At 48.7% G+C, this 144179-nt stretch overlaps 1 protein-coding gene across 1 annotated transcript; it reads left to right on the top strand.

Annotated features, from left to right (window-relative positions):
* Positions 1-29784: 29784 nt before the first annotated feature.
* Positions 29785-104770, top strand: PSMD7 (proteasome 26S subunit, non-ATPase 7). The gene is made up of 7 exons (XM_063945466.1): positions 29785-29968; positions 50942-51033; positions 69893-69985; positions 70142-70239; positions 90266-90346; positions 103296-103387; positions 103988-104770. Exons 1-7 carry the CDS (start codon positions 29895-29897, stop codon positions 104418-104420), a joined length of 963 nt encoding a protein of 320 aa, XP_063801536.1. The 5' UTR covers positions 29785-29894; the 3' UTR covers positions 104421-104770.
* The last annotated feature ends 39409 nt before the right edge of the window (positions 104771-144179 follow it).

Genomic DNA, 144179 nt, shown 5'->3' with positions numbered 1-144179 from the left:
TCTTACGTCCTAGGGGATACTGGGAATCCATTTAGTACCATGAGGGTATAGATGGGTCCACTAGGAGCCATGGGCACTATAGAAGTTTGATTAGGTGTGCTGGCTCCTCCCTCCTACAAGACTCAGTTCAGAAAATATGCCCGGAGGAGCCAGTCACATATCTGGAAGCGCCTGAAGAGTTTTCTGCATTTATTTTATAAGTTTGTTATTTTCAGGCAGGACTGGATGGCACCAGCCTGCCTGCTTCATGGGACTTAGGGGGGGAACGGCCCAACCTCTCTCAGGGTTAATGGTCCCGTTCCCCGCTGACAGGACGCTAGCTCCTGAGGGAACTATTCGCAAGCCCCACCACGGCGAGCGTAACATTCCCGCAGCACGCCGCCACCCCTAACAGAGCCAGAAGAATTAAGAGTGGTGAGTAATAAGCCGGCGTCACGGTTAGTGGGTCGCCAGCCATTATGGCGGCATGAGGGTATGGAGACACACGGCTTCTAAACGGGGGCGGACTGCGCCTCCCGACTGTGTACATTAACAACGGACATTGTACCCAGACTTGCAACAAAGCCATAAAAGGAATCTGTCTCCATTTTATGCACATAGACACATCAGCCAGTATAAAGAAGAGTGGGAAGACCGCGCGCCATTGAAAAGGCGGGGCTTCACTATGAGCGGATCCAGCAGCTCACCAGCGCCATTTTCCCTACTGCAGCCTACCCAGACGCTGACTACAGATTACCTCAGCAGTATCAGGGCATCATAGCGGGGGGGAGTAATTATTAGTGTACTGAGTCCCTAATCTATGTATTTAGTTTGCAACCCGGCTAAGCTTGGCATTAGCGAAAAGGGCGCCGTGTGCTAGTTCCATATTCTCTCTGTGTCTCCCAGGAAGGGCTCTTTGTGGGTTAATTGTGCATTTAACGTGTGTGTGTGTGTGTGTGTGTGTGTGTGTGTGTTGTCACTGTTGCAGTATGTCAGGCAAAGAGTGTGTTTCATGTAAGGCTCAGTGGGGTATATGTATTAACCTGGAGAAGGCATAAGGAAGTGATAAAGCAGTGATAAGCACAAGGTGATAAACGCACCAGCCAGTCAGCTCCTATCAATTTGCATATTGTAGCTGATTGGCTGGTGCATTTATCACCTTGCGCTTATCACCGCTTTATCACTTCCTTATGCCTTTGCCAGGTTGATGCATCTGGCCCACTGTTCCTCTTCTCCAGGGGGTTCACTAGTGTGTACTCAGTGTAGTATCCCTTCCCAGGCTAGTGGGGCAGAACCAGCATGGCTGGACTCCATTAGGGGAATTATTTCCGCCATTTCTACGAAATTATCTCAGAATGAGAAAGAGACGCAATACTTAAGACAGTCTATGACTGAGTTTATGTAAAAGGACAACTCAGTACCCAAACCAGCATCTCAGTCCCCTGCCATTTGTCCGCAATACGTACTTTGGCCCATGGAGTAGGGTGAGGTGGACTCAGAGGTGGGGGAGGGTACTCTGTCACATTGAATAGAGGCTCTCATAGAAGCTATCAGAAAAGTCCTGAATATCCTTGATAAGGTGACAGAGGAGAGTGAGGAATCTTATTTTAATGTAAAGAAGAAATCCTCAGCCACTTCTCCTGTGTCAAAGGAACTAAATACCCTGTTTGAAGAACCGTGGGTTAATCCAGATAAGAAATTTCAAATCCTTAAAATGGTTGTTATCATCTTCTCCTTTTCCTCCTGAGGATAGGAAAAAATGGGAGAATCCACCTGTAGTAGACGCATCGGTCTCCAGGCTCTCATGAAAGATTGTATTGCCTGTCCTGGGTGCAGCCTCCTTGAAAGACGCGGCTGATCGCAAAATTGAAACTACACTCAAATCTTTGTATACAGCTGCGGGGTAGGCCCAGAGACCCACTATAGTATGTGGGTGGATTACGCGAGCCATTGCTAAATGGTCGGGTAACCTTATTGAGGGGTTAGATACCTTGCCTCAAAGGGAAATTATTTTGCTCCTGCAACAAATACAGGACTCTGCACACTTTATGGTGGAAGCCAAAAAAGAGATAGGCTTGCTTAATGCACGCACTACAGCTATGGCAGTGTCTGCATGCAGGGGTTTATGGTTATGCCAGCGGACAGCGAATGCAGACTCCAAGAAAGGTGTGGAAGGCCTACCTTTCACAGACGAGGCCTTATTTGGAGATGAATTAGACAAATGGATCTCCAAAGCTACTGCGGGTAAATCCACATACCTACCGTCTTCAGCTCCCCCAGCTAGGAAGGCCTATTCAGGATCCAACTTACAGAACTTTTGGACGGCCAAGTTTAGGGGTAAGGCTAGAGGTTCCTCTGCTACCGCCAGAGGTGCTAGAGGTAAACCACGGGAACCAGCTACTGCTGATTCACAGGAACAGAGTTCAGGCACTGCTTCCTCAAAACCTTCCGCATGACGGTTGACCGCGATGCCTGGAAGACTGTCAAGTGGGAGCTCGGCTAAAATTCTTCAGTCACATCTGGACAAGATCGTACCAGGATCCCTGGGTCATAGACCTTATATCCCATGGCTACAGACTGGAGTTCCACGATCTCCCACCTCACAGATTCTTCAAATCAGGCTTACCAGTTTCACAAGAGGCAAGTATAACCTCACAGGACGCAATTCAAAAACTGTTACAGACCCAGGTCATTGTTCCAGCTCCACCTCATCTACAAAACAAGGGATACTATTCCAGCTTGTTTGTAGTACCGAAGCCGGATGGTTCAGTAAGACCGATTCTGAACCTCAAGTCGTTGAACCCGTACTTACGAGTGTTCAAATTCAAGATGGAGTCTCTGAGGGCGGTGATCTCAGGTCTGGAGGAGGCAGAATTCCTTGTGTCTCTGGATATCAAGGATGTGTACCTTCATATTCCGATCTGGCCACCTCATGAGACGTATCTAAGGTTTGCACTGCAGGACTGTCACTACCAGTTCCAGGCCTGCCATTTGGTTTCTCCACGGCACAGAGGGTGTTCACCAAAGTGATCGCAGAGATGATGTTACTACTCTGCAAACCATAGCCAGATTAAGGAGGGGATGCAGGGCATACTGTACCCCAGGCCCCTCTTTGTCAGGGGGCCCCCGGCCAGAGCACACTGACATCACTAGCTTTCCTTCGTCAGCAGCAGAACCAGCAGCCAGAATGCGAGCAGGACAGTATAGAGTGCAGGCAGAGACACAGAAATATCATTTTTATGAGCTACCAACAGAGCTTTCTGACCAGAGGAGAGATGGGACGGTGGAGAGAGCTGTAAGTGACACAGGGATCCCAGTTTCTCCTCCCCGCCTGGGTGTCTGAGTCCTGTGTAAACTGTTATGCAACTAAACCATTTGGGTGTAGAGATAGAGACACACACAGAGTACTCCAGAGTCCTGTCCTAGTGTGTAAGTAGTACAGAGGCTGTTGTTATTCTTGCATGTGACAAGATAAATTATTTTATTTTTCTATGTGTATTTTAAGGTTGTCTTTGTTCCACTACAAGACAAGTTTATAAAATAGTTGTCTTTCAATTAGGTGGAGCTATAAACAGTACCCAAGCATTATTAAACTATTAGTTAAAACTAATATACACCATTGGTTTAAATTTAATATACACAATCTATACCTCACACCATGACCCATTCCAGGAGGGACAAAATGCTCTGTACCTGGACTTCCTTCTTAATTTATGATTGCAATCACCTGTGTTGAAGTACCTTTCTTATCAATTAAATAGTTCAACACAGGTGACGCCAATTCTATATTACGTGGGAAGTCCAGGTCGCATTTTGTCCCTCCTGGAATGGGACATGTTGGGAGGTATGTACAATTTAAAATACATCCCCCACCTTCCATCCACCCCATGGGCTTAATCCAGCCCTGCCGCAAACAAGGAGTGAATATAATTCCGTACCTGGACGATCGATCTTCTGATTAAAGCACCATTCAGGGAACAGTTGTTGGACAACATTGGTCTCTCAACCAGACTACTCCTGGATCATGGATGGATTCTGAACCTACCAAAATCTCACCTAGAACCAACACAGAGGCTTCCTTTCCTGGGAATGATACTCGACACAGAGTCTCAGGAAGTATTCCTTCTCTTGGAAAAGGCAATGGTAATCCAGTCGATGGTTCGGGCTGTCCTGAAACCAACCCGGATCTCGGTGCACCTCCTGCATACGCCTTCTGGGAAAAATGGTGGCCTCTTATGAGGCGATTCAGTACGGAAGGTTTCATTTGAGGCCCTTCCAGCTGGATCTGTTGGACAAATGTTCCGGATCGCATCTTCACATGCACAAGAGGATTCATCTGTCTCCAAAAGCCAGGATCTCCCTCCTGTGGTGGTTACAAACTTCTCACCTCGTCGACGGTCGGAGGTTCGGGATTCAGAAATGGATTCTGCTAACCACCGATGCAAGCCTCAGAGGTTGGGGCGCAGTTACCAAGGGGGTGCAGTTTCAGGGAAGATGGTCATGTCAGGAAGTCATCCTTCCAATAAACATCGTGGAACTCAGGGCCATATACAACGCCCTTCAGCAGGCCGCATTTCTTCTTCAGATTCAAGCTATTCAGGTCCAGTCGGACAATGTGATGGCAGTGATGTACATAAACCGACAGGGCGTAACGAAAAGCAGAGCAGCAATGTCAGAGGTGTCAAGAATTCTCCTCTGGGCGGAAAAACACGCAGTGGCGTTGTCAGCGGTCTTCATCCCGGGAGTAGACAACTGGGAAGCAGACTTCCTCAGCAGACACGACCTGCACCCGGGGGAGTGGGGCCTCCACCAGGAGGTGTTCCGATGGTTGACACGTCGGTGGGGATATTCACGAATCGACATGATGGCCTCTCGACTCAACAAGAGGTATTGTTCCAGGTCGAGAAACCCACAAGCAGTGGCGGTAGACGCTCTGACAACTCCGTGGGCCTACCAGCTGGTGTACGTGTTTCCTCCACTTCCTCTGATCACAAGAATTCTCAAAAGAATAAAAATGGAAAAGGTTCAAGCAATCCTCATTGCTCCGGACTGGCCACAAAGGGTCTGGTATGCGGATCTTCTCGAGATGCTCCTCGAAGATCCGTGGCCTCTACCTCTTCGCAAGGATCTTCTGCAACAAGGCCCGTTCATCTATCAAGACTTACCGCAGTTATGTTTAACGGCATGGAAGTTGAACAGCTGATTCTAGCCAGGAGAGGGATTCCTGACAAGGTCATCCCGACTATGATCAAGCCAGGAAGGGGGTAACGTCTAAACATTACCACCGTATCTGGAGGAAATATGTCTCTTGGTGTGAGGGCAGACAATATTCTGCGGTGGAATTTCATCTGGGACATTTCCTGCTTTTTCTGCAGTCAGGAGTGGATGTGGGCCTACGTCTAGGCTCCATAAAAGTCCATATTTCGGCCTTGTCTATATTCTTTCAAAAACATTTGGCTTCTCTCCCTGAGGTCCAGACGTTCATGAAAGGTGTTCTGCATATCCAACCTCCCTTTGTGCCTCCCATGGCACCCTGGTATCTCATCTTGGTGTTGCAGTTCCTCCAATCAGACTGGTTTGAACCGTTACAGAAGGTAGACGTAAAGTATCTTACGTCTACCTTCTTGTCTTACAAGAGCCTCTACCTAATTTTCCATGAGGACAGAGCTCAGGACTCGTCAGCAATTTCTTCCTAAGGTGGTGTCCGCGTTTCACATCAATCAACCTATTGTGGGTCCGGTTGTTATGGACACCTCTGCTACTTCAAAGTCTTTGGATGTTGTGAGGGCTTTGAAGGTGTTTGTCAAGAGAACAGTTCGCCATAGAAAATCAGACTCGCTGTTCGTTCTCTATGATCCCAATAAGACTGGGTGTCCTGCTTCAAAGCAGTCAATTGCACGTTGGATCAGACTCACTATCCAGCATGCTTATTCCATGGCAGGCATGCTGGTTCCAAAATCTGTACAGGCCCACGCTACTAGGTCGGTGGGTTCTTCTTGGGCAGATGCCCGGGGTGTCTCGGCTTTACAGCTCTGCCGAGCAGCTACTTGATCAGGTTCGAACACGTTTGCTAAGTTTTACAAGTTCGATACCTTGGCCTCTTCAGTTTGGTCAATCAGTTCTGCAGGAACCTCAGCACTCTCCCACCCGGTTTGGGAGCTTTGGTACTTCCCCATGGTACTAAATGGATTCCCAGTATCCCCTAGGACGTAAGAGAAAATAGGATTTTAATTACCTACCAGTAAATCCTTTTCTCGTAGTCCGTAGGGGATACTGGGCGCCCGCCCAGTGCTTCGTTCTTCCTGCACTGTTACTTGGTTAAGTTATGTTGTTTGGTTCAGCTGTTGCTGTTCCTGTTTACATGTTTGGTTAGCATGGCTTTCCTCTTGTTATGGTTGTGCTGGTTCGAAATCTCACCACTTTCCTTTTTCTATATCCTTCTGACCTCTCAAAGTATGTCCGTCTCCTCGGGCACAGTTTCCTAGACTGAGCCTGGTAGGAGTGGCATAGAGGGTGGAGCCAGCACACCTAATCAAACTTCTATAGTGCCCATGCCTCCTAGTGGACCCGTCTATACCCCCATGGTACTAAATGGATTCCTAGTATCCCCTATGGACTACGAGAAAAGGATTTAGCGGTAGGTAACTAAAATCCTATTTTTTTATGACGCGCCTCTCAGATGTAGCAGTACACGTCCGCGCTGATAAGTGTTACTTTCACAGTCTCCCTGAATTTTTTTTTTCAAAAGTAGGCAAGTATGATGTAGAGTGAGGTGGATTCTCTAGATAAGTCACTATCCAGCGTCTCTCCTATAGTGTGACAGTCGACAAACACAGAGGGAGGCCCCACCACAAGATGGTCACCGCACACCTTCCCGCCAAAACCAGAATGTCTACTCACACGCAAGGTCCGTGGATCTAAACTCACATGAGCTCCTCTTCCTTCATCTGGTGAAAGTTCCTCTGCCCTTACTTTCCAACTCACCCATGGATTAATGTGTAATCATGATCTGCAGTCCAGCAAAATACCCATTGGTTCATCCTTAACAGAACTGTATTCCACACATTATCTTTCTCCCTCCACTTTATCTCTCTCTAAGCTTTGATACATTTCCCCATATCTGGCCAGCATAAGTAACAGCTACATTGCAATTGCATACAGTTGGTCTGAGCTCAGACCACCTCTACTACCAGTGGCAGCTATATCATTACCTGAGAGTTCCCACAGCTTCTGAGCATGCCAGGGGTCTATTTACTAAGCCTTGGACAGAGATAAAGTGGACAGAGATAAAGTACCATCCAATCAGCTCCTAACTGTCATGTCACAGGCTGTATTTGAAAAATGACAGTTAGGAGCTGATTGGCTGGTACTTTATCTCTGTCCACTTTATCTCGATCCAAGCTTAGTAAATATAACCCTTAGCTAATTATTATAGAGACCAGTATAATATAGACTATAGTGTCTGCCTGCTGCTTTATGCCCCAGTCCCACTCCATCATGTTCCTCTCTTCTTCTCTTGCTAGGCTATGGTCTGTCCATTCCCCCCAGCATTGGGAGCCAAAGGGGTGCACAGATATTGGAGACGGGATAGACCTTAGTAAATTACTATATAGATAATTTATTTATTATTACACAGCTATACTGTAATGTAAAATATTTCTGACTCTATGGGATCTTTGAGAATAGGAGAAGGTCTCCATTATATTTAGCATATTGTAAAGGAAAAGAGATTTTTCCTTAAAAAACTTGAATAAGCTTTAAAGAATATTTTAAAAGTATTTATAACACTTGGGATTGGTTTCCAGTGTGTATGAAGATACTACACTACTAGCACCTTCTTGTGTTATTTTGTGATTTGCCTATTTCTAGGTCCATGATGGTTGGGATCAGACAGCATCATTTTTTTCTTTCAAACAAGGGCCCTCATTCCGAGTTGTTCGCTCTGTAAAAATCTTCGCATCGCAGCGATTTTCCGCTTAATGCGCATGCGCAATGTCCGCACTGCGACTGCGCCAAGTAAATTTGCTATGCACTTAGGAATTTTACTCACGGCTTTTTCATCGTTCTGGCGATCGTAATGTGATTGACAGGAAATGGGTGTTACTGGGCGGAAACAGGCCGTTTTATGGGCGTGTGGGAAAAGACGCTACCGTTTCCGGAAAAAACGCAGGAGTGGCCGGAGAAACGGAGGAGTGTCTGGGCGAACGCTGGGTGTGTTTGTGACGTCAAACCAGGAACGACAAGCAGTGAACTGATCGCAGATGCCGAGTAAGTCTGGAGCTACTCCGAAACTGCTACGAGGTGTGTAATCGCAATATTGCGAATACATCGTTCGCAATTTTAAGATGCTAAGATTCACTCCCAGTAGGCGGCGGCTTAGCATGAGCAAATCTGCTAAAATCCGCTTGCGAGCGAACAACTCGGAATGAGGGCCAATGTCAGTAACCAGCGCTCATGAGTAAATGGTAATATACATGGCTCCAGTGCCCTCCCGAGGGGTACTTGCCCCTTTAGATAGAAGTAGTTGAACAGGTGGTACTCAGAGACTTAAGTAACAAGTGAAGTAAGCTCTGCTTTAAAAGCAACACTTGCTTCACTTGTTACTTAAGTCTCTGAAGGGTAGATGTACTATACCCACACATCATGCGGGTATAACGCTTCCTGCTTCACCTCTTTACCTAACCGAAGCAGGAAGCGGTAGCGATGAGATGTATTAACATATCACATGCCGGAGTGGTGGAGAAAACTCCCCCCTCTGGTGATCTCTGCTAGACTTCCCCTCTGGCGAACTCTGCTAGCCTAGTGCTGATGCTCTGTGTCTCTCCCCCAGCCAGCTCACTGGGCATGTGCGAGATCTCCTATGCAGCAGAAAGCCATTAGCCGCCGCACCCAGGGACAGAGATGTGGTGATGGGGCAACGACACCTGCAGCTGTTGAAAGCGATAGCTGTGTTTAAACGGTCAGCGGCGCTGTCAGGGAGAACCAGTGATTACATTAGCAAGAACAGGATTGAACAGGTGGTAGACTATATTCCATCAATTTCCTGTGCATGACTGAGAGAGCTGCAGATCAGATTGACTCTACTGGTCACATGACTGAGAGAGCTGCAGATCAGATTGACTCTACTGGTCACATGACTGAGAGAGCTGCAGATCAGATGGACTACGCTGGTCACATGACTGAGAGAGTTGCAGATCAGATGGACTACATTGGTCACATAACTCCGGGAGAGAGCAGCCAGGTCGGCTCAGCAGGGTAGCGGGGCAGGGTTATGACATGCATAGGGGGCGGGGCGGAGGCAGAACAGGGGCGGTCGGAGGCAGAACAGGGGCGGGGTTATCGTGGCACATAATTTAAGCCACGCCCCCTGCTCTGCAATGCCGCGATTACCGGCATTAAACAGCAGGGGGCGTTGCTCTGATGACGTGATTCAGCAAGAATCGCGTCATCGACTGCTCGGACCGCCCACTTTACTCACTAAGTGGGCGGCGGGGCAGGGGGGCCCCTAAAAAATTGGGAGACTTGCCTGCTCTTCTGGGGGGCCGGGAGGGTCACCCGATTTTCGGGAGCCTCCCACCCATTCCGGGAGAGTAGGCAAGTATGCTGCAGATCAGATGGACTACATTGGTCACATGACTCAGAGAGCTGGAGATCAGATGGACTACACTGGTCACATGACCGAGAGACCTGCAGATCAGATGGACTACGCTGGTCACATGACTAAACGATAATTCCCGAGTTCATCCGATTTCGACCTTCCGGGCCGACAAATCGGATGAAAAATGGCAAATCGGATGTGTAAGCATCGGATCGGAGACCCTAGGTCGTTAAGGGCCCCATACACTACTGCGACATGTCGGACCCTCATGTCGCAGGTGATCAACCCGGCAGCTTCCCAGGGTGCAGGATTGCATAAGATACACTGTATGCTGTCCGTCTGCATACGATGTATCTTGTGCGATCCCAGCCATGCCTGCGGGGTCCGACATATCATGAGTGCAGCACATTCAATCTAGGGGATCCGATCCAATGCTAACGGGAACGCGCATCGGATCGGATGTAAAACACAGCCGAAATGCCCAATTTCATCCGATATATCGGCCCGGATGGCCGAAATCGGATGAATTTGGGCATTATCGTTCTAGTGTATGGGGTCCTTGCACTCGTGATGTCGGATCCTGCAGGCATGGCTGGGATCGCAGACGATTCATCGTATGCAAAAGGACCGCATACAATACATCGTATGCGATCCTGCCGCCCGGGAAGATGCCGGGCAGTTCAAGAGAAATCGCATTTGACTTTAGCCTCCGACATGTCGCTGTAGTGTATGGGGCCCTTTAGAAAGCTGCAGATCAGATGGAGTACACTAGTCACATGACTAAGAGAGCTGCAGATTAGATGGACTATACTGGTCACATGACTGAGAGAGCTGCATAGGGATGGGCATCGGCGCTACTGCCATCGATGGTTACCATCAATGCCGATGGTGAGACAAGCCATCGATGGCAGCTCAGTATTCTTTGCATAACCACTGATGGTTTTTACCTTATGCGCATACACGGCTGGTTGCTCTTCTGATGTGTAAGAGCCGGGGGCGGGGCTGAGCTGTGAGTGACAGCTCAGCCTCTTAAAGAGGAGGGACATCCCATTCCCGGCTCTTACACATAGTGTAAGAGCCGGAGGCTGTGCAGAGCTGCTGGCTGACAGCCTAGCAGCCCTGCGCAGCAACAGGCAGCCCCAAAATTGAAAGGTGGGGGTAAAAACCATTGTGCATACAGCTATCATCGATGGTGTATAACCTGATGGTAAAAGTATTCAACATCGGCTATAGACTATCAATGATTTCGAATAATCGATGGTCGATGGCCATCCCTAGAGCTGCAGATTAGATGGATGTTTTCTACCCAGATCTGTGCTCTGCTGCAAGAACTTAACTCCCTTGATGCCTATTCAAGAAAATAGCTGCATTCGGGCAGATAGTACAATTACACCTGGATATATACGGGCATACTGTATATGAAGCCGTATATATGGGACTTATTTAAATTTATTGAGTGTATTGCTGTTATTTTAGTTACACTAATTACATTTATAGAATTGTTTCTATGAATAAATAAAAATATTCTACTTAAAAGGACATCTTTGCCAAAGTGCCCATGTAATGATCGGGATCCGGATGATAGGTCAACAGTCAATAGGTCGACCCCATATGGTCGGCATGCATCAGGTCGACAGGTTCAAATGGTCGACATGGCAATGGGTGACACCAGGGCTGTTTCTAGCCAATTTGGCTCCCAGTGCGAGATTTAAAAATGCGCCCCCCCATGACATAAAAAATGTGCCCCCCCCCACACACACGCACCTAGATTAAAAAAAAAACTTGCGCGCGCACCCGGCAAGGGGGCGTGGCCTCATCTAAATGAGTGTGGCCTCATCTGAAAAGACTACCTCACAATCCAGTTTTTGACCCTGCTCCAACAGATCACGACCACCACAGGAAAAAAATAATTCTACCATATTAAGCCCCACACAGTAATGCCCCCTGCACCATATTATGCCACACACCGCAATGCCCTTGATACATTAAATCCCCACACTACGGCAGGCAAGAGTCCCCATTTCACACATTACGGCAGGTGTCCCCATTTTACACTTTGAGAGAGAGAGAGAGAATACTACAGAGGCGATTACCGCTCTTCGGCCCGCCTAACCAGTCGCTCCTCGCGCCGGCCTTTCCCTCTTCTAACTTGAATCCCCCTCTGTACTCCGCTCGGGGGGGGGGGGGGAGTTTCGCGGAGTGACGGGGTTGCATCGTGACGCAACCGCGTCATTCCGTGAAACTCCACCCCCCGAGCAGGTTACTAGGGGAGAAATAGGAGGGGGAAGCAGGGAGCCACAGTTAGTGCCGCGGCGGGGGCCCAGTGCGGTTGCACTGCTCGCCTGCCCCAAGAAACGGCCCTGGGTGACACACATATGGTCGACACAATTTTTTTACCAGAATTTACCATCCAAGTGGACTATCATTAGGAATAGCACTTAGGGGGTAATTCCGAGTTGATCGCAGCATCAAATTTTTTAGCAGTTGGGCAAAACCATGTGCACTGCAGGGGAGGCAGATATACCATGTGCAGAGAGAGTTAGATTTGGGTGGGTTATTTTGTTTCTGTGCAGGGTAAATATTGGCTGCTTTATTTTTACACTGCAATTTAGATTGCAGATTGAACTCACCACACCCAAATCTAACTCTCTCTGCACATGTTAAATCTGCCTCCCCTGCAGTGCACATGGTTTTGCCCAACTGCTAACAAATTTGATGCTGCGATCAACTCAGAATTACCCCCTTAGTCCGAAGTGTGGCGAGGGGACGCGGTAAACTAATTTGGGGTCACGTGGCTTAACATCCAAAAACAAAACAATACCTTGTAGTTGACCATTTCCATGTCGACCTTTTGTACCTGTCAACCTTTTTTTACTGTCTACCTTTTACATGTCAACCTAATGACCCTGTCGACCATTGCATGTTGACCACATGGAGTCTACCTATTGACTGTAGACCTAATTCAGGAAGATCCGATGATCCATACTGTAATAATCTGTGTAGACAAAGTATTTGGCTCCCAAGAGCCCTTGCAATCACAGTGTTGCCCTGCAGAGGTGTAAAGCCCATACTTACCTACTCTCGATTTTTCAGGTAGTCCCCTACACCCTGGAAGAGTGGTTGGATCTCCCACATCCCGCCCGCTTCCATAGTGAAGCGGGAAGGATGTGGAGCAGGCATGTGAAGCAGGTGGCACATAAAGGGGCGAGTGAAACAACCAAAGCGAAGGGACGTGGTGCACTAATCGGGGGTCCACATGATGAAAGGAACAAAAAACACCCCAAAAAACATTATAAATTAATGTCGACATTTTCACGTGACGACCATGTCCATGTCGACCTTTTGAACATGTTGACCTTGTGCATGTCAACAATTTGGTGTCAACCTAGACATTGTCGATCTTCTGACTGTCGACCCATTGATCTATAACCATCACATATAAGGTACATAAGTTGGCACATAAAAGGGTGACACATTCAGCGCTCACAGCAGTTACCGCCAGTGGTGGATTTCCCATTAGACTCTGCTGCTGACCACATTTAATTCTTTTACCCTTGGCTGTACTTCTGCTTGGAAATATGTGACACAGAGGGCGAGATTCAATTCTTAAGAAGCCGGCAGCCACTAGATGGCACCCAAACGAAGCTATTCAATTGTAGCTCCATTTGGGTGCGATGGCTGCCGGTGTCTGCATTTAAGTTTGCATCCACCAGGGGTGGCATGCTTATATGTGAGAAAAGTGACCCATTTGGATGCCCAAATGGCACTTTTCGTGATCGCGGTCAGCATTTTGGTCAGGTACAGATGCTTTACACGGCTAAACCTGACCTCCATGTACATGAAATGTGCGGAAAGTAACAACTGAATTGCACCCTGTGATCTCCCGTCACTTTAGATCGGAGATCGGGCTTGCAAAACAATTGAATCTCGCCCAAAGTATGCTGACCACATTTATTACTTTAACCTTTGCCTGGATATATCTGCCACACTGTGTACTGACCTTCCTTCTGACCAAGTTACTTCATTAACCCTTGCCTGTATCTCTGCCTGAATATATCCGACACACCGTATACTTCCCAACTGTCACAGGACAGTCCCATTTTTCTAGGACAGTTTCGCTGTCCCACCCACAGGCCGCAGTGTCCCGTAGTGGGTTTGATCACACCCCTGACCACACCCCCTTACCACTTTCTCTGTCTGGGCACCTGAAAATAAAAAGGTGGTAACCCTAAATGTAATACTGTATCTTCGAGCATACCCGAATAATAATTATTCTGTGGAAAAATGGCCACTCCCTCAATCTGCTCAGCCAATCTGCCCTCCGATATATGCAGCCATGATCCCAACTGGCACTCTAATGCCTTGAGACTGTCTCTCCACAGCTTGGAGTTTTAGACATAAGCTGAGCCATGTTTATAAATAACTGTTTTTCTCTTCTCTCTGTTCCTCATAAAAATTATTTACTGTCCTACTTTTTTCCACTCACATGTGCCGTAACTTCATTATTTTCTCAGGATAAGGGGCCTATTCATTAAGCCTTTAATAACTGTCAGTTATAATGATGAGTTCAAAGATCCCAATTGCCATGTGCCACCCAATAACACCTCAGTTCAACTATTTATAAAGCAGTGGAAGGTTTCCCGGCATTAGCGTGCAAACTGACAATGGTAGCTAACATATGTATACAAATGTCTCTTATCATAGCAATCCGTAAAATTGAAAATAAAAATAAAAATAGATTAATCTCAGATAACTAATTACTTATCCCCATCATTTAATGAAAAAAAAAATATTGTCATGGCAACTGAGTATTGTGCCCCTATAAATAAGAGTTAATTGCTTTGCTGGGCCAGGTTCCAAAGTGTTCATGGGTCAGGCAGGTTTGAGTTTCCTTTTCATATAGCATAAAGGATGATGGGTGGGATGTAAGGAAGTTCGAGTTCGGCGGCCATGTCGGATGCCGGCTGAATGCAGACGTTTTTTTTTAAAGGGGCAATCATGTACTGTACAAGGTATGGTTTAGCTTCGGACATGATTGCCCCTTTAAAAAAATGTCTGAGTTTGGCAGGCATTCCGCACAGCCGTCAAACTTGGACTCCATTGCACCCTGGCCAACATTTGGGATGCAGTCATTAGGTCAACAAGGACAACAATAACAATGTTGACAGTCATAATGTCTACAGTTATGTCGACATTATTAAAATGTCAACAGTTAACATATTGACATTCCCAGGATGTTGACATTAGGGTTAGGTTGGGATGGGAGGGTTGGGGTTAGGCACTAAAGGAAGGGGTATGGATTAGGGATAAGACCAGCGTCCTCATTGGAGCGCTGGTCTGTCAGATTACTCTGCCGGAACTGACACTCACATGACTGCCGAGACCGGAATGACACAACACTGGAGTAGAGACAGTCTCTGGGAACAGGTAAGTCACCACTGGGTAACCAGGGACAATATGTCAACACTATCATATCAACATTTCATGAGTGTCTAAATGCTGACTGTACACAAAATCAATGTTGACATGCTAATAATGTTGAATTTATGGCCATGTCAACAATCTTATATTGACATTATAAAATTGTCAACTTATCATATCACACCAATGAAATATGGGGGGTCATTCCGAGTTGATCGCTCGCTGCCGATTTTCGCAGCAATCAGGTAAAAAAACTGCAAAACTGCGCTTGCGTATGCTCTGCAATGCGCAGGCGCGTCGTACGGGTACAAACAGCATCGTTGCTGTGCAATGCTTCTAGCGACTAATCCATTCGCACATCCGATCGCAAGGAGATTGACAGGAAGAGGGCGTTTATGGGTGTCAACTGACCGTTTTCTGGGAGTGGTAGGAAAAATGCAGGCGTGTCCAGGCGTTTGCAGGGCGGGTGTCTGACGCCATTTCCGGGACCTCCGTCGCTAGGATCATCGCACAGGATAAGTAACTTCAGGGCTGGTCTTGTTTTGCACAAAATGGTTTTGTAACGCTTGTCTGCACATGCGATCGCACACTTGTAAAGCGAAAATACACTCCCCCGTGGGCGGCTGCAAAAAGTAGCTAGCGAGCGATCAACTCGGAATGAGGGCCATAGTTAAAAAAATAACTGCAGTTTATTTATATCAACAAAAGTAATGTTTTTAATTGAGGAGACTGGGGCAGTCTAGTGAACTTCCTGGATATTGACCCACATTTGCTATTATTGTGTGCTGTGTGCTTCTAAAAATAATATTTCTCTTACGTCCTAGAGGATACTGGGGTCCACATTAGTACCATGGGGTATAGACAGGTCCACTAGGAGCCTTAGGCACTTCAAGAAATCAACAATGTGCACTGGCTCCTCCCTCTATGTCCCTCCCACCAAACTCAGCTTAGAAAATGTGCCCGGAGGAGCCGGGCACGCTGAAGGAAGCTCCTGAAGAGTTTTCTGCATTTATTTTTCTGTTTGTTATTTTCAGGCAGGACTGGATGGCACCAGCCTGCCTGCTTCGTGGGACTTAAGGGGGGGGGTGGCCCAACCTCCTATAGGGTTAATGGTCTCGTTCCCCGCTGACAGGACATAGCTCCTGAGGGACCTATTCGCAAGCCCCACCACGGCGAGCGTACAGTCCCGCAGCACGCCGCCACCCCTAACAGAGCCAGAAGTAAGAAGAGTGGTGAGTAGATGGCCGGCGTCCCGGTTAGCGGGTCGCCAGCTGTAATGGTGGCATCAGGGTATGGAGTACAGCACTGACATGCAGGCTGCGCTCCAGGGCTCAGGATGACATGCGGTGAGTGTGTCCCACTGTGAGGGGCGCGCTGAGCCATTAATGAATACCCACACTGGCCAAATAGCTTCACAGGGGTTCTAACCCACTGTTTAGCAAAACACATACCTCAGGCCAGTATAAAAAAAATGGGAAGCCGCGTGCCATTACGGTGGCGGGGCTTCACTATGAGTGGATCCATCAGTTCACCAGCGCCATTTTCCTCTGAAGCTTACACTGACAGGCGTCACCGGGAAGCGCAGCTCCTCCACACGGACTCCACATCTCATCAGCGGTACCAGGGGGTCTTAGAAGGGGGGGGGGGAGCGTTGTAGAATACTAAGCCCTCTTAAGGGACTTAGTTTGAGACCCAGCTGGGTTTACCTAGCTAATAGGGCGCGGTGAGCCTGGCTCCATTTTCTGTGTCTCCCTGCGGGGGTTAAACTGTGTTTTCACCTTCTGTGTGTGGGTGTGTGCATGTTCCTTCACATTACCATGTCACGGGGCTGTGTTTCTTGCACAGCAGAATGTCTGTCCTCCCCGGGAGACTTGATACCGTGTACCCAAGATAGAACACATTCTCAGGCCAGTGGGTCAGAATCCCCATGGTTAAATTCCATTAAGGGGATGATCTCTGTTGTTTCTAATAAATTGTCCCATACTGAGAAAGAGACAAAATACTTACGACAGTCTATGGATGACCTGATGAATAGAGATTCAGTTCCCATACCAGCGTTTCAGACCCCTGCCATTTGTCCACAAAAGCGTACTCTGGCCCGGCTCATGCAGGCTGATACTGATGACGATGCATCAGACACAGAAGAGGGTGAAGTGGAACGTGAGAGGGGGGGGGGGATGCGGTCCTGTCACAAGGAATACAGGCCCTGATAGAAGCTATTAGGGATGTCCTGCACATTCCTGACAAGGTGGCGGAGGTAGATGAAGAATCTTATTTTAATGTAAAAAAGAAATCCTCAGCTACTTTTCCAGCATCAAGGGAATTGAATACCCTGTTTGAGGAAACTTGAGCTAATCCTGACAAGAAGTTTCAGATCCTTAAAAGGTTAATTACATCCTTTCCCTTTCCTCTGGAGGATAGAAAGAAATGGGAAAACCCGCCGATTGTGGACGCATTGGTATCTAGGTTGTCACGTAAGATAGTCTTACCTGTTCCTGGGGCAGCATCCTTAAAGGACACGGCTGACCACTCTCAAATCCCTATACATGGCTGCTGGGGTGGCCCAGAGACCCACTATTGCTTGTGCATGGATCACTAGGGCCATTGCTAAATGGTTAGGTAGCTATAAGGGTTCAACCAAAACATATAATTTCAGAAAGGCTAACTTCAGTATGCTGAGAAGTGCACTGAACGACATTGACTTGGAAGATTTGTTTCATGGCAAGAACACTACGGAAATGTGGGATGCGTTAAAAGGGTTGCTAGATAGCAATATTCACAAATTCATCCCATGGGCAGCAAACACAGGAGTACCAAACTCATACCGATGTGGCTTAATAAGAAGGTCAAGGAAATGGATAATACATAGCGTGCTTTCAAAGAATTTAAATCTAATGGAATGGAGGAGTCATTTCAGTACTACAAGGAATGCAATAAAAGATGCAAAAAAGCAATAAGAGCAGCTAAAATTGAAAATGAAAAGCAGTTCGCTATAGAGAGCAAAACCAATCCTAAGAGGTTTTTTAAATACATAAACAGTAAAAGGTTAAAAAGGAGACCGTAGGTCCAATAAAAGATGAATTTGGAGTATTGATAAATGATGACGAAACAAAAGCGGAAATATTGAACAAATTTTTTTCATCGGTGGTCACCAGAGAAGAACTGACAGTGGAAGTAGTGCATAACGATAGTGACAGCAATGATTCGTGGCTAGATACTTGTTTAAGTGAAGAAATAGTCCGGGAGAGACTAAGCAAAATTAAGATTAATAAATCACCTGGCCCAGATGGACTTCACCCGAGGGTTCTTATGGAGCTTAGGTCACAACTAGCAAGACCCCTATACTTGATTATCAATAGTTCAATTAGATCAGACATGGTACCAATGGACTGGCGTATAGCTGAGTTAGTGCCATTATTTAAAAAGAGATCTAAAAATCATCCGGGTAACTACAGACCAGTTATTTTGACATCTATAGTGGGGAAATTATTGGAGGGAATTTTAAGGGATAGAATACAGGAGTATCTGCATGCCGCTAAGTTTATTAACAAGAACTAGCATGGGTTTGTGAGGGACAGATCATGTCCAACTAACTTAGTTAGCTTCTATGAGGAAGTGAGCGACAATCTTGATCAGGGAAAAGCAGTGGATGTGGTATACTTAGATTTTGCAAAAGCCTTCAATACAGTGCCTCACAGAAGACCGATCATCAAATTAAAGGAACTTGGCCTAGGAAAAACTATTTGTACAAGGATAAGTAATTGGCTGGATAACAGGGTACAGCGAGTAGTGGTCAATGGGATGTCCTCCAGCTGGGCACCAGTAGTCAGCGGAATACCACAAGAGTCCGTACTCAGGCCACTACTGTTCAACATATTTATCAATGACCTGGAAAGCACAGTGTCAATCTTTGCGGATGATACTAAACTGTGTAAGGTAATTAATTCGGAAATAGATGTGGACTCTACAGAATTACTTACCTAAACTTGAAATCTGGGTGTCTAAATGGAAAATGGGAATCAGTATAGAAAAATGTAAAGTTATGCACTTTGGGACTAAAAACAAACTTGCAACCTACATATTAAACGAGGAATATCTAGGGGTAACAGTATTGGAAAAAGATTTTGGGGTACTCATTGATAATAGGCTTAATAACCATATACAATGTCAAAGTGCAGCAAAGAAGGCAAGTAAGATGCTAGCGTGCATAAAACGGGGAATTGAGACAAGGGACAAGAGTGTAATCCTGCCGCTGTACAAATCATTGGTACGTCCGCACCTGGAATATTGTGTTCAATTTTGGGCACCACATTATAAAAAAAGATATCTGTTAACTCAAAAGGGTTCAAAGGCATGCTACGAAATTGATTAAAGGGCTAGAGGGACTGGAGTATGAGGAAAGGCTCACTAGGTTGAATTTGTATACACTAGAAAAGAGGCGTCTAAGAGGAGATATTATTAATATCTTCAAACATATAAAGGGAAATTACAAGGAATTATCAGAGGAATTGTTTATTAAAAGAACTCTGTATAAGACACGAGGTCACTCGCTGAGACTAGAGGAGAGAACATTCCATAAGCAACGTAGGAAAGGGTTCTATACTGTTAGGGCAATAAGGATCTGGAATTCCCTGCCAGAGAAGGTGGTAATGGCGGACTCTATACATGCATTTAAAAACGGATTGGATACATTTCTGACTGAAAAATATATCCAAGGTTATAGCATTTAAAATATTGACATTGTTAATCTGGGAGTAACATGATTTACAGTTGATAACTAAACATAAAAACATTATTTCAATTGGGACATTATAATGAACGCGTCTTAAGACAGATTGCAGTTTGAACCCGATGGACATTTTGCATTTTTTCAACCGCATTAACTATGTTAATCTAATTGACGGGTTAGATTCCTTACCCGGGGGGGAGATCATTTTACTTCTACAGCATATTCAGGACTCTACTAACTTTATGGTGGAGGCCATAAAGGAAATTGGTTTGCTCAACGCACTCACCACTGCCATGGCAGTGTCAGCTCGCAGGGACTTGTGGCTACGCCAGTGGACTGCGGATGCGGATTCCAGAAAGGCGTGGAAAGCCTACCATTCTCAGGTAAGGCTCTTTTTGGAGATGAACTGGATACGTGGATATCCACGGCTACGGCAGGTAAGTCTACGTACCTTCCTTCTGCAGCACCCCCAGTTAGGAAAACATACTCTGCTCCAACTCTGAAGTCATTTCGGACAGCAAATTTAAGGGTAAATCCAAAGGTTCTTCTACAGCAGGGGTGGGCAATTATTTCAGCTGGGGGGCCGCTTAACACTTCCAGTTAATATTCGAGGGCCACACACAAGGGCGGGGACTAATATGAATGACAAATATTTGTAGGAGTAAGTCCTGGGCTGCGCAGAGACTGCACAAAGTAGATTTTTGCAGCTCTGCGTACACATACGATCGTACACTTGCACGGGTGAATTTACACTCCTCCTGGGGGCGGCGACTACCCGAACGCAGGACAGCAAAATTTGCAGCACAGTGATCAGGTCTGAATCAGCCCCTCAGTCAGCAGTTGCTGCAAAATGAGACCCGTTAAAGGGCCCAATTCAGACCCGGTCGCTGCTGTGTATTTTCGCACAGCGGGTCATCGGGTCTGAACTGCGCATGCATTGCAGTGCGCAGGCACATCAGTCCGCCGCGCTGGGGAGCGTCAGGCAGTGATGGGATGGTGCGAACAAAGTGATCGCACAGGTGATCGCAAGGTGATTAACAGGAAGAGGCCGTTTGTGGGTGGCAACTGACCGGTTTAGAGGAGTGCACGGAAAAATGCAGGAGGGACGAGGCGTTTGGAGGGAGGGTTTCTGACGTCAGCTCCGGCCCCGATCATCGCACTGGAAGAGTAAGTCCTGGGCTGAGCAGAGACTGCACAAACTTCTGTTTCTGCAGCTCTCCTGCACATGCGATCGCTCCCCTGCACAGCGATTACCCCCTCCCCCTGTAGGCGGTGACTACCTGATCGTAGCAGTGCAAAAATCACACCCTAGCGATCAGGTCTGAATTAGGCCCATAGTTATATATATATATAAATCCACAAAAGCAGCCGCTTCTCACTTATCATTTAGAAAACGCTGGTGCACGGTTGGTGTAATCATATAGAAAAAATCCAAGAATAACCACACAGGTGATTGTACCCAGAAATACCAGCACACAGCTTAGATGCAAAAGAAGAAGTTTTACTTGTCCAGAAAAATCATTTAAAAAGGCAACAAGCATATAGCACACATGATGGTAGCAGCATGAATAGATCAATGAGTACTTATCATTCCTAGCATAGGAATGATAAGTACTCATTGATCTATTCATGCTGCTACCATCATGTGTGCTATATGCTTGTTGCCTTTTTAAATGATTTTTCTGGACAAGTAAAACTTCTTCTTTTGCATCTAAGCTGTGTGCTGGTATTTCTGGGTACAATCACCTGTGTGGTTATTCTTGGATTTTTTCTATATATATATATATATATATATATATATATATATATACATACACAAAGTGTAGTAATCCCGGCACTCCCTCTCCAAATGGCAATGTGCTGCGGTGCCCTCCTAGAGAAACAATGCTGATCCTCAATATAATGGATGGAGACAGGCGGCACTCAAGCAGACTCAAATAGAGTGAAAAAAGCGGTCCGTTTATTGATCCAATATGGATCAATAAACGGACCGCTTTTTTCACTCTATTTGAGTCTGCTTGAGTGCCGCCTGTCTCCATCCTATATATATATATATATATATATATCTATAAAAACATAGTATTATATACAGGTATATATATATATATATATATATATATATATATCTATAAAAACACACACACCATGTGTGTAGCCCCCTCAGCGATAGCGATGCGCGGCCCCGCACATCGCTATCGCTGCTGCTACACAGGCCAATCTAGCGGGTCGCCCCCCCCCCGTCTCCCCCCGCACGGTCAGCACAGATCGCGCTGTGCTGAGCGGCAGGAGAGATGTGTGCTGAGCGGTTCGCTCAGCACACATCTCTCCCAAATCGCCCCGTGGGTACTGGGCTTAAAAAACACATCCAGTAATAAAGAAATAAAAATAAAAAACTGCTGAAAACAAACAAACAGCATCCTGTGTAATGCTGTTATCAATCGTATTCACAGCTGGTTACTAGCTCCCCCCACCCGCTTCCCTGAACCCACATAGCAGTCTCAAACCTCCCCTCTCCCTTAAACCCATATAGTAGTCTCTACCCCCCTTCCCCCACCCCTGAACCCATATAGCAGTCACTACCCCCCTTCACCCCCTCCCCTGAACCTATACAGCAGTCTCTACCCCCCTCCTCCCCCCCCCCCCCGGACCCATATAGCAGCTTTACCTTAGATGTGTGCTGCCCAGATTATCCACCGATCCGCTGCGCTGCGCAGAGCCGCTGCTGCTACCCGCTGCCCTCTCCTGCCGTGGCTCCGCCCCCTATGCCGCCCAGCGCCTGATGTCACAGAGGAAATCCCGGTCAGCAGACCGGGTATTTCCTCAGCGGCGCCGCATCTCGGAGCTTCGTAGCGCATTGACAAGCGGCTCAGCCGGGCCGCTTGTCATTGCACAGTGGTATGGGACAGCGGGCCAGGCAGAATCGGTTCGCGGGCCGCATCCGGCCCGCGGGCCGCATGTTGCCCACCCCTATTCTACAGCCTTCAAAGGCAATAGAGGTAAACCCAGAAAACCAGCAGCTGCAGGTTCTCAGGAACAGACCTCCGGTTGTGCTTCCTCAAAGCCTTCAGCATGACGGTGGACCACACTGCCTGGAAGACAGGCAGGTGGGAGCCCGGTTACGTTATTTCAGTCACTTTTGGGCAACATCATGCCAGGATCCCTGGGTAAAAGATCTTATCACCCGGGTTACAGACTGGAGTTTCAGGAACTCCCATATCACAGATTCTTCAAATCAGGCTTACCAGCTTCTCCAGAAGCAAGTATGACTTTACAGGCAGCAATTCAGAAACTGGTACAAACTCAGGTCATTGTCCCAGTTCCACTTCAACTACAAAACAAAGGTTATTACTACAACCTGTTTGTGGTACCAAAACCGGACAGTTCGGTAAGGCCCATTTTAAACCTCGAGTCACTGAACTTGTACTTAAGGGTGTTCAAGTTCAAGATGGAGTCTCTGAGAGCGGTGATCTCAGGTCTGGAGGAGGGGGAATTTCTGGTGTCTCTAGATACAAAGGATGCGTACCTTCATATTCCGATTTGGCCACCTCATCAGGCTTATCTACGGTTTGCACTACAGGACTGTCACTACCAGTACCAGGCCCTGCCATTTGGCCTCTCCACGGCACCAAGGGTATTCACCAAAGTAATGGCAGAGATGATGTTTCTACTCCGCAAGCAAGGAGTGAATATAATACTGTACCTGGACGACCTGTTGATAAAAGCACCATCCAGGGAGAGGATGTTGGACAATATTGCCCTCTCAACCCGGCTACTCCAGGATCACTGGTAGATCCAAAATCCCACTTGGAACCAACATGGAGGCTTCCATTCCTGGGGATGATACTGGATACGGAGGAACACAAGGTATTCCTTCCATTGAAAAAGGCATTGGTACTCCAATTAATGCTGCGGGATGTTCTATAACCAACCCGGATATCGGTGCATCTATGCATTCGCCTTCTTGGGTAGATGGTAGCCTCTTACGAGACTCTGCAGTATGGAAGGTTTCATGCACCTTCCAGCTCGATCTGTTGTTCAAATGGTCCAGATTGCATCTTCACATGCACCTGAGGATACATCTGTCACCGAAAGCCAGGATTTCTCTACTGTGGTGGCTTCAGACTTCTCACCTGACCGAAGGTCGAAGGTTCGCGATTCAAAATAATATTCTGCTAACCACAGATGCAAGCCTCAGAGGTTGGCGAGCAGTCAACCGGGGGGAACAGTTCCAAGGAAAATGGTCTCGTCATGAAACAATTCTTCTGATCAACATTCTGGAGCTAAGGGCCATATACAATGTCCTTCAACAGGCATCACATTTTCTTCAAGATCACGCCATTCGATTTCAGTCGGACAATGTGACGGCAGTAATGTACATAAGCCACCAGGGTGGAACGAAGAGCGGAGAAGCAATGTCAGAGGTAACAAAGATTCTCCTCTGGGCAGAAAGGCACACGGTGGCGCTGTCGGCAATCTTCATTCCGGGAGTAGACAACTGGGAAGCAGACTTCCTCAGCAGACACGATCTCCACCCAGGAGAGTGGGGCCTTCACCCGCAGGTGTTCGAGTCCTTGACACGTCAGTGGGGAATTCCACAAATCGACATGATGGCCTCTCGTCTCAACAAAACGCTGATGCGATATTGTTCCAGGTTGAGGGACCCACAAGCAGTGGTGGTGGACGCTCTGGTGACTCCATGGGTCTACCAGATGGTGTACGTGTTTCCACCTCTTCCATTGATCCCAAGAATTCTCAAAAGAATAAAAAGGGAAAAGGTTCACGCAATACTCATTGCTCCGGACTGGCCAAGAAGGGCCTGGTACGTGGATCTTCTGGAGATGCTCCTAGAGGACCCGTGGCCTCTGCCTCTTCGCGAGGATCGTCTACAGCAGGGTCCATTCGTCTTTCAAACCTTACCACGGCTTCGTTTGACGGCATGGCGGTTAAGCGTCAAATTCTAGCCCGGAAAGGGATCCCGGACAGGGTTATTCCAACCTTGATCCAAGCCAGAAAAGGGGCAATGTCTAAACATTACCACCGTATTTGAAAAAAATACATCTTTTGGTGTGAAAACAGGAAATTCCCTGCAGTGGAATTTCAACTGGGACGTTTTCTCCTTTTCCTGCAGTCAGGTGTGGATGTGGGCCTACGTTTGGGCTCCTTAAAAGTTCAGATTTCGGCTTTATCCATTTTCTTCCAGAAACAATTGGCTTCCCTCCCTGAGGTTCAGACATTTTTGAAGGGTATTCTGCACATCCAACCGCCTTTTGTGCCTCCTAAGAGACCTTGGAATCTCAACGTGGTGTTGCAGTTCCTACAGTCGGAATGGTTTGAACCTTTACAGGAGGTGGACGTAAAGTTTCTTAGGTGGAAGACCGCCACACTGTTGGCCTTGGCTTCAGCAAGGCATGTGTCGGAGCTGGGGGCACTGTCTCATGAGAGCCTCTCTTTAATTTTTCATGAAGATAGAGCTGAACTCAGAACTCGTCAGCAATTTCTTCCTAAGGTGAAGTTACTTGGTTAAGTAATGTTGGTTCAGCTGTTGCTGTTCCTGCTTTAATGTTTGGTTAGCTTGGCTTTCCTCTAGTTGTGTGTGCTGGTTCGGAATCTCACCACTATCCTTTTACATCCTTCTCTCAAAGTATGTCCGTCTCCTCTGGCACAGTTTCTTAGACTGAGTGTCCGTCTCCTCGGGCACAGTTTCCTAGACTGAGTCTGATGGGAGGGGCATAGAGGATGGAGCAAGTGCACTCTATTGATTTCTTGAAGCGCCCAAGGCTCCTAGTGGACCCATCTATACCTCATGGTACTAATGTGGACCCCAGTATCCTCTACAGACTATGAGAAAAGGATTTGCCGGTAGATAATTGAAATCCTATTTTCAACCACTTTTTCTGTAGGTGATTTATTTAACCCACAGGAAACAGGAAACCAAGGGTGGATCCACAAACAGTTGGTTGGCAGGACGAAAAAAACTTACCTTTCCACAATTTCCTCACATTTGGCGGCAGTATTGGGATCACCTTATCCTGGAACATACCCAGGTGGCACTTCCAAGTGTTGCAAATAAATTGCATATACTGTAACTCACTGGGTTCACCAAACTGTTCCACCACTGCCAGCAGAGTCACATGATGCTGTAGGAGTGAGTGTATAGTGAAGAGAAGCAACAGACAGGTGGTGGGCTGTATTAACAGGAAAATGCTGTAAAAACCTTGTTTTCTGGGTTTTACTGCATTTACTATATGTACTAAGCCCTGGACACTGGATTTCCTATGCGGAGGGTAATGCCAGCTTATAGAAGCCTATGGGCTTCTTTCCGCATCAGTGCTGTCAGAGGGATCCGATCGGATCCCTCCCTGCAACTCTCGCAGCCGCCGTGTCACTCTGTGTATGTGCAGATAGACTCCCCGGTCTTCCAGGTTTAAAAAAACCCGGAAGACCGGGGACCGGTAACCATCGCAAAGGGCAGGTTTATCAGGAGAGCTGCCCTTTGCGATACTAATCGCATATAGATTGTAAGCTTGCGAGCAGGGCCTTCCTACCTTTATGACTGCTATCACCCAGTTTGTTATTGTTATTTCAAATTGTAAAGCGCCATGGAATTTGCTGCGCTATATAAGAAACTGTTAATAAATAAATAAATAATAATATGTTAGCACATTATTTATTTATTTATTAACAGTCTCTTATATAGCGCAGCAAATACCGTTGCGCTTTAAGCACATATGCAATTAGTATCCACACGGTAAGTGGTGGGATGTACTGAGCAAGTACATCCCGCCCACAGATAGGCCATGAGGAGTCCTGTTGAGGGCTGAACAGGTAAACACGTGACAGCTCAGGGTGTTGTGTACATTTTGCAAGATAAAATACAATTTGCAGATACATAGGGCCTAATTCAGACCTGATCGCATAAGCAAAATCTATCTCTAATGGGCAAAACCATGGGGGTCATTCCGAGTTGTTCGCTCGCAAGCTGCTTTTAGCAGCTTTGCACACGCTAAGCTGCCGTCTACTGGGAGTGAATCTTAGCTTATCAAAATTGCGAACGAAAGATTAGCAGAATTGCGAATAGACACTTCTTAGCAGTTTCTGAGTAGCTCCAGACTTACTCGGCATCTGCGATCAGTTCAGTCAGTTTCGTTCCTGGTTTGACGTCACAAACACACCCAGCGTTCGCCCAGACACTCCTCCGTTTCTCCAGCCACTCCCGCGTTTTTCCCAGAAACGGTAGCGTTTTTTCGCACACACCCATAAAACGCCCAGTTTCCGCCCAGAAACACCCACTTCCTGTCAATCACATTACGATCACCAGAACGAAGAAAAAAACTCGTAATGCCGTGAGTAAAATACCTAACTGCATAGCAAATTTACTTGGCGCAGTCGCACTGCGGACATTGCGCATGCGCATTAGCGACTAATCGCTCCGTTGCGAGAAAAAAATAACGAGCGAACAACTCGGAATGACCCCCCATGTGCACTGCAGGGGGGACAGATATAACATGTGCAGAGAGAGTTAGATCTGGGTGGGTTATATTGTTTCTGTGCAGGGTAAATACTGGTTGTTTTACACGGGTGTAGTATGGCTGACCGGCGGTCTCCTGACCGCCAGTCAGCTTACCGACGCTGGGATCCCGGCAGCATACCGATGCCGGGATCCCGGCGGGGAGGGGCGAGTGCAGCAAGCCCCTTGCGGGCTCGGTGGTGACCTGCGGTCGCCACGGGTTCTATTCCCACTCTATGGGTTTCGTGGACACCCACGAGTGGAAATAGTCCCTGTTGGTCGGCATGCCGACCATCGGGATACTGAGCCGGCGGGATGGTGGAGGAGGTCATGTGACTGTCGGTCAGCAGACCGCCGGTCACATGAATACCACCCGTTTTACACCGCAACGTAGTTTTCAGTTTGAACACACCCCACCCAAATCTAACTCTCTACAGGGTATCCGTTCAGATGGTCGACCATGTTATGGTCGACAGTCATTAGGTCGACCACTATTGGTCGACATTGACACATGGTCAACACATGAAAGGTCGACACATGAAAAGGTTGACATGAGTTTTTTAACTTTTTTTTCTTTTGGGGAACTTTTCCATACTTTACGATCCACGTGGACTACGATTGGAACGGTAATCTGTGCCGAGCGAAGCGGTAGCGGAGCGAAGGCACCATGTCTGAAGCATGGCGAGCGAAGCGAGCCATGCGAGAGGACGCGGTGCACTAATTGGGGTTCCCAGTCACTTTACACAAAAAACGACACCCAAAAAAGTTAAAAAACTCATGTCGACCTTTCATGTGTCGACAATTTTCCTGTGTCGACCATGTGTCAATGTCGACCAATAGTGGTCGACCTAATGACTGTCGACCATAACATGGTCGACCATTCATACCGGAACCCTCTGCACATGTTATATCTGCCCCACATGGTTTTGCCCATTAGAGAAAAAGTTTGCTGTTGCGATCAGGTCTCAATTAGGGGGTCATTCAGATCTGATCGCTAGGTTGCTAATTTTGCTGTCCTGCGTTCAGATAGTCGCTGCCTCCGGGGGGAGTATAAATTTGCTGAGCAAGTGTGCGATGTTATGTGAACGCCGAGCTGCTAAAATCCCCCTTGCGCAGTCTCTGGGCAGCCCAGGACTTACTCCTCCAGTTCGATGAGAATAGGCTGATTGGGGCCGGAGCTGACGTCAGACACCCTCCCTGACACGCTTGGGCACGCCTGCATTTTTCCGAACACTCCCAGTAAACGTCAGTTGCCACCTACAAACGGCTTCCTCCTGTCAATCACCTTGCGAACGCCTGTGCAAATGGAATTTTCTCACCATCTCAAGACCGGCGATGCCCGTTATTGTTGTCTGACGCGCGTGTGCATCGCGGTGCATGCGCAGTTAGTACATGATTGCCTGCTGTGCAAAAATGCACAGCAACGATCAGATCTGAATGAAACCCTTAGGCCCATAGTCTATGCTGCTTGGCCATCCAAGGGAATTGGACCAGGAGCATGGTGATGAAGGGCAGAATGAGACAGCAGATAAACGCAAAGGAGCTGGTGCACCCACCTATTTGATGATGCACCACCGTGCGTCTATTTGCAAGGATCCCAGCAACTCCGCTGTACTGCTAATGAGGTTCATGACGTCTCTGAGGCTGGCCGCGATCAGTAAGAAATTACTTGCATCAGTGTATATAGTGCCCCTCCGTCATCCAACTGCTTTGGCCTTGCTTGGGATACACGGTTGGACTTCGTTTGAGAATTAGATTACATTCTCACCTTTAAAAAGTCTTGAGCTGACTTAAATACGCATGAGAGCAGCCCTATGGTAGCTCAGATTGTCTGTCTGAACATGGCCACCGGTGCCAGTGCAACTGCAAAATAAGACACTGGCTGCGACATACCTACATCTGGGTATCCACCGCCTGTTGCAACCCAAAAAAGCCCAGTGACCTACAAGGTCTTCGCGTCAGGGAAAAAAAAAAACAACAACTGCATGCTCAGTACAAAAAACATCTGACAGCTGCGCAAACAATGTCAGGCCCTTCGTTCTGTAAGTCTCTGAAGTTACTGTACACATGTCAGAGTGCACGACGAGCACCCTCATAAATGCTCCATGCTGTTTGACTTACAGTATGGTATGCCTCTAGCAGGTCCCTAAGGACCTAGGTTTTGGGGTCACTTTGCCTCTTTGGTACCTACACAGCCATCAAGAACCCCTGAAGTATGTGTCTGGCAGACATATTTTGGTATCACCAGAGAGATTTTAAAAAGGTGGCGCTATATAGGACAGCTAAGAAAAAATATGACTATATAAAAAAAGTACCTCACAAATATAAACATTCTCTGTTAGAAAAGCTGTTTCTGTTTAATGCAGAAATACATGAGGAAAAGTCTAATACAGCTGTATGCTACGGGTGAAACAGACAAGCTGGCAGGAGTAACACTGTCACAGTCCGTGTGAGGGGCTGAGGGCCTATTACTTGTATGTTTGGTTTTACTTCTTTCCAGTTAAGTGAGAAGCTGCCTGCACCAACATGGCGCTTACAGTAGTCTACCGAGGCACTTCCGCCCGCGCAGCGCATGCTGGGTAGCGAGTCTCCGGAAGCGTCGGCTGCAGTGTGTCAGGTGCGGTTCCGGCTGGTGTGAGAATCATTGTGGCCGGGGAAAGATGCCGGAGCTGGCGGTAGATAGAGTTGTCGTGCACCCGCTCGTGCTGCTTAGTGTGGTGGATCATTTCAACAGGTGAGTGCGAGGCCGCAGCGTCCCCAGTCTCCTCCCTCCCGTGCTGCTGACTCACCGGCCGATCGGGCCCCCACTGCTGGCACCAGGCTCAGCTAGGCCTCCAGCCCTGGAGTGCACGGTGACTGGGCACCTCTCTCGCCCTGCCCCACAGGGAGCCCAGGCACAATGAGCAGGATGCCAGTGCCAAACAGTATCTTATAATGAGCAATGGGTTGAGCAGCTGCATGGAAGAACATGCTGGGGTCTGTAGTTCCACAGGTGCTGGCGGAGCAGAATATGTTTTTGCAGATGCAGGCGGAGCAGAATATGTCTTATCATTGCTCCCTCGCTGTGTTTTATGGATATTCAGTGTTTAGTACCAAACCCTCCTCCATAATAACTAGCTGGTGGTCAGTATACTGGAATAATATTGTTGGAAAGCCAGGAGTGGCTCTGAGAGTAATACATGGAATAGATATACTGTAAGGCCGGGGTGTCGGAGGTCCAGGACCAGGCCAGTACCCTGTTCATCACCACGTAACTGATCCTAAGGATGGCAGGTTTGCACAACTTACATTATTTAATATTTGTTTCTGAATTTCTCAATAATTTCTTTATAAGAAAGTTTTGGCCTAAGTGAGCTGTGAAAACGATGCTGATACTCTGGGCTGCTGTAATTCAAGAAGGTTTGGGAACCACTTCTGTGAGGAGGTGTTTATCCCTGAGCTGACATTACTCTGTAGAGCAGCGTAAAGCAGAGCAAAGAGAGTGATTATTATCCACAGTACATTTGCAAGAACTAAAGGTCCATACACACTTAACGATAAAATGAGCGACGTCGCTCATTTTCCCCCTCTTTGAGCGACGTCGCTCATTTTATCGTTAAGTGTGTATGCCGCCAGCGACGACCGATGCGCGGCCCTGCGGGTCGGCAACGATCGTCGCTGTCGGTAGGGCATGCATGAAGGATGTGGAGTGTCCCAGGCACCCCTAAGGCTTAATCTGGCTTTGGGAAGGTAAGTATACTTACGTTTTGCCTATGCATCCCTAACCCTCCCTTATCGCATCCTCAAGCTAACCCCATCTCCCTGCAGCCTAACCCTTCCCGGGAGTGCCTAACCCTAACCTCCACTCCCTGCACCTTAAACCTAATTTCTGCACTCCCCGCAGCCTAATCCCCCCCCCCCGTCCCCCACCCACACCCCCACTGCCTAAATCTAACCCCTGTCCCCTGCGGCTTACCTGCCCGGCGGCCATTGTTCAGGATCCTGGCAATCAAGATTCCGGTGCCGGGATTGTGTCCAAATTCGGGATACCAGCACCGGCATTCCGATCTGTGTCAGGGTTCTGGCGACGGTATTTCGACTGCCAGGATCCCAACAAGATCCCTTACATACTGCTATTCCACAGCAAAGTCTAAAACACCTGGTTGGTGGAAAGTGCTGTGTCTGTTATACCCCTTTCACATAGCAAATGCTGGGTCCCACTCTGTCTGACCTTAATTACTGGCTTCTGCCGGGTTGGGTTGCCATAGTGGCAGGGGGCGGAGGCAGCGCTGGTAGATGAGCTCATCTCTGCACCACCTCTCCCTATGTAGTGAAGGGTCCTGGGTCGCATCGACACGGCAACCCGTTCACGCTGCCCCTGACCCGGTATTCAACCCAGGAATAAAACTTACTGTATTCCCGAGTTGAATTACCGGGTCAGGCGTCCCGGGAATTCGCCATGGACCCTTTGACCCCGCACAATGACCTGGCAATGTACCGGGTCGTCACCGGATTATTTGTGCGGTGTGAAAGGGGTATTATTGTTCCACAGTATTCCGTTACTCATCGATCGGTTACTGAGAAGGCCATGAAATATAGGTAATATTAGCGTTCTGCCTATCAGCTTACGACAAGTGCTTTCTATAATGGGGGCCATGGTCATTCTGGAATACACCCTCTTAGCCGACTATAAATGCTGCAACATGGGTAACGAAAATGATCATGTTCAGTACCAGGGAGCAGAGATTTGTATTGGTTTTGCCTTCTAAGGAAATGACTGCATCACTTTGGGAAAATATGCCCCAAAGCAAAGAGGAACTACTAGAACCCTCGCTGTTGGAAATAAATACTCAGGGATGTGGCGGGGTTTTTTTTAAAGCTGGACCCCGTATGCACTTGTCCATTTGCTGACAATATGGTATTCCTTTCCTCCATTATATGTACCACTGCACTTGCAAACCTGTACTGCAAGCAGATTATGATATCATGCGCTTAGATTTCTTGACGGATTATGCAAAACCTTTGGGATGGCTTACATCTGCCTGATCAGTGATGCTGATCAGTCAATATGTCGGCAACATTATATCAACAGGTGATTGCTGATGGTGGTGTAATGTTATTTTCTCTATCGTCCTAGTGGATGCTGGGGTTCCTGAAAGGACCATGGGGGGAATAGCGGCTCCGCAGGAGACAGGGCACAAAAAGTAAAGCTTTCCGATCAGGTGGTGTGCACTGGCTCCTCCCCCTATGACCCTCCTCCAAGCCTCAGTTAGATTTTTGTGCCCGGCCGAGAAGGGTGCAATCTAGGTGGCTCTCCTAAAGAGCTGCTTAGAGAAAGTTTAGCTTAGGTTTTTTATTTTACAGTGAGTCCTGCTGGCAACAGGATCACTGCAACGAGGGACTTAGGGGAGAAGAAGTGAACTCACCTGCGTGCAGGATGGATTGGCTTCTTGGCTACTGGACATCAGCTCCAGAGGGACGATCACAGGTACAGCCTGGATGGTCACCGGAGCCTCGCCGCCGGCCCCCTTGCAGATGCTGAAACATGAAGAGGTCCAGAATCGGCGGCAGAAGACTCCTCAGTCTTCTAAAGGTAGCGCACAGCACTGCAGCTGTGCGCCATTTTCCTCTCAGCACACTTCACACGGCAGTCACTGAGGGTGCAGGGCGCTGGGAGGGGAGCGCCCTGGGAGGCAAATGAAAACCTATTTGGCTAAAAAAATACCTCACATATAGCCTCCGGGGGCTATATGGAGATATTTAACCCCTGCCAGAATACACTAAAGAGCGGGAGACGAGCCCGCCGGAAAAGGGGCGGGGCCTATCTCCTCAGCACACAGCGCCATTTTCCTTACACAGCTCCGCTGGTCAGGACGGCTCCCAGGTCTCTCCCCTGCACTGCACTACAGAAACAGGGTAAAACAAGAGAGGGGGGGGCAAAATAGTGGCAAAAATTATATTATAAAAGCAGCTATACAGGGAGCACTTATTATAAGGCTATCCCTGTCATATATAGCGCTTTTGGTGTGTGCTGGCAAACTCTCCCTCTGTCTCCCCAAAGGGCTAGTGGGGTCCTGTCTTCGTTAAGAGCATTCCCTGTGTGTCTGCTGTGTGTCGGTACGTGTGTGTCGACATGTATGAGGACGATATTGGTGTGGAGGCGGAGCAATTGCCAAATATGGGGATGTCACCTCCTAGGGGGTCGACACCAGAATGGATGCCTTTATTTATGGAATTACGGGATAGTGTCAACACGCTAAAGCAGTCGTTTGACGACATGAGACGGCCGGACAATCAGTTAGTGCCTGTCCAGGCGCCTCAAACACCGTCAGGGGCTGTAAAACGCCCTTTGCCTCAGTCGGTCGACACAGACCCAGACACAGGCACTGATTCCAGTGGCGACGGTGACGAATCAACCGTATTTTCCAGTAGGGCCACACGTTATATGATTTTGGCAATGAAGGAGGCGTTACATTTAGCTGATACTACAGGTACCACTAAACAGGGTATTATGTGGGGTGTGAAAAAACTACCTATAGTTTTTCCTGAATCAGAAGAACTAAATGATGTATGTGATGAAGCGTGGGTTGCCCCCGATAAAAAGATGCTAATTTCAAAGAAGTTATTAGCTTTATACCCTTTCCCGTCAGAGGTTAGGGCGCGCTGGGAAACACCTCCTAGGGTGGACAAGGCGCTCACACGCTTATCTAAACAAGTGGCGTTACCCTCTCCTGAGACGGCCGCACTTAAAGATCCAGCAGATAGGAGGATGGAAAATATCCAAAAAAGTATATACACACATACAGGTGTTATACTACGACCAGCTATAGCGACAGCCTGGATGTGCAGTGCTGGAGTAGCTTGGTCAGAGTCCCTGATTGAAAATATTGATACCCTGGATAGGGACAATGTTTTACTGTCTTTAGAGCAAATAAAGGATGCATTTCTTTATATGCGTGATGCACAGAGGGATATCTGCACACTGGCATCACGGGTAAGTGCTATGTCCATTTCGGCCAGAAGAAGTTTATGGACGCGACAGTGGTCAGGCGATGCGGACTCAAAACGGCATATGGAAGTTTTGCCGTATAAAGGGGAGGAGTTATTTGGAGTCGGTCTATCAGATTTGGTGGCCACGGCTACAGCCGGGAAATCCACCTTTTTACCTCAAGCTACTCCCCAACAGAAAAAGACACCGACTTTTCAACCGCAGCCCTTTCGTTCCTTTAAAAACAAGAGAGCAAAGGGATATTCATATCTGCCACGAGGCAGAGGAAGGGGGAAGAGACACCAACAGGCAGCTCCTTCCCAGGAACAGAAGCCCTCCCCCGCTTCTACAAAAGCCTCAGCATGACGCTGGGGCTTCTCAAGCGGACTCGGGGGCGGTGGGCGGTCGTCTCAAGAATTTCAGCGCGCAGTGGGCTCACTCGCAGGTAGATCCCTGGATCCTGCAGATAATATCTCAGGGGTACAGGTTGGAACTAGAGACAGATCCGCCTCGCCGTTTCCTGAAGTCTGCTTTACCAACGTCCCCCTCAGAAAGGGAGACGGTTTTGGAAGCCATTCACAAGCTGTACTCTCAGCAGGTGATAGTCAAGGTACCTCTTCTACAACAGGGAAAGGGGTATTATTCCACTCTATTTGTGGTACCGAAGCCGGACGGCTCGGTAAGACCTATTCTAAATCTGAAGTCCTTGAACCTGTACATAAAGAAGTTCAAGTTCAAAATGGAGTCACTCAGAGCAGTGATAGCGAACCTGGAAGAAGGGGACTTTATGGTGTCCTTGGACATCAAGGATGCGTACCTCCACGTTCCAATTTACCCCTCACACCAGGGGTACCTCAGGTTCGTTGTACAAAACTGTCACTATCAGTTTCAGACGCTGCCGTTCGGATTGTCCACGGCACCTCGGGTCTTTACAAAGGTAATGGCCGAGATGATGATTCTTCTTCGAAGAAAAGGCGTATTAATTATCCCATACTTGGACGATCTCCTAATAAGGGCAAGGTCCAGAGAACAGCTAGAGAGGGGATTAGCACTGTCTCAAGAAGTGCTAAAACAGCACGGCTGGATTCTGAATATTCCAAAATCCCAGTTAATGCCGACAACTCGTCTGCTGTTCCTAGGGATGATTCTGGACACGGTTCAGAAAAAGGTTTTTCTCCCGGAGGAAAAAGCCAAGGAGTTATCCGAGCTTGTCAGGAACCTCCTAAAACCAGGAAAGGTGTCTGTACATCAATGCACAAGAGTCCTGGGAAAAATGGTGGCTTCTTACGAAGCAATTCCATTCGGCAGATTCCATGCACGAATTTTCCAGAGGGATCTGTTGGACAAATGGTCAGGGTCGCATCTTCAGATGCACCAGCGGATAACCCTGTCTCCAAGGACAAGGGTATCTCTTCTGTGGTGGTTGCAGAGTGCTCATCTATTGGAGGGCCGCAGATTCGGCATACAGGATTGGATCCTGGTGACCACGGACGCCAGCCTGAGAGGCTGGGGAGCAGTCACACAAGGAAGAAACTTCCAGGGAGTGTGGACGAGCCTGGAAACGTCTCTTCACATAAACATTCTGGAACTAAGAGCAATCTACAATGCTCTAAGCCAGGCAGAACCTCTGCTTCAAGGAAAACCGGTGTTGATCCAGTCGGACAACATCACGGCAGTCGCCCATGTAAACAGACAGGGCGGCACAAGAAGCAGGAGTGCAATGGCAGAAGCTGCAAGGATTCTTCGCTGGGCAGAGAATCATGTGATAGCACTGTCAGCAGTGTTCATCCCGGGAGTGGACAACTGGGAAGCAGACTTCCTCAGCAGACACGACCTTCACCCGGGAGAGTGGGGACTTCATCCGGAAGTCTTCCACATGCTGGTAACCCGTTGGGAAAGACCAATGGTAGACATGATGGCGTCTCGCCTCAACAAAAAACTGGACAGGTATTGCGCCAGGTCAAGAGATCCGCAGGCAATAGCTGTGGACGCGCTGGTAACGCCTTGGGTGTACCAGTCGGTGTATGTGTTTCCTCCTCTGCCTCTCATACCAAAAGTATTGAGAATTATACGGCAAAGAGGCGTAAGAACGATACTAGTGGTTCCGGATTGGCCAAGAAGGACTTGGTACCCGGAACTTCAAGAGATGATCACGGAAGATCCGTGGCCTCTACCTCTAAGGAGGGACTTGCTTCAGCAGGGTCCCTGTCTGTTTCAAGACTTACCGCGGCTGCGTTTGACGGCATGGCGGTTGAACGCCGGATCCTAAAGGAAAAAGGCATGCCGGAAGAAGTCATTCCTACTTTGATTAAAGCAAGGAAGGAAGTAACCGTGCAACACTATCACCGCATTTGGCGAAGATATGTTGCGTGGTGCGAGGATCGGAGTGCTCCGACGGAGGAATTTCAACTGGGTCGATTCCTACATTTCCTGCAATCAGGATTGTCTATGGGTCTCAAATTGGGATCTATTAAGGTTCAAATTTCGGCCCTGTCGATTTTCTTTCAAAAAGAATTGGCTTCAGTTCCTGAAGTCCAGACTTTTGTTAAGGGAGTGCTGCATATACAGCCTCCTGTGGTGCCTCCAGTGGCACCGTGGGATCTCAATGTGGTTTTGGAATTTCTAAAATCTCATTGGTTTGAACCACTAAAAAAGGTGGATTTAAAATATCTCACATGGAAAGTGACCATGTTACTAGCCCTGGCTTCGGCCAGGAGAGTGTCAGAACTGGCAGCTTTATCTTACAAAAGCCCATATCTGATTTTCCATTCGGACAGGGCAGAACTGCGGACTCGTCCGCATTTTCTCCCTAAGGTGGTGTCAGCATTTCATCTGAACCAGCCTATTGTAGTGCCTGCGGCTACAAGTGACTTGGAGGACTCCAAGTTACTGGACGTTGTCAGAGCATTAAAAATATATATTGCAAGGACAGCTGGAGTCAGAAAATCTGACTCGTTGTTTATATTGTATGCACCCAACAAGATGGGTGCTCCTGCGTCTAAGCAGACGATTGCTCGTTGGATCTGTAGCACAATCCAACTTGCACATTCTGTGGCAGGCCTGCCACAGCCTAAATCTGTAAAGGCCCACTCCACAAGGAAGGTGGGCTCATCTTGGGCGGCTGCCCGAGGGGTCTCGGCATTACAACTTTGCCGAGCAGCTACGTGGTCAGGGGAGAACACGTTTGTAAAATTTTACAAATTTGATACTCTGGCTAAGGAGGACCTGGAGTTCTCTCATTCGGTGCTACAGAGTCATCCGCACTCTCCCGCCCGTTTGGGAGCTTTGGTATAATCCCCATGGTCCTTTCAGGAACCCCAGCATCCACTAGGACGATAGAGAAAATAAGAATTTACTTACCGATAATTCTGCCCTGGGCAGCATTAGGACCTCTTTTGGCAAAAGTACACATATATACAGTTGGGCACTGTATATATGTATGAGCCCCCGCCAAGAAAATGTATATTTAAGCGGGACAGAAGCCCGCCGTCGAGGGGGCGGGGCTTCTTCCTCAGCACTCACCTGCGCCATTTTTTCTCCACAGCTCCGCTGAGAGGAAGCTCCCCAGGCTCTCCCCTGCAGATACACGGTAGAAGAGGGTAAAAAGAGAGGGGGGGCACATAATTAGGCGCAAAAATCAATATAAACAGCAGCTACTGGGTTAACATTAAGTTACTGTGTTATTCCTGGGTTTATAGCGCTGGGGTGTGTGCTGGCATACTCTCTCTCTGTCTCTCCAAAGGGCATTGTGGGGGAATTGTCTTCAGATGAGCATTCCCTGAGTGTGTGGTGTGTCGGTACGTGTGTGTCGACATGTCTGAGGTAAAAGGCTCCCCTAAGGAGGAGATGGAGCAAATGTGTGTGTGTGAGTGGTGTCTCCGTCGACAACGCCGACACCTGTTTGGATATGTGAAATTAAGTGCTAAGGGAAATTTATTGCACACAAGATTAGAGAACGGACAGGGAATTTACCCATGTCTGTCCCTATGTCGCAGAGACCTTCAGAGTCTCTCAATGCTCACTATCCAAAATAATAGACACTGATATCGACACAGAGTTTGACTCCAGTGTCGACTACGATAATGCAAAGTTACAGCCAAAATGGCAGGAAAGTATTCAATATATGATTATTGTAATAAAAAATGTTTTGCATATCACTGATGACTTATCTGTCCCTGACACAAAGGTACACATGTTTAAGGGGAAGAAAGCTGAGGTAAATTTCCCTCCTCTCATGAAGAAAAAGAGCCGGAATCTCCAGACAAGAGACTGCAGTTTCCCACAAAGAATTCTCGGGGATTATCCTTTCCCTACTAGGGCCAGGATACGATGGGAATCTTCCCCTAGGGTGCCACGTTTGCCAAAAAGGTAGCGCTGACTTAACAGCTATCGTCAGGGATCCTGCAGATAGCGTGCACATTCTGGTACACTACTCAGACCGGCGATTGTGTCGGCATGGGTTTATAGCGCTGTAGCAGCGTGGACAGATACCTTATCAGCAGAGATTGAGACCCTAGTATGTGTGTGTGTGTGTGTGTGTGTGTGTGTGTATATATATATATATATATATATATAGATATATATATAGATATAGATATATAGATATATAGATATATATATATAGATATATATATATAGTCTTTTGGAAGGATACGGCACTCCAGGACTTAATGAAACATACCTCCAGCAACCTCAAAGAAAGCTATCCAAGCAGCTTAATGCAGTCAACGTTTCATTTAATTTGATTAAATTTCGTCAGGACAATATTGTCAGACCCATATTGAATTTAAAATCCCTGAACATATACCTGAAAAGGTTCAAGATGGAATCGCTGAGAGCGGTCGTCGCAAGCCTGGAAGGGGTGGATTTTATGGTGTCTCTGGACATAAAGGAGGCATACCTTCATGTCCCCATTTATCCACCTCATCAGGCGTACCTCAGATTTGTGGTACAGGATTGTCATTACCAATTTCAGACGTTGCCGTTTGGTCTCTCCACGGCACGAGAATATTTACTAAGGTAATGGCGGAAATGATGGTACTCCTGCGGAAGCAAGGGGTCGCAATTATCCCATACTTGGACGATCTCCTCATAAAAGCGGGATCAAGAGAGCAGTTGCTGATCAGCGTAGCACTTTCTCTGGAAGTGTAACGGCAACACGGCTGGATTCTAAATATTCCAAAGTCGCAGTTGGTTCCTACGGCTCGTCTGCCTTTCCTAGGCATGATTCTAGACACAGACCAGAAAAGGGTTTATCTCCCGATAGAGAGAGCTCAGGAGCTCATGACACTGGTCAGGAACCTATTAAAACCAAAACAGGTGTCAGTGCATCACTGCACTCGAGTCCTGGGATGGATGGTGGCATCATACGAGGCCATTCCCTTCGGCAGGTTCCATGCGAGGACCTTTCAATGGGACTTACAGGACAAGTGGTCCGGATCACATCTTCAGATGCATCGGTTAATCACCCTATCCCCCAGGGCCAGGGTGTCTCTCCTGTGGTGGCTGCAGAGTGCTCACCTTCTCGAGGGCCGCAGATTCGGCATTCAGGACTGGGTCCTGGTGACCACGGATGCAAGCCTCAGATGGTGGGGAGCAGTCACACAGGGAAGAAATTTCCAAGGTCTGTGGTCAAGTCAGGAGACTTGCCTTCACATCAACATCCTGGAGCTAAGGGCCGTATACAACGCCCTACGTCAAGCGGAGACCCTGCTTCGTGACCAACCGGTTCTGATTCAGTCAGACACCATCACCGCAGTGGCTCATGTAAACCGACAAGGCGGCACAAGGAGCAGGGTAGTGATGGCGGAAGCCACCAGAATTCTTCGCTGGGCGGAAAATCACGTAAGCGCACTGTCAGCAGTGTTCATCCCGGGAGTGGACAACTGGGAAGCAGACTTCCTCAGCAGACACGACCTCCACCCGGGAGAGTGGGGACTTCATCAAGAAGTCTTCACGCAGATTGCAAGTCGGTGGGAACTGCCACAGGTGGACATGATGGCATCCCGCCTCAACAAAAAGCTACAGAGATATTGCGCCAGGTCAAGAGACCCTCAGGCGATAGCTGTGGACGCACTGGTGACACCGTGGGTGTTCCAGTCGGTCTATGTATTTCCTCCTCTTCCTCTCATACCCAAGGTGCTGAGAATAATAAGAAAAAGAGGAGTGAGAACGATACTCATTGTTCCAGATTGGCCACGAAGGACTTGGTATCCAGATCTGCAAGAAATGCTCACAGAGGACCCGTGGCCACTTCCTGTAAGACAGGACTTGTTGCAACAGGGGCCCTGTCTGTTTCAAGACTTACCGCGGCTGCGTTTGACGGCATGGCGGTTGAACGCCGGATCCTAACGGAGAAAGGCATTCCGGAGGAGGTCATTCCTACGCTGATAAAGGCTAGGAAGGACGTGACAGCTCAACATTATCACCGTATATGGCGAAAATATGTTGCTTGGTGTGAGGCCAGGAATGCCCCTACGGAGGAATTCCAGCTGGGCCGTTTCCTTCACTTTCTACAGTCAGGAGTGAATTTGGGCCTAAAATTGGGGTCCATTAAGGTCCAGATTTCGGCCCTATCCATTTTCTTTCAAAAGGAGTTGACTTCTCTACCTGAAGTTCAGTTGTTTGTAAAGGGAGTGCTGCATATTCAGCCCCCTTTTGTGCCTCCAGTGGCACCTTGGGATCTTAACGTGGTGTTGAGTTTCCTGAAATCCCACTGGTTTGAACCACTCAAAACAGTGGAGTTGAAATATCTCTTGTGGAAGGTGGTCATGCTATTAGCCTTGGCTTCGGCTAGGCGTGTGTCAGAGTTGGCGGCTTTGTCACATAAAAGCCCCTATCTGGTTTTCAATGCGGATAGAGCAGAATTGCGGACCCGTCCACAATTTCTGCCAAAAGTGGTTTCATCCTTTCATATAAACCAACCTATTGTGGTGCCTGTGGCTACTACGGACTTGGAGGATTCCGAGTTGCTTGATGTAGTCAGGGCTTTGAAGGTTTATGTAGCCAGAACGGCTAGGGTCAGGAAAACAGAGTCTTTGTTTATCCTGTATGCTTCCAACAAGCTTGGTGCTCCTGCTTCAAAGCAGACTATTGCTCGCTGGCTCTGTAACACGATTCAGCAGGCTCATTTACGGAGTCCCCAGCATCCACTAGGACGTTAGAGAAAATAAGATTTTACTTACCGGTAAATCTATTTCTCGTAGTCCGTAGTGGATGCTGGGCACCCGTCCCAAGTGCGGACTTCTTCTGCAATGCTTGTATATAGTTATTGCTTAAATAAGGGTTATGTTATGGTTGCATCAGGGTTGACCTGTTGCTCTGTTGTTGTTCATACTGTTGACTGGGTATGTTTATCTCAAGTTATACGGTGTGATTGGTATGAATCTTGCCCTGGATTACCAAAATCCTTTCCTTGTACTGTCAGCTCTTCCGGGCACAGTTTCTCTAACTGAGGTCTGGAGGAGGGACATAGAGGGAGGAGCCAGAGCACACCAGAATCTAAATTCTTTCTTAAAGTGCTCATGTCTCTATTCCCCATGGTCCTTACGGAGTCCCCAGCATGCACTACGGACTACGAGAAATAGATTTACCGGTAAGTAAAATCTTATTTAAAGCATTCTAACAGTGACTGCCATCTCCTTTCAACATATTAACAGTTGACAGCATCAACTCCGATAATATAACTACTTTCCCCTCATGGATCTATTGAATGATATTGTACAGTTTATAACATGGGGGCAGATGTATTAACCTGGAGAAGGAATAAGGAAGTGATAAACCTGTGATATGTGCACGGTGATAAAGGCACCAGCCAATCAGCTCCAATATGTAAATTAACAGTTAGGATCTGATTGGCTGGTGCCTTTATCACCTTGCACATATCACTGGTTTATCACTTCCTTATGCCTTCTCCAGGTTAATACATCTGCCCCTTTATTCCTTGACCCTGATTCAGCGTAATAATATGAAATATCTGTGGATGTCTTGAATATAATGAAGGATAGAGCCTCTATTTACATAGCGCAAAGTCTCTAACTATTATCCACTTATTACATACTATTGGCACCAATGGGATCGGAATAATATGGCCTAATGTAATAAGAGGAGTATATAAGGTCAACTAATCTCGTTGCTAATTCCAAGAAGGACAATTAGTTTTACAAGACTACAATATATAGCAATACAGTGACATATTAATTAATATACTGTTGTACTTATAAGGAATATTTAGCATAGGTGTGACAATCCTATTTTCTGCAGCAGGGGTACACTGGGATTCCACAGGGCATACATCGGGGTGTAGATCTGGATCTTGATCCGAGGCACCAACAGGCTAAAGCTTTGACTGTTCCCAGGATGCACTGCACCGCCTCCAGGCACTGAAGCTCAGTTTGTAAGTTGGTGCCTGCAGTGCAGGTCACTTAACAGGTGGGGCTGCGCTAGACAGCCCTGAAAAGAGCTTTTTAGAAGACTTCAAGGACCGCAGCACTTTCTATGTCTTTATGACATGCTGTGATGCGGCTCCATCACCTCCCTCAGCAGCCCTGCATACTCCCGCGGCCGGGTTCCCAGGTACTTGCAGCAGAGACGCACCGGTTTTCAGGCACACCACCGCTGTCACTCTCCAGGATCGCGTAGCTGCACTAAAGGGAGGAGGTAAGAGGGTCCCCCAGGTGGGATCCGCTGGTAAATTGTGATCCGGTCCCAGGAGAAGGACCGCGCCGCTGGCGTGGACACTGTGTCACACAGGGACCCCACTATAGCCATCAGTGCAAGGAGCACAGGTCGGATTTACTAAAATTCATTTATAAAAGGCTCCACAGTACCCGGTGGTGAAGTCCAGCAGAGGGAATAAGGCGCTGACCCGTAGCCCCTCCCCCAGCTCCGGGCGCCATCTACTGCTGGTGTTCCTGCCCTGGAGCTGCACTTCACTCTCCCTCACTCCCTGACTGAGATTTTGTCGCCATTTCATAGCTGGGCTGATCTCCAAGACTGCTGGGAACTGTCTCCTCTGTAAATGTGCCTGTATCATCAGCGCTGTGAATTTACAGACACTTAAGACATGTCATTTTAGACAGTGTTGGTTAAGAACAAGTGTACTGTGATATGCATCCAGTGTTTACTGTGCATTGTTATATCTGTATACATACATACATACATACATACATACATACATACATACATACCTACCTATAAGTAATTTACTAGTCCAGTGCAGTTTTATTGTTTATATGTAATAATTCCTGCATTGTACCTGTGACACTGTGTGCCTGTAGCTGTTGTGTGGATTCCATTCTGTGTATCGCACGTTTTGCTGTCACTATATTCTGTACCCTGGGGGCTAGGTGCATCAGAGTCTCATATAATATATAGTGCTACACAGAGTAACTGTTTTGTATTTCTCACTGTGTCTTTCAGTCACCCCACACCTCTTAAATCCTAGGTTTGTGATCTGTGTTTACTGTCGCAAAACACAGGGTTATTTACTGGTTTTTGTATTTGACTATATGTCTGCTACACATGGCGGGACATCCGCGGACACTCCTGCATCATGCAGTGCTGTCGCCACGGATTCTCCAGTGGGGGAAGTGTTAGCTGCTGGTTCAGGCGCTTGGTGTCATACATCTCCCAGTCCGCCTGCGGCACTTGTGGCCAATCAGGACTCACCTTGGGCTGCTTTTTCAAATATGCTGACTACGCTTGTAACGCGTCTTACGCCCCCTGTGGGACCTCCCGTGCCATTACAGCCACATATTGTCCCTGTAGTTAATCCGCCATGCGTGGTTACTCTGTCTACCCAGTTACAGCAGTTAAATCAGGCTTTGATTAGACAAAAGTCCACCCCACGCCCCTTCCACACAATCCACTAATATTTCGGATATTTCTTCCGATGAGGATGGGGAATATACTGATCCGTCAGACACTGATACGGTTGCTTCAGATGAGGAATCTACAACCCATGTAGATGTTCCTGACCTTGTGGAGGCTATCAAGCTGATTCTCCAAATTGATGATGACATTGAGCCCCCTACTTCCTCTAAGAAACCTGATAAGTTTAAACGTCAGAAGATTGCTAAAGTAGTTTTACCACATTCTGACCTTTTAATTGACATATGTCAGGAATCCTGGTCATCTCCAGGAAAGAAGTTTTCCCTGTCTAAAAAGTTGTTAGCTCGTTATCCTATCCCTGCAGAGTTGAGTAACAAGTTGGAAACCACCACCACCGGTGGACTCTCATGTCGCCCGTCTTGTGGTGTCATCTACTCTGCCTGTCGCTTCACTGAAGGAACCGACAGATAAACGTGTGTAGGGATGCCTGAAGTCTATTTACACTCTTACCGGTGCTATACATAGACCAACTATGGCTGCTTCTTGGGTGGCAAAAGGAATTGAAGCATGGGTTCAGGCAATTGAGGATGAGCTACCTCAGGATTTTTCTCACACTGCCAGCAATATCTGTTGTATATTTCCACAGCAGCTCACTATATTCAGGAGGCGGCCTCTGATGCAGGAGTCATGGCGGCCAAGGCATCTACTTCGTCTATCCTGGCTCGCCAGATTCTGTGGTTGAGGTCCTGGAAAGTGGACCTGGACTCTAAAAAGACTTTGGAGGTGCTTCCTTTTAAGGGAGACATACTATTTGGGGAGGATCTGAACAAGATTGTGACTGACTTGGCGAAGGCCAAGACTGCGTTTTTCTCAAGTACTAATCCTTCTGCTCCGAAGGCTGAGTTCCTTTCGACCTCCATGTAATGCAAAAGGTCAGGCGTACCCGAGACAGGCTTGTACTTCCAAAACCACTAAGCCCAAATCTAAACAATCCTGGGCCGCGCGTCAGCCTGCTTCCAAACAAGACAAGCCTGCTGCATGACGGGTTGGGCCTCCCCCTGGGGAACCCCAGGGTGGGAGGCCGACTTCTGCAGTTCTCCCAGGCCTGGTTTAAGACCACTTCGGATGCCTGGGTGCGGGAAGTTGTCTCTCACGGGTACGCAATCTCTTTCAAGATACATCCCCTCGCCAGTTCTGTTCAACGGTTATCCCCTCGGATGTGTTGAAAGCGCAAGCTATACACCTGGTTGTACAATACATCCTGGAAACAGGAGTGGTAGTGCCGGTACCTCTGTCCCAGAGAGGCAGGGGATACTATTCGACCCTGTTTCTAAACCAAATGGGTCTTTCCGGCCTATCCTCAACCTCAAATCATTGAACAAGTTTGTGAGAGTGTCCAAATTCCGTATGGAATCCCTGTGCTCTATTATGCTGGCCGTGGAACCTGAGGACTATATGGTATCCCTGGACATACAGGATGCTTGCCTGCATATACGTATTGCCATTTTGCATCAGCAATATCTGCAGTTTACTATTGGCAACCTTCATTTTCAATTCCAGGCTCTGCCATTTGGACTGGCCACGACACCTTGGATTTTCACCAAGGTCATCAGGATCCTGCCGTATCTGGACGACTTGCTAATTCTGCCGAACTCCCAAGATGTCCTCCTCAGTCAGCTGGAGATTTCGGTCCAATTCCTCCAAGCCCACGGGTGGCTCATTAATTGGAAGAAGTCCTCACTGGTCCCTGCTCGGAGCATGGTACACCTGGGGGCGCTGCTGGTCACCCACAGCCAAAGACTGTTTCTGTCTCCAGAGAATGTCCTGAAACTTCAGGACAAGATCGGATACTTCCTCTCTCGCCTGAGAGTGTCGATTCACTCGGCGATGCAAGTACTAGGCCTCTTTGTGTCTGCTTTCGACACGGTAGAGTACGCTCAATTTCATTCCCACCCTCTGCAGAGGTTAATCCTTGCCAGGTGGGACGGATTGCCCCATCAGATCAGGTCTCAAATGATCTCCTTGACTCCGGAAGTACGTCGGTCACTGAGCTGGTGGCTACAGGACTGGCAGTTAAGCAGGGGCTGTCCTTTCTGGGTCCTACTGATAACTGACGCCAGTCTGCGGGGTTGGGGTGCCGTGTTGGAGCAACACTCACTCCAGGGTCGATTGGACCAAGGAGGAATCTCTCCTGATAAACATTCTGGAATTGCGGGCAGTGTTCAATGCGTTGACACTTGCCCTGCCTCTGGTACAGAACAGGCCTGTTCAAGTACAATCAGACAAAGCCACCACGGTGGTGTACATAAATCATCAAGGCGGCACTCGAAGCCGCATGGCAATGATGGAAGTGTCAAAAATCCTCCAATGGGCGGAATGCCATCTTCCAGCAATATAGTCAGTGTTCATTCCGGGAGTCCTCAACTGGGAAGCGGACTTCCTCGGTTGTCAGGACGTGCACGCTGGAGAGTGGAGTCTTCATCCCGAAGTCTTTCAACTCATAGTGGACAATTGGGGCCTACCAGATGTACACCTGATGGCGTCTCGACACAATCACAAGGTTACGGACTTCGGAGCAAGGACAAGGGATCCTCAAGCAGCGTTCATGGACGCACTGGCAATTCCATGGGACTTTCGGCTGCTATACGTGTTCCCTTCAGTGTTACTCCTGCCCAGGGTAATACGGAAGTTCAAGCAAGAAGGAGGAATACTACTTCTAGTCGCTCCAGCGTGGCCCAGACAGCATTTGTTCTCAGACCTGCAGGGTCTCTCGATAGAGCACCCTCTTCTATTTCCTCAACGTCCAGACCACCTCGTTCAGGGCCCTTGTGTCTACCCAGACCTGGCCAGACTGGCTTTGACGGTGTGGCTCTTGAAGCATCACTCCTGAAAGCGAAAAGATTCTCTGAGGCAGTCATTCAAACTATGTTGAAAGCCCGTAAACCGGCTTCGGCTCGGATTTATTAAATGGTCTGGAATTCTTACTTCACCTGGTGTGCTGGTAAGGATTATGATGCATAAACTTTCAGAACTTCCAGGCTTTTGGCTTTTCTACACCAAGGCCTAGACTTGGACCTTCATCTGGCCTCCCTCAAGGTCCATATATCTGCCTTGTCGGTGTGGTTTCGGAGAAAAATTGCGTCTCTTCCTGACGTTCACACTTTCACTCAGTGTTTTACGGATTCAGCCTCTATATGTCCCTCCTGTGGCTCCATGGGATCTGTCTGTCGTTCTGAATGCCCTACAAGAGTCTCCATTTGAACCTCTTGAGTCTGTGGACCTTAAATGCCTTACGCTTAAATTCGTGTTTCTGTTGGCTATTGCCTCTGCTAGGAGGGTGTCTGACTTAGGCGCTCTGTCCTGTCGTCCATCCTTTCTGATTTTTCACCGTGACTGGGCAGTTCTTCGAACTCGCACAGGTTATTTACCTAAGGTGGTATCCTCTTTTCACCTTAACCAGGAGATTGTGGTTCCGGCCTTCATCTCTTCTGGTTTGTCCTCCAAAGAATGGTCTTTGGATGTAGTACAGGCTCTCCGTATTTACGTGGAAAGGACTGCCTCTATCAGGAGGTCAGATTCTCTTTGTACTTTTTGGTTTTCACAAACGTGGCTGGCCTGCGAATAAGCAAACCTTGGCCAGATGGATTAGAATGGTGATTGCACAAGCTTATGCACGGACTGGACTCCCAGCTCCTGCTGCTATTAAGGCCCATTCTCCTCGGTCTGTTGGACCTTCTTGGGTGTCCCCGGAACAATTGTGCAAGGCGGCTACGTGGTTCTCAGTGAACACTTTCATCAGGTTTTATGCCTTTGATACTTCCGCCTCCCATGATGCTTCCTTTGGACGCCGGGTTCTTGTGCCCGCTACAGTGCGTCCCCTCCCATGAGGAACTGCTTTAGGACATCCCGATGTATTCCCTGTGGAATCCCAGTGTACCCCGCTGCAGAAAAGGAGCTTTATGGTAGACTTACCATTGTTAAATCTTTCTGCGAGGTACACTGGATTCCACAGGGCGCCCACCGTGACGCACTTAGCTTCTTTGGGTTTGTATGGCATTAGCCGCTAGTCCCTTCTCCTGTCGTGAGAATGTGGTTCTATGTGACTAACATCTACCGTCTCTCTTACCTGCTACTGCATTGGACTGGTAAACAGAACTGAGCTCCAGTGCCTGGAGGTGGGGCTATAGAGGAGGTGGTGCAGTGCATCCTGGGACCAGTCAAAGCTTTAGCCTGTTGGTGCCTCGGATCAAGATCCAACTCTACACCCCAATGTATTCCCTGTGGAATGCAGTGTACCTCGCAGAAAGAGATTTTAAAATGGTAAGTCTACCATAAATCTCCTTTTCCTTCCATTGAAATTGTAAAATACCTACAATATACAGTACCTAAGTATTTTTGGCTATTTTAATATGCACTTGTCTATTTCTTTTGTTTTACGTATTTATATAGTTAATATATTGCTATACCTTACAAGTTACAAAGAGAAGAGAGAACACGTTAAATAAAGAGACTACAGTTGTTTTTTCTTAATGTTAGTAAATCTATGACAGCCATCTCCTATATATTAGCCCAAGTCTGTGACTCTGTGCCTGCCCGTAACGCTGGGCGGAGTCAGATGTGGGCTAAGCTACTGACGTCACACACCCTTCTCCCCCCGGACCCGCGCCGAAGATGTGAGGGCGGGAGGCGACGCTCTGTCTGAAGCCGAGCGCCTGTCACTCCCGCTCCCCGCCTGAGCCCCAGCGCCTCTCTCCTGCCGTCTGCCCAGTGAGGAGAGAGGCAACTCTCCGTCCGGACCTCCAGGTACAGCGGGTCTCCGGCTGCCTGGGGGAAGGGGGGGGGGGGGGGGAGGAAAGATGTGCCTGGCGCCCTGGGGGGGAGATGTGCCTGCCGAGGGGGAAGGTCTGCCTGGCGTGGGGGACACACATGTGCCTGGCGTGGGGGACACACATGTGCCTGGCGTGGGGGACACACATGTGCCTGGCGTGGGGGGGGGGGCGGGAGATGTGCCTGGAGGGGGGGGGATATACTGTACATGTGCCTGGCTGGGGGGGAACTTGTGCCTGGCTGGGGGGGCGGGGGAAATGTGAGGCAGAGCGCCTCACGCTGGAGCAGGGACACCCCACAGTTACCCTGACACTGCGCCTGGGTGGCCTGCGGACCTGCTGCTGCTAATGGACAACCACCCCCAGCGCCTCCTTACCCCCTACCCCACCTGTGGCACCCCCACACTCGCCCATCCACCACCTTCCACCATCCGCTGCACCACCACCCCACCCCCACATTCCGCGCCTCCAGACCCCCCAGCCTCTACAGACACCCTCCCCCATCCACCGTCAACCCCCGCAGCCGCACATCCCCCACACGCAACGCCTCCTCACCCCATACCGCACCTGCAGCACACCCGCAGCCACCCATCCACCACCCGCACTGCCCTCGTACCCTTCCACCATCCGCTGCACCTGCCACTCCCCCACACGCAGTGCCTCCAGACCCTCTACACCACCCACGCACCCCACTCCGCTGCCCCTCCCTCATCCACAGAACATCCCATCCGCACACCCCCATCCGCAGGAGACCCACAACATCTACAGACATCCTCCCCCATCCGCAGTCATTCCCTGCAACCTGCACCACCTCCTGACCTCCTACCCCACTGCACCCACCCCTCAACCACCCGCAGCGCCTCCAGACCCCCTCCCCCATCTGCCACACTCCCGCACCTGCTCCTCCCCCACATGCATCGCTTCTGGACCCCCTACCCCACCCTCAGCGCACTCACCCCTTCCCCACCCGCACCACCTTCTGACAGCCTGCCCCACTGCACCCGCCCCTCCACCACCCGCAGCACCTCCCAACCCCCTCCCCCATGTGCTGCACCTGCCCCTCCCCCACACACGGCGCACTCGCCCCTTCCCCACCTGCAGCGCCTCCGGAACCCCCTCCCCCATCCGCCAGATCCCCGTACCTGCCCCTCTCCTACCCGCCGCACCTGCCCATTCACCACCTGTAGCGCCTTTGGACTCTTCCACCATCCGCCGCACCACCACCCCTCCCTCACATGCGGACCCTCCAGACCCCCTACACCAGCCACGGCCCCCACTGCCCTGCCCCTCCCTCAACCACAGACCCTCCCAACCACAGCCCCCCCATCCACCCCCCCTCCACAGCCTCTACAGACACCCTCCCCCATCCACCGTCAACCCCCGCAACCGCCCCTCCCTCACCCGCAGCACATCCTGACCCCCTATCCCACCCGCACCTGCCCCTCCCCAACGCACATCTCTTCCGGACCCCCTACCCCACCAGCAGCGCACTCACCCCTTCCCCACCTGCAGCCCCTCCGGAACCCCCTCACCCAGCCCCCAGAACCCCGTACCTGCCCCTCCCCTACCCGCGGCACCCCCCCCACCCTCCCCCACCCATACCGCCTCTGGATCCCACTCCCCCGCACATCCCCACCCACAGCGCCTAACGACCCCATCCGCTTTCCCCCCCACACCCGCTGCATTCTGTACAGTGTGCCCTGCAGGCGCTGTTCACACCGTCGCAAGGGCCTACGCCCCTTCACCATCCAACGCCCTTTAATTGTGCAATATTGAACCGCTCACAAAACTAGGAATGCAGGTAATACTTTATATAATACATATATTGAACGGCGTACAGGGGTTAAGGGGGCGTAGCCCCTTACGACGGTGTGAAGAGCGCCCGTAGGGCGCGATGAAGCACCTAGTTTGAGAATATAATGTATGCTTTATAACACAATGCTCATCCTCAGATATAATTAGGGCTAAACTTTTACGTGTCATCGGATCCTTACCTACAAAAAATAACAATGAATCTTTTCATTATCCTGAAATTAGCTGTATTCTATTGAAGGAAGATTCATCAGATATTTCTCCCCCACAGAATCGGTAAGATTGGGAACCAGAAGCGGGTGGTCGGTGTGCTGCTAGGATCTTGGCATAAGAAAATCTTAGATGTATCTAATAGTTTTGCAGGTAAGAAACTACCTCTTGTTTGTTAGAAGTTAATGTGTTCATATAAACTTTTAAAACAATTCTTACATTTCTAAAATGATAGAGAGTCAGTATAGATCTCATCATTAAGTGACTGGTTAGACCAGTGGTTTTTCCTCAGGACCCCAAACAGTTCATATTTTCCATGTGACCTGTGGATCTGTAAATGTGACACTTGGTAATACACCTGCTAGGTGGCATGGAAAACGTGGACTGTTTGGGGTCCTCTTAGGACTGACTAATGAGAACCACTGTTTTAGACTATGGGGTAAATTTACCAAAGTGGGAGTTTTATAGAACTGGTGATGTTGCTCATAGCAACCAATGCTCGGTGGCACATCTCTTATGAGTTGAGTATGGGTTTACGCTTAAAAGTAAATGCCTCGAAGTGGTTTTATTGTCCTGTACAGGTATAGAATACGGACTTCATCACTCCATGCTCCTGCATGTGGCTTGAGGGAAGAAAGTCCATCTGGACAAATCCTAAACTTTTTTTGTTTTTATTTTCTCTAATATATAATTATTTTTTATATATATATATATATATATATATATATATATATATATATATATATATATATATATATATATATATATATATACATATATACATATATATATATATATAAAATCTATCACAAGGTAAGCATGTGGAAATAAACATTGCTGTACATATGTGAGTTATTACGTAAAATTAACAGGAGTGTACTGTAATTGCAGGGAGGTTCTGTCACAAAGCGCCTACATACCCATTTCCTGCCACGTAGCTAGTTCTGTTAAAGAAAAAAAAATATATAGGATTTTGGTACTTACCAGATAAATCCTTTTCTTTGAATCCACAGGGGGCACTGGAGTAGTCTTGGGATATGGACGGGACGTTAGCAGAAATAGGCACATTTAAATTACTAACCCTCCACCCGCTCCATACTCCCAAAAGTACCTCAGTGTTTCTCTTTCATCCACTAGGGGACACTGGAGCATCCTTAGACATTAGGGGTGTGAAGCTTGCAACCGGAGGTGTGGCACAATCTAAAATTAGCATTGTCTGCACAGCTGGTTCCTCCCCCTTCACATCCCTCCTCCCTCAGTTTGGAAAATTGTGCCGAGGAGGTACAAGCAACAAAAGGAGCTCCTGCTCCATGCAGATTAAATGATTTATTTTTATTTTATCTCTCATCACTATACTGGCCCAATCCCTCCTAACTAAAGGGAGGGTGCAGGTTTTTAAAAAGAAAAGATGGTAAATGCCCGATCCCATCTAAATGAAAGGGGGTACAGGCTTTACCAGACAAAAAGGCTGCGTCCCCCTAATAAAAGGGGGACAAAGTTCAGGATCGGAGACAATGATTCCGGCTAAAGGGGGTCTGCATCTCTATTAAGGCGCCAACTGTGAGTACAAATTGTTTTGAACTGGTAACTTAGCTCCCCACAGCGGCACGCCGCAGCGGTCACCGTGTTAGCCGGGATCCCTTCAGGCAAGGCAGATCAGGAGAGGCGCTGTAACGGGACTGAGTGAGAGCGGCCCCGTAGCGTGCATCACCAGGGGAGACAGAAGCGCCGCTACGGGACTCAGTGAAAGCGGTCCCGTAGCGTGCGTCACCAAGGAGACAGAAGCGCCGCTACGGGACTTGGTGCGAGGGGTCCCGTAGCGTGCAACGCCCGAGGAGAGAGCCGCGTTGTGGAGACACTGAGTAGCGCCGCTATGGGACTTGGTGAGAAGCGGTCCCGTAGCGCGCGTGCGCCGTAGACGCTGTTTTCCGCGCGGCTGAGGAGATCCTTCAGCCGCGTGAGGGGTAATGGGACTGTGTGGCTCAGCACACTAATCCCGTAAAGGCCCGGGTTCAAGTACACTACAGTAAGGAGGCCGCTCAGCACACATCAGCGCGCCTCCCCATATTGTTTAAATTATAGCCTTTGAACAGAAGAGCGCTGGCCAGTACAGATAGCCTTAAGAAAATATGAAGTGACATTTCTCTGACGTCCTAGTGGATGCTGGGAACTCCGTAAGGACCATGGGGATATCGGCTCCGCAGGAGACTGGGCACAAAAAGAAAGCTTTAGGACTACCTGGTGTGCACTGGCTCCTCCCCCCATGACCCTCCTCCAAGCCCCAGTTAGATTTTTGTGCCCGACCGAGCAGGGTGCAATCTAGGGGGCTCTCCTGAGCTTCTTAGATAAAAGTTAGTTTTAGGTTTTTTATTTTCAGTGAGACCTGCTTGCAACAGGCTCACTGCATCGAGGGACTAAGGGGAGAAGAAGCGAACCTGCCTGCTTGCAGCCAGCTTGGGCTTCTTAGGCTACTGGACACCATTAGCTGCAGAGGGATCGAACACAGGCCCAGCCTCGGGGTCCGGTCCCAGAGCCGCGCCGCCGGCCCCCTTACAGAGCCAGAAGCAAGAAGAGGCCCGGAAAATCGGCGGCAGAAGACATCAGTCTTCATCAAGGTAGCGCACAGCACTGCAGCTGTGCGCCATTGCTCCTCATGCACACCTCACACTGCGGTCACTGATGGGTGCAGGGCGCTGGGGGGGGCGCCCTGAGCAGCAATATTAACACCTTGGCTGGCAAAAATACATCACATATAACCCCCGGGGCTATATGGATGTACATTAACCCCTGCCAGAATCCATAAAAATGCGGGAGAAAAGTCAGCGAAAAAGGGGCGGAGCTATCTCCTCAGCACACTGGCGCCATTTTTCCCTCACAGCTCCGTTGGAGGGAAGCTCCCTGGCTCTCCCCTGCAGTTAATACACTACAGAAAGGGTTAAAAAGAGAGGGGGGGCACAATTTAGGCGCAGTATACATATATATATATATATATATATATATATATATATATATATATATATATATATATATGCATATGCAGCTATAAGGGAAAACACTTTTTATAGGTGCTATCCCTGTGATATATAGCGCCCTGGTGTGTGCTGGCATACTCTACCTCTGTCTCCCCAAAGGGCTTTGTGGGGTCCTGTCCTCTATCAGAGCATTCCCTGTGTGTGTGCTGTGTGTCGGTACGGCTGTGTCGACAGGTATGTGGAGGATAATGAGGTGGAGGCGGAGCGAATGCCTGTAAATATGTTGTCACCCCCTGCGGGGTCGACACCGGTGTGGTTGAACTTATGGAAAGATTACGTGAAAGTGTCAACTCCTTACATAAAAGGTCGACGACACAGAACAGCCGGCTATTCAGCTTGTGCCTGTTCCAGCGTCTCAAATGTCATGGGGGGCTCTAAAATCGCCCGCTACCTCAGATAACAGACACAGATGTCGACACGGATACTGACTCCAGTGTCGACGTCGATGAGACTGGTGTACCCTCCAAATAGGTCCACCCGTTACAGGATTGAGGCAATGAAAAATGTATTACACATTTATGATTATACCCCAGGTACCACATAAAAGGGTATTGTGTTTGGTGAGAGAAAACTATTAGTAGTTTTTCCTGCATCTGAGAAATTAAATGAGGTGTGTGAGGAAGAGTGGTCTTCCCCTGGTAAGAAATTGATAATTTCTAAAACGGTTATTGGCAGCGTACCCTTTCCCGCCAGAGGATAGGTCACGCGGGGAAACACCCCATAGGGTAGATACAGCGCTTACACGCTTATCAGAAAAGGTGGCACTACCGTCTCCGGATACGGCCACCCTGAAGGGACCTGCTGATAGAAAGCAGGAGGTTACCCTATAAGATATAGTCACACACTGGGGCATTATATTGCAACCAGCCGTTGCTTCGGCATGGATGTGCAGTGCTCCCGCTGCGTGGTCAGATTCCCTGTCGGAAAATAACTATGGATAGGGACAATATTTTGCTGAAAATAGAGCATATAAAAGACGTGGTCTTATACATACGTGATGCACAGAGGGATATTTGCCGGCTGGCATCAAAAATAAGCGCTAGGTCCATTGCCGCCAGACGGGGGTTATGGACTTGGCAATGGTCAGGCGATGCCGACTCGAATCGGCATATGGACGTTGCCCTATAAGGGGGTAAAACTGTTTGGGGATGGTTTTTCATACCTCGTTTCCACAGCTACTGTTGGGAAATCGATTTTTTTGCCACAGGCTACCCCACAACAAAAGAAAGCACCGTATCATCAAGTACAGTCCTTTCGGCCCCAGAAAAGCAAGAGGGCTAGAGGCTCATCCTTTCTGCCGAGAGGCAAAGGTAGAGGAAAAAGCTGCAACACACAGCTAGTTCCCAAGAGCAGAAATCCTCCCTGCGTCCGGTAGGTCCACAGCATGGTGCGGAGGCTGCTCAGACGGACCCGGGTACGGTGGTGGCCCGTCTCAGAAATTTCAGCGGACAGTGGGCTCTCTCACATGGATCCCTGGGTCCTTCAAGTAGTATCTCAGGGGTACAGGCTGGAGTTCGAGACGTTCTTCCCCCAGCCGTTTCCTAAAATCTGCCTTACCGGCACCTCCCTCTGTCAGGGAGACGGTGCTGGTGGATATTCAACACTATAATCACAACAAGTGATTGTCAAGGTGCCCCTCCTTCAGCAAGGAAGGGGGTACTATTCCACAGTGGTTGTGGTACCGAAACGTTTCGGTGAGACCCATCTTGAAATTAAAATACTTGAACTTTTATATCAGAAGATTCAAGTTAAAGATGGAATCGCTCAGGGCGGATATTACGAGCCTGGACGAGGGGGATTACAGGGTCTCCCTGGACATCAAGGATGCGTACCTGCATGTCCCCATTTACCCTCCTCACCAGGAGTACCTCAGATATGTGGTACAGGACTGTCACTATCAGTTCCAGACGCGGCCGGTGGAGTTGTCCACGGCACCGAAGGTCTTTACCTAGGTAATGGCAGAAGTGATTATACTCCTTCGCAAGAAGGAAGTTTTTATTATCCCGTACTTGGACGATCTCCTGATAAAGGCGAGGTCCAAAGAACAGTTGGTAGTGGGGGTAGCACTCTCTCGGGAAGTGCTACAACAGCACGACTGGATTCTCAATATTCCAAAGTCACAGCTGGTCCCGACGACACGTCTTCTGTTCCTGGAAATGTTTCTGAACGCAGACCAGAAAAGAGTGTTTCTTCCAGTGGAAAAAGCCGAGGAGTTGTCATCTCTAGTCAGAGACATCCTATAACCAGGACAGGTGTCGGTACATCAATGCACACGAGTCCTGGGAAAAATGGTAGCTTCGTACGAAGCATAATTCCATTCTGAAGACTCCACGCAAGGACGTTCCAGTGGGACCTGTGGGACTAATGGTCCGGGTCCCATCTACAGATACAACAGCGGATAACCCTGTCAGCAAGAAACAGGGTGTCGCTGCTGTGGTGGCTGCAGAGGGCTCATCTACTAGAGGGCCGCAGATTCGGAATACAGGACTGGGTCCTGGTGACCACGGATGCCAGCCTTCGGGGCTGGGGTGCAGTCACACAGGGAAGAAATTTCCAAGGAGATTTCGCTTCACATAAATATTCTGCAGCGAAGGGCCATTTACAATGCCCTAAGCCAAGCAAGGCCCCTGCTTCAGAACCAGCCGGTACTGATCCAATCAGACGACATCACGGCGGTCGCCCATGTAAACAGACAGGGCGGCACAAGAAGCAGGATGGCGATGGCAGAAGCCACAAGGATTCTCCGATGGGCGACCTACACCCAGGAGAATGGGGACTTCATTCAGAAGTGTTCCAAATGCGGGTAAACCGTTGGGAATGACCACGGGTGGACATGATGGCGTCCCGCCTCAACAAGAAGTTGAAAAGATATTGTGCCAGGTCAAGGGACCCTCAGGCGATCGCTGGGGACGCTCTAGTGACACCGTGGGTGTACCAGTCGGTTTATGTGTCTCCTCCTCTACCTCTCATACCCAAGGTACTGAGAATAATAAGAAGGCGAGGAGTGAAAACCATACTCGGGGTTCCGGATTGGCCATGAAGAGCTTGGTACCCGGAACTTCAAGAGATGCTGGCAGAGGACCCTTGGCCTCTGCCGCTTAGACAAGACCTGCTGCAGCAGGGACCCTGTCTGTTCCAAGACTTACTGCGGCTGCGTTTGACGGCATGGCGGTAGAACACTGGATCCTAAAGGAAAAGGGTATTCCGAAGGAAGTCATCCCTACCCTGATCATAGCCAGGAAGGATGTCACCGCAAGACATTATCGCCGCGTTTGGCGAAAATTTATTGCTTGGTGGGAGGCCATGAAGGCCCCGACGGAGGAATTTCAACTATGTCGATTCCTGCACTTCCTACAAGCAGGGGTGACGTTTGGGCCTCAAATTGGGGTCCATCAAGGTCCAGATTTCGGCTCTGTCGATTTTCTTCCAGAAAGAACTGGCTTCACTGCCTGAAGTTCAGACTTTGGTTAAAGGAGTACTACATATTCAGCCTCCTTTTGTGCCTCCTGTGGCACTTTTTGGATCTCAACGTGGTGTTGGATTTCCTAAAGTCGCATTGGTTGAGCCACTTAAAACCATGGAGCTAAAGTATCTCGCGTGGAAAGTGGTCATGCTGTTGGCCTTGGCCAGGCGTGTGTCAGAATTGGCGGCTTTGTCATGTAAAAGCCTTATCTGATTTTCTTTATGGATAGGGCAGAGTTGAGGACTCGTCCTCAGTTTCTCCCAAAGGTGGTCTCAGGTTTTCACTTGAACCAACCTATTGTGGTGCCTGCGGCTACTAGGGACTTGGAGGATTCCAAGTTGCTGGACGTAGTCAGGGCCCTGAAAATTTTATTTTTCCAGGACGGCTGGAGTCAGGAAAACTGACTCGCTGTTTATCCTGATGGTACCCAACAAGCTGGGTGCTCCTGCTTCTAAGCAGTCTATTGCGCGCTGGATTTGTAGCACTATTCAGCTGGCGCATTCTGCGGTAGGATGACCGCAGCCTAAATCAATAAAAGCCCATTCCACAAGGAAGGTGGGCTCATCTTGGGCGGCTGCCCGAGGGGGTCTCGGCTTTACAACTTTGCCGAGTAGCTACTTGGTCAGGGGCAAACACGTTTGCAAAATTCTATGAATTTGATACCCTGGCTGAGGAGGACCTGGAGTTCTCTCATTCGGTGCTGCAGAGTCATCCGCACTCTCCCGCCCGTTTGGGAGCTTTGGTATAATCCCCATGGTCCTTACGGAGTTCCCAGCATCCACTAGGACGTCAGAGAAAATAAGAATTTACTTACCGATAATTCTATTTCTCGTAGTCCGTAGTGGATGCTGGGCGCCCACCCCAAGTGCGGATTGTCTGCAATACTTGTACATAGTTATTGTTAACTAATCGGGTTCTTGTTGTGAGCCATCTATTCAGAGGCTCCTCTGTTATCATGCTGTTAACTGGGTTTCATATCACAAGTTGTACGGTGTGATTGGTGTGGCTGGTATGAGTCTTACCCGGGATTCAAAATTCTTCCTTATTGTGTACGCTCGTCCGGGCACAGTATCCTAACTGAGGCTTGGAGGAGGGTCATGGGGGGAGGAGCCAGTGCACACCAGGTAGTCCTAAAGCTTTCTTTTTGTGCCCAGTCTCCTGCGGAGCCGCTATCCCCATGGTCCTTACGGAGTTCCCAGCATCCACTACGGACTACGAGAAATAGAATTATCGGTAAGTAAATTCTTATTTTTTCAGTGTCGGCCATTTTAATTATCCCTACCTGGCGCCATCTACGGGGAAGGGTTAACCCTCCACCTCGTATAAATATCAAGAGGACGTTTCATGTGTAGCACTAGCTCCCTCTACTGGTGACAGCATATATTCAGAAATGTGGATGGTGTAATGGTTAGCATTACTACCTCACAACACTGACCTAACTGTGTGGAGTTTGTATATTCTCCCCGTATTTGTGTGGGTTTCCTCTGGGTACTCCGGTGTCCTCCCACAATCCAAAAATATAAAAGATCCTGAACAAAATAATTCTACCATACTATTCATATTTTCAAAGGACTTCTATTATAAAGATCCTGAAGAAAATACAAGGAAGCAGCGGATACCAACTCTACCATCGTAGCTGAGTTACAGTTGAGGTGTGGGGGTTGCACGTCGGCTGGTGTTTTAATTTATTGATTTATTTTTAATTTATTGATTTTTGTCCTGTTCTGGTTTCTATATAAAGGAGGGAACAGTAATTCCAGCCAGATACGATAACTTTGCTTCCGTCATCTATCACAGCCTTTCTCTTCCTAATTTAAAGTGTGAAAGCGCTGTGAAATACCCTAGTAGGGGGTTTAAATGACAGGTATAAAGCAAAGACCTGTTATGTTTGTACGTAATGTACCAAGAAGAGCACGCGGATGACTGCTCCGGGGAGCAGTGCTATGTCTAGGTCAAGGATAACCTTGTAGATAGAATCTCCAATGAGATGGCGGAATCCCACATGCATCAATCAGTGCTGCAGGATTCTCAGAGACGATGGAAGAATTGCTCATCAGGTTAACGCCTCCCGCACAAGCAGCAACAATGTGCAGGGTGGTTAAAAGGCCTCTTCCTCTTGTACCGGAAGCAGAAGAGGAAGAAGGTCTTATCATTGATACGAAAGGTGAGGTAATTGAATCTAACCTAGTCGCCGATCTTCCAGAAGACGATACGGCTATCTCGGGTCTTGTTTCTTTAATCAAAACAAACTGAGATCCTAAACTTTAAGGTAGAATAAGTAATGGAGCCAGTAGATTCGAATTGTTCGAACCCCAAAGGCCGCGTTCAGCAGCGTTTCCTATTCCTAAATCCCTCCAGTCTCAAATGGAGGAGGTTTGGAAACAACCTGCCAAATGCTTTCAATTTCCAAATGGGGTTTCCAGTAACTTATCCCCTACCTAAGGGTGTAATGGAGAAGTGGGAGATTCCGCCGGTTGTGGATGTTTTCCTAGGAAGGTTGTCGAAGAAGACAATCTTACCGTTACCCACTGTAACGACTTTAAGAGGTTGACACAGCTTTAAAGTCATTTTTTTTTATTTTTTTAGCAGGTCCAACACAGAGACCTACAGTCATCTGCGCTTGGGTTAACAAGGCCATGGGAGCATGGTCTGGACGCATAGTACAGGCTATTTAGGGGGAAAATGGCTTGGAAGAAATTACCCAACTGGCGGAGCACATTCGAGAATCAGCTTCATACTTGTGTCAAGCCCCTAGGGATATAGCATCGTGCAGCTCTGCATCAGCCATATCGGCTAGACGGACAAAGAACGGCGTTGAGACTCTGGCACCAAGGGGCGGTAGAATCCATCCCCTTTGAGGGTGATATGCTTTTCGGTCCAGTATTGAACACGTGGATTTCACAAGCTACAGCAAGGACGTCCACTTTTCTGCCTACTCCTTATACAAGAGCCACTCCACAGGTTAGGAGAGCTTATTCGGGACTAGCGTGTAACTCCTTTAGATCTCCGTCTTTGCGAGCCCGATGAAGAGGTTTCGGTACACAAGTACGTGGGGGCAGAGGTAGAGGCCGCTCACATGCAGCAGCCAGAAAGCGGGATAAACCTGCTGACAAGACCGTGGCAGGACGGTCTCCCGGCTCACCTGGGATCCCCCTTGGTGGGCGAAAGGCTGGAGATTGCCTCGGTGCCCTCAGACAGCATAAGCGCTACTGCCAGCAATTGAAAAATTGCTACGGTCAGAGGTCATTATTTTGGTGGACGCCTCTTAGAGAGGAACGGCTCTCTATTCCAATCTTTTTGTCGTGGCCAAGTCAGACGGGACGGTCAGGCCGATACTCAATTTAAAAGTTTTAAACCGGTCTCGAAGTGTCTACTAATTCAAGCTGGAATCAATCCAGTTGGTCATTGCAGGCTTAGAACATGCATATCCCAATCTGGGCCCCTCACCAGGTTTACTTAAGGTTCGTACTGCTGATGGATTGCTAACAATTCAGGCCCTTGCCGTTCAGTCTATCATCGACCCAAGAATCTTTACCGAAGTTCATGGCATTCATGGTTGCAGAATCAGGACTGTTGAGAATCACGATTAGTCCTTATCTAGACGACATGCTAATCAAGGCATCCTCTCCAGAACAGTTGATCAGCGATGTTCAGACATCTCATCCATTTCTCATTCAACATGGGGGGATTATGAATTTCCAGAGATCCATCCTCATGCCAACTGAACGGATTCAGTTCCTCGGTCTCATCTTGGACACGGTACCATTGAGGGTATTCCTACCAAAGCACAAGGTCCAGCACCTACAGGGATTAGTGACTCGGGTACTGAGGTCACAAATGGTCTCTCTACACCTCTGTGTGGAAATTCTCGGGAAGATGGTGGCGTCTTTCGAAGCTTTCCAGTACGGCAGACTTCATTCCCGACCATTACAGATGAACCTTATTGCTCAGGGAGCAAGGTCACAGGAATCTTGCAGCAAGCAAGATATTCGGCATTTGGGATTGGAGGATCCTGACAACAGACGCCAGTCTCAGAGGTTGGGGTGCCGTCTTGGAGGAACATTTAGTTTCAGAGCAGACGGACGCTACTAATGAGCAACCTACCCATACACATTCTCGAACTGAGAGCAGTTTTACAATGCGCTTTTCTTGGCCAAAGGACAAGTCATGGGTCAACACGTAAGGTTGCAGTCTGACAATGTCACGACGACGGCATACGTAAACCGTCAAGGAGGAACAAGGCGCGGGATGGCGTTAAAGGAAGCCACAAAGATCTTGTTTGGGGCAGAAAGGCGAGACATTGTCCTCTCAGCAGGTTCATTCCAGGTGTGGAGAACTGGGAAGCGGATTAATTCAGTCACATACATCCGGGAGAGTGGTGCCTCCATCCACTGATTTTCGACAGGGTGGTAAGGAGATGGGGGCTACCTCAAGTCGACCTAATAGCGTCTCGGCAATACCATCAGCTGCCCAGATATGTGTCCAGAACAAGATCCAGCAGCAGAAGGAGTGGACACATTAACACTTCCTTGGTGTTACAGGAAGGTTTACATTGTTCCTCCTTTCCAACTCATACCATGGGTTCTGAAAAGGGTTGAAACGAGAACGAGTGTCCGCGATTCTAATTGCACCTGATTGGCCCCGCAGGAGTTGGTACTCAGACCGGCGTGGGTTACTAACGGAAGATCCTTGAAGGTCACCTCAGAGAGAGGACCTGCTATCTCACGGACCGTTCCAACACAGACCTGAACAGGCTGCGTTTAACGATGTGGCTATTGAAACCTGGATCTTACGAAACAGAAAGGCCATTCTTACGATGATTGCCGCTAGGAAGCCGGTCACAGACATACACTACTACAGGAGTTGGAAGAGGTACTTGGACTGGTGTCAAGGGCGGGGGTGGAATTCAACGAACTTCCACTTATCCAGACTTCTATTTTTTCTTTAGCCAGGTTCTGGGGGTAGGACTGAGACTGGGCTCTCTGAGGGGTCAAGTTTCGGTTCTCCCCATCCTATATCAACAGCGGTTAGATTCCTTACCAGAGGTTCAAACTCTTTTACAAGGGGTTCTGGGGATCCAACCCTTTTTCGTCCTCTTACTGCGCCTTGGAGCTTAAATTTGGTGTTGGAATTTTTGTGATCCAACTTTTGAGCCGTTAGCAAGAACAGACCTGAAATATCTCTCTTGGACGGTCACATTAATGCTTGCCTTGGCTCCGGCCAGGCGGGTTTCTAGGTTGGGAGCCTTATCGGGTAAGAGTCCTTTTTTAAGTTTTCATGAGGATAGGGCAGAACTCCGTACATGAGCAGCTTCCTAAGATTGTTTTGTGGTTTTGCGTAACCCAGCCAATTGTGGTACCGTAATTCCAGGGTCTCGCAGATGGAGTCGTGTCCTTGGATGTGGTCCGAGCATTATGCATATGCGTACAGGTTACATTGTCCTTCAGAGAGTCGGACCTTTTGTTTGTCTTTATGATGGGCCGAAGAAGGGTGGGTTGGCCAGCATCTAAGCAATTTTTGTCTATCTGTATTAGACTTACCATTCGGCAGGCCTATCGTTCCTGTGGTGAACAGTTTCCGGTTCAGAGTGGGTGCCTCATGGGCGCCGGCCAGTGGTGTTTCCACTAATCAACTTTGCAGAGCGGCAACGTGGTCCTCAGCCCACATGTTCGCTGAATTTTTACAGGTTGGATACCTTTGCGTCCGGGGACTCTAAGTTCGGACGTTTCATTTTGCAGGCCACCGACAGCACTCCCTCCCTGGGGGATAACTTTGGGACGTCCCCTAATGTCTAAGGATGCTCCAGTGTCCCCTAGTGGATGAAAGAGAAAAGAGGATTTTGGTACTTACCGATAAATCCATTTCTCTGAATCCTCTAGGGGACACTGGACGCCCGCCTCGGTGCTGTCAACCTGCTGCGTTCAAATTTCCTGTTCACAAAGTTTGTACAAACAGCGTTAGCTTTTCAGTTAAGAGTTTCTTGGGGGTTGTTTGATAGGTTGTACGGTTCGGTTCCTCGCCAGGTGCTATAGTGTCATGTCCTATTCTCTCAGTCAAATTTTCCAAACTGAGGGAGGAGGGATGTGAAGGGGGAGGAACCGGCTGTGCAGACAATGCTAATTTCTCTATCGTCCTAGTGGATGCTGGGGTTCCTGAAAGGACCATGGGGAATAGCGGCTCCGCAGGAGACAGGGCACAAAAAGTAAAGCTTTAGGATCAGGTGGTGTGCACTGGCTCCTCCCCCTATGACCCTCCTCCAAGCCTCAGTTAGATTTTTGTGCCCGGCCGAGAAGGGTGCAATCTAGGTGGCTCTCCTAAAGAGCTGCTTAGAAAAGTTTAGCTTAGGTTTTTTATTTTACAGTGAGTCCTGCTGGCAACAGGATCACTGCAACGAGGGACTTAGGGGAGAAGAAGTGAACTCACCTGCGTGCAGGATGGATTGGCTTCTTGGCTACTGGACATTCGCTCCAGAGGGACGATCACAGGTACAGCCTGGATGGTCACCGGAGCCTCGCCGGCCCCCTTGCAGATGCTGAAACGAGAAGAGGTCCAGAATCGGCGGCAGAAGACTCCTCAGTCTTCTTAAGGTAGCGCACAGCACTGCAGCTGTGCGCCATTTTCCTCTCAGCACACTTCACACGGCAGTCACTGAGGGTGCAGGGCGCTGGGAGGGGGGCGCCCTGGGAGGCAAATGAAAACCTTTTTTGGCTAAAAATACCTCACATATAGCCTCCGGGGGCTATATGGAGATATTTAACCCCTGCCAGAATCCGTTAAGAGCGGGAGACGAGGCCGCCGAAAAAGGGGCGGGGCCTATCTCCTCAGCACACAGCGCCATTTTCCCTCACAGAAAGGCTGGAGGGAAGGCTCCCAGGCTCTCCCCTGCACTGCACTACAGAAACAGGGTTAAAACAGAGAGGGGGGGCACTAATTTGGCGTCAGAAATATATAAAAAAGATGCTATAAGGGAAAACACTTATATAAGGTTGTCCCTATATAATTATAGCGTTTTTGGTGTGTGCTGGCAAACTCTCCCTCTGTCTCTCCAAAGGGCTAGTGGGTCCTGTCCTCTATCAGAGCATTCCCTGTGTGTGTGCTGTGTGTCGGTACGTGTGTGTCGACATGTATGAGGACGATGTTGGTGAGGAGGCGGAGCAATTGCCTGTAATGGTGATGTCACTCTCTAGGGAGTCGACACCGGAATGGATGGCTTATTTAGGGAATTACGTGATAATGTCAACACGCGCCAAGGTCGGTTGACGACATGAGACGGCCGACAAACAATTAGTACCGGTCCAGACGTCTCAAAAACACCGTCAGGGGTTTTAAAACGCCCGTTTACTTTAGTCGGTCGACACAGACACAGACAGGGACACTGAATCCAGTGTCGACGGTGAATAAACAAACGTATTCCTTATTAGGGCCACACGTTAAGGGCAATGAAGGAGGTGTTACATATTTCTGATACTACAAGTACCACAAAAGAGGGTATTATGTGGGATGTGAAAAAACTACCGTAGTTTTTCCTGAATCAGATAAATTAAATGAAGTGTGTGATGATGCGTGGGTTCCCCCCGATAGAAAATATGGGCGGTATACCCTTTCCCGCCAGAAGTTAGGGCGCGTTGGGAAACACCCCTTAGGGTGGATAAGGCGCTCACACGCTTATCAGAACAAGTGGCAGTACCGTCTATAGATAGGGCCGTCCTCAAGGAGCCAGCTGACAGGAGGCTGGAAAAATATCATAAAAAGTATATACACACATACTGGTGTTATACTGCGACCAGCGATCGCCTCAGCCTGGATGTGCAGAGCTGGGGTGGCTTGGTCGGATTCCCTGACTAAAAATATTGATACCCTTGACAGGGACAGTATTTTATTGACTATAGAGCATTTAAAGGATGTATTTCTATATATGCGAGATGCACAGAGGGATATTTGCACTCTGGCATCAAGAGTAAGTGCGATGTCCATATCTGCCAGAAGATGTTTATGGACACGACAGTGGTCAGGTGATGCAGATTCCAAACGGCACAAAGGTGTATTGCCGTATAAAGGAAGAGGAGTTATTTGGGGTCGGTCCATCGGACCTGGTGGCCACGGCAACTGCTGGAAAATCCACCGTTTTTACCCTAAGTCACATCTCTGCAGAAAAAGACACCGTCTTTTCAGCTTCAGTCCTTTCGTCCCTATAAGAGTCATATCTACCCAGGGATAGAGGAAAGGGAAGAAGACTGCAGCAGGCAGCCCATTCCCAGGAACAGAAGCGTTCCAACCCTTCTGACAAGCTCTCAGCATGACGCTGAGACCGTACAGGACCCCTGGATCCTACAAGTAGTATCCCAGGGGTACAGTTTGGAATGTCGAGACGTTTCCCCTGCGCAGGCTCCTGAAGGCTGCTTTACCAAGGTCTCCCTCCGACAAGGAGGCAGTATGGGAAAAAATTCACGAGCTGTATTCCCAGCAGGTGATAATTAAATTACCCCTCCTACAACAAGAAAAGGGGTATTATTCCACACTATATTGTGGTACTGAAGCCAGAAGGCTAGGTGAGACCTATTCTAAATCTAAAAAAATTTGAACACTTACAAAGGTTCAAATCAAGATGGAGTCACTCAGAGCAGTGATAACGAACCGGGAAGAAGGGGACTATCTGGTGTCCCGAGACATCAGGGATGCTTACCTCCATGTCCCAAATTTGCCCTTATCACTAAGGGTACCTCAGGTTCGTGGTACAGAACTGTCACTATCCGTTTCAGACGCTGCCGTTTGGATTGTCTACGGCACCCCGGGTCTTTACCAAGGTAATGGCCGAAATGATGGTGGTTCTTCGAAGAAAAGGCGTCTTAATTATCCCTTACTTGGACGATCTCCTGATAAGGGCAAAGTCCAGGGAACAGTTGGAGGTCGGAGTAGCACTATCTCGGATACTGTTACAACAGCAGGGGTGGATTCTAAAGATTCCAAAATCGCAGCTGATCCCGACAACAAGTCTCCTGTGCTTAGGGATGATTCTGGACACAGTCCAGAAAAAGGTGTTTCTCCCGGAAGAGAAAGCCAGGGAGTTATCCGAGCTAGTCAGGAACCTCCTAAAATCAGTGCATCATTGCACAAGGGCCATGATAAAAAAAATGGTGACTTCCTTCGAAGCAATTCCAGTCGGCAGATTTCATGCAAGAACTTTTCAGTGGGATCTGCTGGACAAATGGTCCGGATCGCATCTTCAGATGCATCAGCGGATAACCCTATATCCAAGGACAAGGGTGTCTCTCCTGTGGTGGTTACAGAGTGCTCATCTTCTAGAGGGCCGCAGATTCGGCATTCAGTTTTGGATGTTGGTGACCACGGAGGCCAGCCCGAGAGGCTGGGGAGCAGTCACACAAGGAAAAAATTTCCAGGGAGTGTGATCAAGTCTGGAGACTTTTCTCCACATAAATATAGCTAAGGGTAAATTTATAATGCTCTAAGCTTAGCAAGACCTCTGCTTCAAGGTCAGCCGGTATTGATCCAGTGGGATAAAACATCACGGCAGTCGCCCACGTAAATAGACAGGGCGGCACAAGAAGCAGGAGGGCAGTGGCAAAAACTGCAAGGACTTTTCGCTGGGCGGAAAATCATGTGATAGCACTGTCAGCAGTGTTTCATTCCGGGAATGGAAACTGGGAAGCAGACTTCCTCAGTAGGCACGACCTCCACCCGGCAGAGTGGGAACTTCATGGGGAAGTTTTCCACATAATTGTAAACCGTTGGGAATTACCAAAGGTGGACATGATGGCGTCCCGTCTGAACAAAAAACGGGACAGGTATTGCGCCAGGTTAAGAGACCCTCAGGCAATAGCTGTGGACGTTCTGGTAACACCGTGGGTGTACCAGTCGGTGTATGTGTTCCATCCTCTGCTTTTCATACCTAAGGTACTGAGAATTATAAGACGTAGAGGAGTAAGAACTATACTCATGGCTCCGGATTGGCCAAGAAGGACTTGGTACCCGGAACTTCAAGAGATGCTCACAGAGGACTTATGGCCTCTGCCGCTAAGAAGGGACTTGTTTCAGCAAGTACCATGTCTGTTCCAAGACTTACCGCAGCTGCATTTGACGGCATGGCGGTGGAACGCCGGATCCTAAGGGAAAAGGCATTCAGGAAGAGGTCATTCCTACCCTGGTCAAAGCCAGAAAGGAAGTGACCGCACAACATTATCACCACATGTGGCGAAAATATGTTGCGTGGTGTGAGGCCAGGAAGGCCCCACGAAGAAATTTCAACTCGGTCGATTCCTGCATTTCTTGCAAACAGGAGTGTCTATGGGCCTCAAATTGGGGTCCATTAAGGTTCAAATTTCGGCCCTGTCGATTTTTCTTCCAGAAAGAAGTGGCTTCAGTTCCTGAAGTCCAGAAGTTTGTCAAGGGAGTATTGCATATACAACCCCCTTTTGTGCCTCCAGTGGCACTGTGGGATCTCAACGTAGTTCTGGGATTCCTCAAAACACATTGGTTTAAAACCAGTCAAATCTGTGGATTTGAAGCATCTCACATGAAAAGTGAACATGCTCTTGGACCTGGCCTGGACCAGGCGAGTGTCAAATTGGTGGGTTTTTTTTTCTCAAAAAAGCCCATATCTGTTTGTCCATTCGGACAGGGCAGAGCTGCGGACTCGTCCCCAGTTCTCTCCCTAAGGTGGTGTCAGTGTTTCACCTGAACCAGCTTATTGTGGTGTCTTGCGCCTACTAGGGACTTGGAGGACTCCAAGTTGCTAGATGTGGTCAGGGCCCTGAAAATATAGGTTCCAGGACGGCTGGAGTCAGGAAAACTGACTTGCTGTTATCCTGTATGCACCCAACAAACTGGGTGCTCTTGCTTTTAAGCAGACTTTTGCTAGTTGGATGTGTAATACAATTCAGCTTGCACATTCTGTGGCAGGCCTGCCACAGCCAAAATATGTAAATGCCCATTCCACAAAGAAGGTGGGCTCATCTTGGGCGGCTGCCCGAGGGGTCTCGGCTTTACAACTTTGCCGAGCGGCTATTTAGTCAGGGGCAAACACGTTTGTAAAATCCTACAAATTTGATACCCTGGCTAAGGAGGACCTGGAGTTCTCTCATTCGGTGCTGCAGAGTCATCCGCACTCTCCCGCCCGTTTGGGAGCTTTGGTATAATCCCCATGGTCCTTTCAGGAACCCCAGCATCCACTAGGACGATAGAGAAAATAAGAATTTACTTACCGATAATTCTATTTCTCGGAGTCCGTAGTGGATGCTGGGCGCCCATCCCAAGTGCGGATTATCTTCATTACTTGTACATAGTTACAAAAATCGGGTTATTATTGTTGTGAGCCATCTTTTCAGAGGCTCCGCTGTTATCATACTGTTAACTGGGTTCAGATCACAGGTTGTACAGTGTGATTGGTGTGGCTGGTATGAGTCTTACCCGGGATTCATAAAACCTTCCTTATTGTGTACGCTCGTCCGGGCACAGTACCTAACTGAGGCTTGGAGGAGGGTCATAGGGGGAGGAGCCAGTGCACACCACCTGATCCTAAAGCTTTACTTTTTGTGCCCTGTCTCCTGCGGAGCCGCTATTCCCCATGGTCCTTTCAGGAACCCCAGCATCCACTACGGACTCCGAGAAATAGAATTATCGGTAAGTAAATTCTTATTTTTAGATTGTGCCACACCTCCGGTTGCAAGCTTCACACCCCTAATGTCTAAGGATGCTCCAGTGTCCCCTAGAGGATTCAGAGAAATAGATTTATCGGTAAGTACCAAAATCCTCTTTTTTTTTTTTTCTGAGCCGAACAGGAGCGATAGGATGAACAATGGAGAATTACATATAACATTAGAACATAACGGACAACTAGAAAGTTGACACAACAAAACTCCTTGCAAATGGCAAGTTGTATGCAGGCCATGTGAGAGCCTGAGGTGGCAGCTCCTAGCATATAAAAGTTGAGACTGTACAACTGATTTAGCGCAATGCAGAAGATGTGTATTTATCCCCTTCACGTGTCTCTTACAGTACATTGAGTTTTACCATAAGTGTTTTTGGAATGAAGAGGTTGATGTATCAAGCAGTGAAAACAGTGGAGAAGTTGCCTATTGCAACTTATCAGCTTTGACATAGGATCAATTAAGTACATTCTATAAAACGATAGGTGGAAGCTTATTGGTTGCTATGAGCAACTTCTGCACAATATTTTTTCTGCATTATACATCAACCCTTAACACAGATCTTTTGCTTCTGTTTTCTTCTAGAATAGAGATAAGCAACTTGTGGCATGCCATCTGCTGTGGAATTACAAATTCCAGCATTTCCTGCAGCAAATTTGGCATGCCCTAACAACCAAACGGTTTCAAGCAATGCAGATATGTGTAGTTCCTCAGCTGCCGTAGAGCAAGACGTTGACTGCCCCTGTCCTGAAATCCAGCTCTCCTGAGGCCCTTACATAGTTTCATGCCGAGTTTTGATATTGCGATAGTTGTTGCTTGCTCTACGATCTGATATTACAGCTCTCTTCTTGCAGTTCCATTTGATGAAGATGATAAGGATGATTCTGTCTGGTTTCTGGACCACGACTACCTGGAGAACATGTATGGCATGTTCAAGAAAGTAAATGGTGAGTTCTGCTTTGTACATGTCTTGCTGTAAATAAAATGCCTTCTTTTTATAGAAAACTTTCTCTATAAGAATACAGATTAGTTTCCGACCTAAGACTAGTAGACTTGATTCATAATATACATTTGAATTCTTTTTTTTTCTTCCTCCATTCCAGCTCGGGAACGTATAGTTGGCTGGTACCACACAGGACCCAAACTGCATAAAAATGACATTGCAATCAACGAGCTGATGAAAAGATATTGTCCAAATTCTGTAAGTTTCCACGTGTTATTGAATTTATTTCTGAACCCTAGCGGGCAGCGTGAGTGTCTGCTGGCTTCATGTGGTTTAACTAATAGCATCTAACCAAAGATGCAAGATAGAGACTAGGGGGTATATGCAATTGCCGGCGAATCGTGGCAATTTTTCGCCCGTTTTTTAATTCAACACAATTCGACCGTCGAATTCCGGCAAGTGGGTGCCGGAATTCAACATATTCAATAAAAAACGGATTCGACAGTCCCGCTGTCGAAAAACGGCCGATTTGACGGATTTTGATTAGACTTGTGAAAATGTAAAAAAAAACGTGAAAAACCCCGAAAAAAAATTGCGTGGGGTCCCCCCTCCTAAGCATAACCAGCCTCGGGCTCTTCGAGCCGGTCCTGGTTCTAAAAATCCGGGGGGAAAACTGACAGGGGATCCCCTGTATTTTTAAAACCAGCACCGGGAGACAAAGCGTAGGGAGACAAAGCGTAGGGGTCCCCCGTATATTTTACACCAGCATCGGGCTCCACTAGCTGGACAGATAATGCCACAGCCGGGGGTCACTTTTATACAGCGCCCTGCGGCCGTGGCATTAAATATCCAACTAGTCACCCCTGGCCGGGGTACCCTGGGGGAGTGGGGACCTCTTCAATCAAGGGGTCCCCCCCCAGCCACCCAAGGGCCAGGGGTGAAGCCCGAGGCTGTCCCCCCCCCCCCCCCCCCCCCCCAATCCAAGGGCTGCGGATGGGGGGCTGATAGCCTTGAGTAAAATGATAGAATATTGTTTTTTCCAGAATAACTACAAGTCCCAGCAAGCCTCCCCTGCAAGCTGGTACTTGGAGAGCCACAAGTACCAGCATGCGGGTGGAAAAACGGGCCCGCTGGTACCTGTAGTTCTACTGGGAAAAAATACCCAAATAAAAACAGGAGACACACGTGAAAGTAAAAGTTTATTTCATACATGTCGACACACACATACTTACCTATGTTGACCCGCCGACTGCCACGCCCCCCTCGTCACTGAAGAATCCGGGGTACCTGTGAATAAAATTATACTCACCTGATCCAGTGTCCGGATCTTTTTAAATAATCCTCGTACTTGGCAAAACAACAAAATGGCAACCCGGACCAAACGGACTGAAAGGGGTCCCATGTTTACACCTGGGACCCCTTTCCACGAATGCCGGGACCCCACGTGACTCCTGTCACAGAGGGTCCCTTCAGCCAATCAGCGAGCGCAACGTTGTGGCACTCTGCTGATTGGCTATGCGCGTCTGAGCTGTCAGACAGCGCATCGCAAAGCCTTAACATTATATTCAATGGTGGGAACTTTGCGGTCAGCGGTGAGGTCACCCCCGGTCAGCGGCTGAAACTAATGGAGGGAGCTGTGCGATGCGCTGTCTGCCAGCTCAGACGCGCATACAGCCAATCAGGAGAGTGCCACGAAGTGGCGCTTCCTGATTGGCTGAAGAGACCTTTCTGTGACAGCAGTCACGGGTGGGTCTCTGCATTCGGGGAAAGGGGTCCCATGTGTAAACATGGGACCCCTTTCAGTCCGCCTGGTCCGGGTGTTCGTTTTTTTTTTTTTTGGCAAGTACGTGGATTATAATAAAAGACCACAGGATACTGGATCAGGTGAGTATAATTTTATTTTCAGGTACACCTTGGATTCTACTTGGACAAGTGGACAGAGGTCGGCGTGTGAGCATAGGTAAGTATGTGTGTGTCGACATGTGTGAAATAAAGTTTTACTCTCACGGTGTGCGTGTCCTGTTTTTATTTGGGTATTTCTCTGACGTCCTAGTGGATGCTGGGACTACGTCAGGACCATGGGGAATAGCGGCTCCGCAGGAGACAGGGCACAAAAGTAAAAGCTTTAGGATCAGGTGGTGTGCACTGGCTCCTCCCCCTATGACCCTCCTCCAAGCCTCAGTTAGGTTTTTGTGCCCGGCCGAGAAGGGTGCAATCTAGGTGGCTCTCATAAAGAGCTGCTTAGAGTAAAAGTTTTGATAGTTTTCTTATTTTCAGTGAGTCCTGCTGGCAACAGGCTCACTGCAACGAGGGACTTAGGGGAGAAGTGAACTCACCTGCGTGCAGGATGGATTTGCTTCTTAGGCTACTGGACACTAGCTCCAAAGGGACGATCACAGGTACAGCCTGGATGGGTCACCGGAGCCGCGCCGCCGACCCCCTTGCAGATGCCGAAGTAAGAAGAGGTCCAGAAACCGGCGGCTGAAGGCTTTTCAGTCTTCATGAGGTAGCGCACAGCACTGCAGCTGTGCGCCATTGCTCTCAGCACACTTCACACCAACGGTCACTGAGGGTGCAGGGCGCTGGGGGGGGCGCCCTGGGCAGCAATGTTAATACCTTTTCTGGCTAAAAAGAATACATCACATATAGTCCCTGAGGCTATATGGATGTATTTCACCCCTGCCAGGTCTCAGAAAAACCGGGAGAAGAGCCCGCCGGAATAGAGGGCGGGGCCTATCTCCTCAGCACACAGCGCCATTTTCCCTCACAGAACTGCTGGTGGGAAGGCTCCCAGGCTCTCCCCTGCACTGCACTACAGAAACAGGGTTAAAACAGAGAGGGGGGGCACTTATTTGGCGATATGATTATATATTAAGATGCTATAAGGGAAAACACTTATATAAAGGTTGTCCCGGTATAATTATAGCGTTTTGGTGTGTGCTGGCAAACTCTCCCTCTGTCTCCCCAAAGGGCTAGTGGGGTCCTGTCCTCTATCAGAGCATTCCCTGTGTGTGTGCTGTGTGTCGGTACGTGTGTCTCGACATGTATGAGGACGATGTTGGTGAGGAGGCGGAGCAATTGCCTGTAATGGTGATGTCACTCTCTAGGGAGTCGACACCGGAATGGATGGCTTATTTAAGGAATTACGTGATAATGTCAACACGCTTCAAGGTCGGTTGACGACATGAGACGGCAGGCAAACAAATTAGTACCTGTCCAGGCGTCTCAAACACCGTCAGGGGCTTTAAAACGCCCATTTACCTCAGTCGGTCGACATAGACACGGACACTGACTCCAGTGTCGACGGTGAAGAAACAAACGTATTTTCCTTTAGGGCCACACGTTACATGTTAAGGGCAATGAAGGAGGTGTTACATATTTCTGATACTACAAGTACCACAAAAAAGGGTATTATGTGGGTGTGAAAAAACTACATGTAGTTTTTCCTGAATCAGATAAATTAAATGAAGTGTGTGATGATGCGTGGGTTTCCCCCGATAGAAAATTATTGGCGGTATACCCTTTCCCGCCAGAAGTTAGGGCGCGTTGGGAAACACCCCTTAGGGTGGATAAGGCGCTCACACGCTTATCAAAACAAGTGGCGTTACCGTCTCCAGATACGGCCGCCCTCAAGGAGCCAGCTGATAGGAGGCTGGAAAATATCCTAAAAAGTATATACACACATACTGGTGTTATACTGCGACCAGCTATCGCCTCAGCCTGGATGTGCAGCGCTGGGGTGGCTTGGTCGGATTCCCTGACTGAAAATATTGATACCCTTGACAGGGACAGTATTTTATTGACTATAGAGCACAGAGAGATATTTGCACTCTGGCATCAAGAGTAAGTGCGATGTCCATATCTGCCAGAAGATGTTTATGGACACGACAGTGGTCAGGTGATGCAGATTCCAAACGGCACATGGAAGTATTGCCGTATAAAGGGGAGGAGTTATTTGGGGTCGGTCCATCGGACCTGGTGGCCACGGCAACAGCTGGAAAATCCACCTTTTTTACCCTAAGTCACATCTAAGCAGAAAAAGACACCGTCTTTTCAGCCTCAGTCCTTTCGTCCCCATAAGGGCAAGCGGGCAAAAGGCCAGTCATATCTGCCCAGGGATAGAGGAAAGGGAAGAAGACTGCAGCAGGCAGCCCATTCCCAAGAACAGAAGCCCTCCACCGCTTCTGCCAAGTCCTCAGCATGACGCTGGGGCCGTACAGGACCCCTGGATCCTACAAGTAGTATCCCAGGGGGTACAGATTGGAAATTCGAGACGTCTCCCCCTCGCAGGTTCCTGAAGTCTGCTTTACCAACGTCTCCCTCCGACAGGGAGGCAGTATTGGAAACAATTCACAAGCTGTATTCCCAGCAGGTGATAATTAAAGTACTCCTCCTACAACAAGGAAAGGGGTATTATTCCACACTATATTGTGGTACTGAAGCCAGACGGCTCGGTGAGACCTATTCTAAATCTGAAATATTTGAACATTTACATACAAAGGTTCAAATCAAGATGGAGTCACTCAGAGCAGTGATAGCGAACCAGGAAGAAGGGGACTATATGGTGTCCCGGGACATCAGGGATGCTTCCTCCATGTCCCAATTTGCCCTTCTCACCAAGGGTACCTCAGGTTCGTGGTACAGAACTGTCACTATCAGTTCAGACGATGCCGGTTGGATTGTCCACGGCACCCCGGGTCTTTACCAAGGTAATGGCCGAAATGATGATTCTTCTTCAAAGAAAATGGACGATATCCTGATAAGGGCAAGGTCCAGAGAACAGTTGGAGGTCGGAGTAGCACTATCTCAAGTAGTTCTACGACAGCATGGGTGGATTCTAAATATTCCAAAACCGCAGCTGTTTCCGACGACAATTTGCTGTTCCTAGGGATGATTCTGGACACAGTTCAGAAAAGGGTGTTTCTCCCGGAGAAGAAAGCAAGGGAGTTATCCGAGCTAGTCAGGAACCTCCTAAAACCAGGAAAAGTGTCAGTGCATCATTGCACAAGGGTCCTGGGAAAAATGGTGGCTTCTTACGAAGCGATTCCATTCGGCAGATTTCACGCAAGAACTTTTCAGTGGGATCTGCTGGAAAAATGGTCCGGATCGCATCTTCAGATGCATCAGCGGATAACCCTGTCTCCAAGGACAAGGGTGTTTCTTCTGCGGTGGCTGCAGAGTGCTCATCTACTAAAGGGCCGCAGATTCGGCATTCAGGACTGGGTCCTGGTGACCACGGATGCCAGCCGGAGAGGCTGGGGAGCAGTCACACAGGGAAAAAATTTCCAGGGAGTGTGATCAAGTCTGGAGACTTCTCTCCACATAAAACAATGCTCTAAGCTTAGCAAGACCTCTGCTTCAAGGTCAGCCGGTATTGATCCAGTGGGACAACATCACGGCAGTCGCCCACGTAAACAGACAGGGCGGCACAAGAAGCAGGAGGGAAATGGCAGAAACTGCAAAGATTCTTCGCTGGGCGGAAAATCATGGGATAGCACTGTCAGCAGTGTTCATTCCGGGAGTGGACAACTGGGAAGCAGACTTCCTCAGCAGGCACGACCTCCACCCGGGAGAGTGGGGACTTCATCGGGAAGTCTTCCACATGATTGTGAACCGTTGGGAAAGACCAAAGGTGGACATGATGGCGTCCCGCCTGAACAAAAAACTGGACAGGTATTGCGCCAGGTCAAGAGACCCTCAGGCAATAGCTGTGGACGTTCTGGTAACACAGTGGGTGTAACAGTCGGTGTATGTGTTCCCTCCTCTGCTTCTCATACCCAAGGTACTGAGAATTATAAGACGTAGAGGAGTAAGAACTATACTCGTGGCTCCGGATTGCCCAAGAAGGACTTGGTACCCGGAACTTCAAGAAATGCTCACAGAGGACTCATGGCCTCTGCCGCTAAGAAGGGACTTGCTTCAGCAAGTACCATGTCTGTTCCAAGACTTACCGCGGCTGCGTTTGACGGCATGGCGGTGGAACGCCGGATCCTAAGGGAAAAAGGCATTCCGGAAGAGGTCATTCCTACCCTGGTCAAAGCCAGGAAGGAGGTGACCGCACAACATTATCACCACATGTGGCGAAAATATGTTGCGTGGTGTGAGGCCAGGAAGGCCCCACGAAGAAATTTCAACTCGGTCGATTCCTGCATTTCCTGCAAACAGGAGTGTCTATGGGCCTCAAATTGGGGTCCATTAAGGTTCAAATTTCGGCCCTGTCAATTTTCTTCCAGAAAGAATTGGCTTCACTTCCTGAAGTCCAGAAGTTTGTCAAGGGAGTACTGCATATACAACCCCCTTTTGTGCCTCCAGTGGCACTGTGGGATCTCAACGTAGTTCTGGGATTCCTCAAATCACATTTTAAACCGCTCAAATCTGTGGATTTGAAATATCTCACATGAAAAGTGACCATGCGGTTGGCCCTGGCCTCGGCCAGGCGAGTGTCAGAATTGGTGGCTTTATCTCACAAAAGCCCATATCTGATTGTCCATTCGGACAGGGCAGAGCTGCGGACTCGTCCCCAGTTTCTCCCTAAGGTGGTGTCAGCGTTTCACCTGAACCAGTTTATTGTGGTACCTGCGGCTATTAGGGACTTGGAGGACTCCAAGTTGCTAGATGTTGTCAGGGCCCTGAAAATATAGGTTTCCAGGACGGCTGGAGTCAGGAAAACTGACTTGCTGTTATCCTGTATGCACCCAACAAACTGGGTGCTCTTGCTTCTAAGCAGACGATTGCTAGTTGGATGTGTAGTACAATTCAGCTTGCACATTCTGTGGCAGGCCTGCCACAGCCAAAATATGTAAATGCCCATTTCACAAGGAAGGTGGGCTCATCTTGGGCGGCTGCCCGAGGGGTCTCGGCTTTACAACTTTGCCGAGCTGCTACTTGGTCAGGAGCAAACACGTTTGCAAAATTCTACAAATTTGATACCCTGGCTGAGGAGGACCTGGAGTTCTCTCATTCGGTGCTGCAGAGTCATCCGCACTCTCCCGCCCGTTTGGGAGCTTTGGTATAATCCCCATGGTCCTGACGGAGTCCCAGCATCCACTAGGACGTCAGAGAAAATAAGAATTTACTTACCGATAATTCTATTTCTCGTAGTCCGTAGTGGATGCTGGGCGCCCATCCCAAGTGCGGATTGTCTGCAATACTTGTACATAGTTATTGTTACAAAAATCGGGTTATTATTGTTGTGAGCCATCTTTTCAGAGGCTCCGCTGTTATCATGCTGTTAACTGGGTTCAGATCACAGGTTGTACAGTGTGATTGGTGTGGCTGGTATGAGTCTTACCCGGGATTCAAAATCCTTCCTAATTGTACGCTCGTCCGGGCACAGTATCCTAACTGAGGCTTGGAGGAGGGTCATAGGGGGAGGAGCCAGTGCACACCACCTGATCCTAAAGCTTTTACTTTTGTGCCCTGTCTCCTGCGGAGCCGCTATTCCCCATGGTCCTGACGGAGTCCCAGCATCCACTACGGACTACGAGAAATAGAATTATCGGTAAGTAAATTCTTATTTTTTTTCCCAGTAGAACTACAGGTACCAGCGGGCCCGTTTTTCTCCCGCATGCTGGTACTTGTGGTTCTCCAAGTACCAGCTTGCGGGGGAGGCTTGCTGGGACTTGTAGTACTACTGGAAAAACCAATTTCTCTATCGTCCTAAGTGGATGCTGGGGTTCCTGAAAGGACCATGGGGGATAGCGGCTCCGCAGGAGACAGGGCACAAAAAGTAAAGCTTTTACAGGTCAGGTGGTGTGCACTGGCTCCTCCCCCTATGACCCTCCTCCAGACTCCAGTTAGATTTTTGTGCCCGGCCGAGAAGGGTGCAATTCTAGGTGGCTCTCATAAAGAGCTGCTTAGAGAAGTTTAGCTTAGGTTTTTTATTTTACAGTGATTCCTGCTGGCAACAGGATCACTGCAACGAGGGACAGAGGGGAGAAGAAGTGAACTCACCTGCGTGCAGGATGGATTGGCTTCTTGGCTACTGGACATGAAGCTCCAGAGGGACGATCACAGGTACAGCCTGGATGGTCACCGGAGCCTCGCCGCCGGCCCCCTCGCAGATGCTGAAGCAAGAAGAGGTCCAGAATCGGCGGCTGAAGACTCCTGCAGTCTTCTAAAGGTAGCGCACAGCACTGCAGCTGTGCGCCATTTTCCTCTCAGCACACTTCACACGGCAGTCACTGAGGGTGCAGGGCGCTGGGGGGGGGCGCCCTGGGAGGCAAATGTAAACCTATATAAGGCTAAAAATACCTCACATATAGCCCCCAGAGGCTATATGGAGATATTTAACCCCTGCCTAAATACAATAAATAGCGGGAGACGAGCCCGCCGAAAAAGGGGCGGGGCCTATCTCCTCAGCACACAGCGCCATTTTCTCTCACAGAAAGGCTGGAGAGAAGGCTCCCAGGCTCTCCCCTGCACTGCACTACAGAAACAGGGTTTAAACAGAGAGGGGGGGCACTAAATTGGCGATATAAATATATTAAAGATGCTATAAGGGAGAAACACTTATATAAGGTTGTCCCTATGTAATTATAGCGTTTTTTTGGTGTGTGCTGGCAAACTCTCCCTCTGTCTCTCCAAAGGGCTAGTGGGGTCCTGTCCTCTGTCAGAGCATTCCCGGTGTGTGTGCTGTGTGTCGGTACGTGTGTGTCGACATGTATGAGGACGATGTTGGAGGAGGCGGAGCAATTGCCTATGATGGTGATGTCACTCTCTAGGGAGTCGACACCGGTATGGATGGCTTATTTAGGGAATTACGTGAGAATGTCAACACGCTGCAAGGTCGGTTGACGACATGAGACGGCCGACAAACAATTAGTACCGGTCCAGGCGTCTCAGAAACACCGTCAGGGGTTTTTAATAACGCCCATTTACCTCAGTCGGTCGACACAGACACAGACACCGACACTGAATCCAGTGTCGACGGTGAATAAACAAACGTATTCCTTATTAGGGCCACACGTTAAGGGCAATGAAGGAGGTGTTACATATTTCTGATACTACAAGTACCACAAAAAAGGGTATTATGTGGGAGTGAAAAAACTACCTGTAGTTTTTCCTGAATCAGATAAAATAAAATAAAGTGTGTGATGATGCGTGGGTTTACCCCGATAGCAAATATTGGCGTTATACCCTTTCCCGCCAGAAGTTAGGGCGCGTTGGGAATGAATAAGGCGCTCACACGCTTATCAAGTGGCGTTACCGTCTCCAGATACGGCCGCCCTCAAGGAGCCAGCTGATAGGCAGCTGGAAAAATATCCTAAAAAGTATATACACACATAAGGTGGTTATACTGCGACCAGCGATCGCCATCAGCCTGGAGATGCAGTGCTGGGTTGGCTTGGTCGGTTTCCCTGACTGAAAATATTGATTGATATAGAGCATTTAATAGGATGCATTATATATTTATGTATGCGAGATGCACAGAGGGATATGTGCACTCTGGCATCAAAATAAGTGCGTGATCCATATCTCCCAGAAGATGTCATGGACACGACAGTGGTCAGGTGATACATATCCCATACGACACATGGAAGTATGGCCGTATAAAGGGAAAGAGTTATTTGGGGTCGGTCCAACGGACCTGGGGGTCTCGGCAACAGCTGGAAATCCAACCTTTTTACCCCAAGTTACATCTCAGCAGAAACAGACACCGTCTTTTCAGCCTCAATCCTTCCGTTCCCATGAGGGCAAGCGGGCAAAAGGCCAGTCATATCTGCCCAGACATAGAGGAAAGGGAAGTAGACTGCAGCAGACAGCTCCTTCCCAGGAAAGGAAGCCTTCCACCGCGTCTGCCAAGTCCCCAGCATGACGCTGGGGCCGTGTAAGCGGACTCAGGTTAGGTGGGGGTGTAGTCTCAAGAGTCTCAACGCGCAGTGGGATCACTCGCAAGTTGACCCCTGGATCGTACTAGTATTATCCCAGGGGTACAGATTGGAGAGTCGAGACATCTTTTCCTCGCAGGTTCCTGAAGTCTGCGTTACCAACGGCTCCCTCCAACAGGGAGGCAGTATTGGGAAAAATTCACAAGCTGTAATTCCAGCAGGTGATAATCAAAGTACCCCTCCTACAACAAGGAAAAGGGTATTAGTCTTCCACACTATATGGTGGTACTGAAGCCAGACGGCTTGGTGAGACATAGTCTAAATCTGAAATCTTTGAACACTTACATAAAGGTTCAAATCAAGATGGAGTCACTCAGAGCAGTGATAGCGAACCGGAAAGAAGGGGACTATATGGTGTCCCTGGACATCAAGGATTACCTCCATGTCCAAATTTGCCCTTCTCAACAAGGGTACATCGGGTTCGTGATACAGAACTGTCAATATCAGTTTCAAAAGTTGCCGTTGAATTATCCACGGCACCCCGGGCCTTTACCAAGGTAATGGCCGAAAAGATGACTCTCTTCAAAGAAAAGGGCATCTTAATTATCCCTTACTTGGACGATATCCTGAAAGGGGCAAGTTCCAGAGAACAGTTGGAGGTCGGAAAAGAACTATCTAAAGTAGTTCTACGATAGCACGGGTGGATTCTAAATATTCCAAAAATCGCAGCTGTTTTTTCCGATGATACGTCTGCTGTTCCCAGGAATGATTCTGGGCATAGTCCAGAAAAAGGTATTTCTCCTGGAGGGGAAAGCCAGGGAGTTATCCGACCTAGTCAGAAACCTCCTAAAACCAGGCCAAGTATCAGTGCATTAATGCACAGGAGGCCTGGGAAAAATGGTGGCTTCTTACGAAGCGATTCCATTCGGCAGATCTCACGCAAAACATTTTCAGGGAGATTTGCTGGACGAATGGTCCGGATCGCATCTTCAGATGCATCAGCGGATAACCCTGTCTCCAAGGACAAGGGTATCTCTTCTGTGGTGGTTGCAGGAGGCTCATCTACTGGAGGGCCGCAGATTCGGCATACAGGATTGGATCCTGGTGACCACGGACGCCAGCCTGAGAGGCTGGGGAGCAGTCACACAGGGAAGAAACTTCCAGGGAGTGTGGACGAGCCTGGAAAAGTCTCTTCACATAAACATTCTGGAACTAAGAGCAATCTACAATGCTCTAAACCAGGCGGAACCTCTGCTTCAAGGAAGACCGGTGTTGATCCAGTCGGACAACATCACGGCAGTCGCCCATGTAAACAGACAGGGCGGCACAAGAAGCAGGAGTGCAATGGCAGAAGCTGCCAGGATCCTTCGCTGGGCGGAGAATCACGTGATAGCAGTATTCATCCCGGGCGTGGACAACTGGGAAGCAGACTTCCTCAGCAGACACGATCTTCACCCGGGAGAGTGGGGACTTCATTCAGAAGTTTTCCTCATGATAATAAACCGTTGGGAAAAACCAATGGTGGACATGATGGCGTCTCGCCTCAACAAAAAACTGGACAGGTATTGCGCCAGGTCAAGAGATCCGCAGGCAATAGCTGTGGATGCGCTGGTAACACCTTGGGTGTACCAGTCGGTATATGTGTTTCCTCCTCTGCCTCTCATACCAAAGGTATTGAGGATTATACGGCAAAGAGGAGTAAGAACGATACTAGTGGCTCCGGATTGGCCAAGAAGGACTTGGTACCCGGAACTTCAAGAGATGGTCACGGACGATCCGTGGCCTCTACCTCTGAGAAGGGACCTGCCTCAGCAGGGTCCTTGTCTTTTTCAAGACTTACCGCGGCTGCGTTTGACGGCATGGCGGTTGAACGCCAGATTCTAAAAGAAAAAGGCATTCCTGAAGAAGTCATTCCTACCTTGATTAAGGCAAGGAAAGAAGTCACCGCAAAGCATTATCACCGCATTTGGCGGAAATATGTGGCATGGTGCGAGGGTCGGAATGCTCCGACGGAGGAATTTCAACTGGGTCGTTTCCTACATTTCCTGCAATCAGGATTGTCTATGGGTCTCAAATTGGGATCTATTAAGGTTCAAATTTCGGCCCTGTCTATATTCTTCCAAAAAGAATTGGCCTCAGTTCCTGAGGTCCAGACTTTTGTCAAAGGAGTACTGCATATACAGCCTCCTGTGGTGCCTCCGGTGGCACCGTGGGATCTAAATGTAGTTTTAGATTTCCTCAAATCCCATTGGTTTGAACCACTTAAGAAGGTGGATTTGAAATATCTCACATGGAAAGTGACTATGTTACTGGCCCTGGCTTCGGCCAGGAGAGTATCAGAACTGGCGGCTTTATCTTATAAAAGTCCTTATTTAATTTTCCATTCAGATAGGGCAGAGCTGCGGACGCGTCCGCATTTTCTCCCGAAGGTGGTGTCAGCGTTTCACCTGAACCAGCCTATTGTAGTGCCTGCGGCTACAAACGACTTGGAAGACTCCAAGTTGTTGGACGTTGTCAGAGCTTTAAAGATATACATTTCAAGGACGGCTGGAGTCAGAAAATCTGACTCGCTGTTTATACTGTATGCACCCAACAAGTTGGGTGCACCTGCTTCTAAGCAGTCGATTGCTCGTTGGATTTGTAACACGATTCAACTTGCACATTCTGTGGCAGGCCTACCACAGCCTAATTCTGTTAAGGCCCATTCCACAAGGAAGGTGGGCTCATCCTGGGCGGCTGCCCGAGGGGTCTCGGCATTACAACTCTGCCGAGCAGCTACGTGGTCAGGGGAGAACACGTTTGTAAAATTTTACAAATTTGATACCCTGGCAAAAGAGGACCTGGAGTTCTCTCATTCGGTGCTGCAGAGTCATCCGCACTCTCCCGCCCGTTTGGGAGCTTTGGTATAATCCCCATGGTCCTTTCAGGAACCCCAGCATCCACTTAGGACGATAGAGAAAATAAGAATTTACTTACCGATAATTCTATTTCTCGGAGTCCGTAGTGGATGCTGGGCGCCCATCCCAAGTGCGGATTATCTGCAAGACTTGTACATAGTTATTGTTAACTATTTCGGGTTATTTTGTTTAGGGAGCCATCTTCAGAGGCTCCTCTGTTATCATACTGTTAACTGGGTTTAGATCACAAGTTGTACGGTGTGATTGGTGTGGCTGGTATGAGTCTTACCCGGGATTCAAAATCCTCCCTTATTGTGTACGCTCGTCCGGGCACAGTACCTAACTGGAGTCTGGAGGAGGGTCATAGGGGGAGGAGCCAGTGCACACCACCTGACCTGTAAAAGCTTTACTTTTTGTGCCCTGTCTCCTGCGGAGCCGCTATCCCCCATGGTCCTTTCAGGAACCCCAGCATCCACTACGGACTCCGAGAAATAGAATTATCGGTAAGTAAATTCTTATTATTCTTTCAATTTTGAAAAGGCCATCAGCCCCCCATCCGCAGCCCTTGGATGGGGGGGACAGCCTCGGGCTTCACCCCTGGCCCTTGGGTGGCTGGAGGGGGGGGACCCCTTGATTGAAGGGGTCCCCACTCTTCCAGGGTACCCCGGCCAGGGGTGACTAGTTGCGTATTTAATGCCACGGCCGCAGGGCGCTGTCTAAAAGTGACCCCCGGCTGTGGCATTATCTACCCAGCTAGTGGAGCCCGATGCTGGTGTAAAAAAATACGGGGGACCACTACGCTTTTTGTCCCCCGTATTTTTTGCACCAGCACCAGGCGCAGAGCCCAGTGCTGGTTTTAAAAATACGGGGGATCCCATGTCCGTTTTTCCCCCGGATTTTTAGAACCAGGACCGGCTCGAAGAGCCCGAGGCTGGTTATGCTTAGGAGGGGGGACCCCACGCATTTTTTTTTTTTCTTATTTTTACCATTCCATTTAAAAAAATAATATTTTCTCTGACGTCCTAGTGGATGCTGGGAACTCCGTAAGGACCATGGGGAATAGCGGCTCCGCAGGAGACTGGGCACAAAAGTAAAAGCTTTAGGACTACCCGGTGTGCACTGGCTCCTCCCCCTATGACCCTCCTCCAAGCCTCAGTTAGATTTTTGTGCCCGGCCGAGAAGGGTGCTTTCTAGGAGGCTCTCCTGAGTTTCTTAGAAAAAGTTTAGTTTTAGGTTTTTTATTTTCAGTGAGACCTGCTGGCAACAGGCTCACTGCATCGAGGGACTAAGGGGAGAAGAAGCGAACCTGCCTGCTTGCAGCCAGCTTGGGCTTCTTAGGCTACTGGACACCATTAGCTCCAGAGGGACCGAACACAGGCCCAGCCTCGGAGTCCGGTCCCAGAGCCGCGCCGCCGGCCCCCTTACAGAGCCAGAAGCAAGAAGAGGTCCGGAAAAATCGGCGGCAGAAGACATCAGTCTTCAACAAGGTAGCGCACAGCACTGCAGCTGTGCGCCATTGCTCCTCAGGCACACTTCACACTCCGGTCACTGAGGGTGCAGGGCGCTAGGGGGGGGCGCCCTGAGCAGCAATGTAAACACCTTGGCTGGCGAAAATACACCACATATAACCCCCGGGGCTATATGGATGTATTTTAACCCCTGCCAGAATACAGCAAAAAGCGGGAGAAAAGGCCGCCGAGAAGGGGGCGGAGCCTATCTCCTCAGCACACGGGCGCCATTTTCCATCACAGCTCCGCTGGAAGGACGTCTCCCTGACTCTCCCCTGCAGTCCTGCACTACAGAAAAGGGTAAAAAAGAGAGGGGGGGCACTAATTTGGCGCAGTTTTGATAATAACAGCAGCTATAAAGGGAAAAGCACGTTATATAGTGGTATTCCTGTCTATATATAGCGCTCTGGTGTGTGCTGGCATACTCTCCCTCTGTCTCCCTAAAGGGCTAGTGGGGTCCTGTCCTCTATTAGAGCATTCCCTGTGTGTGTACTGTGTGTCGGTACGTTTGTGTCGACATGTATGAGGAGGAAACTGATGTGAAGGCGGAGCAATTGCCTGTAATGGTGATGTCACCCCCTAGGGGGTCGACACCTGAGTGGATGGGCTTATGGAAGGACTTACGTGACAGTGTCAGCTCTTTACAAAAGACAGTTGATGACATGAGACAGCCGGCTACTCAGCTTGGGCCTGTCGGGGCGTCTCAAAGGCCATCAGGGGCTCTAAAGCGCCCGTTACCTCAGATGGCAGATACAGATGCCGACACGGATACTGACTCCAGTGTCGACGGTGAAGAGACGTATGTGACTTCCAGTAGGGCCACACGTTACATGATTGAAGCAATGAAAGATGTTTTACACATTTCTGAGATTACAAGTACCACTAAAAAGGGTATTATGTTTGGTGAGAAAAAACTACCCGTAGTTTTTCCTGATTCTGATGAATTAAATGAAGTGTGTGATGAAGCGTGGGTTTCCCCCGATAAAAAACTGATAATTCCTAAAAAGTTATTGGCATCATACCCTTTCCCGCCAGAGGATAGGGCACGTTGGGAAACACCCCCTAGGGTGGATAAAGCGCTCACACGCTTGTCAAAACAGGTGGCACTACCGTCTCCTGATACGGCCGCCCTTAAGGAACCTGCTGACAGAAAGCAGGAGAATATCCTAAAATGTATATACACACATACTGGTGTTATACTGCGACCAGCAATCGCCTCAGCCTGGATGTGCAGTGCTGGGGTGGCTTGGTCGGATTCCCTGACTGAAAATATTGATACCTTGGATAGGGACAGTATATTACTGACTATATTGCATTTAAAAGATGCATTTCTATATATGCGTGATGCACAGAGGGATATTTGCCGACTGGCATCAAGAGTAAGTGCGCTGTCCATTTCTGCCAGAAGAGGGTTATGGACGAGGCAGTGGTCAGGTGATGCGGATTCCAAAAGGCATATGGAAGTATTGCCTTATATAGGGGAGGAGTTATTTGGGGTAGGTCTATCAGACCTGGTGGCCACGGCAACGGCTGGGAAATCCACATTTTTACCCCAGGTAGCCTCTCAACATAAGAAGACGCCGTATTATCAGGCGCAGTCCTTTCGGCCCCATAAGGGCAAGCGGGCAAAAGGCTCCTCTTTTCTGCCCCGTGGCAGAGGAAGAGGAAAAAGGCTGCAGCAGACAGCCAGTTCCCAGGAACAGAAGCCCTCTCCCGCTTCTGCCAAGTCCTCAGCATGACGCTGGGGCTTTACAAGCGGACTCCGGCACAGTGGGGGCCCGTCTCAAGAATTTCAGAGCGCAGTGGGCTCACTCACAAGTGGACCCCTGGATCCTTCAGGTGGTATCTCAGGGGTACAAATTGGAATTCGAGACGTCTCCCCCTCGCCGTTTCCTAAAGTCTGCTTTACCGACGTCTCCCTCCGACAGGGAGGCGGTATTGGAAGCCATTCACAAGCTGTATTCTCAGCAGGTGATAATCAAGGTACCCCTCCTGCAACAGGGAAAGGGGTATTATTCCACGCTGTTGGTATACCGAAGCCGGACGGCTCGGTGAGACCTATTTTAAATCTAAATCTTTGAACACTTACATACAGAGGTTCAAATTCAAGATGGAGTCACTCAGAGCAGTGATCGCAAACCTGGAAGAAGGGGATTATATGGTGTATCTGGTCATGTCCCAATTTACCCTTCTCAAGGGTACCTCAGGTTTGTGGTACAGAACTGCCACTATCAGTTTCAGACGCTGCCGTTTGGATTGTCCACGGCACCCCGGGTCTTTACCAAAGTAATGGCCAAAATGATGATACTCCTCCGAAGGAAAGGAGTTTTAAATTATCCCTTACTTGGACGATCTCCTGATAAGGGCGAGATCCAGGGAACAGTTGGTAGTCGGGTTAGCACTATCGCAAGTAGTGCTGCGGCAGCACGGTTGGATTCTCAATATCCCAAAATCGCAGCTGATCCCGACGACTCGTCTTCTATTCCTAGAGATGATCCTGGACACAGTCCAGAAAAAGGTGTTTCTCCCGGAGGAGAAAGCCGGGGAGTTATCCGAGCTAGTCAGAAACCTCCTAAAACCAGGCCAAGTCTCAGTGCATCAATGCACAAGGGTCCTGGGAAAAATGGTGGCTTCCTACGAAGCAATCCCATTTGGCAGATTCGACGCAAGAACATTCCAGTGGGACCTGCGGGATAAATGGTCCGGATCGCATCTTCAGATGCATCAGCGGATAACCCTGTCCCCAAGGACAAGGGTGTCTCTCCTGTGGTGGTTGCAGAGTGCTCATCTTCTAGAGGGCCGCAGATTCGGCATTCAGGACTGGGTCCTGGTGACCACGGATGCCAGCCTGCGAGGCTGGGGAGCAGTCACACAGGGAAGAAATTTCCAGGGCTTGGGGTCAAGCCTGGAGACATCACTTCACAGAAATTTTCTGGAGTTAAGGGCCATTTACAATGCTCTAAGCCAAATAAGACCTCTGCTTCAGGGTCAGCCGGTGCTGATCCACTCGGACAACATCACGGCAGTCGCCCACGTAAACAGACAGGGCGGCACAAGAAGCAGGAGGGCAATGGCAGAAGCTGCAAGGATTCTTCGCTGGGCGGAAAATCATGTAATAGCACTGTCAGCAGTGTTCATTCCGGGAGTGGACACGACCTCCACCCGGGAGAGTGGGGACTTCATCCAGAAGTCTTCCACATGATTGGGAACCGTTGGGAAAAACCAAGGGTGGACATGATGGCGTCCCGCCTCAACAAAAAACTGGACAGGTATTACGCCAGGTCAAGGGACCCTCAGGCAATAGCTGTGGACGCTCTGGTAACACCGTGGGTGTACCAGTCGGTGTATGTGTTCCCTCCTCTGCCTCTCATACCCAAGGTACTGAGAATTATAAGACGGAGAGGAGTAAGAACTATACTCGTGGCTCCGGATTGGCCAAGAAGGACTTGGTACCCGGAACTTCAAGAGATGCTCACAGAGGACCCGTGGCCTCTGCCTCTAAGAAGGGACCTGCTCCAGCAAGGACCCTGTCTGTTTCAAGACTTACCGCGGCTGCGTTTGACGGCATTGCGGTTGAACGCCGGATCCTAAAGGAAAAAGGCATTCCTGAGGAAGTCATCCCTACCCTGATCAAGCCAGGAAGGATGTGACCGCAAAACATTATCACCGCATTTGGCGAAAATATGTTGCGTGGTGTGAGGCCAGGAAGGCCCCAACGGAGTAATTTCAACTGGGTCGATTCCTGCATTTCCTGCAAACAGGAGTGTCTATGGGCCTCAAATTGGGGTCCATTAAGGTTCAAATTTCGGCCCTGGAGATTTTCTTCCAGAAAGAACTGGCTTCAGTTCCTGAAGTCCAGACGTTGTCAAGGGAGTGCTGCATATACAGCCTCCTTTTGTGCCTCCAGTGGCACCTTGGGATCTCAATGTAGTTTTGGGGTTCCTCAAATCACATTGGTTTGAACCACTTAAATCTGTGGATTTAAAATATCTCACATGGTAAGTGGCCATGCTGTTGGCCCTGGCTTCGGCCAGGCGCGTGTCAGAATTGGCGGCTTTATCTTGCAAAAGTCCCTATCTGATTTTCCATTCGGACAGGGCGGAATTGAGGACTCGTCCTCAGTTTCTCACTAAGGTGGTGTCAGCGTTTCACCTGAACCAACCTATTGTGGTGCCTGCGGCTACTAGGGACTTGGAGGACTCCAAGTTGCTAGATCAGGCATTCCCAACCGCGGTCCTCAAGGCACACAAACAGTGCAGGTTTTAGTGATATCCAGGCTTCAGCACAGATGGTTAAATCAAAATAACTGATTTACTAATTAAGTCACCTGTGTTCAAGCCTGGATATCACTAAAACCAGAACTGTTAGTGTGCCTTGAGGACCGAGGTTGGGAAACACTGTGCTAGATGTTGTCAGGGCCCTGAAAATATCCTGTATGCACCCAACAAGCTGGGTACTCCTGCTTCTAAGCAGACTATTGCTCGTTGAATTTGTAGTACAATTCAGCTTGCACATACTGTGGCAGGCCTGCCACAGCCAAAATCAGTAAATGCCCATTCCACAAGGAAGGTGGGCTCATCTTGGGCGGCTGCCCGAGGGGTCTCGGCTTTAAAACTTTGCCGAGCAGCTACTTGGTCAGGGGCAAACACGTTTGCAAAATTCTACAAATTTGATACCCTGGCTGAGGAGGACCTGGAGTTCTCTCATTCGGTGCTGCAGAGTCATCCGCACTCCCCCGCCCGTTTGGGAGCTTTGGTATAATCCCCATGGTCCTTACGGAGTTCCCGGCATCCACTAGGACGTCAGAGAAAATAAGAATTTACTTACCGATAATTCTATTTCTCGTAGTCCGTAGTGGATGCTGGGCGCCCATCCCAAGTGCGGATTGTCTGCAATACTTGTACATAGTTATTGTTAACTAAATCGGGTTATTGTTGTAGTGAGCCATCTTCCTAGAGGCTCCTCTGTTATCATGCTGTTAACTGGGTTCAGATCACAAGTTGTACGGTGTGATTGGTGTGGCTGGTATGAGTCTTACCCGGGATTCAAAAATCCTTCCTTATGGTGTACGCTCGTCCGGGCACAGTATCCTAACTGAGGCTTGGAGGAGGGTCATAGGGGGAGGAGCCAGTGCACACCGGGTAGTCCTAAAGCTTTTACTTTTGTGCCCAGTCTCCTGCGGAGCCGCTATTCCCCATGGTCCTTACGGAGTTCCCAGCATCCACTACGGACTACGAGAAATAGAATTATCGGTAAGTAAATTCTTATTTTTAAAAATATATAAATAATACTTGTGCCTCCAAAATAGACAAACCAAGTACCTAATCCCTTCTAATATAAATAGATATGCTATTACCAATAAAAAAAAACACAAAAAAAAAAAACATGTTTTTAAAAAATTTTTTAGATTCCGCCAGCAAAGTGTGGCGGATTGAAAATGACGAATTTACTGTCTAAAAGCACTGTTGTCGAATTTACAATCTTCAATTGAATATACTTTTGTCGAATTGCCGCATTTGTACCATTGCAGAAATGTCGAATTTGACAAATGTCGAATTTCCAAAAGTCGAATTTGGAAAGTCCGTTTTTTTGACGAAAAGTACTGAATTGCATTGTCGAAAAAAAATTTTGGGCGAAAATGTCCCGTTTTTCGACATTTTCGGGTATTCGACCGCAATTGCATATACCCCTAGGGGGTTAGTTTACAAAGTGTGGGGGTTGTAAATCACGGGCGATTTTGATAGCGTTTACTCCTGATATTTAAAAGGGCAATGCTTTTACTAGCAAGACACAGCTCGTAAAAGCATTGCCCTTTTAAATAACGAGCATAAACTCATTCAGAAGTGCTGGGTTTTGCAATCAGATGCTTCGTAAATAAACACCTATAACTGGTAGAACTGACACTTTAGGTATTTCGGTGTTAATGCAAAAGAAAAGATTGAAAAGTAGACTTGTCTTCCCACCCCAATTACAAGACATCTGTTTGCCAGCGCTTCATCCATTTTTAAACATGATCTCTTCTCCTAAAATGTTCTGTTTATTTTTCCAGGTTCTTGTGATCATTGATGTGAAGCCGAAGGATCTTGGTCTTCCCACCGAAGCATATATCTCCGTGGAGGAGGTTCATGATGTAAGTTCTACTTGTGATTGTAGTCTGAAATTTGCCATCATTGTTTTATCTTTCTAGCTTCTGTCAGAGCTTTTTATCCATTTATTTATGTCATTAGATAATGTTGTTTATTCCCTCTGGCCTGCTATTCTATCTGCATTAGGGTTTAGTACAGGCATTCCCAACCTCAGTCCTCAAGGTGCACTAACAGTCCAATTTTTAGTGATATCTATTCTTGAGCACAGGTAATTAGTACCTCCGTTATTAGATTTGACCATCTGTGCTGAAATCTGGATATCCCTAAAACCTGCACTGTTAGTGTGCCTTGAGGACCGAACTTGGGAATGCCTTGTTTAGTAGTATCCAGACAGAGGCCTGTGTCCCATATCAGGATGCAAGAGGTAAAGGGATCGTATGACCTAAACATTGGCTATGTAGATTAACCTTGGTAAGGGTGTACCAGACAGTCATTTAAACTTTTACACTAAATAATACTTCCTTATCTTTGCACAGAACAGAGGAATTTATTTTTTAATTTCTCTAACGTCCTAGTGGATGCTGGGGACTCCGTAAGGACCATGGGGATAGACGGGCTCCGCAGGAGACATGGGCACTTTAAGAAAGAATTTATGTTCTGGTGTGCACTGGCTCCTCCGTCTATGCCCCTCCTCCAGACCTCAGTTTGATACTGTGCCCAGACGAGCTGGGTGCTTTTCAGTGAGCTCTCCTGAGTTTGCTGAGAGAAAGTATTTTGTTAGGTTTTTTTATTTTCAGGGAGCTCTGCTGGCAACAGACTCCCTGCATCGTGGGACGGAGGGGAGAGAAGCAGCCCTACTCTCTGAAGCTAGGTTCTGCTTCTTAGGCTACTGGACACCATTAGCTCCAGAGGGATCGTACGCAGGATCTCACCCTCGCCGTCCGATCCCAGAGCCGCGCCGCCGTCCCCCTCGCAGAGCCGGAAGACAGAAGCCGGGTGAGTATGAGAAGCAAGAAGACTTCACAGGCGGCAGAAGACTCCGTTCTTCACTGAGGGAAACGCACAGCACTGCAGCTGTGCGCCATTGCTCCCACACACCTCACATACTCCGGACACTGTAAGGGTGCAGGGGGGGGGGGGCACCCTGGGCAGCATTTGGGACCTCTTTTGGCAAAAGTTAAACATATATACAGCTGGGCACTGTATATATGTATGAGCCCCCGCCAAAAATTGCATATTTAAGCGGGACAGAAGCCCGCCGCCGAGGGGGCGGAGCTTCTTCCTCAGCACTCACCAGAGCCATTTTTTCTCCACAGCTCCGCTGAGAGGAAGCTCCCCAGGCTCTCTCCTGCAGATACACGGTAGAAGAGGGTAAAAAGAGAGGGGGGGCACATAATTAGGCGCAAAAAACAATATATAAACAGCAGCTACTGGTTTAACATTAAGTTACTGTGTTATTCCTGGGTTTATAGCGCTGGGGTGTGTGCTGGCATACTCTCTCTCTGTCTCTCCTAAGGGCCTTGTGGGGGAACTGTCTTCAAAAAGGGCATTCCCTGTGTGTGTGGTGTGTCGGTACGCTTGTGTCAACATGTCTGATGAGGAAGGCTATGTGGAAGCAGAGCGGGAGCAAATGAATGTGGTGTTTCCGCCGACGGCGCCGACACCTGATTGGATGGATATGTGGAAGGTTTTAAATGATAATGTTAATTCCTTGCATAAAAGGTTAGAAAAAGCTGAAGCCTCAGGACAGTCAGGGTCCCAACCCGTGCCTGATCCTATGTCGCAGAGGCCGTCAGGGTCTCAGAAGCGCCCACTATCCCAAATTGTTGACACAGATACCGACATGGATTCTGACTCCAGTGTCCATTACGATGATGCAAAGTTACAGCCAAAATTGGCTAAATCCATCCGTTATATGATTATAGCAATTAAGGATGTGTTGCACATCACAGAGGAAATCCCAGTCCCTGACAAGAGGGTACATATGTATGGGGAAAAGAAGCTGGAGGTAACCTATCCCCCCTCACACGAGCTAAATGAGTTATGTGAAAAGGCTTGGGAATCTCCAGATAAAAAACTGCAGATTTCCAAAAGGATTCTTATGGCGTATCCTTCCCGCCAACGGACAGGTTACGCTGGGAATCCTCCTCTAAGGTGGACAAAGCTTTAACACGCTTATCCAAGAAGGTAGCCCTGCCGTCACAGGATACGGCTACCCTCAAAGATGCTGCGGATCGCAAACAGGAGGTTACCCTGAAGTCCATTTATACACATTCAGGTACCTTACTGAGGCCGGCGATCGCGTCTGCCTGGATGTGTAGTGCTGTAGCAGCATGGACGGATACCGTGTCCGAGGAAATTGATACCTTAGACAAGGATACTATATTGTTGACCTTGGGGCATATTAAAGACTCTGTCCTATATATGAGAGATGCTCAAAGAGACATTAGTCTACTGGGTTCTAGAATAAATGCTGTGTCAATTTCTGCCAGAAGGGTCCTGTGGACTCGGCAATGGACAGGTGATGCCGACTCAAAAAGGCATATGGAGGTTTTACCTTACACGGGTGAGGAATTGTTTGGGGAAGGTCTCTCGGACCTGGTCTCCACAGCTACTGCTGGAAAGTCAAATTTTTTGCCATGTTTCCTCACAGCCTAAGAGAGCACCGTATTATCAAATGCAGTCCTTTCGATCACAGAAAAACAAGAAAGTCCGAGGTGCGTCCTTTCTTGCCAGAGGCAGGGGCAGAGGAAAGAAGCTGCACAACACAGCTAGTTCCCAGGAACAGAAGTCCTCCCCGGCCTCTACAAAATCCACCGCATGACGCTGGGGCTCCACAGGCAGAGCTAGGCCCGGTGGGGGCACGTCTTCGAAATTTCAGCTACAAGTGGGTTCACTCCCAGTTGGATCCCTGGGCAATAGATATTGTGTCTCAGGGATACAAGCTGGAATTCGAGGAGATGCCCCCTCACCGATACCTCAAATCGGCCCTGCCAGCTTCCCCCCACGAGAGGGAAATAGTGTTAACTGCAATTCACAAATTGTATCTTCAACAGGTGGTGGTCAAGGTTCCCCTCCTTCAACAAGGAAGGGGTTATTATTTGACTATGTTTGTAGTACCGAAACCGGACGGTTCGGTCGGACCCATATTGAATTTAAAATCCCTGAACATGTACCTGAAAAGGTTCCGGTTCAAGATAGAATCGCTGAGAGCGGTCATCGCAAGCCTGGAAGGGGGGGATTTTATGGTGTCTCTGGACATAAAGGATGCATACCTTCATGTCCCCATTTATCCACCTCATCAGGCGTACCTTAGATATGTGGTACAGGATTGTCATTACCAATTTCAGACGTTGCCGTTTGGTCTCTCCACGGCACCGAGAATATTTACCAAGGTAATGGCGGAAATGATGGTACTCCTGCGGAAGCAAGGAGTCACAATTATCCCATACTTGGACGATCTCCTCGTAAAAGTGAGATCAAGAGAGCAGTTGCTGATCAGCGTAGCACTTTCTCTGGAAGTGTTACGGCAACACGGCTGGATTCTAAATATTCCAAAGTCGCAGTTGGTTCCTACGACTCGTCTGCCTTTCCTGGGCATGATTCTAGACACAGACCAGAAAAGGGTTTATCTCCCGATGGAGAAAGCTCAGGAACTCATGACACTGGTCAGGAACCTATTAAAACCAAAACAGGTGTCAGTGCATCACTGCACTCGTGTCCTGGGAAAGATGGTGGCATCATACGAGGCCATTCCCTTCGGCAGGTTCCATGCGAGGACTTTTCAATGGGACTTACTGGACAAGTGGTCCGGATCACATCTTCAGATGCATCGGTTAATCACCCTATCCCCCAGGGCCAGGGTGTCACTCCTGTGGTGGTTGCAGAGCGCTCACCTTCTCGAGGGCCGCAGATTCGGCATTCAGGACTGGGACCTGGTGACCACGGACGCAAGCCTCCGAGGTTGGGGTGCAGTCACACAGGGAAGAAATTTCCAAGGTCTGTGGTCAAGTCAAGATACTTGCCTTCACATCAACATCCTGGAACTAAGGGCCATATACAACGCCCTACGTCAAGCGGAGACCCTGCTTCGCGACCAACCGGTTCTGATTCAGTCAGACAACATCACCGCAGTGGCTCATGTAAGCCGCCAAGGCGGCACAAGGAGCAGAGTGGCGATGGCGGAAGCCACCAGAATTCTTCGCTGGGCGGAGAATCACGTAAGCGCACTGTCAGCAGTGTTTATCCCGGGAGTGGACAACTGGGAAGCAGACTTCCTCAGCAGACACGACCTCCACCCGGGAGAGTGGGGACTTCATCAGGAAGTCTTCGCACAGATTACAAGTCGGTGGGAACTGCCACAGGTGGACATGATGGCATCCCGCCTCAACAAAAAGCTACAGAGGTATTGCGCCAGGTCAAGAGACCCTCAGGCGATAGCTGTAGACGCCCTGGTGACACCGTGGGTGTTCCAGTCGGTCTATGTATTTCCTCCTCTTCCTCTCATTCCCAAGGTGCTGAGGATAATAAGAAAAAGAGGAGTGAGAACAATACTCATTGTTCCAGATTGGCCACGAAGGACTTGGTATCCAGATCTGCAAGAAATGCTCACAGAGGACCCGTGGCCACTTCCTGTAAGACAGGACTTGTTGCAACAGGGGCCCTGTCTGTTCCAAGACTTACCGCGGCTGCGTTTGACGGCATGGCGGTTGAACGCCGGATCCTAGCAGAGAAAGGCATTCCGGATGAGGTCATTCCTACGCTGATAAAGGCTAGGAAGGACGTGACAGCTCAACATTATCACCGTATATGGCGAAAATATGTTGCTTGGTGTGAGGCCAGGAATGCTCCTACGGAGGAATTCCAGCTGGGCCGTTTCCTTCACTCCCTACAGTCCGGAGTGAATTTGGGCCTAAAATTGGGTTCCATTAAGGTCCAGATTTCGGCCCTATCCATTTACTTTCAAAAGGAGTTGGCTTCTCTACCTGAAGTTCAGACGTTTGTAAAGGGAGTGCTGCATATTTAGCCCCCTTTTGTGCCTCCAGTGGCACCTTGGGATCTTAACGTGGTGTTGAGTTTCCTGAAATCCCACTGGTTTGAACCACTCAAAACGGTGGAGTTGAAATATCTCACGTGGAAGGTGGTCATGCTATTAGCCTTGGCTTCGGCTAGGCGTGTGTCAGAGTTGGCGGCTTTGTCACATAAAAGCCCCTATCTGGTTTTCCATGCGGATAGAGCAGAATTGCGGACCCGTCCACAATTTCTGCCGAAAGTGGTTTCATTCTTTCATATAAACCAACCTATTGTGGTGCCTGTGGCTACTTCTGACTTGGAGGATTCCGAGTCACTGGATGTGGTCAGGGCTTTGAAGGTTTATGTAGCCAGAACGGCTTGGGTCAGGAAAACAGAGTCTTTGTTTATCCTGTATGCTTCCAACAAGCTTGGTGCTCCTGCTTCAAAGCAAACTATTGCTCGCTGGATCTGTAACACGATTCAGCAGGCTCATTCTGCGGCTGGATTGCCGCTGCCAAAATCAGTTAAGGACCATTCCACTAGGAAGGTGGGCTCTTCTTGGGCGGGAGGGGTCTCTGCATTACAGCTTTGCCGAGCGGATACTTGGTCAGGTTCAAACACTTTTGCAAAGTTCTACAAGTTTGATACCCTGGCTGAGGAGGACCTTGTTTTTGCTCAATCGGTGCTGCAGAGTCATCCGCACTCTCCCGCCCGTTTGGGAGCTTTGGTATAATCCCCATGGTCCTTACGGAGTCCCCAGCATCCACTAGGACGTTAGAGAAAATAAGATTTTACTTACCGGTAAATGCTGGATGCTGGGCGCCCGTCCCAAGTGCGGACTTCTTCTGCAATACTTGTATATAGTTATTGCTTAAATAAGGGTTAAGTTATGGTTGCATCAGGGTTTGACCTGATGCTCTGTTATTTGTCATACTGTTAACTGGTTGTTATCACATGTTATACGGTGTGATTGGTGTGGCTGGTATGAATCTTGCCCTGGATTACCAAAATCCTTTCCTTGTACTGTCAGCTCTTCTGGGCACAGTTTCTCTAACTGAGGTCTGGAGGAGAGGCATAGAGGGAGGAGCCAGTGCACACCAGAACCTAAATTCTTTCTTAAAGTGCCCATGTCTCCTGCGGAGCCCGTCTATCCCCATGGTCCTTACGGAGTCCCCAGCATCCACTACGGACTATGAGAAATAGATTTACCGGTAAGTAAAATCTTATTTTTTTATACCGATGTTTGCCTTCTTATGAAGTTTTTCTAGAATCATAATCTTTATAAAGGATGAAAATTCTGGGTACTCACTACAAAATGTACATCAACTCCAGGTGCCAGAATAAAAGGGTAATATAATCCAAGGATTAGACAGCACTCCAGGAGATTGCAATAAACATATTATCTTCTGCAACTAAATAAACTAGTATGTTTTTGCAATCTCCTGGAGTTCTATCTGTTCCTTGAAATGTAAATATAGCCGATGCTTACATTGAACTAAAATACTCCCAAAGTTTCTGCCCTGTCATCCGGGAATATATAAGAGTAAAAACGCAGTACCCTAAAATCCTCCATTTAAAGCTTGAAGACTTGCTAAATCTGGAGTAGCTTGGCCAGCAGTTACGGGGCATGAAGTGATTACCATTGCGCTGTCCCTCCTGTCGTTGCCATAGCAACCAAAGATGTCTCACCCTGCTCTAACATCCTGAAAGGAATCGAAAGAAATAAGGCACAGATACATCATATAGAATAGTGACAAACTGAAGCATTCTAAATAATAAAAGGCTGACGCTGCTCCTCTCCTCTATGGGGGGGAATTCAAGTGTTTTGCATGCCAGCGGGCACGAGATGGCATCCGACGCACAGCAGCTGGCGCTGATATTACTGTTAAGGTTGTTCCCTCATTTTGACGGGCTGTTAACTACTCTGGATATAAACAGAGGATTGCTATCTGGCAGCTACTGCTACTAGAACTGGCATAACGCTAGAAATACCAGGAATACTGTAAAACATATTAAGGACAAAAAAGATATCCAACATACATCACTGTCTAGAGAGATATATAAACTAATTTCTCTATCGTCCTAGTGGATGCTGGGGTTCCTGAAAGGACCATGGGGAATAGCGGCTCCGCAGGAGACAGGGCTCAAAAGTAAAGCTTTCCGATCAGGTGGTGTGCACTGGCTCCTCCCCCTATGACCCTCCTCCAAGCCAGTTAGATTTTTGTGCCCGGCCGAGAAGGGTGCAATCTAGGTGGCTCTCCTAAAGAGCTGCTTAGAAAAGTTTAGCTTAGGTTTTTTATTTTACAGTGAGTCCTGCTGGCAACAGGATCACTGCAACGAGGGACTTAGGGGAGAAGAAGTGAACTCACCTGCGTGCAGGATGGATTGGCTTCTTGGCTACTGGACATCAGCTCCAGAGGGACGATCACAGGTACAGCCTGGATGGTCACCGGAGCCTTGCCGCCGGCCCCCTTGCAGATGCTGAAGTAAGAAGAGGTCCAGAATCGGCGGCAGAAGACTCCTCAGTCTTCTAAAGGTAGCGCACAGCACTGCAGCTGTGCGCCATTTTCCTCTCAGCACACTTCACACGGCAGTCACTGAGGGTGCAGGGCGCTGGGAGGGGGGCGCCCTGGGAGGCAAATGAATACCTATTTTGGCTAAAAATACCTCACATATAGCCTCCGGAGGCTATATGGAGATATTTAACCCCTGCCAGAATCCGTTAAGAGCGGGAGACGAGGCTGCCGAAAAAGGGGCGGGGCCTATCTCCTCAGCACACAGCGCCATTTTCCCTCACAGAAAGGCTGGAGGGAAGGCTCCCAGGCTCTCCCCTGCACTGCACTACAGAAACAGGGTTAAAACAGAGAGGGGGGGCACTAATTTGGCGTTAGAAATATATAAAAAAGATGCTATAAGGGAAAACACTTATATAAGGTTGTCCCTATATAATTATAGCGTTTTTGGTGTGTGCTGGTAAACTCTCCCTCTGTCTCTCCAAAGGGCTAGTGGGTCCTGTCCTCTATCAGAGCATTCCCTGTGTGTGTGCTGTGTGTCAGTACGTGTGTGTCGACATGTATGAGGACGATGTTGGTGAGGAGGCGGAGCAATTGCCTGTAATGGTGATGTCACTCTCTAGGGAGTCGACACCGGAATGGATGGCTTATTTAGGGAATTACGTGATAATGTCAACACGCTGCAAGGTCGGTTGACGACATGAGACGGCCGACAAACAGTTAGTACCGGTCCAGACGTCTCAAAAACACCGTCAGGGGTTTTAAAACGCCCGTTTACTTTAGTCGGTCGACACAGACACAGACAGGGACACTGAATCCAGTGTCGACGGTGAATAAACAAACGTATTCCTTATTAGGGCCACACGTTAAAGGCAATGAAGGAGGTGTTACATATTTCTGATACTACAAGTACCACAAAAGAGGGTATTATGTGGGATGTGAAAAAACTACCGTAGTTTTTCCTGAATCAGATAAATTAAATAAAGTGTGTGATGATGCGTGGGTTCCCCCCGATAGAAAATTATGGGCGGTATACCCTTTCCCGCCAGAAGTTAGGGCGCGTTGGGAAACACCCCTTAGGGTGGATAAGGCGCTCACACGCTTATCAAAACAAGTGGCGGTACCGTCTATAGATAGGGCCGTTCTCAAGGACCAGCTGACAGGAGGCTGGAAAATATCATAAAAAGTATATACACACATACTGGTGTTATACTGCGACCAGCGATCGCCTCAGCCTGGATGTGCAGAGCTGGGGTGGCTTGGTCGGATTCCCTGACTAAAAATATTGATACCCTTGACAGGGACAGTATTTTATTGACTATAGAGCATTTAAAGGATGCATTTCTATATATGCGAGATGCACAGAGGGATATTTGCACTCTGGCATCAAGAGTAAATGCGATGTCCATATCTGCCAGAAGATGTTATGGACACGACAGTGGTCAGGTGATGCAGATTCCAAACGGCACAAAGGTGTATTGCCGTATAAAGGAAGAGGAGTTATTTGGGGTCGGTCCATCGGACCTGGTGGCCACGGCAACTGCTGGAAAATCCGCCGTTTTTACCCTAAGTCACATCTCTGCAGAAAAAGACACCGTCTTTTCAGCCTCAGTCCTTTCGTCCCTATAAGATCATATCTGCCCAGGGATAGAGGAAAGGGAAGAAGACTGCAGCAGGCAGCCCATTCCCAGGAACAGAAGCGTTCCACCGCTTCTGACAAGTTCTCAGCATGGCGCTGAGACCGTACAGGACCCCTGGATCCTACAAGTAGTATCCCAGGGGTACAGATTGGAATGTCGAGACGTTTCCCCTTCGCAGGCTCCTGAAGTCTGTTTTACCAAGGTCTCCCTCCGACAAGGAGGCAGTATGGGAAAAAATTCACAAGCTGTATTCCCAGCAGGTGATAATTAAATTACCCCTCCTACTACAAGAAAAGGGGTATTATTCCACACTATATTGTGGTACTGAAGCCAGAAGGCTAGGTGAGACTTATTCTAAAAAAAATTTTTGAACACTTACAAAGGTTCAAATCAAGATGGAGTCACTCAGAGCAGTGATAACGAACCAGGAAGAAGGGGACTATATAGTGTCCCGGGACATCAGGGATGCTTACCTCTATGTCCCAAATTTGCCCTTCTCACTAAGGGTACCTCAGGTTCGTGGTGCAGAACTGTCACTATCAGTTTCAGACGCTGCCGTTTGGATTGTCCACGGCACCCCGGGTCTTTACCAAGGTAATGGCCGAAATGATGATTCTTCTTCGAAGAAAAGGCGTCTTAATTATCCCTTACTTGGACGATCTCCTGATAAGGGCATAGTCCAGGGAACAGTTGGAGGTCGGAGTAGCACTATCTCGGATACTGCTACAACAGCACGGGTGGATTCTAAATATTCCAAAATCGCAGCTGATCCCGACGACACGTCGGCTGTGCCTAGGGATGATTCTGGACACAGTCCAGAAAAAGGTGTTTCTCCCGGAAGAGAAAGCCAGGGAGTTATCCGAGCTAGTCAGGAACCTCCTAAAAACAGTGCATCATTGCACAAGGGTCCTGGTAAAAATGGTGGCTTCCTACGAAGCAATTCCATTCGGCAGTTTTCACGCAAGAACTTTTCAGTGGGATCTGCTGGACAAATGGTCCGGATCGCATCTTCAGATGCATCAGCGGATAACCCTATATCCAAGGACAAGGGTGTCTCTCCTGTGGTGGTTATAGAGTGCTCATCTTCTAGAGGGCCGCAGATTCGGCATTCAGGATTGGATGCTGGTGACCACGGAGCCCAGCCCGAGAGGCTGGGGAGCAGTCACACAAGGAAAAAATTTCCAGGGAGTGTGATCAAGTCTGGAGACTTTTCTCCACATAAATATACTGGAGCTAAGGGTAAATTTATAATGCTCTAAGCTTAGCAAGACCTCTGCTTCAAGGTCAGCCGGTATTGATCCAGTGGGAAAAACATCACGGCAGTCGCCCACGTAAACAGACAGGGCGACACAAGAAGCAGGGGGGCAATGGAAAAAACTGCAAGGACTTTTCGCTGGGCGGAAAATCATGTGATAGCACTGTCAGCAGTGTTTCATCCCGGGAATGGAAACTGGGAAGCAGATTTCCTCAGCAGGCACGACCTCCACCCGGGAGAGTGGAAACTTCATCGGGAAGTTTTTTCCACATGATTGTAAACCGTTGGGAAATACCAAAGGTGGACATGATGGCGTCCCGTCTGAACAAAAAACGGGACAGGTATTGCGCCAGGTCAAGAGACCCTCAGGCAATAGCTGTGGACGTTCTGGTAACACCGTGGGTGTACCAGTCGGTGTATGTGTTCCCTCCTCTGCTTCTCATACCTAAGGTGCTGAGAATTATAAGACGTAGAGGAGTAAGAACTATACTCATGGCTCCGGATTGGCCAAGAAGGACTTGGTACCCGGAACTTCAAGAGATGCTTACAGAGGTCTTATGGCCTCTGCCGCTAAGAAGGGACTTGCTTCAGCAAGTACCATGTCTGTTCCAAGACTTACCGCAGCTGCGTTTGTCGGCATGGCGGTGGAAAGCCGGATCCTAAGGGAAAAAGGCATTCCGGAAGAGGTCATTCCTACCCTGGTCAAAGCCAGAAAGGAGGTGACCGCACAACATTATCACCACATGTGGCGAAAATATGTTGCGTGGTGTGAGGCCAGGAAGGCCCCACAAAGAAATTTCAACTCGGTCGTTTCCTGCATTTCCTGCAAACAGGAGTGTCTATGGGCCTCAAATTGGGGTCCATTAAGGTTCAAATTTCGGCCCTGTCGATTTTCTTCCAGAAAGAATTGGCTTCAGTTCCTGAAGTCCAGAAGTTTGTCAAGGGAGTATTGCATATACAACCCCCTTTTGTGCCTCCAGTGGCACTGTGGGATCTCAACGTAGTTCTGGGATTCCTCAAATCACATTGGTTTAAAACCAGTCAAATCTGTGGATTTGAAGCATCTCACATGAAAAGTGACCATGCTCTTGGCCCTGGCCTGGACCAGGCGAGTGTCAAATTGGTGGTTTTTTCTCAAAAAAGCCCATATCTGTTTGTCCATTCGGACAGGGCAGAGCTGCGGACTCGTCCCCAGTTCTCTCCCTAAGGTGGTGTCAGTGTTTCACCTGAACCAGCTTATTGTGGTGCCTTGCACCTACTAGGGACTTGGAGGACTCCAAGTTGCTAGATGTTGTCAGGGCCCTGAAAATATGTTCCAGGACGGCTGGAGTCAGGAAAACTGACTTGCTGTTATCCTGTATGCACCCAACAAACTGGGTGCTCTTGCTTCTAAGCAGACTATTGCTAGTTGGATGTGTAATACAATTCAGCTTGCACATTCTGTGGCAGGCCTGCCACAGCCAAAATATGTAAATGCCCATTCCACAAGAAAGGTGGGCTCATCTTGGGCGGCTGCCCGAGGGGTCTCGGCTTTACAACCTTGCCGAGCAGCTACTTGGTCAGGGGCAAACACGTTTGCTAAATTCTACAAATTTGATACCCTGGCTAAGGAGGACCTGGAGTTCTCTCATTCGGTGCTGCAGAGTCATCCGCACTCTCCCGCCCGTTTGGGAGCTTTGGTATAATCCCCATGGTCCTTTCAGGAACCCCAGCATCCACTAGGACGATAGAGAAAATAAGAATTTACTTACCGATAATTCTATTTCTCGGAGTCCGTAGTGGATGCTGGGCGCCCATCCCAAGTGCGGATTATCTGCAATACTTGTACATAGTTACAAAAATCGGGTTATTATTGTTGTGAGCCATCTTTTCAGAGGCTCCGCTGTTATCATACTGTTAACTGGGTTTAGATCACAAGTTGTACGGTGTGATTGGTGTGGCTGGTATGAGTCTTACCCGGGATTCAAAATTCCTCCCTTATTGTGTACGCTCGTCCGGGCACAGTACCTAACTGGCTTGGAGGAGGGTCATAGGGGGAGGAGCCAGTGCACACCACCTGATCGGAAAGCTTTACTTTTGTGCCCTGTCTCCTGCGGAGCCGCTATTCCCCATGGTCCTTTCAGGAACCCCAGCATCCACTACGGACTCCGAGAAATAGAATTATCGGTAAGTAAATTCTTATTATATATTTCTATTTCTCTCTATATACCTATATAGCTCTTTTTTAAGCAGTTTTATTTTCCATGAAAACAATTTTTTTGAGGCAACACTATTCTCTGCGAGTTTAACGTCCTTTTTAACTGCAGTTTGTTCTTTTTATAACAAATGCATAAATTCAGTGCAAGATGTTTATTAAATGCCATGTTGTCTGGTGTTACCCACTTTCTAGTCCTGTATGAAATCCTAGCTCTGAAGGAATTGCACTAGTCTGTATCCGAGTCCAGACTACAAAAGAAATAATAGTATAGTTTGTCTGCTCTCCCTGTTAGTAGAGTTATGTGATAGTTTATGGCTTCAGCATCATGGAGGAACAAGCGGGTTATCAATTTAACATCCTCTTATATTCCATCAGGACGGCACTCCAACCTCAAAGACCTTTGAACACGTCACCAGTGAGATTGGGGCTGAGGAGGCAGAAGAAGTTGGTGTGGAGCACTTGTTACGGTATGTACGTTAAGGTTTTCAAACTGACTTTCAGTATATTCAGCTCCAAGAAGCACAAAGTCCAAATCAAGCCTGATGTTATAATAATGTGTATACAGAGAGTAATGTCCTAGACCTAGAACAACCAGTCAGATAGCGGCATGTATTAATCCTGACTACAGTAGACTGCTAATTCCTATTATATGATTGGCTGATCGGCGTTCTACCACATCATGGCACTTTGCACCTTATTCTTAACTGAATACCACTGTGAGCAGTAAGATGTCTGCAAACATCTGTATTAGGCTTCTCCTTTGCAATCCGTATGTTTATATGCATGCAAACGCCATGGAAACATCAGATTTTTTTTGTGTACATTACTTGTTTGATAGAATAGAAAAATTAACCTAAATATAAAAAATGCAGCAATATACACACTTTTTATTGTAATTCTATCCTATGAAACAATGGTTAAGTGGATTTTAGTAACCCAAAATCTACTTTGGTAGATTACACTCATGTAACTTAGGCATGCCTGAAGTGCTGAACATGGTTTGGTTATAAAGGTGGTTATGAAGCTGTTAAACCAATACTGTGAGCATTATTTTTATATTTCTGCAGAGACATCAAGGACACTACAGTGGGGACCCTGTCACAGCGCATCACGAATCAGGTACATGGCCTGAAGGGACTGAATTCCAAACTGCTGGATATCAGGAGTTACCTAGAGAAAGTATCCTCCGGCAAACTGCCCATCAACCACCAAATCATTTACCAGCTTCAGGACGTCTTCAACCTGTTGCCAGATGTCAACCTGCAGGAGTTTGTCAAGGCCTTCTATCTAAAGACTAATGACCAGATGGTGGTGGTGTATCTGGCCTCTCTCATCCGCTCGGTGGTCGCCCTTCACAATCTCATCAATAACAAGATCGCCAACAGAGACGCCGAGAAGAAGGAGGGGCAGGAAAAAGAGGAGAGCAAGAAGGAACGGAAGGACGAGAAGGAGAAAGAAAAGACCGACGCAAAGAAAGAGGAGAAGAAGGAGAAGAAATGATAGTGTCTCACCATTAGTAGTTTTTATTTGTATGTATGCCGAATAGATCTTGCTGGCCCGGCTTTCCTATTTATACTAAGGAATGGTCTGCCACGGAATCCACTTGTCAGTGCAATGGTTGTGTCCAGCCATGTAATGCCTTTTGGGGGGCGTTTTGTTTGATGTGCAGGTGTCTATATGGTATATCACTCTGCCATTGAGCTATTTTGTAGCTTTGTTGTTTTTCTTTCCCCCTCTTGCCTGGGAGTGTTCTTCCTTTTTAAGGTGTGATCAAGGTTCTTAGTGGAGGGTTCAATCTGGCCATAATGTCATCTTCCTGCAAAGTAATAATAAAACGTCTGGTTTATAAATGTGTATTTGTACTGCGTCCTACAAAACATCTGGCCATAGGTGGTGAAAAATGTCCTCTTCGGTCTACACATTCCGTCTGATAGAGGACGAGTGCTTGCGTAGCTCAGGTGACCCTCTGTAGCTGCGGTCGTGATGCAACTCCCAAAATGCTTACAAGAGACTAGCATAGTCAAATCCAATATTTTGGAGGTCAGTTTTGCTTTAGGCAGGCGCAAATAATATTTGGGTGCAGTTAATTTCTGTACAAAGGCCGCAAAGTGCAGTTGTATCTGTTTAGAAAGCCTAATTGGTTGCTGCTTGTTACGGTATGTGCATATACTTGTGTGCATAATTTAACTGTGTCCTTTATGTCCCCTATCCAGGCTCAGATCATGACTTGCAACTTAATGAAAATAACTGCATGCAATACACTGAATGTGTAATTAAGAAAAATTCTGGGGTCCAATTACATAATGATTTTGCTTTCCACATGTACATGTGTCATTTAGTCGATGATTGTGCTAACTTTGGAAATTGGATGGAATGGGGCTGCCTCTGCTTCGATGTGCTGCTATACATTATGTGACCACTGGGTGTCAGACTAGAGGAAGCCAGACACAGCTCTGCTTTTAATAATCTTCAATATCTTTATTGTATCCATTTCATAACTCTGCACAGTATTTGCAGCAGTGATGAGAAACAGATGTGTACTCCATAGCGAATCACCATGCCCTGCCTGGACTTGTTAACACAGTAGTATTTTCTAGAGGGCAAGGTTTGTCGTTTTTCCTTTTAATATAGATGTGAGAGACTTGAGGGGGCGTGTAGTAGGTAATGCTAGTATTCTGTTGAGGATAAGGATGTGATGTAGTTTGATACAGTTCCAGGTACCAGACTGAAAAATGAGGGGTGTTCAGTGGAAAGGAGGCACATGTCACAAAATTACATGGGCCCCTTTTCAGCTGGATATGTCTTGAAATACAATACCAGGGATTTGTATTTTGCTGCTGGTGAGAGATAGGCACAGGCCACTAGAAGTTAGTGGTGTAGACCCCAGATGGCAGAAGCTACTTAGTGGCAGCAAAAATGTAAAATCCATGTAGATGAGACATGTGCCTCTAATCCACTCAGCTCCTCAGTTATAACCAGGTTATATATAAATAACGCTCCCTGCAGTCACACATATTCTGGTTTAATTCAATGCCCTAATGTGTAGCTACAGTTAGACTCCGGTCGGCCCCATATCTGCTTAATGTGTCTTCATTGGATTGTAATTACATAAAAGCGGTGATATTCAAAAGAAAACCTAAGCAACAAAGCGCATTGATGCTCTATGTAATTTAGTGTTGGGGCAGTATGCGCACATGAAAAGGGGGCTCTGTCCTGATGGCATCACTATTGGGGGCAGTCAGGCCTTCTCAACGTCAAAATCGGGCCGTATGCGGTGGCCTGCTAAAACAGCCTAGCGTGAACACTATAATTAGTGACCAGCAGGAAACTGTATTTCTCTGACGTCCTAGTGGATGCTGGGAACTCCGTAAGGACCATGGGGAATAGCGGGCTCCGAAGGAGGTTGGGCACTCTAGAAAGATTTATGACTACCTGGTGTGCACTGGCTCCTCCCACTATGACCCTCCTCCAAGCCTCAGTTAGATCTTGTGCTCGGCCGAGGTTGGATGCACACTAGGGGCTCTCCTGAGCCCTTAGAAAGAAAGTATAGATTTAGGTTTTTTATTTTCAGTGAGACCTGCTGGCAACAGGCTCACTGCAGCGAGGGACTAAGGGGAGAAGAAGCGAACTCGCCTGCTTGCAGCCGGATTGGGCTTCTTAGGCTACTGGACACCATTAGCTCCAGAGGGATCGACCGCAGGCCCAGTCCTTGGTGTTCGGTCCCGGAGCCGCGCCGCCGTCCCCCTTACAGAGCCAGAAGCAAGAAGAGGTCTGGAAAATCGGCGGCAGAAGACATCCGTCTTCACCAAGGTAGCGCACAGCACTGCAGCTGTGCGCCATTGCTCCTCATACACACTTCACACTCCGGTCACTGAGGGTGCAGGGCGCTGGGGGGGGGGGCGCCCTGAGAAGCAATAATAACACCTTGGCTGGCAAAAATACCACAATATATAGCCCCAGAGGCTATATATGTGGAAAATACCCCTGCCAGAATCCAGAAAAAAGCGGGAGAATAGTCCGCGGAAAAGGGGCGGAGCTATCTCCCACAGCACACTGGCGCCATTTCTCCTTCACAGATCCGCTGGAAGGAAGCTCCCTGGCTCTCCCCTGCAGTCTACACTACAGAACAGGGTAAAAACAGAGAGGGGGGGCACTAAATTTAGGCGCAGTATAAATTATATAAAAGCAGCTATAGGGGACATAACTCAGTTAGTCCCTGCATTATATAGCGCTCTGGTGTGTGCTGGCATACTCTCACTCTGTCCCCCCAAAGGGCTTTTGTGGGTCCTGTCCTCATTGGAGCATTCCTTGTGTGTGTGCGGTGTGTCGGTACGGCTGTGTCGACATGTTTGATGAGGAGACTTATGTGGAGGCGGAGCAGATGCCGATAAATGAGATGTCGCCCCTGTGGGCCGACACCAGAGTGGATGGATAGGGGGAAGGTATTAACCGACAGTGTCAACTCCTTACATAAAAGGCTGGATGACGTAACAGCTATGGGACAGCCGGCTTCTCAGCCCGCGCCTGCCCAGACGTCTCAAAGGCCATCAACGCTCCCTCAGATGGCAGACACAGATGTCGACACGGAGTCTGACTCCAGTGTCGACGAGGTTGAGACATATACACAATCCACTAGGAACATCCGTTACATGATCCCGGCAATATAAAGTGTTACACATTTCTGACATTAACCCAAGTACCACTAAAAACAAAGGGTTTTATGTGTGGGGAGAAAAAGCAGGCAGTGTTTTGTTCCCCCATCAAATGAGTGAATGAAGTGTGAAAAAGCGTGGGTTTCCCCGATAAGAAACTGGTAATTTCGAACAAGTTACTGATGGCGTACCCTTTCCCGCCAGAGGATAAGTTACGCTGGGAGATATCCCCTAGGGTGGATAAGGCGCTCACACGTTTGTCAAGGTGGCACTGCCGTCTTAGGATACGGCCACTTTGAAGGTACCTGCTGATAAATAGCAGGAGGCTATCCTGAAGTCTGTATTTACACACTCAGGTACTAGACTGAGACCTGCAGACTGCTGCAGCGTGGTCTGTACCCCTTTCAAACAGGGATACTATTTTGCGAACATAAGACGTCGTCTTATATATGAGGGATGCACAGAGGAATATTTTGCCGGCTGGCATCCTGAATTATTGCAATGTCCATTCTGTCAGGAGGGTATTGGAGACCCGACACTGGACAGGTGATGCTGACTTTAAAAGGCACATAGAGCCTTATAAGGGTGAGGAATTGGTTGGGGATGGTCTCTGGGACCTCGTATCCACAGCAACAGCTGGGATGAAAATATTTTACCTCAGGTTTCCTCACAGCCTAAGAAAAGCACTGTATTATCAGGTACAGTCCTTTCGGCTTCAAAAAAGCAGGCGGGTCAGAGGGAAGAGGGAAAAAGCTGCACCAGCAGCCAGTTCCCAGAATCAAAATTCTTCCCCTGCTTCCTCTGAGTCCACCGCATGACGCGGGGGCTCCACAGGCGTAGCCAGGTACGGTGGGGGGCCGCCTCAAAACTTTCAGCGATCAGTGGGCTCGCTCACAGGTGGATCCCTGGATCCTTCAAGTAGTATCTCAGGGGTACAAGCTGGAAGTCGAGGCGTCTCCCCCCCGCCGTTTACTCAAATCTGCCTTGCCGACAACTCCCTCAGGCAGGGAGGCTGTGCTAGAGGCAATTCACAAGCTGTATTCCCAGCAGGTGATAGTCAAGGTGCCCCTACTTCAACAAGGACGGGGTTACTATTCCACACTGTTTGTGGTACCGAAACCAGCCAGTTCGGTGAGACCCATTTTAAAATGGAAATCCTTGAACACTTACATAACAAAGTTCAAGATGGAATCGCTCAGGGCGGTTATTGCAAGCCTGGACGAGGGGGATTACATGGTATCCCTGGACATCAAGGATGCTTACCTGCATGTCCCTATTTACCTTCCTCACCAGGAGTACCTCAGATTGTGGTACAGGATTGCCATTACCAATTCCAGACACTACCGTTTGGACTGTCCACGGCACCGAGGGTGTTTACCAAGGTAATGGCAGAAATGATGATACTCCTTCAAATAAAGGGAGTTTTTATTTATCCCATACTTGGACGATCTCCTTATAAAGGCAAGGTCCAGGGAGCAGTTACTGGTCGGAGTAGCACTATCTCAGGAGGTGCTACAACAGCATGGCTGGATTCTGAACATTCCAAAGTCACAGCTGGTTCCTTCCACTCGCTTACTGTTCCTGGGGATGATTTTGGACACAGAACAGAAAAAAGTGTTTCTCCCGCAGGAGAAAGCCAAGGAGCTGTCATCTCTAGTCAGAGACCTCCTAAAACCAAAAAGGGTATCGGTGCATCGTTGCACACGAGTCCTGGGAAAAATGGTGGCTTCATACGAAGCAATTCCATTCGGCAGGTTCCATGCGAGGACCTTCCAGTGGGACCTCTTAGATAAGTGGTCGGGATCGCATCTTCAAATGCATCAAATGATAACCCTGTCTCCAAGGACCAGGGTGTCTCTACTGTGGTGGCTGCAGGGTGCTCATCTTCTAGAGGGCCGCAGTTTCGGCATACAGGACTGGGTCCTGGTGACCACGGATGCCAGCCTTCGAGGCTGGGGAGCAGTCACACAGGGAAGAAACTTCCAGGGCCTATGGTCAAGTCAGGAGACTTCCCTACATATAAATTCTGGAACTGAGGGCCATTTACAATGCCCTAAGTCAGGCAAGACCCCTGCTTCAAAACCAGCCGGTACTGATACAGTCAGACAACATCACGGCAGTCGCCCATGTGACCCGACAGGGCGGCACAAGAAGCAGGATGGCAATGGCAGAAGCCACAAGGATTCTCCGATGGGCGGAAAATCACGTACTAGCACTGTCAGCAGTGTTCATTCCGGGAGTGGACAACTGGGAAGCAGACTTCCTCAGCAGACACGACCTACACCCGGGAGAGTGGGGACTTTATCCAGAAGTCTTCCTGCTGTTGGTAAACCGTTGGGAAAGGCCACAGGTGGACATGATGGCGTCCTGCCTCAACAAAAAGCTAAAGAGATATTGCGCCAGGTCAAGGGACCCTCAGGCGATAGCTGTGGACGCTCTAGTGACACCGTGGGTGTACCAGTCGGTTTATGTGTTCCCTCCTCTGCCTCTCATACCAAAGATACTGAGAATAATAAGATGGCGAGGAGTAAGAACGATACTCGTGGTTCCGGATTGGCCAAGAAGGGCTTGGTACCTGGAACTTCAGGAAATGATATCAGAGGACCCATGGCCTCTGCCGCTCAGACAGGACCTGCTTCAGCAGGGGCCCTGTCTGTTCCAAGACTTACCGCGGCTGCGTTTGTTGGCATGGCGATTGAACGCCGGATCCTGAAGGAAAAGGGTATTCCGGAAGAAGTCATTCCTACGCTTATTAAAGCCAGGAAAGATGTTACGGCAAAGCATTATCACCGCATATGGTGGAAATATGTTGCATGGTGCGAGGCCAAAAAGGCCCCAACAGAGGAATTTCCACTAGGTCGATTTCTACATTTCCTGCAAGCAGGAGTGAATATGGGCCTAAATCTAGGCTCCATTAAAGTACAGATCTCGGCTCTGTCGATTTTCTTTCAAAAAGAACTAGCTTCAGTACCTGAAGTTCAGACATTGTGAAAGGAGTGCTGCATATTCAGCCCCCGTTTGTGCCCCCTGTGGCACATTGGGATCTCAACGTGGTGTTGAGTTTTCTTAAAATCACATTGGTTTGAGCCACTAAAAACCGTGGATCTAAAATATCACACGTGGAAAGTGGTCATGTTATTGGCCTTGGCTTCAGCCAGGCGAGTGTCAGAATTGGCGGCTTTATCATGTAAAAGCCCTTATCTGATTTTCCATATGGATAGGGCAGAATTGAGGACTCGTCCCCAATTTCTCCCTAAGGTGGTGTCAGCGTTTCACCTGAACCAGCCTATTGTGGTGCCGGCGGCTACTAGTGAATTGGAGGACTCCAAGTTGCTAGACGTTGTCAGGGCCCTGAAAATATATGTTTCCAGGACGGCTGGAGTCAGAAACTCTGACTCGCTGTTTATCCTGTATGCACCCAACAAGCTGGGTGCTTCTGCTTCTAAGCAGTCTATTGCTCGCTGGATTTGTAGTACAATTCAGCTTGCACATTCTGTGGCAGGCATACCACAGCCAAAATCTGTAAATGCCCATTCCACAAGGAAGGTGGGCTCATCTTGGGCGGCTGCCCGAGGGGTCTCGGCTTTACAACTTTGCCGAGCAGCTACTTGGTCAGGGGCAAACACGTTTGCAAAATTCTACAAATTTGATACCCTGGCTGAGGAGGACCTGGAGTTCTCTCATTCGGTGCTACAGAGTCATCCGCACTCTCCCGCCCGTTTGGGAGCTTTGGTATAATCCCCATGGTCCTTACGGAGTTCCCAGCATCCACTAGGACGTCAGAGAAAATAAGAATTTACTCACTGGTAATTCTATTTCTCGTAGTCCGTAGTGGATGCTGGGCGCCCATCCCAAGTGCGGATTGTCTGCAATACTTGTAAATAGTTATTGTTAACTAAAGGGTTATTGTTGAGCCATCTGTTGAGAGGCTCAGTTGTTTTCATACTGTCAAACTGGATATAGTATCACGAGTTGTACGGTGTGATTGGTGTGGCTGGTAAGAGTCTTACCCGGGATTCTAAATCCTTCCTTATTATGTCAGCTCGTTCGGGCACAGTATCCTAACTGAGGCTTGGAGGAGGGTCATAGTGGGAGGAGCCAGTGCACACCAGGTAGTCATAAATCTTTCTAGAGTGCCCAGCCTCCTTCGGAGCCCGCTATTCCCCATGGTCCTTACGGAGTTCCCAGCATCCACTACGGACTACGAGAAATAGAATTACCGGTGAGTAAATTCTTATTATCATGATTTCCCAAACTGTCTTCAAAGCACCCCAGCAGTCCAGGATTTAAGGATGTCCATGCTTAATCGCAGATGTTTAAATCAAACTGATATACTAATTAAATCCGCTTTGCTTATGCATGGTTAGCCTTAAAACCTGGACTGTAAGGGTGCTTTGAGGATCATCTTCTGCCTTACATCCTTCCACGTTTGTATTTTAGGGTCCAGGTGAATGCTTTCATAATCTTTTACATGTGACACAAGAAAAGCCCTGGTTCATTGTCCTGGAGGACACAGACCCTGGACACCAGAGAAGCACGGATCTTCTATCTGCTGGTGCTGCATTATTTGTGCAGCGCTTCTCCTCTGTAACCTTGGAGTTGTGTGAGACAGTTCTGTGAAAGCACTAGTCTGAGCAAGAGAGGGCTGGGTCGGATAAAACACAATGGCGGCGTGCCTGTCCGCACCACCCCATCTGGAATGCCTACCTTCTGCATCTCTAGGGAAACATTAGAGCTGCTGTGTCTACTACAGAGTGTTGTGCCGTTACAGTCCCTGGTGATGTCACGGCTGGGGTTTCACTACTGGAGAGTGTGGCTCTGACCACTAATAGTGGCAGAAGCATTGCTGAGGCTTGGTGCAGCCAGGGAGACGAGCAGAGGGCTAATTGAGCAGAATAACTGATATATACTTCTATGTTCCTTGGCTGCTCCGCTTTTGGATACATGTCTTTATGGTTGCTTTTAACCCACATGGCTAATGCATTCGGCACACTGTTAGGCATCTGAGTCCAGTAATGGGCTAGCTTATGTTTATTCTAAATAGTTGTGACAATGGAAAACAGGGCAGCTGTAGTCATAGGGGCTCACCTTACCCATCCGTATGCATGTGAGGATATTAGATTGCTGCACAGCAGCTAGATCATCTTGTGCAAATCCATTTAATCCCCTGTGTTCCAGGCCTGAGGTCTTCTTAGGTTGTCGGAAACTCTCACCTCATTATCTTGGTCCCTATAACAGAAGAAAGGACTCGCCAGCGTTTCAGTACAGTATGTGACTTGCATCTTGGTGGGTGCCAAGGTGCGGGCATGGATGTTCTCACTCTGCCAACAGGAGACTAAAATAAACTTTTCCTTTTCCTCTTGTTTTTGTGGTTAGGTGTTTTCTTGCAGTTACTATATTTAGAGGTCACCGTATTTGTTTAATTTCATTGTGTCATATGTTCTGCGTTTTGTCTTTTCTATTAATGTTCCATAGACGGTCGGCCCAGCCCACACATCCTTGCCTCAGGACAGCGAGCCCTATGTGCAGTGCAGGTTGTAATCTTTTTACACACACACACACACAAAAGATTTTATTGCGTGTGTGTATTAAAGAGATTCTCCACTAGCCCGTTACCATAGTTGGTGGAGGGGTTCTGCTTGTGAGTGTTAATTAGGGTTACATTGAACAGAATTTTGTTTGTATAATAACAATAATAAATAACAGACGATTATGCAGTGGTTTGACCTTGGTTCTCAAGAGAAACTTATCTATATCCATGCTCTTCCAAGCGTTAGCGATGTGTCAGAAATAGATACTGTACCACACTGGCTCTCCTCCTCTCTATGATCAGTTTTGCATAAATGTGCAGTAACGCCTAAAGTTTAATGGTGTTTTACACGGGTTAGTTTTGTAAGTGTGCCAGTCTTTGGGCATGATAACATTGGGGTGTAGCTAAGTAAACAAGCTATATTGGATCTCTCTGTGTTACAAATTCATCTATGCTAATTAATAAAGGAGTCTGTTAATCCAACATAGAATTCTCTGGAAGCTATATTGTCCACAGCAATCGCTTGGGAGAAATGCATATATCCTGCAGGCACCAAAGAGCCTGCCAGTTTTTAAAGTGGCAATCATGTCAGTTTTGCCTTTTAAATGATTGCCATCCGGTAGACTCGGTGCCTGTTACATTTCCCCCTTGGTGTAAAAAGTGATGGGTACAGCCCTAGTTCTGCTGCGGGGTACACTGGGCTCCACAAGTAATAGACATAGGGGTGTAGAGTAGGATCTTGAGCCGAAGCACCAACAGGCTCAAAAGCTTTGCCCTTCCCAAGATGCATAGCGCCGCCTCCTATATCACCCCGCCTCCGTGCACAGGAGCTCAGTTTGAAGTTGGTGCTTGCAGTGCAAGCATGTAACAGGAAGAGCTGCTCACAGCAGCTCTAGAAAAGCTTTTTCGAGGTAAAAAGAAGACTACAAGGGCTGCAGCAGAGGCACAGATTGTGCTGGATGTCAGTAGACATTGCCTGCTGCAGCTCCATCTCTCCCCCAGCGGCGCTGTACACTCCCGTGCGCTGGTTGCCGGGTACCTACAGCAGCTCCGGTTTTCTTCCAAGTTAGTCACACACGGATGGGGCTCTCCGGGATCGCGTGGCCGCGCTTTGGGAGGTGGTAAGTGGATCCCGCTTGCGGGACCCGGTCTTTACCGCGATCCGGCGCGGTCAGTGGGAGGCGGGCCGCGAGCGCTGGCGGTGGACACTGTGGCAGTACAGGCGATCCCACTAGATCACCAGGGCATGGGACAGGTCAGGTTTTCTCTATAAACCGTTTTATTAGAGCCCGCAGTACCCGGTGGTTTTGCCAGCAGGGGGATAGAGCTTGTACCTGAAGCCCCTCCCACAGCCCCAGGGCTCCATTTTCTGCAAATGTTCCCGCCCTGGAGCTGCATACCTGTCTCTCCCTCACCCCCTGGCAGTGTCTGCGGCGCCATTATCCCTCAGCTCACTGTTCCTGGGAATGCTTGGGCAAATCCTCCTATGTAAAGCCGCCTGGTTGTCAGTGCTGTGACTTTACATGATGACACTTAAGTATTCTACCTGCCTTTTTTAGTCAGTGTTAGTTAAGAAAGAGTGCACTTAGGGTTTCCTAGTACAATTACCCTGTGATATACATCCAGTTCTTACTGTGTACTGTTATATCTATTGTTATATAGTTGTGTAAGCTAGTCCAGTGCAGTATTATTGTTAGTAATAACCTCTGCATTGTACAGACTGTGACTATTTGTGTGTGCATTTGATAGCTGAGTGGTGTCCATTTCGTGTCTTTCACTCAACCTGCTATCCCTATATTCTATAACCTGAGGGGGCTTGGTGCATCAGGTTTTATCTAATATAGGATTTTCACAAAGATATACCGTATTACGTATTTCTCTCCGTGATTTAGTCACCATATCTCTCCTTTATCTCTGCTGGTGCTGACTACACTGCGCAGGGGTTTGGGCTAGAGGTATTGTGCTGCTGACAAATTGTACTGTTACCTGATACTGCAAGTTATATCATGTCTGCTTCTGAGGGTAACGGTTCTGGGGCTGAACACACTGCCGGTGTTGCTGAAGCCGCAGATACCTATGAGGAGAATATAGCAGCTTTGGCCTCTGATTCTGGGGGCTCCTTGCTCCCCAGTGGGACGGTGGCAAATAATGACCCGCCGTGGGCCGCTTTTTCCACGCTTCTGCATACGCTAGTTCATAAACTAACACTCCCTATGGGACCCCCAATGCAGGTACAACCGTTTGTGGTCCCTGCAGCTAACCCGCCGTGGGCGGACGATTTATCTGCTCAAATAAAGAGGTTGAACCAGTCCCTGACTACTAAAAATTCTGACCGTCGCTCGCCTAAGTCCAAGGGGTCCTCTAAGCGAGCGCTTGTCTCCTCACAATCCACTGCTGTCACTGACACCTCGTCGGATGAAGACTGCACTTACACTGACCCCACAGGTTCTGACTCGGATACGGCTGATGGGGAGGGTGGTTCACATGTGGATGTTCCTGATCTTTTGGAGGCTATTAAGTTAATTTCTCTATCGTCCTAAGTGGATGCTGGGGTTCCTGAAAGGACCACGGGGGGAATAGCGGCTCCGCAGGAGACAGGGCACAAAAGTAAAGCTTTTACAGGTCAGGTGGTGTGTACTGGCTCCTCCCCCTATGACCCTCCTCCAGACTCCAGTTAGATTTTTGTGCCCGGCCGAGAAGGGTGCAATTCTAGGTGGCTCTCATAAAGAGCTGCTTAGAGAGTTTAGCTTAGGTTTTTTTATTTTACAGTGATTCCTGCTGGCAACAGGATCACTGCAACGAGGGACAGAGGGGAGAAGAAGTGAACTCACCTGCGTGCAGGATGGATTGGCTTCTTGGCTACTGGACATGAAGCTCCAGAGGGACGATCACAGGTACAGCCTGGATGGTCACCGGAGCCACGCCGCCGGCCCCCTCACAGATGCTGAAGCAAGAAGAAGTCCAGAATCGGCGGCTGAAGACTCCTGCAGTCTTCTTAAGGTAGCGCACAGCACTGCAGCTGTGCGCCATTTTCCTCTCAGCACACTTCACACGGCAGTCACTGAGGGTGCAGGGCGCTGGGGGGGGGCGCCCTGGGAGGCAAATGAAAACCTTTAAAAAGGCTAAAAATACCTCACATATAGCCCCAGAGGCTATATGGAGATATTTACCCCTGCCTAAATGTACTAAATAGCGGGAGACGAGCCCGCCGAAAAAGGGGCGGGGCCTATCTCCTCAGCACACGGCGCCATTTTCTGTCACAGCTCCGCTGGTCAGGAAGGCTCCCAGGTCTCTCCCCTGCACTGCACTACAGAAACAGGGTATAACAGAGAGGGGGGGCAGAATAAATGGCAATATATTAATATAAAAGCAGCTATAAGGGAGCACTTAATCATAAGGCTATCCCTGTCATATATAGCGCTTTTTGGTGTGTGCTGGCAGACTCTCCCTCTGTCTCCCCAAAGGGCTAGTGGGTCCTGTCTTCGTATAGAGCATTCCCTGTGTGTCTGCTGTGTGTCGGTACGTGTGTGTCGACATGTATGAGGACGTTATTGGTGTGGAGGCGGAGCAATTGCCAAATATGAGGATGTCACCTCCTAGGGGGTCGACACCAGAATGGATGCCTTTATTTGTGGAATTACGGGATAGCGTCAACTCGCTTAAGCAGTCGTTTGCCGACATGAGGCGGCCGGACACTCAATTAGTGTCTGTCCAGGCGCCTCAAACACCGTCAGGGGCTGTAAAACGTCCCTTGCCTCAGTCGGTCGACACAGACCCAGACACAGGCACTGATTCCGGTGGTGAAGGTGACGAATCAACCGTATTTTCCAGTAGGGCCACACGTTATATGATTTTGGCAATAAAGGAGATGTTACATTTAGCTGATACTACAGGTACCACTAAACAGGGTATTATGTGGGGTGTGAAAAAACTACCAGTAGTTTTTACCGAATCAGAAGAATTAAATGACGTGTGTGATGAAGCGTGAGGTGCCCAGATAAAAAACTGCTAATTTCAAAGAAGTTATTGGCTTTATACCCTTTCCCGCCAGAGGTTAGGGAGCGCTGGGAAACACCTCCTAGGGTGGACAAAGCGCTAACACGCTTATCAAAACAAGTGGCGTTACCCTCTCCTGAGACGGACGCACTTAAAGATCCATCAGATAGGAGGATGGAAAATATCCAAAAAGGTATATACACACATGCAGGTGTTATACTACGACCAGCTATTGCGACTGCCTGGATGTGCAGTGCTGGGGTAGTTTGGTCAGAGTCCCTGATCAAAAATATTGATACCCTGGACAGGGACAATATTTTACTGTCGTTAGAACAAATAAAGGATGCATTTCTTTATATGCGTGATGCACAGAGAGATATCTGCACACTGGCATCACGGGTAAGTGCTATGTCCATTTCGGCCAGAAGAGCTTTATGGACACGACAGTGGACAGGCGATGCGTAGAGGAGTTATTTGAGGTCGGTCTATCGGATTTGGTGGCCACGGCTACGGCCGGGAAATCCACCTTTCTACCTCAAGTCACTCCCCAACAGAAAAAGGCACCGACCTTTCAACCGCAGCCCTTTCGTTCCTTTAAAAATAAGAGAGCAAAGGGCTATTCATATCTGCCACGAGGCAGAGGACGAGGGAAGAGACAGCAACAGGCAGCTCCTTCCCAGGAACAGAAGCCCTCCCCGGCTTCTACAAAAGCCTCAGCATGACGCTGGGGCTTCGCAAGCGGACTCGGGGGCGGTAGGCGGTCGTCTCAAAAATTACAGCGCGCAGTGGGCTCACTCGCAGGTAAATCCCTGGATCCTGCAGATAATATCTCAGGGGTACAGGTTGAAATTAGAGACAGAGCCACCTCGCCGTTTCCTGAAGTCTGCTTTACCAACGTCCCCCTCAGAAAGGGAGACGGTTTTGGAAGCCATTCACAAGCTGTATTCTCAGCAGGTGATAGTCAAGGTACCTCTTCTACAACAAGGGAAGGGGTATTATTCCACTCTATTTGTGGTACCGAAGCCGGATGGCTCGGTAAGGCCTATTCTAAATCTGAAGTCCTTGAACCTATACATAAAGAAGTTCAAGTTCAAGATGGAGTCACTCAGAGCAGTGATAGCGAACCTGGAAGAAGGGGACTTTATGGTATCCTTGGACATCAAGGATGCGTATCTCCACGTTCCAATTACCCCTCACACCAGGGGTACCTCAGGTTCGTTGTACAAAACTGTCACTATCAGTTTCAGACGCTGCCGTTTGGTTTGTCCACGGCACCTCGGGTCTTTACAAAGGTAATGGCCGAGATAATATTTCTTCTTCGAAGAAAAGGCGTATTAATTATCCCATACTTGGACGATCTCCTAATAAGGGCAAGGTCCAGAGAACAGCTAGAGATGGGTTTAGCACTATCTCAAGAGGTGCTAAAGCAGCACGGATGGATTCTGAATATTCCAAAATCCCAATTAATGCCGACAACTCGTCTGCTGTTCCTGGGGATGATTCTGGACACAGTTCAGAAAAAGGTTTTTCTTCCCGAAGAAAAAGCCAAGGAGTTATCTGACCTGGTCAGGAACCTCCTAAAACCAGGAAAGGTGTCTGTACATCAATGCACAAGAGTCCTGGGAAAAAATGGTAGCTTCTTACGAAGCAATCCCTTTCGGCAGATTCCATGCAAAGGGATCTGTTGGACAAATGGTCAGGGTCGCATCTTCAGATGCACCTGCGGATAACCCTGTCGCCGAGGACAAGGGTATCCCTTCTGTGGTGGTTGCAGGAGGCTCATCTATTGGAGGGCCGCAGATTCGGCATACAGGATTGGATCCTGGTGACCACGGATGCCAGCCTGAGAGGCTGGGGAGCAGTCACACAGGGAAGAAATTTCCAGGGAGTGTGGTCGAGCCTGAAAAAGTCTCTTCACATAAGCATTCTGGAACTAAGAGCAATCTACAATGCTCTAAGCCAGGCGGAACCTCTGCTTCAAGGAAGACCGGTGTTGATCCAGTCGGACAACATCACGGCAGTCGCCCATGTAAACAGACAGGGCGGCACAAGAAGCAGGAGGGCAATGGCAGAAGCTGCCAGGATCCTTCGCTGGGCGGAGAATCACGTGATAGCACTGTCAGCAGTATTCATCCCGGGCGTGGACAACTGGGAAGCAGACTTCCTCAGCAGACACGACCTTCACCCGGGAGAGTGGGGACTTCATCCAGAAGTTTTCCACATGCTATTAAACCGTTGGGTAAAACCAATGGTGGACATGATGGCGTCTCGCCTCAACAAAACACTGGACAGGTATTGCGCCAGGTCAAGAGATCCGCAGGCAATAGCTGTGGACGCGCTGGTAACACCTTGGGTGTACCAGTCGGTATATGTGTTTCCTCCTCTGCCTCTCATACCAAAGGTATTGAGGATTATACGGCAAAGAGGAGTAAGACTAGTGGCTCCGGATTGGCCAAGAAGGACTTGGTACCCGGAACTTCAAGAGATGGTCACGGACGATCCGTGGCCTCTACTTCTGAGAAGGGACCTGCTTCAGCAGGGTCCTTGTCTTTTTCAAGACTTACCGCGGCTGCGTTTGACGGCATGGCGTTGAATGCCAGATCCTAAAAGGAAAAGGCATTCCAGAAGAAGTCATTCCTACCTTGATAAAGGCAAGGAAGGAAGTCACCGCGAAGCATTATCGCCGTATTTGGCGAAAATATGTTGCGTGGTGCGAGCAGCGGAGTGCTCCGATGGAGGAATTTCAACTGGGTCGTTTTCCTACTTTTCCTGCAATCAGGATTGTCTATGGGTCTCAAATTGGGATCTATTAAGGTTCAAATTTCGGCCCTATCAATATTCTTCCACAAAGAATTGGCCTCAGTCCCTGAGGTCCAGATTTTTATCAAAGGAGTACTGCATATACAGCCTCCTGTGGTGCCTAAGGTGGCACCGTGGGATCTAAATGTAGTTTTAGATTTCCTCAAATCCAATTGGTTTGAACCACTAAAGAATGTGGATTTGAAATATCTCACATGGAAAGTGACTATGTTACTGGCCCTGGCTTCGGCCGGGAGAGTATCTGAACTGGCGGCTTTGTCTTATAAAAGCCCTTATTTAATTTTCCATTCGACATAGGGCAGAGCTGCGGACGCGTCCGCATTTTCTCCCTAAGGTGGTATCAGCGTTTCACCTGAACCAGCCTATTGTAGTGCCTGCGGCTACAGACGACTTGAAGGACTCCAAGTTGTTGGACGTTGTCAGAGCCTTAAAAATATACATTTAAAGGACGGCTGGAGTCAGAAAATCTGACTCGCTGTTTATACTGTATGCACCCAACAAGTTGGGTGCACCTGCTTCTAAGCAGTCGATTGCTCGTTGGTTTTGTAACAAAATTCAACTTGTACATTCTGTGGCAGGCCTGCCACAGCCTAAATCTGTTAAGGCCCATTCCGCAAGGAAGGTGGGCTCATCTTGGGCGGCTGCCCGAGGGGTCTCGGCATTACAACTCTGCCGAGCAGCTACGTGGTCAGGGGAGAACACGTTTGTAAATTTTTACAAATTTGATACCCTGGCAAAGGAGGACCTGGAGTTCTCTCATTCGGTGCTGCAGAGTCATCCGCACTCTCCCGCCCGTTTGGGAGCTTTGGTATAATCCCCATGGTCCTTTCAGGAACCCCAGCATCCACTTAGGACGATAGAGAAAATAAGAATTTACTTACCGATAATTCTATTTCTCGGAGTCCGTAGTGGATGCTGGGCGCCCATCCCAAGTGCGGATTATCTGCAATACTTGTACATAGTTATTGTTAACTAATTCGGGTTATTGTTTAGGAAGCCATCTTTCAGAGGCTCCTCTGTTATCATACTGTTAACTGGGTTTAGATCACAAGTTGTACGGTGTGATTGGTGTGGCTGGTATGAGTCTTACCCGGGATTCAAAATCCTCCCTTATTGTGTACGCTCGTCCGGGCACAGTACCTAACTGGAGTCTGGAGGAGGGTCATAGGGGGAGGAGCCAGTACACACCACCTGACCTGTAAAAGCTTTACTTTTGTGCCCTGTCTCCTGCGGAGCCGCTATTCCCCCCGTGGTCCTTTCAGGAACCCCAGCATCCACTACGGACTCCGAGAAATAGAATTATCGGTAAGTAAATTCTTATTTTTACAGATTACAGATGATCCCAAGCCATCCGTTCCTCCTAAGAAACCAGATAGGTTCAAGCGTCAGAAGGTGATTAAACAAGTTTTACCTCACTCTGACCACCTAATTGATATACGTCAGGAACCCTGGGAAAACCCGGGTACGAAGTTTGTGCCTCAAAAGAAGATGCTGGCTCACTATCCCCTCGCGCCGGAGCTGTCTAAGAATTGGGAAACGCCTCCTCCAGTGGACTCACATGTGGCTAGGATGGTGGTTTCCTCAGCTCTACCGGTCACCACCGTCACGTCTCTAAAAGAGGATAAATGTGTGGAGGGTTGTCTGAAAGCGATTTACACCCTCACGGGTGCTGCACAAAGGCCCACTATTGCAGCTACTTGGGCTGCAGAGGCCATTGAAGCATGGGCCTTGGAGTTAGAAGCTGAAATCTCCTCTGACCATGCTAGACCATGCTTGTCTTATATTGTCACAGCTTCTCGTTATATTAAAGAGGCGGCTTCTGATGCCGGTATCCTGGCAGCCAAGGCCTCTACTACGTCAGTCCTGGCTCGCCGGATATTGTGGCTGAGATCCTGGTCTGTGGATCTGGACTCTAGAAAAACCCTGGAGGTACTCCATTTTCTCTGACGTCCTTGTGGATGCTGGGACTCCGTCAGGACCATGGGGAATAGCGGCTCCGCAGGAGACTGGGCACAAAAGTAAAAGCTTTAGGACTACCTGGTGTGCACTGGCTCCTCCCCCTATGACCCTCCTCCAAGCCTCAGTTAGATTTTTGTGCCCGAACGAGAAGGGTGCACACTAGGTGGCTCTCCTGAGCTGCTTAGTGAAAAAGTTTAAGTATAGGTTTTTTATTTTCAGTGAGTCCTGCTGGCAACAGGCTCACTGCATCGAGGGACTAAGGGGAGAAGAAGCGAACTCACCTGCGTGCAGAGTGGATTGGGCTTCTTAGGCTACTGGACATTAGCTCCAGAGGGACCGATCACAGGCCCAGCCATGGATGGGTCCCAGAGCCGCGCCGCCGGCCCCCTTACAGAGCCAGAAGACAGAAGAGGTCCGGGAAATCGGCGGCAGAAGACGTCCTGTCTTCAATAAGGTAGCGCACAGCACCGCAGCTGTGCGCCATTGCTCTCAGCACACTTCACACTCCGGTCACTGAGGGTGCAGGGCGCTGGGGGGGGGCGCCCTGAGACGCAATAAAAACACCTTAGATGGCAAAAAATACATCACATATAGCTCCTGGGCTATATGGATGCATTTAACCCCTGCCAGTTTTCCTCAAAAAAGCGGGAGAAAGGCTGCCGAGAAGGGGGCGGAGCCTATCTCCTCAGCACACAAGCGCCATTTTCCCTCACAGCTCCGCTGGAAGGACGTCTCCCTGACTCTCCCCTGCAGTCCTGCGCTACAGAAACAGGGTAAAACAAGAGAGGGGGGGCACTAAATTGGCAGATTAATCTATACAGCAGCTATATAGGGAAAAACACTTATATAAGGTTATCCCTGTATATATATAGCGCTCTGGTGTGTGCTGGCAAACTCTCCCTCTGTCTCCCCAAAGGGCTAGTGGGGTCCTGTCCTCTATCAGAGCATTCCCTGTGTGTGTGCTGTGTGTCGGTACGTTTGTGTCGACATGTATGAGGAGGAAAATGGTATGGAGGCGGAGCAATTGCCTGTAATAGTGATGTCACCCCCTAGGGAGTCGACACCTGACTGGATGGTCTTATGGAAGGAATTACGTGATAGCGTCAGCACTTTACAAAAGACTGTTGACGACATGAGACAGCCGGCAAGTCAGTTAGTGCCTGTCCAGGCATCTCAAACACCGTCAGGGGCTCTAAAGCGCCCGTTACCTCAGATGGTCGACACAGACACGGACACTGACTCCAGTGTCGACGGTGAGGAAACAAACGTGATTTCCAGTAGGGCCACACGTTACATGATCACGGCAATGAAGGAGGTTTTGAACATTTCTGATACTACAAGTACCACAAAAAAGGGTATTATGTGGGGTGTGAAAAAACTACCCGTAGTTTTTCCTGAATCAGATTAATTAGGGCCCTCATTCCGAGTTGTTCGCTCGGTATTTTTCATCGCATCGCAGTGAAAATCCGCTTAGTACGCATGCGCAATGTTCGCACTGCGACTGCGCCAAGTAACTTTACTATGAAGAAAGTATTTTTACTCACGGCTTTTTCTTCGCTCCGGCGATCGTAATGTGATTGACAGGAAATGGGTGTTACTGGGCGGATACACGGCGTTTCAGGGGCGTGTGGCTGAAAACGCTACCGTTTCCGGAAAAAACGCAGGAGTGGCCGGGGAAACGGTGGGAGTGCCTGGGCGAACGCTGGGTGTGTTTGTGACGTCAACCAGGAACGACAAGCACTGAAATGATCGCACAGGCAGAGTAAGTCTGGAGCTACTCTGAAACTGCTAACTCGTTTGTAATCGCAATATTGCGCGTACGTCGGTCGCAATTTTAAGAAGCTAAGATTCACTCCCAGTAGGCGGCGGCTTAGCGTGTGTAACTCTGCTACATTCGCCTTGCGAGCGAACAACTCGGAATGAGGGCCTAAATGAGGTGTGTGATGAAGCGTGGGTTTCCCCCGATAAAAAACTGCTAATTTCTAAAAAATTATTGGCATTATACCCTTTCCCGCCAGAGGTTAGGGCGCGTTGGGAAACGCCCCCTAGGGTAGATAATGCGCTCACACGCTTATCAAAACAAGTGGCGTTACCGTCTCCTGATACGGCCGCCCTCAAGGATCCAGCTGATAGGAAGCTGGAAAATATCCTAAAAAGTATATACACACATACTGGTGTTATACTGCGACCAGCAATCGCCTCAGCCTGGATGTGCAGTGCTGGGGTGGCTTGGTCGGATTCCCTGACTGAAAATATTGATACCCTGGACAGGGACAGTATATTATTGACTATAGGGCATTTAAATGATGCATTTCTATATATGCTAGATGCACAGAGGGATATTTGCACTCTGGCATCAAGAGTAAGTGCGCTGTCCATTTCTGCCAGAAGAGGGTTATGGACGCGACAGTGGTCAGGTGATGCGGATTCCAAACGGCATATGGAAGTATTGCCGTATAAAGGGGAGGAGTTATTTGGGGTCGGTCTATCGGACCTGGTGGCCACGGCAATGGCTGGGAAATCCACCTTTTTACCCCAGGTCACCTCTCAGCAGAAAAAGACACCGTCTTTTCAGGCTCAGTCCTTTCGTCCCTATAAGGGCAAGCGGGCAAAAGGCCACTCATTTCTGCCCCGGGGCAGAGGAAGGGGAAAAAGACTGCAGCAGGCAGCCTCTTCCCAGGAACAGAAGCCCTCCCCCGCTTCTGCCAAGTCCTCAGCATGACGCTGGGGCTTTACAAGCGGACTCAGGTACGGTGGGGGGCCGTCTCAAGAATTTCAGCGCGCAGTGGGCTCACTCGCAAGTGGACCCCTGGATCCTGCAGGTAGTATCTCAGGGGTACAAATTGGAATTCGAGACGTCTCCCCCTCGCCGGTTCCTGAAGTCTGCTTTACCAACGTCTCCCTCCGACAGGGAGGCGGTATTGAAAGCCATTCACAAGCTGTATTCCCAGCAGGTGATAATCAAGGTACCCCTCCTACAACAGGGAAAGGGGTATTATTCCACGCTGTTTGTGGTACCGAAGCCGGACGGCTCGGTGAGACCTATTTTAAATCTGAAATCCTTGAACACTTACATACAAAGGTTCAAATTCAAGATGGAGTCACTCAGAGCAGTGATAGCGAACCTGGAAGAAGGGGACTATATGGTGTCTCTGGACATCAAGGATGCTTACCTCCATGTCCCAATTTACCCTTCTCACCAAGGGTACCTCAGGTTTGTGGTACAGGACTGTCATTATCAATTTCAGACGCTGCCGTTTGGATTGTCCACGGCACCCCGGGTCTTTACCAAGGTAATGGCCGAAATGATGATTCTTCTTCGAAGAAAAGGCGTCTTAATTATCCCTTACTTGGACGATCTCCTGATAAGGGCAAGGTCCAGGGAACAGTTAGAGGTCGGAGTAGCACTATCTCAAGTAGTGCTACGACAGCACGGGTGGATTCTAAATATTCCAAAATCGCAGCTGATTCCAACGACACGTCTGCTGTTCCTAGGGATGATTCTGGACACAGTCCAGAAAAAGGTGTTTCTCCCGGAGGAGAAAGCCAGGGAGTTATCCGAGCTAGGAAAGAAATACAAAAGGGATTTTTCCCACGCACTCTGCTGGCTGTTAGTAAGAAGAACTATATACTATGTAATAATAGGAAATTTAGAGCTCTTCGTTACATATGTTTTGCAAAAGATATGATAAGCCTCCAGGCCACTTCACGGCTGCTCTATTGCTGGAGGTCCCTAACTAAGCATAGGTCCAAGGCTTGGACCCCACAAAGTCGGCTCAGGCCCGACCACCCCAGGGCAGCACACCATTGAAATACTAAAGTGTTAATATGTGTTAAGAAAGAAGCAGAAGCTATGGGTTAGAAAGTGCTACAAAAATAAGGGTGTTAATAAAATACTCAAAAGAGTAATATTAGTGAAAAAATAGGAGTGTTACATAAGTGCTAAATAAATAATATGGCATGCTACCCCAAGGTGGCCCAGCCCCACCAGACCCGGGGGGTACCACTCCCCAAACCCATACACAGCATAATAATAATAACATCCACTATGGGTCATACAATTGCTTAATATGTGGCCACATGATAATGGCACATACAGAACATATCCAGATTGAGAGCTAGTTTACCTGGAGGCACCCCTGTATCCTCCAAATGGCACTACAGGACCCAGCATGCCCTCCTAATGCTGGCTCCATCTATGCCTCTCTGAACTGCAATAAATAGTGGAAAACTGCTCTAATCAAGCTGGTAACAATCCCCAGGTGCTGCGGGAGGGGGTTACTCTAGACAAGAAATACAAAAGGGATTTTTCCCACGCACTCTGCTGGCTGTTAGTAAGAAGAACTATATACTATGTAATAATAGGAAATTTAGAGCTCTTCGTTACATATGTTTTGCAAAAGATATGATAAGCCTCCAGGCCACTTCACGGCTGCTCTATTGCTGGAGGTCCCTAACTAAGCATAGGTCCAAGGCTTGGACCCCACAAAGTCGGCTCAGGCCCGACCACCCCAGGGCAGCACACCATTGAAATACTAAAGTGTTAATATGTGTTAAGAAAGAAGCAGAAGCTATGGGTTAGAAAGTGCTACAAAAATAAGGGTGTTAATAAAATACTCAAAAGAGTAATATTAGTGAAAAAATAGGAGTGTTACATAAGTGCTAAATAAATAATATGGCATGCTACCCCAAGGTGGCCCAGCCCCACCAGACCCGGGGGGTACCACTCCCCAAACCCATACACAGCATAATAATAATAACATCCACTATGGGTCATACAATTGCTTAATATGTGGCCACATGATAATGGCACATACAGAACATATCCAGATTGAGAGCTAGTTTACCTGGAGGCACCCCTGTATCCTCCAAATGGCACTACAGGACCCAGCATGCCCTCCTAATGCTGGCTCCATCTATGCCTCTCTGAACTGCAATAAATAGTGGAAAACTGCTCTAATCAAGCTGGTAACAATTCTTACTAACAGCCAGCAGAGTGCGTGGGAAAAATCCCTTTTGTATTTCTTGTCTAGAGTAACCCCCTCCCGCAGCACCTGGGGATTGTTACCAGCTTGATTAGAGCAGTTTTCCACTATTTATTGCAGTTATCCGAGCTAGTCAGGAACCTCCTAAAACCAGGCCAAGTGTCAGTGCATCAATGCACAAGGGTCCTGGGAAAAATGGTGGCTTCTTACGAAGCGATTCCATTCGGCAGATTCCACGCAAGAACTTTTCAGTGGGATCTGCTGGACAAAAGGTCCGGATCGTATCTTCAGATGCATCAGCGGATAACCCTGTCTCCGAGGACAAGGGTGTCTCTCCTGTGGTGGTTGCAGAGTGCTCATCTTCTAGAGGGCCGCAGATTCGGCATTCAGGACTGGGTCCTGGTGACCACGGATGCCAGCCTGAGAGGCTGGGGAGCAGTCACACAGGGAAGAAATTTCCAGGGCTTGTGGTCAAGCATGGAAACGTCATTTCACATAAATATCCTGGAACTAAGGGCCATTTACAATGCCCTAAGTCAACCAAGGCCTCTGCTTCAGGGTCAGCCGGTGTTGATCCAGTCGGACAACATCACGGCAGTCGCCCACGTAAACAGACAGGGCGGCACAAGAAGCAGGAGAGCGATGGCAGAAGCTGCAAGGATTCTTCGCTGGGCGGAAAATCATGTGATAGCACTGTCAGCAGTGTTCATTCCCGGAGTGGACAACTGGGAAGCAGATTTTCTCAGCAGACACGATCTCCACCCGGGAGAGTGGGGACTTCATCCAGAAGTCTTCCAAGTGATTGTAAACCGTTGGGAAAAACCAAAGGTGGACATGATGGCGTCCCGCCTCAACAAAAAACTAGACAGGTATTGCGCCAGGTCAAGGGACCCTCAGGCAATAGCGGTGGACGCTCTGGTAACACCGTGGGTGTACCAGTCAGTGTATGTGTTCCCTCCTCTGCCTCTCATACCAAAGGTACTGAGGATTATAAGACGGAGAGGAGTAAGAACTATACTCGTGGCTCCGGATTGGCCAAGAAGGACTTGGTACCCGGAACTTCAAGAGATGCTCACGGAGGATCCGTGGCCTCTACCTCTAAGAAGGGACCTGCTTCAGCAAGGACCCTGTCTGTTCCAAGACTTACCGCGGCTGCGTTTGACGGCATGGCGGTTGAACGCCGGATCCTGAAGGAAAAAGGCATTCCAGATGAAGTCATCCCTACCTTGATCAAAGCCAGGAAGGATGTAACTGCACAACATTATCACCGTATTTGGAGGAAATATGTTGCGTGGTGCGAGGCCAGGAAGGCCCCGACAGAGGAATTTCAACTAGGTCGTTTCCTGCATTTCCTGCAAACTGGACTGTCCATGGGCCTAAAATTAGGATCCATTAAGGTTCAAATTTCGGCCTTGTCGATTTTCTTCCAGAAAGAATTGGCTTCAGTTCCTGAAGTCCAGACTTTTGTAAAGGGGGTACTGCATATACAGCCTCCCTTTGTGCCTCCAGTGGCACCCTAGGATCTCAATGTGGTTTTGGGATTCCTAAAATCACATTGGTTCGAACCACTTGCCACAGTGGATTTAAAATATCTCACATGGAAAGTGGTAATGCTGTTGGCCCTGGCTTCAGCCAGGCGCGTATCAGAATTGGCGGCTTTATCCTATAAAAGCCCTTACCTGATATTTCATTCGGATAGGGCGGAATTGAGGACTCGCCCTCAATTTCTCCCTAAGGTGGTTTCAGCGTTTCACCTAAACCAACCTATTGTGGTGCCTGCGGCTACTGGGGACTTGGAGGATTCCAAGTTACTGGATGTAGTCAGGGCCCTGAAAATATATGTTTCCAGGACGGCTGGAGTCAGGAAATCTGACTCGCTGTTTATATTGTATGCACCCAACAAGCTGGGTGCTCCTGCTTCTAAGCAGACTATTGCTCGTTGGATTTGTAGTACAATTCAGCTTGCACATTCTGTGGCAGGCCTGCCACAGCCAAAATCTGTCAATGCCCATTCCACAAGGAAGGTGGGCTCATCTTGGGCGGCTGCCCGAGGGGTCTCGGCTTTACAACTTTGCCGAGCAGCTACGTGGTCAGGGGAAAACACGTTTGTAAAATTCTACAAATTTGATACCCTGGCTAAGGAGGACCTGGAGTTCTCTCATTCGGTGCTGCAGAGTCATCCGCACTCTCCCGCCCGTTTGGGAGCTTTGGTATAATCCCCATGGTCCTGACGGAGTCCCAGCATCCACTAGGACGTCAGAGAAAATAAGAATTTACTTACCGATAATTCTATTTCTCGTAGTCCGTAGTGGATGCTGGGCGCCCATCCCAAGTGCGGATTGTCTGCAATACTTGTACATAGTTATTGTTGCCAAAAAATTCGGGTTTTGTTGTAGTGAGCCATCTGTTCTGGAGGCTCCTCATGTTATCATACTGTTAACTGGGTTTAGATCACAAGTTATATGGTGTGATTGGTGTGGCTGGTATGAGTCTTACCCGGGGTTCAAAATCCTTCCTTATTGTGTACGCTCGTCCGGGCACAGTATCCTAACTGAGGCTTGGAGGAGGGTCATAGGGGGAGGAGCCAGTGCACACCAGGTAGTCCTAAAGCTTTTACTTTTATGCCCAGTCTCCTGCGGAGCCGCTATTCCCCATGGTCCTGACGGAGTCCCAGCATCCACTACGGACTACGAGAAATAGAATTATCGGTAAGTAAATTCTTATTTTTGAAGGGAGAGATTCTGTTTGGGGAGGATTTAAATAAGATTGTGGCTGACTTGGCTACTGCCAAAACTGCCTGTCTGCCAAGTACTGCTCATTCTGTGTCGAAGGCTAAAGGTACTTCCTTTCGCCCCTTTCGTCCTTCAGGTAAAGCAAAAGGTCAGGCGTACAACAAGCAGGCCCGCACTTCCAAACCTGGTAAGCCTAAGCCCAATAGAACCTGGGCCGCCCGTCAGCCAGCTTCCAAGACAGATAAGCCTGCCGCAGGGTGGGGGGGCCGGCTTCTAGGGTACACCCAGGAATGGTTGAAGACCACTTCAGATGCCTGGGTACGGGAAGTCGTCACTCGAGGTTACGCCATAGCTTTCAAAAACCGACCCCCTCATCGATTTTGCCAGACAGATGTCCCGTTGGACAAGACAAAGGCAAACACTCTACATTCGGTGGTACAGACCCTCCTGGATACAGGAGTCTTAGTACAGGTGCCTCTTGCGCAGAGGGGCCGGGGTACTATTCTCCGCTGTTTCTAGTCCTGAAACCGAATGGGTCCTCCCGGCGCATTCTCAACCTCAAGGCATTAAACAGGTTTGTGAAGGTTTCCAAGTTCCGGATGGAAACCCTTCGCTCTATAGTTCTGGCCTTGGAACCTGGGGACTTCATAGTTTCCCTGGATATACAGGATGCTTACCTCCATAATCCTATAGCAGTGTCTCATCAGCAATACCTGAGATTTGCGATTGGCAACTGCCATTACCAGTTTCAGGCGTTACCTTTTGGTTTAACAACGGCTCCGCGAGTCTTTACAAAAGTCATGACGGTGGTACTCCGCCATCAAGGGGTCAGGATACTGCCATATTTGCACGACTTGTTAATCCTGGCAAATTCCCCAGAACTTCTCCTGCGTCATCTAGATGTGACGGTCCGGTTTCTGCAAGCCCACGGGTGGCTCATCAACTGGAAGAAGTCATCCCTGCTCAGAGCATGGTGCATCTGGGAGCACTATTGGACACACAACCAGCGGTTGTTCCTGTCTCAGGAGAAAGTCCTGAAACTTCAGGACAGGATTCGTTGCTTCCTATCTCGTCCGCAAGTGTTGATACATTCGGCAATGCAGGTGCTGGGCCTCATGGTGTCAGCATTCGACATGGTGGAGTACGCTCAATTTCACTCTCGCCCTCTCCAGAGGCTGATTCTAGCCAAATGGGACTGCCTGCCTCACCGGATCAGGTCTCAAATTATCTCATTGACTCCAGAGGTCCGTCTGTCGCTGCTCTGGTGGCTCTGGGACCAACAACTGTGCAGGGGCCGTCCGTTCTGGATATCCGACTGGGTCCTGTTGACGACAGATGCCAGTCTAAGAGGTTGGGGCGCGGTGTTGGAGCAACACTCCCTTCAGGGGCGGTGGACCAAGGAGGAGTCCCTCCTCTCGATCAATACTCTGGAGTTGCGGGTGGTCTTCAATGCCTTGAACCTAGCCCAGCATTTAATTCAGAACCGTCCTGTTCAAGTACAGTCGGACAACGCCACCACAGTGGCTTACATAAATCATCAAGGCGGCACTCGAAGCCGCCTAGCAATGAAGGAAGTCTCACGGATTCTACAGTGGGCAGAACGCCATCTACCGGCCATATCGGCAATATTCATTCCGGGAGTCCTGAATTGGGAAGCGGACTTACTCAGTCGTCAGGACGTGCATGCCGACGAGTGTCAACTCCTAGTGGAAAGGTGGGGCCTTCCAGACGTAGATCTGATGGCGTCTCGACACAATCACAAGGTTCCGGTCTTTGGAGCAAGGACAAGGGATCCTCAAGCAGCATTCGTGGATGCGCTGGCGGTGCCGTGGAGGTTTCGGCTGCCGTACGTGTTCCCTCCGGTGTCATTCCTGCCCAGGGTAATTCGGAAGTTCAAGCAAGAAAGAGGAATTCTGCTTCTCATAGCTCCAGCGTGGCCCAGACGGCACTGGTTCTCAGACCTGCAAGGCCTATCGTCAGAGCATCCAATTCTACTTCCACAACGCCCAGACCTCCTCGTTCAGGGCCCCTGTGTCTACCAGGACCTAGCCCGGCTGTCTTTGACGGCGTGGCTCTTGAAGCTTTCGTCTTAAGGGCTAAAGGGTTTTCTGAGGCGGTCATTCATGTTGCGGGCCCGGAAACCGGCTTCGGCTCGGATTTACTATAGGGTCTGGCATTCTTACTTTGTTTGGTGCGCATCTAACGATTATGACTCTTCCAAGTTTAGTATAGCCAAGTTGTTGGCTTTTCTTCAGCAGGGCCTGGACTTAGGTCTGCGTCTGGCCTCCCTCAAGGTTCAAAAATCTGCCTTGTCGGTGTGGTTTCAGAGAAAAATCGTGACCTTACCTGATGTGCATACCTTTACTCAGGGCATGTTGCGTATCCAACCTCCCTATGTCCCGCCTGTGGCTCCTTGGGACTTGTCGTGGTTTTGGAGGTGTTACAAGAGTCTCCGTTTGAACCTCTTGGTTCAGCTGATCTTAAGTGGCTTTCCCTTAAGGTGGTGTTTCTGCTGGCTATTGCTTCAGCTAGAAGAGTGTTGGATTTGGGATGCCTTGTCCTGTAGTTCCCCATATCTGATATTTCACCCTGACCGGGCGGTTCTTAGGACTCGTCCCGGCTATCTACCTAAGGTGGTTTCTTCGTTCCACCTTAATCAGGAGATTGTAGTTCCTGCACTTGTTTCTCCTGATCTGTCTCCCAAAGAGCGGTCTTTGGATGTGATGCGGGCTCTCCGTATCTATGTGAAGAGAACTGCTCCTATTAGGAAATCTGATTCTCTTTTTGTTGTGTTTGGGTTTCACAAACGGGGCTGGCCTGCTCACAAGCAAACTCTGGCCAGATGGATTATAATGGTGATTGCACATGCTTATGTGAAGGCTGGTCTCTCTGCTCCTGATCACATTAAGGCCCATTCTACTCGGTCTGTTGGACCTTCTTGGGCGGCCCAACGTGGTGCGACCCTTGAACAATTGTGCAAGGCGGCTACGTGGTCCTCAGTGAACACGTTCATTAGGTTCTATGCCTTCGATACCGCCGCTTCCCAGGATGCTTCCTTTGGACGCCGGGTTCTTGTGCCCACTACAGTGCGTCCCCATAAGGAACTGCTTTAGGACATCCCCTATGTCTATTCCTTGTGGAGCCCAGTGTACCCTGCAGCAGAAAACGAGTTTTATGGTAAGAACTTACCTTTGTTAAAACTCTTTCGGCGAGGTACACTGGGCTCCACAAGGCGCCCACCCTGACGCACTTAGCTTCTTTGGGTTGGTATGGCATTAGCCGCTGACACTTCTGTCGAGAGAGTGTGGTGTTTGTGGCAACTGCAGTTGTCTTCTCTCTTTTACTTGCTACTGCATTGGGCTGGTTAACAAAACTGTGCTCCTGTGCACGGAGGCGGGGTGATATAGGAGGCGGCGCTATGCATCTTGGGAAGAAGGTCAAAGCTTTTGAGCTTGTTGGTGCTTCGGATCAAGATCCTACTCTACACCCCTATGTCTATTCCTTGTGGAGCCCAGTGTACCTCGCAGAAAGAGTTTTAACAAAGGTAAGTTCTTACCATAAAACTCGTTTTCAAATCTCTGAGTGATTCAGCTAAAATTTAAAGGCTAGAAGCTACTGTGTTTTGTTTTTACATTTCTCAGTAGTAGATTAAATTCTGTCTAATGCTGAATGGGTATTGTTTTTTCTCTTACGTCCTAGAGGATGCTGGGGTTCCATTTAGTACCATGGGGTATAGACTGGTCCACTAGGAGCCACTGGCACTTTAAGAGTTTAACTGTGTGGGCTGGCCCCTTCCTCTATGCCCCTCCTACCAGACTTAGTTTAGAAAATGTGCCCGGAGGAGCTAGTCACAGCTAGGGGAGCTCCTAGAAGTTTTCTTAGTTTTAGTATTTTCTAGAGTTTGTTAGTTTACAGGAGGCTGTTTCGCAACAGTCTGCCTGCTTCGTGGGACGGGGGAGTAATAAACCAACTTAATAAAGACTTAATGGTACATTACTCCGCTGACAGGACACTGAGCTCCTGAGGGAAATCTCCACAAGCCCACGAGGCGACCGCACACTCCCGCACCAGGCCACCACCCCTAACAGAGCCAGAAAATAAAAGAGCGGCGAGTACAGCGCCGGCGTCCTGGTTAGTGGGGATATAAGGCGGCACAAGGGTGGGAGCGCAGCTCTGACGGCTGCGCTCCAGGAAGGCTCAACAACATGCACAGTATGTAGGCCCTATTGAGGGGAGTCATGAGCCAGCGCGATAAACCCTACACTGGTCAAGAGCTAACAAGGGCTAATCCCACTGTTAACAATAATACCTCAGGCCAGTATAAATAACAAAGTGCGGGAAGCCGTGCACCATTGCAGGGGGCGAGGCTTCCTCTCAGCGTGGACCATTGGCTCACCGGCGCCACTTTCTCCCTACAGATCTCCACACAAGATGCTGACAGGGAAGCGCTGTCCCTCCACATAACTCCAGCACCTCTGCAGTACCAGGGGGTTATAGATTAGGGGGGGGGGGGGGAGGGAGAGGAGTGTGATATTACTACTAGCTACACTGTTAAGGATAGTTAGTCAGCGCCGTACTGTTATCATATTAACAGCCTGAAAGGGCGCGGTGGGGCTGGCTCCTCATACTCTGTGACTCTCTGAAAGTACTCTGGGGGAAATTGTGTCTGACAATTTCCTGTGTGTGAAAGGGAGCATATATCTCACATTACCATGTCTAGGGACTGTTGGTCCTGTACTGCAGAATGTATATCTTCACCTGATGACTCTGTATACCATGAACTCAAGAGTGTACAAATGCTCAACCTTATGGGTCCGAACCTGCCTGGGTGGATTCCATAAGGGGGATGATATCCAGCATTTCTACAAAATTGTCCCATACTGAGAAGGAAACACAGTTTTTGAGAAAATCTATGGAGGTTATAATGTATTCAACCCCCACTACTGCGCCCCTCAACCCGCCTACATATCCACAATTACTCATTTCTTTCCCTTTCCCTGAAGAGGATAGGAAGAAGTGGGAAAGCCCACCTATAGTGGACGCTTCTGTATCTAGATTGTCAAAAAAGGTTGTCTTACCTGTCCCTGGCGCGGCCTCCCTTGAGGATTCGGCTGACCGCAAGATTGAGACTACGCTCAAATCGTTATACACTGCTACAGGAGTGGCTCTGGGACCCACTATTGCTTGTGCATGGATTTCTAGGGCCATAGTAAAGTGGTCAGGCACCTTACTTGATGAATTAGATTCCATGGATAGGAGTGACATTGACTTGTTTTTACGCCACATACAGGATTCCGCAGGCTTCATGGTAGAAGCCATGAAGGACCTGGGCCTGCTTAACGCAAGGGCCTCAACCATGGCAGTCGCAGCACGCAGAGGATTGTGGCTGCGTTAATGGACTGCGGATGCAGAATCAAAAGAAAAGTGTGGAGAACCTACCCTTCACAGGTGAGGCCCTGTTTGGGGATGCACTGGAAACGTGGATATCCAAGGCAACTGGGGGTAAGTCGACCTTTCTTCCTTCCGCAGCTGAACCGTCTAGGAAACCATATCCTACACCTACACTGCTGTCCTTTTGGACCGCAAAATTTAAAAATCCAAGGGTGCCCCCACCTTCTTTAGGGGAGATCGGGGAAAATCCAAAAAACCTGCACCAACAGGTTCCCAGGAACAGAAACCAGGTTCTGCTTCCTCAAAATCTTCAGCATGACGGTGGACCTCCCAGCCTGGAGATCGGGCAGGTGGGAGCGAGACTAAAAAATTTCAGTCACATATGGGCGTCATCATGCCTGTAAAAGATATTGTTGCCCAGGGGTGCAGACTGGAGTTTCAGGAACTCCCACCGCACACTTCCTTCAAATCAGGCTTACCAGCTTCGTTGACAGAAAGTACAATCCTGCAAGAAGCCATTCAAAAATTGGTACAAACAAATGTCATTGTTCCAGTTCCACCTCTCAAAAAAAACAAGGGTTACTACTCAAACCTGTTTGTGTTACCGAAACCAGATGGTTTGGTAAGACCAATATTGAACCTGAAGTCATTGAACCCTACTTAAAGGTATTCAAATTCAAGATGGAGTCTCTGGGAGCGGTAATCTCATGGCTGGAGGAAGCAGAATTTCTTGTTTCCCTGGATATCAAGGATGCATACCTTCACATTCCGATCTGGCTGACTCACCAGGCCTATCTAAGATTTGCACTACAGGACTGTCACTCAGTTCCAGACCTTGCCATTTTGCCTCTCCACAGCACCGGAGGTGTTCACCAAGGGCATGGCAGAGATGATGCTCCTCCGCAAGCAGGGAGTGAACATTATTCCATATCTGGACGATCTCCTGATAAAGGCATCTTCCAGGGAGAGGCTGGGTGGATCCTGAACCTTCCAAAGTCACATTTGGAGTCGACAAGGAGATTGCCCTTCCTGGGGATGATACTCAACACGGAAGTAAAGAGGGTGTTTCTACCAGTAGAGAAAGCGTTGGTGATCCAATCAATGGTCCGGAATGTCCTGAAGCCAGCCCGGGTATCGGTTCATCAGTGCATTTGCCTTCTGGGAAAAATGGTAGCCTCCTATGAGGCTCTGCAGTACGGAAGATTCCATGCAAGGTTCTTCCTGCTGGATCTCCTGGACAAGTGGTCAGGATCACATCTTCACATGCACCAGCGGATACGCCTGTCTCCGAAAGCCAGAATTTCACTCCGCTGTTGGCTGCAATCTTCTCACCTACTCGAGGGTCGCAAGTTTGGGATTCAGAATTGGATCCTTCTAACCACGGATGTAAGTCTCAGAGGTTGGGGAGCAGTCACCCAGGGGGTACACTTCCAAGGAAAGTGGACAAGTCTGGAAACCAGTCTTCCAATAAACATTCTGCAACTAAGGGCCATATACAACGGTCTTCTACAAGTGGCACATCTTCTGCAAGATCAGGCCATTCAGGTTCAATCGGGCAGTGTAACGGCATTCTTCTACATAAACCGACAGGGCGGAACGAAGAGCAGAGCTGCCATGTCAGAGGTAACAAGAATCCTCTGGGCAGAAAGGCACGCGGTGGCACGGTCGGTGATCTTCATTCCGGGAGTGGACAACTGGGAAGTGGACTTTCCTCAGCTGACACTATCTCCATCCAGGAGAATGGGGCCTCCACCAGGAGGTATTCGCAGAGGTAAGCCGATGGGGTGTTCCTCAGATAGACATGATAGCCTCTTGCCTCAACAAGAAGCTTCTGAGGTACTGTTCCAGGTCAAGAGACCCACAAGCAGACCCGGGTAACTCCGTGGGTGTTCCAGTCAGTGTATGTGTTCCCTCCACTTCCACTCATCCCAAGGATTCTCAAACTAATAAAAAGAACTAGAGTTCAGGCGATCCTCATTGCTCCGGACTGGCCAAGAAGGTCTTGGTACGCGGATCTTTTTTTTTTTTTAAAGAACTGATTTTTATTGAGGTTTTCCAAATACATGAAATATGCGTTTGACAATAAAACATCAACATCTTAATCATAATGTGACGATCTTTAGGAGAAAAGGATCGCTTGAAGAATGGAACATTACAAGAATATCAAGTCAAACGACAATATGCAGTAGGAAAATATGAAAATATAGTTAGGGGGGGGGGGGGGGGAAAGGTCAGGGGAGGGGGGGGGGGGGGGGCTGTCCGCCCATCCAAGCCAGAGATACCATTTTAGGGTAGAGTCATGCACAAATAACCATACATCATTATACCTAGCTTTCAATCAAGTTATTGTAACTAAACTGGTATAAAATTACAATATTAAATAAGGTGGTAGGTTAGGTATGTATATTATACAGAAAGAAAGACAAGAGAGAAGCAGAAATCTGTAAGATTGACGAGAAGATAAAGAGGAATAGGAAAAGGAGAAGAAGGAAGCCAGGTTATCTGGACAGTGTCCACTGAGAGTTTTCAAAAGCTGCATTTATTGTGGATTGAGTGGTCTGGTCTAAAGTAGTCATATAAGGGCCCCATTTTTTGTTGAACCCGGTAAGGCCAGAGGGACCCATAAGGAGAGTGGACCTTCGGTCAAAATACAAATATTGTAACATAGTTTTCAGAACTTCGGCTAAGGAGGGGGTCGATCTGACAACCCAGTGTTTCAGAATTGCTTTTTTGGCTATGGTAAATAGCATGGTCAGCATAGGGAAAAGTAGGCTAATCTCTTTCCTCGATCTCCATATAGAAAAATGTATGCAAAGACATGCCAACGGATCGGGTCTTAATGTCGTGTGGAAATGGGTGTTTATGAACACAAATAGTTTATTCCAAAAACGTTGGATCTTTGTACAGCTCCATAGGCAATGGTAGAAAGAGGCTCTAGCTCCTTTGCATTTAGGGCATCTGTTGGGGATTGCAGGATCACTGGGAATCTGTTCATAAGGAGGCAAGTATGCTCTGTGGATGGATTTTATATGTACCTCTTGTAGGTACGCAGAACTAAGAATTGACATGGTCCGGTGGTGGTGGTCTAAGAGGAGATCATAGGAGGTCACACTAGGAATGTCTGTTTGCCAGGAGGCAACCATTCTGGGAATGTATGGCATGGATGGGATATTAACAACGAGTGAGTAGATTTGTTTTAGTTTATAGGGATGTGACTCTCAGTGCTTTAGAATCTTTGCTAGTGGGGAGGAGGGAGGCGAGAGGATAGAGTCGAGGCGTAATGAATGGAGGTAATGTCTCACTTGCAGATACATATAGAAATGGGAGGACGGAATAGAGTACCTGTCTCTCAGTGTTGTAAATTGAGCAATATGGCCACCCGGGTCGAAGACCTGTGAAGCGGAGCACAGCCCCCTCTCCCGCCATCGGATAAAGAGAGCATTGTTAAGGGAAGGAGGAAAAGAAGGGTTACCCCAAAGAGATATATAAGAGGAAACAGTGTGGTCAGCTTTGAGTTTCTTATGTATTTTTACCCAGCTTAAGTACGTGTCTCGAAATAGAGGGTGATGCAGGATTGGTGAAGGTATGTCAGCTTTTTTGGTGTGTAGGAGAGCGCATGGCGAATAAGGTCGAAAAGCGTCAGTATCTAGAGCCAAGTCAGTATACGTGCTTTTTCCCAAAAGCCAGTCTGCTGCATATCTGAGAAAAATTGTAAGAGAGTAGGAAAGAAAGTCTGGGACACCCAGTCCGCCCATTGACTTGTCCATTACTAGTTTTGCAAAGGCCACTTTTGGTTTCTTCCCATGCCATATAAATCGGGTCATAGCTTTGCGCAATATAGCGCCATCCGCTTCTCTGAGGCTGAATGGGAGAGATTGCATAATATAGAAGATTTTGAGAAATATTACAGATTTGAGGACTGCAATCCTCCCTAGCAATGAGAGCGGTAGGGTAGCCCAACCTTCTAGTTTAGAAAGCACGGCTTTAATGGCCGGTGTGAAATTTGTTTCGTAGGTCCGTGAAATATCTCGTGTGATATTTACCCCTAGGTATTTAAAATGAGACTGAGTGATCGTAAAGGGTGATGCTTGGGTGAGAGAGGATAGTGTGGCGGGGGGAACGTGTATAGGAAGTAATTCTGATTTTGTGACATTGATCTTATAGCCAGCCGTTTCACCAAAGTCTGAAATCAAACGCAGGATTTCCGGGACTGACGTGAGAGGGTTCGAGACGAATAATAACATGTCGTCGGCGAACAGGGCGACTTTAAGCTCAGTGTTGCCGACAGATATGCCAGTAAAGGAAGGGGAAAGCCTAAGAGCTAATGCTAGAGGTTCTAGAGCGATGGCAAAGAGGAGTGGGAAGAGAGGGCATCCCTGTCTAGTGCCTTTTTCTATATAGAAGGGGTTGGAAAGGAAACCGTTGCAGGAAATTTGAGTGGCCGGGGACGTATACAGTGCGCGGATAGCTTTAATAAACGCATCGGGGAATTTAAATCGTGACAAGGTTGCGTAGAGGTGTGGCCATTCGACGAGGTCGAAGGCCTTTTCCGCGTCCAAGGATATGATGGCATATCCTGAGGTGGACATGTCCCCATGACAGGAATGTAGGGCCGCTATTACTCTTCTCACATTGACCACTGAGTGTCTGCCTGCTATGAAGCCTGTCTGATCGGGGTGAACAATGTGGGGGAGTATGAGTTTCAGACGGTCGGCCAATATCTTGGCGAACAATTTGTAATCTAGGTTTAGCAAAGATATTGGTCGATAGGAGCCTGGGTGGGATAGATCTCTGCCTGGTTTAGGGAGCAATTTGAGGAGTGCCGAATTAAAGTGCGGTGGGGGAGTCTTAGCTAGTAATAAGGAGTTGAAAACGTCTACCAGGATGGAGTCAAATTTGTGGGAGAGGAGTTTATAGAACTCTCCACTATAGCCGTCAGGACCTGGGGCCTTATTAGGTTTTAATTGTTTGATCGCTGATCGGACTTCAGTGATGGTGATCGGGGATAGAAGTTGAGATGTCATATCATCTGTAAGAGTAGGGTAAGGTAGTGCTTCCCAAAAGAATGGGGGGTTGAGAGAGTTAGCTATGGGAGTGGGGTGAGGGTGTGGTGGTTGAGAGCATGATGTCAGGGGATGTGAAGCAGGCGAAGGCGGTTGCGGGATGTTTGGGAGGGAGGATGAGTATAGTTGGGAAAAGTAAGACTGCATAATGTGTGCAATCTGCTTGTTTGAGGAAGTTAGTGTGTCTTGCTGTGTGCGGAGAGGATGAACCACTGCAGGTGAGAATGAGCCACGAAGTAAGTTAGAGAGTAATCGGCCAGACTTGTTCCCGAATTTGTGGAACTTGTAGTGGACAGAAAAAAGGTATTTATTTCCCATTTCGGAAATGTGTTCGTCAAAGTGGGTTTTAGTAAGCAAATATGCTTGCTTAGTAGCTGGTGAAGGTGCTTGTTTGTATGCCTGAAAGGCTGAAGTGAGAGCGTTCTGGAGTGTTAGATATTGCTTTGAGAAATTCTTGTTGGAGGCAGCGGTAAAGGACATAATCGCCCCTCTGAGTACTGCTTTCGCTGCCATCCAGAACAGAAAGGGATTCGTCTGGAGGTGTTCAGAATTGGTAGTGTAGTAGTCGTCCCAAGCAGCCTCCAAGAAGGACTTGAATGTATCAGAATGGCAGAGTCTAGTTGGGAATTTCCATAGCCTAGTCGTGTCTCTGTCATCTGGGAAATGGATAGTCATTGAAATCATAGCATGGTCTGACAAAGAGATGGGGGCAATAGAGCAGTCTGTGACCTGAGGGAAAAGAGCATGAGAGATGAAGAAATAGTCGATGCGAGAGAGAGAGCCATGCGCCGCTGAGAGACAGGTGTACTCTCGTTCTGTTGGGTACAGGGCTCTCCATAGGTCAATAACCTGTAGGGTGGAGGTAAGAAGGGGGATGCCAACCTTAGGGAGAGGAGGGGGGGTCCCGCGGGTGTTTGATCTGTCTAATAGGGAGGAAGAGATCAGATTAAAATCCCCACCAATGATCAAATTGTCCCCCATGAAGGGGGTCAGGAGGGTAATCAGGCTCTGAAAGTATGACTTAGAATAGGGAGGGGGAATATATACATTAGCCAGCGTGAGCCTCTTGCCCAGAATATCCACCGAGACCACCACATATCTACCTGTATCGTCCGTAACGATGCGGTGTACCTCATGAGTCAGATTGCGTTTTACCAGGATAACCACTCCTCTTGCCTTGGAGCTGTAGGAAGAAGATGCCAAAACAGACCAACCCAGCATTCCTAGTTTAGCAGATTCAGAGGGAGTCAGGTGAGTTTCCTGGAGGAATGCCACGTCCACACCAGATTTTTGTAAGAAAATCAAAATTTTCCTGCGTTTCGCTGGAGAGTTAATTCCTCCAACGTTCCAGGTTGCATAGCGTAGACTAGGCATCCCTGCAGGAAACAGGGAGAAAAAGAAACATCATCTTAAACCAGGCATGTCCAAACTGCGGCCCTCCAGCTGTTGTGAAACTACATATCCCAGCATGCCCTGACACAGTTTTGCTGTCAGAGAATGCTAAAGCTGTGTCAGGGCATGCTGGGATGTGTAGTTTCTCAACAGCTGGAGGGCCGCAGTTTGGACATGCCTGTCTTAAACCATAAAGAGACAAAAGGGGGAACTTTTAGTATAACCATGTCAAAGGGTATCATACATTCTGACCAGTTTGTATAGGGTAGGACAGCGCGCTCATGAAATGGAGTGAGGTACCAGGCAGTGAGGGAGGGGAGGGGTGTACGGGAGGGGAGATAGGGAGCATATATGAAAAAAGGCATACAAACGCTAGCATTTGATGCCAGACTTCCAAGCAATAGCACATAGAGTAACATGTCAAAAAGGACACACATCCAGCACGGAAGGGCGTGTCCGCCCCCGATCCTCAAAGTGCTACAAGATACTAACGTGAAATTGTTTAACTTGGGCCCGTAGGTCCCGACAGTGCGTTACACCTAAGAACATTGAGATAACATGTAATAAGAGAATATGAGAATCTCCTATATAATAGCCCTATTCTGTGACCTTGTGATTCATTTGCTAACGCTGGGCGGAGTTACAACAGTGGGCGGAGTTAGTCAAATGAGTCACAGAGATCTGGCCAACTCTACAGGAGACTAGGAGCAGAAGCAGATAGAATGGGCATTGGGCATGGCACAGGCAGGGGTGCAGACCTCCTAGCTTTCTGCAGGAGCTTTCTCCAGGCAGAAGGAGGGACACACACACACACACACACACTCAGCGAAAAGGGGGCGTGGCTTCACGGGAGGGTCCCCGTTTTCGTCAGTGAGGGAGCATGCCCAGCGCTCTGTGAGCTGCTGGCATGCTCCCAGGGGCTGATTATGAGTCCGGGGGGCCCAGGGCACTTGTGACAGGGGAGCCCTATCTCATTGCTGTGCCTGCTGTGGGTTGGGGGCGTGGCCTAATCGCGCCCGCGCGGCCACGCCTCCTTATGCAAATTTCGAATTTTTATTTTTATTTTTTTGATGGGATTTTGGCCCCTCAGCTAGGGCTAAATCCAGAGGAGGTGGTCGCTCCCCCCCTACACACCCGCACAGGCAGAAGAAAGCAGGGAGACTGCTGCCTCCCTGCAACACCACAGACCTGCCTACACGTAGCAGCGTGCGCTGACTGTAGCACAATGCTGCCGCTGTTACTGGCAGGACTGGGGGGGGGGTAGCTTCTGAGCTGGGACAGAGCTACTCCAGCCGGGGGGTCCCCTAAAACTGTGGGTCCAACGGTACGTATCCCCTGCCCCCCCCCCCACCTTAATCCGGCTCTGCTGCTGGAACCCCCCCATCAATCCGTACCCCCTGATGCCCCCTCTCCCTCTGTCTCCACTATTCACCGCTGCTCTGCTAAGCAGAACAGCGAGTACAGGAGCTTTCCAACTGCCCCCCCCCCCCCCCCCGCCGGACACTGCGACCCGCGGGTGGGACAGCGGGACAGACCCCAAAAAATGGGACTGTCCCGCGAAAATCGGGACATTTGGGAGGTATGGGGGTGTGTGAGGGGTATGTCATACAGACAGACGGGCACCGGGTCACTGTGTGCTTGACCCCCCACATCGGCATACTCAGCAGGGTCTCTCTGATGCGGAGGAGCGTCACTTTCTGGCACACTCCACGCTTCTTAGCTGCAGTTTAGTGGGGCACCTGCTGCTGTGCAGGTTCCATACTGCCTCTGTTATCTCCAGCCCCGGCAACCCCACCGCTAGCTGCAGCGCTGCCACCCGCAGTGGAGTGCGCCCAGCTCATTCACACACTTTAGCTGGCGGGTAGCGCTGCAGAAATCCGAGCTGCTTGCAGGCTCTGACCCACTCCTCCCTCCAGCCGCAGCGTCTCCTGGGAGCTAACCAGTCACTCCCAGTCTCCCCTTACCACAGTGCCCGGAAGCCGTGAGGTCCGCGCCACGTGCATGCTATGACCCCCTCCTCCCTCCAGCCGCAGCATCTCCTGGGGGCTAACCAGTCATTTCCAGTCTCACCTTACCACAGTGCCCGGCAGCTGCGCGAGGTCTGCGGTGTGTGACTGAGGAGGGGGGGAGGGATGCGGACGGGCAGAGGAAGCAGGACTCCAGCCTGAGAGAGTCAGCCATGCCAAGTCTCCAGCAGCAGCAGATCCCAACAGGTTGGAGTGGAACAGCAGCAGCCAGCAGCAGTGACTCCGGTAAGACACATCTGTCTGTCACCACTGTTTTGTCCCTAATACCAATCTCTCCCGTGCCCTGTGTTCTGTCATGTCCCTGTCACCCCTGGCCTTGCCCTGCCACCCTTATCCTGGCCCTTTCACCCTTATCCTGGCCCTGTCACCCTTATCCTGTCCCTATCATTTCTGTCCTGGCCCCGTCACCCCTGTCCTGGCCCCGTCACCCCTGTCCTGGCCCCGTCAACCCTGTACTGACCCTGTCACCCCTGTCCTGGCTCTGTTACTGCATACCCTCCAACTACCTTTTATGGCATGTACAGTACCCGCAGCGCCTCCAGACCTCTCCCCAATGCACCACACCTCCGCACCTTCCCCTCCACCACATGCGGCACTCCACCCCTCCCCCACATGCTGTGCCTCCAGACCCCCTACACCACCCGTGGCTCCCACTCCTCCACCCCTTCACCACCCACAGCACCTCCAGGCCCCTTCCACCATTCACCCCCCT

The sequence above is a fragment of the Pseudophryne corroboree genome, chromosome 11 (genome assembly GCF_028390025.1).
Source record: "Pseudophryne corroboree isolate aPseCor3 chromosome 11, aPseCor3.hap2, whole genome shotgun sequence".
Classification (NCBI taxonomy): domain Eukaryota; kingdom Metazoa; phylum Chordata; class Amphibia; order Anura; family Myobatrachidae; genus Pseudophryne; species Pseudophryne corroboree.
This window is presented reverse-complemented; position numbering and strand designations above follow the sequence as displayed.

Excerpts from the sequence above, each read along its gene's own strand:
- PSMD7 (XM_063945466.1), top strand. The coding sequence starts at position 29,895 with ATGCCGGAGCTGGCGGTAGATAGAGTTGTCGTGCACCCGCTCGTGCTG. Across the intron at positions 29,969-50,941 it reads GTGGTGGATCATTTCAACAG|AATCGGTAAGATTGGGAACC; the intron begins GTGAGTGCGAGG and ends TCTCCCCCACAG. Across the intron at positions 69,986-70,141 it reads CATGTTCAAGAAAGTAAATG|CTCGGGAACGTATAGTTGGC; the intron begins GTGAGTTCTGCT and ends CCTCCATTCCAG.